The sequence below is a fragment of the Furipterus horrens genome, unplaced genomic scaffold, assembly GCF_987537825.1.
Source record: "Furipterus horrens unplaced genomic scaffold, mFurHor1.1.pri manual_scaffold_1, whole genome shotgun sequence".
NCBI classification, from domain to species: domain Eukaryota; kingdom Metazoa; phylum Chordata; class Mammalia; order Chiroptera; family Furipteridae; genus Furipterus; species Furipterus horrens.
The window spans coordinates 210,522,286-210,666,464 of record NW_028327171.1 but is presented as its reverse complement, the minus strand read 5'-3'; the positions used below and the strand labels follow the sequence as shown (position 1 = coordinate 210,666,464).

Genomic DNA, 144,179 nt, shown 5'->3' with positions numbered 1-144,179 from the left:
TGGAGGGTTATCAGCTGGGAGGGGGGAAGGGGAGAAATGGGGATATGGTACAGGGATTAAGAAGCATAATCGATTGGTACAAAATAGACAGCTGGAAGTTAAGAATAATATAAGAAAGGGTGAAGCCAAAGAACTCATATGCATGACCCATGGACATGAACTAAGGGGGGTGGGATTGATGGAAGGAAGGGGGGTACTGGGCAGAAGGGAATAAAGGGGGAAAAATTTGGAACTACCATAACAACATAATCAATAAAATATACTTTAAAAAAAATGCCCCTACTCCTGACAGGCTGCCTTCCTATGCTGATGTTACATTCAGGCCCTTTGATTAGGTTCTGGGGCCAATCCCGCCCCTCCCAAACGTGTTATTAATCCCTATTGGGTCCAGGAGTTAAGCTACAAATTTGTTGAGGAGGTTCAATTCATTTCCTGGTGCAGGCTGACGGTTGAGCACACACCGCCCTCTTGTGTCGTTTATAGGTATGACAACACAGTTTTCAACATGGGCTACAGCCCAGCAAAATGACAGGGCTCTTAGGCAGAAAGACCTCTGTCGTTAGGGGAAAGGAGAAGAAACAGGCTAATTTGCTCAGAATGTCCATAACAGTCCAGAGTGTTGCAAAGATGGTACTAACCATTCAGTCCAGAGCTTTGAAATTTAAAAACAAATCAGGCATGATAAAATGTAAATTCAAGAGCTCACGGACAGAAAATTCTCTACCTTCTAAAGGAACTGGGCATTTTCCATAAACTGAAATGTAGACCATGAAGAAGAAGCATGAAGATGTACTAGCAGGATTTTCATGTTCAGTGCATTGCCGTTTGAATCACTTCTCATTTCCTTTTTGTGTGCTGTCTGTTCATACCACAGACGCTCACACGTGCAGGCCATGTGCGGCTATAAACATACCTGTCTGCTGGGTTTGTACTTTCAGTGCCACGAAAAATGGCTCACCTTGCTCACACACCTTCTCACAGAGAGAGAAGGACCTGGAGCCTTTAATCCCAGCCAGTCCTCTGCCCTCCATCCCTTTAAGCAGGTGCAAGGTGTGTTTCTAGCACAGCTCACCAAGCACCTGAACCCGAAAGCCCCGTATTCACTGGCCCAAGCGTGGCCTGGCTGAGAAAACTGGCCTGAGCCTCTCTTCTGTTGGTTTTTAAATAAAGAGACTAGAATAAAAGACACTTTCCTCATCGACAGGCTAAAAATGCTCTGAACACTCAATTACATGTTGTCCTAGATAAGAGCTTACAAATAAAGAATGAAAAAGACACGTGTGGAAACATGTGTCTCGTGGCCCCGCTCCTCCTACAGGTGCACCTCTCCTTCAGAAAACTGCAGTTAGGGCCCTGGCTGGGGTATCAGCTGTGCTCCTGAAGGTGTGTGGGGCACAGCCTGGACGTCTTTACAAAGCAGCCCTGGCAAAATCCCTGCTCCACCAAAGCCTGAATGCTCAGAGTGCACCTTTAACACACCATTTCGGTCAGCACTCAGCAAATTCAGGACGGAAGTCAGGTTTGGGCTCTCCTATCCCCGTTTTTAGATTCCCTTTCAGTCTGTACTAGGCCTCTCCAAGCCGACCTCTATGCCTTCTCCATCCCTCGAGGTGCCCCCGTCTTTTCATGGGGCCGAATGGGGCAGGGATTGCCTGACCTCAGAGAAACGAAGCCCCGCTGGCAAACCTAGGGACCCTGGTAGTGACCAGCAGGTAGGGAGATATCTAGGGTAGCATGACATTCCTGATGTCCCTTTAAGCACACGTTCTATGCCTGTCTTTGTCTTCTCTGTGGAAAGAGGCCTCTTTCTCCCCCCCCCCCCCTTAATCTCGGTCTCACTGACCGAAGGACACTGGGTCAGTGTTGGGAATAAACCTGACGTTGCCCGAGGGGCTCCGACAGGCAGCAGCGGTCCCTTCTGTGTAACCAGCACAGCTGTATGACCTGCTCCGAGCCCAACGACCCGGGTGGATTTTTTTCCTGATTTTCCATCGGAGTCCACTGAGGTTCAGGGTAAAGGGCAGGGCTCTTGGGCTCACAGTTTACTACTGTAAAAGGGATTAGATAGAAAAACACAACAAACCGGTCTCTCCTGGTCAGCTCCTAAGGTGTAGGGAGCCCAAATGGACAAGTGGATGAGCATTTCAAAGTGAGTCCTGAAGACATTTTCCCTTTACCGAGGCCCAAGAGGCACTCTTGTTGGGCGGAGAGTCCACAAGGAGTCTAAAGATAACGGCTCCCACTTATCTTCTTTCTTCCGCCCATCCCACCATCCAAACAGCTCTTGCCCGGTGTCTGTGTTGCTGAATCCAGTACACCAGGTTCGATCCTCCTCATCCCGAAGCTCTCAGCACGATTTGCCTTCTCAGAGTTGCTCACTCTCCCCTGAAACATTCTTTCCTTGGCAGCCAGAGCACAGCATTCTGATTTTCCCCTCCTTCGATGGCTCCCGCGGGGGCTCCTTCTCTTTGGTCCCTTACAGAATCGCGGACCATCCTTTCAATAGCTTACTTGGTATCTCCACATAGACGATGTGCAGGTATTTCCTATAATTATACAACTGACCCAAAAGTCATAACCTTGCCCCCACCCAACACAACCCCAGCCATGAAACCACTCTCCGACACCTGGCCATCAGAACCTGGGGCAATTCTTGACTCTGCCCCAGCCAACCTGTCCGTCCCCTTCTGAAAACATGCTAAACCCATTTACTTCTTTCTGCTCCCATTGCCATACCTAAATCCAATCCATCTCACCTGTCTGCCTGTCGCAAGGGCGTCCTGTCTCTCCATTTCTTGTCTGTATCCCTTTCCATTCAGCCACTTGCAGAAGGAAATGCAGAATTCCAACAGATCCTACATTGTTGGGCAAGACCGCCTCCTCCCTCCCATGCAGTCTCATTACAAGCCACTTCCCCATCCTGTCTCCACAACGCACATGCTCCAGCTTTATTTCCATTTCATTGATTGCAGAACCTTCCTACCTCAGTCTCCAAACCTGTCCTTGCCTTTGCCTGGACTGCTCCTGTTCCGGTTCAGACTTCGGCCCTCAGCTGTTTCCTCCAGGGGCGCCTTCCCTGGCCCACAAAGTAGGGGAAGAGCGCTCTGCTCTGAGTTTCTTCTCCATAGCACCGCAACCTCACCATTGACACCAAAACATATCTTTTGTCCTTTGTAACCACACCTACCTTCCAAGGAGGGTGAAACCCATGCGTTTGAAGGACCTGGTGGCTCCTGATCACCTTAAGGAGCCTGACCGTGAAAGTTTATGGAGTGCCACTGTCTAAGGGCACCATGGATGACAGTCGTTAGGAAGAGGGCAGCTCCCAGGGGGCGGGCTCAGTGAGTGGGTCCCAGCGAGCTTCCCGAGCCTATGCATAAGACGCCCTCAGTGAGAATGACTACGGTGGCCTGAGCGAGGATCTGAAGGACGATTTGTTGATTACCTTCTGGGTGCTCAGGAAGTCCAGGCCCCTGGAAGGGCATAATATACAATCTTCGTGTTAAGGAAACAGAAAGCCTGGAAATGCTATACTTATGAATGTCATGACTACACTATAATATTAGGTTAAGAATGACAAGAAGTCACTAGTCATTACATGTGAAAAAGTACTTAATGACCATATAAGTCTATGGCAGGTACTCACGTAATAGGATCCATAGGTAGGCAATGATAAAGGGAACAGGGCAGTCACGGGAGGCAATGATGGCTCAGGTGGCACATTGACACAGGCACTGAGCTGGCCCAGGTCAAGGTTTCAGACTCAATCTAATCACAATGATGTCACAGGAACAGGATATGAGACATAACCTCCAGTCCCTCTCATCTGTCAGCTATGGGCCCAGAGGGGAGGTTGGGCCATTCGGATAAGGTCCCATCAGACTATTGGCCTCTTACCTGGAGCTGGAACCCCAGGCCCTAACCCCAAGTGCAGCAGGAGGACCAGGTCTGGGAGAAAGGACTGAAAACAATAAGTGGACCAAACAAAATGGGAGGCGGGCTGGAGAGAGATCACAGGTGAAGGCCATGTGCTCACTAGCTTATTGCACAAAACAGAGTGTGGCTGAAGGTCAGTGAGACCTGGCTTAGAATCCCAGCCCTGAGCCATCACTTGGGGGACCTTGGGCCAAGCACTTGACCTAATTGAGTGAAGTAAAAAAAACAAAAAAAACACTTTCACGTGTTTAAAAGTGAAATTTCTTTTAAAGAAATCTTCCAAATTACCTACAAAATTAAAAGACAAAGGCGAGTTATAATTAATAAACATCCACATTTTAAAGAAAACCATATAAAATAAAGCTGAAATATTAATTTTATTTATTTACTTTTAAAAGGTTCTATTTATTTGTGTTTAGAGAGAGGGGAAGGGAGAGAGAAAGAGAGGGAGAGAAACATCACTGTGTGGTTGCCTCTCATATACCTCCAACCGGAACCTGGCTCTCAACCCAGGCCTGTGCTCTGACTGGGAATCAAACCGGCGACCCTTTGGCTTGCAACCTGGTGCTTAGTCCACTGAACCACACCAGCCAGTGCTAAGGCTGAAATATTTATTTACTTAATATTTCAGTAAAGTTTAGCAAACATATTATGAAAGTGAAAGTATTCACCAGCCTCGTGTGTAATGCCTATTTCTTGCCAATGTAAAGAATCAATGACCTACTTCTTGCATGTTATGACTAGACCTACGTGTAAACAAGTCTAAGAAAAACATGTGTCGTTTAACTATTGCGAACATCACTCAGCCACCTCATGTGACTGTTGTGAATACCACAGGAACACGCGAGAACCTCCAGAACAAGGAATTCAAACACAAGGGGAAGCAGGAACTGGTGGCCTGCCCCTCCTCACTGGAAATGACACTTGGTTGTACAAGAATATTGTGTATTCATGCTGAGAGGAAGGATCTGGCCAGTCCACCGGCCTTCTCTCCTTCCTATGTACTTCTACCAGACACACCACCTCCACAAGTTCTGCGGCCACCAGTCCACAGACCTCCAGGACAGGCAGAGGTGGTCACCTCCTATTTCTAGGACACAGGACAAAAGCTGTGGAGAAGCACTTCCCGGGGGGCCGGGGTGGACTCAGTCACCCACACAGCAGGTGTTTAGGCTTACAGGCCGAGCCCTGGACCCTCCATGGCAAAGCAGCCCTTGTATTCTTTCATCAATTTCTTTTTGTGTGCTTAGGATCTATGGGACCCTAATGTACATGGGCTCCTCTTGTCCAGATCTAAGAGTGCTCCTGGGTGCTGGAAAACTCCCATGATTACTGAAGAATTACCCCCGCCCCCTCCGTGGAAACCACCCCTGAGGAGGAGGGTCTATCCCCGGAACATGCCTCTAAAACAGAGCTCAGCACATGCCACTGAAATGGCTTGTTTGTACATGAGCTTCTGTTACAGGGTAAGGGTCTCCAGGTCTGGGCAGTGCTTCCAAATGCAATTCTTGAGAAGCGCTCAAACACAGCACGGTATTTTGCAGATGCTTGTAAACAGGATGAGCTTGACGGGAACTCAACTGGATAAACGGGGCCAACTGCCAAGAAGATATCAACGCGTGATTCACGTTGAGCATCGGGGAGCTGGAGCTTTAGGCGTGAATCCCTGTCTCCTTTACCTGCTGCAAGTACATAAAGCTGCCCACAGGCCACAACCATGTCTCATGCTCGAGGGGGACAGTGCAAGCGGCGACCCCTTGGGTTCGGTAAGGCTCCCACCCTAACCCATTCTACAGCAGCCTCCTTGAGGGCCTGAATCTTGCAAGTAAGGCTTCCCTGCACTTCACACCCTGGTATTTCGAAGGCACTATGTGTTTAATGTGCCAAATAAAAAAATTACATTGAATATCCTTTACCAACTACTGCCCCCATCCTATTGCTGTGTCCCAGGGGAAAGCTGTGGGCAAGGTCCACGGCTCACACCCTGGGTGGGACAGGCCAGCGGGCTCCCACCTGTGCTAGTTGGTCATGCTGTGAGGCAGCACTGGGCTTGTGCATCAACCTCTCCAAGGCCTGACTCCGTGACCCAGCGTCCCATGATTTTAAGAGTTCTTTTGGTAAGTGATCCTCATCATGTCTCTTCTTTTATTGTAGAATCTAAGTACTCACCTGGGTCAGTAGGAAGCCTTCCAAGGGTTGGAAAAGGCCCCACAGACTCTTCTTGTCCTTGAATCTGGGACATGGGAGGTCAGGGAAACGTTATCTTGAGGCCTCTGATTGGTAGATATGGCAGCCTCTGTAGGTGTTTCTTTGTGCCCTCTCTTCAAGGATCAGTGAGGACGTTGAATAAAAATAAAAAATATTAGATGTCACAGGCTTATAGTCATGCTTACAATTCACAGCAAGACTTCAGAGTCGGACCTCCATTGGTTGTGCAGAAAATGAAGATAACTAAAATATTCCAGACCCTCATAGTTCTTTTTGATTATGTCTTTAAAGCAAAGCACTTTGGGACTAAAGTGAGCTATTGTATATGGCTGAAAGTCCTTAAGGAAGTAAAGCAGAGGCGCTGTAAAATGCCCCCAGGGACACAAACAACAACAGGGAACTAACTAGTCATGTGCCCGGGTCAAGTCCAAGCCAAGGGTGCTATATAAGGGCTCCCCCTGCAGGAGGGGCATCACACCCCCCTCACCTCCCGAGTCCCCCTGCTCACCTCCCCTGAGTTCTCTCTATTGACATAATGGGGTGCTGTGGCTGTGGTGGCCGCTGCGGTGGCTGCGGTGGCGGCTGCGGTGGCCGCTGTGGTGGCTGCGGTGGCGGCTGCGGTGGTGGCTGCGGTGGTGGCTGCGGTGGCGGCTGCGGCGGCTGCCGGGTCGGCTGCTGCACCCGCTGCTGCCCCTGCTGCTACGGCTGCTGCGGGGGCTGCTGCAGCGTCCCCGTGGTCTGCTGCTGCCGCGGCTCCCGTGGCCGCGGCTCCCGTGGCTGCGGCCCGTGCGGCGGCGGCTGCGGGAAGGGCTGCTGTCAGCTGAAGTGCTGCCAGACGCGGTGCTGCTGCCCGAGGCAGTGTTGCTGCTAGGCGGCCGGCCCGGCCTCTGGGCAGATGCTGCCCGGGGCCAGGTTCACTCCTATGCTTTGGTATTTAGAACTTCTGAACTTCCATCTCTTTGGTTCATCTAAATATCAGACTTGTGACCTGAAAGAAAGACACCTGATTAGAAATCAGAAGTCTCTAATTCATGTCCATGCTCCGCTAGAACGGCCTGACCATGAGTAAGCCACCTTAGTTTTCCTGTCTGTCTTCCTCATCATAAGATAATAAGCTTGAGTTAAGAATTGCCAAGGACCTTTATAGCTTTAGTGATATATGCAACAACTGAGTTCTCAAAGCTAAATTCACAGGTTTTCTATCCTATAGACTCTTTTATACAACTTGTCTGTAGTGAGTATTTACACACACACACATGCGCGCGCGCACTATTTACAAAGTTCATTATATAAATATATATAAACATCTCTCAATACAACTTGATCTATCAATCTAAATTTGTACTGCAACAAAAACAGGCCACAGCTTGCAAAAATTCACATTAATTAGCTCAGTGGAATGAAATAATGCTTTTTTATATATTTTATTCTTTTGAGATAGTTACCGTTTGTAGAATTTCTGCACGTGTGCTGCTACTGACATTGCTCCTATACTGTATGTTTCTTACTGTTTTATTGTTCTCTAATTTTCCTAAATATAATTTCTGAATAAAGCACCAGAAAAAATAAAACTATAGAATTTCACTGTCTTTGATTTACTTTGCTTTTCTTTTGGCGTTGTTTTGAGGAGGGGTGGGAGTGATGGAGTTAATGCTTGTCAATATGCTGCAGACTTAAGAACGGCTCTAAGGTGAATGGCAAAGGGTACACTGAATTTATTGGGGTAGTGCTCCCTACTGTAACAAACTGACACAAAACTGTACAGTGACCTGACACAGTAGACATGTATGTCCTGCTGATGCCGATTGCCTGGAGCTGTTCTAGTTGGGCAGAAGGGAAAGGGGATGGGGAGCTGTGATCCATCCAGTCATTCAGGGATCTAGGTTGATGGGTATTTTCAACACATGACTTCCAAGGTAGCTTGGTCATCTCCAAAATGGAAATGGAAAATAAGAGAGTAGACAACACCTATCACTTCTTAAAATCCTTAGCTTATTTCCCTCACTTCCTATTGGTTAGAAGTAGTCACATAGCCTCTGCACGTCACGTGCAGAGGCTGCGCGCAACGAGGAGGCGGTCCAGAAAAGATGGAGGCGGAAGCAGCGTCAGCAGCAGCAACAACGGCCATCTGCCTTCACCTGTACCAAGTGCGGCAGGGATTGTCACTCCCGAGTCGGACTGCACAGCCATTCTCGGCGGTGCAGATAGACTCTCAAGAAGCTACGCCATCGTCTCTCGAGACGGACGGCTGCCGACGACGAGTCACATAGCTCAGTCTAAATGCATGAGGATCTGGGAAATGCAGCTCATGGATGGTAGACACTTCCTGACAATTCTCTACTATGAAAGATAAAAGCATGAATGTTGCTGGGCAATTAGCCTATGTTTTATAAAACCTTCAACCTGCAGGATAGGGTGCTATTCACTAAGCCTGTTACACCTGAGCTTATGGATGGACCCCACTTCTCATTCATTCATTCATTCATCATTCCCAGAAGCATTTGCTGAATCTGTGCTCTGGGCTGGGATGGGGATTACACAGAAGTAGAAGGAAGGCATGGTAGATATTAGAGCTGCCTAATGTTTGATTTGCTTCTGGATAAATGTTGGTTTGTATTTCATCACCTGCTTGAACTCAAGCATAACTGAGGAACTCATTTGCCCAGTAAGATGTGAACAGAAGTGATGGGGGGGGGGGCTTTTCCGACGGAAGTATTCAGACTCAGTGTGTGGCTCATCACATCTTTTTGCTCTGCCTCTACAACTGTGGGAGACAGAACGGAGATGGCCCGTGGCCCTGTGAGTATTGGTGCGCAGGAACCGCCAGGAGCAGAGTCCCTTTCTCCATTCTGGATGGACAGTTAGCATAAGTGAGGACTGCTGTGCTTTAAAGCCCCCCTCACTAACAGAACTTTTTCTGAGAAGCTCACAAACTAGTAGAAAGACAATAGGGAAGCTTGGTGCGGAAATGTGCTGCTCATGACCAAGTAAACGCTTAAGTTCAAAGAGCCATGGCTAGTGTGGCTTGGTAGGTTGACCATTGTCCCACAAGCTGAGAGGTCATGGGTTGGACTCCTGTTAGGGCATGTGCCTGAGTTGTGAGTTTGGTTCCTGGTTGGGGTGTGTGTCAAAGGCAACCGATTGATGTCTCTCTCTCATATCGATGTTTCCCTTCCTGTCCTTTTTGCTCTCTCTCTTAAAAAAAAAAAAAAAAGGTTCAAAGAAAATAAAACCTGATGATCACTCCTCTAGTCTCTTTTCTATTCCTCTGTTCCATTCTGGTCTCCATACTTGAACATTTTCAGTCTAGTTGCATTAATAAAACCTCACACAAGGCTTGACGGAGTTACCTCTAAGTCTACAAAACTGAAGTAATATGACATCAAAAAATTTTAAATTTTGTGTATTGCCTAAACTTTTGACTAATCAAAAACAGTTGTAGATGAGGTATTTTCCCCGATATCATATATTATCATATATATATATATATATATGTATATATATATATATATATAAATAACTTCAAAGTAAGGATCTTCAATAGCTGACAATAATGTCAATACAAAAGGAAAAACAGTTTATATTTTGGATATTCTTGCCTTCACTTTTATAAGGTACACTAGTAAAATATGTTAGAGAAGCATCTCTTAAATCTGTTCTTTGTTCTTAGTTTCCACCTGCCTGTTTTCATGCATAAACTTACCTGACAGAATCTATGGACCTTACCCCACCTCACCATAATGTAAACTTGTCCTTGCTTCCTGTTCTCATGACAATGTACTTCTCTCTTGGACTCTGAACTAGTTCCAAAATTAATTTCCATAAGTGCTAATCTTTAACTAGGTCAGAAGGCTCAGGGTAAAAGGCAATACAGTGCCACACCAAGAGCCAGTCTGAGAGCACTTCCAGCTGAACCAGGGGGTGACCATGACTTGCTGTGAAGGATGGACATCCTGCAATGGATTCAGCCTGCTTGTTCTACTTCTATCGGGAATAGTTCTCAATGCAATACCTCTGGTTGTCAACAGAATTGATGAAGGCAAATTTCTTCAAAACCCCATCTCTTGCTTTGAGTGGTGGTTCCCAGGAGTTATAGGAGCAGGTTTGATGGTGAGTAACAATTTTTTGACTTGATGTGGAGAAAGTTCTGTTTTGCCAAACTCCTAATGACCATCTTTCAGCCCTGCAGTGAGTTATGTCTTGCCTTAAGATACAGTGAGGGGTCATGGTATGGTATTAATTTATACTGGTTATCAGTGAGGAAAAACAATTTAAATAAATTATGTGGTACAAGCTAGGGAGGTTGGGCAAAAACAATAAAATTGATAAAAGTTGGTTGGGTATGCCTATAGCATTTCTTTACATGTATGGCTGCTCTTCCAAGCTTTCTAGTTAGTGTTATAGACCTTTTGATTTAATTCCCTTAACTTTCCTTTGCCAACACCATGCTCGAGGTACTCACAGGGAATACAGTAGGAGTGGGAAGCGCTCAGTAGGAATGAGAAGACACATTCCACATACGATGAATATCCTAGACGATGATAATTGCGTGGCATGAATATGGCATTGCCTGCACCAAAGGGAGCTGGCCTAAGAGATTTGGGACCTGAAACTCTGGCTCTCTGACCTCAAAGACTTCTTGACTTAGATCTTATCCATAGCCCAGGACATTGCAGTGCTTGGTTAATGCTAAGTTTGGTGATTATTAGTAGGTCTATCTTTGTTGACATCTGCAGCAGAGCAATATATGTAATTCAGAACTCTCCAGGGTACCTGATCATGAATCACCCGAAGCACTTGTAATAGATTTATAGACCTTCTCGTGGGAATTCTGGTGAAGCAGGCCCCGACAGGACCCGTCTGTATAGAGGGATAAACTCTGTTTTGGGGCCTGGCAGAGTGTCTCAGCTCTAGGTCTGTCTCCAATATTACTGTTTGCAAGTCATTTACCCTCTGATTTTGTTTCCGTATTCATAAAACGGGGATGCGGATTTTGAAGTCTGGAGATAAAGTCAGCATTCAAGAGGCTTGCTTTTGTTTGTTCTACCACTTGGGTGCTGTCTAATGGGGCCTGATTAATGTCAGAGGAATGACCCTTTGTTTAGACGTGTGTGCACGTGTGTGTGACAGTTCAATGACTGATATTATCGAAGTGTTTTAGAGATGCTGAAACATACAGGCAATTTTTAAAGACATTTTGGACAGTTTTCTACCTGCATCCCTAGTCCTTAATGATGATCAGTTACTGCTGCTGGTCTGCTCCCCAGACTTAAATGGAAACACTCCTGAGTCATTATACATTAAACTTGAGATAAATATTTGTCTCTTTGGCGGGCACACTGGACTTGAGATCGCTGAGGAACCAAAAGTCCACTCTAGGAAGCATTCCCCGAAAGTTGATGGTTTCTTTGCATTTAACACCGTGAGGAATGTGTTCACTCTGCTTTAGGTAGAAAGAGCTCCTGAAAGGAAAAGCTTTGGAAAGTCGTGGGCTCTTTCTTCAAATTGCCATGAGAGCTCTCTCCCAGGCTGAGAGAAAGCACAGTGCCCAACACAGTCATGCAATTGCAAATCACTGTGTCTGTTTTCACCCTTCTAGAGGCTTCTTTCTATTGAATAGCATGAGCTTCCTTTTCTTCCAGCTTGAGCCGGAAGTCAGGAGCCACTGGCCAAGACTTATCAACAATGGCAATTTCCAGGAAGCTCCTAAAAGTTCCTATGTTAAAACCATTTAGAAGAGCTCGTGTAGCTTCAGTATAAATTGACGCTACCACAAAGCCCAACACAATAAAAAAAAAACTTCTTGCTAGTATTAAAGGAGCTCAGGTGATGATGGCACAATACCTTCCATGTAGGGGACAGAGAAGGAGAGAGACAAAGACACAGAGAGAGACCACCTCGAAGTGCTGGCTACTGGGTTCAAGCTTTACATGATCTCATTTAATCTCTACACTAACCTGGATGAATAGCTCTTCTCAACTGTATCTTAACAGACAAGCAAACAGAAGGTTGGGGACATTAACAAGGTCACAGAGTAGCTGTGAAAGCCAATCCCAGGTTTATCTGACCCCACCAGTATTAGCACCGTAATCCACAGCACCTGTTTTCAGGCTGACGTCATGGGGAGGTGCTGTCTGTGACTGAATCTATAAACTGAAATGACCAGGAAACTGCAGCACAGAAAAGTTATATGAGCCTGGGAAACAGTTTCAGAGAAGCTGGACTGCCTTGTTTGTGACTAAGTTTATTTTAATTGCCCTCAATAAGTACGAAGGGTATTACATTAGGCTATCTCTAACTCAAAACCTCAAACAACTCAGTGAAAAGTTCAATCGGCCCTTTATAGATTGAACCCCAACCTCTAGGCTAGGTTCACAAGCAAACAGGTGGGTGACAGAGAGCTCAGAGTACCGGTGTGTTTTCACGGTTCTTAGCTATACGTACGGGGAGTTCTCTATGTAAGATGGAAGAACACCTTTTTCAAAGGGAACTGTGTCCTTCCCAACATCTGTCAAAATACTGGCTAGTTCCAAATACTGAACTCTCACTACACTTGTAAATACACAGAAAAGTTAATAAAGAAGAAATTACTGTCTGTGATCAGCATTTTGCCATAGTTTTTGAAATCTTTCCAAAAATGCTTTAGCATTTAAAATTAGTATTGCTTCAAAAACAGGTTTTGGGGGAAGCAGTAAGTAATAACTATGGAATTGTATGTTTTTCTGACTTAGCCACAACAGAGGTGAGCTTTTTTATCTTTTGAAATCATGGCTAAGAGTGTTATGTAATTATCTTCAACTATTTCATGCTAAATGAAAAAAATTAGTAGATATTGTTTTCCCAAGCACTAAAAAAAGACTTAAAATGTTTCTTCTAAAAAAATACAGGTGTGGGCAAATGTAGAGTTACAGTTGTAGTACAAATAAATAATACAGTAATTAATGAGGAATAATACAAGAATACACTGCAAACCTACTTTTGCTCACCCCTGTACTAAGGCCATTTTATACAATATTAATTGTAAGCCTGATCTCAATCATGCTTGTTATTCATTGAGTTCACTTATTACACAGTCACAATACTAATTTATCAATTATTAAAGTCTTAGAAAAAAATGTTGAATGTTAAACAAATTAGATGTTCGTATAACAAGCATTTGCAAAATATAGTTTTTGCATTGGCGATGAGCTATGGCTTTACTGTTTTCCTGTTCAAGTACTTAGAGGGTTCGTAAGAGTCTGAATTCTATCAGTTTCAATGGCCTGCAGCTTGTCTGTACTTCATTTGTAAATCGTATACCTTTCTTCTAAAACTGAATAGAAGTCCGTATGGGCTTCTGTAAGGGAAGGGAACTATGAAAGTAAATATTCAACATCTCTGAAATAGATTAATTCCAAAGGAAGACAGCAGAGTTTCATTTACATCAAAAAGTAAAATGGAATGATATATCCATTCAAGCTGTAATTTAATGCTGCTCTTTCTTCTAACAGATTCATTAATTTTCTAAACCAGCAGTTGGTAATTTTTTTCAGTAAAGGACAAGATCCTGACTACCTTAGGCTCTGAGAGCCAGTCAGTCTCTCTCACGACTGTTCAACTGCGCTGTCGGTGCGGAGGGCGGTCACAGACAATATAAGTGAACTGGCATGGCTACGTGCTAGGAAAATTTTACTGATGACAAAGAAGTTGTGGGCCATGGTCTGCCAGTTTCTGCTCTGCATGATTTGCTTCTCAAGCTCAGAAGGCTGTACGGCCAATGAGGGCCACAGAAGAAGCGGAGTCCATCAACACACACCGACAACGTCCTTGGGAGCTAAAACTTCTCCCCTTCTCTTCAGGGCTCTTGGCTGTACCCGTGAATGGCTGGGCTGCCATACGCACACGCGGCCTCTGAATTATAAGGGTGTTGGGAGTCGCGGCGATAAGTCAGCAGCACCAGTAACAACACAAAGTGCTCTCCGCAAGGGCCGAGGGGTCCGCAGACGGGCAGAGCGGGTGTGGTTTGTTAGGAAATAGAATAAGAGTTGGAAACTGCTCTCCCTAAATCCCCCGTCCCTCCCTGCCCCCGAGTCTTCAGGGTTGAAATGCGGGGATCAGAGATCACGGACGTTGCCCGGTTTCCTTCTCGTTCTCTGGAGCCTTGATTTCCCACGGTTGCTGGTAAACAGGAGGGAGAGATTGACGCTCTTACAACTGATGAGAAGGAGTAGGACTCATCTTTCCTGTTGATACCGTTTCCAGGTCGTGCCGGCAACAGCAGCGTCGTTCGCCGCCAGGAAAAGAGCGTGTTGCAACAGCAGATCCGGAGTGAGTAGGGCCGCGAGGCTGGGGCCCCGGGCGCGCGGTGACGGTGACAGGCGGTGACGCAAAGCCACCCTGGGTCTTCTTCGGTAGCTACCAAGGCACTGCACGGTTCCAGCGGCAGGGTCACAGTCCTAGAAATGTCCTCTTTGGATGACTTTATGATATCACAGATTGGAGGCTTTTTTTTTTTTTTCCCATAAAAATAGAACTTTGGAACCAGCCTCAGACCTTTCCACAATCTTCAGTTTATAAATCGCACTGAGAGCTGCAATCAGTTCCATAATAACAAAACACTTGTTATTTGGGTGCTGTATACAACTACATAAGAAAAATGTATCCTCAGTTCTCTCGAGCATAGGAAAGATTAGTTTGCTAGGCTTGGAAAGATAATTGCTCTTATTCAGTTAAAGACGACACACTAGTTTTATTTTCAAACATTCAGTACATACCTACTATAAATAAAATTTTAAATAAGTTGAAAGTAATAAAAATTAGTACTTATTATCATTCTGTCAGTATGCTCAGAACACATCCAAATATACTACCTTATTTGATTCTCTCAAAATCCTCCAGTGGGAAATACGATCTGTTGCACCGACCAAGAAAGTGACCCTCAGAGACAGCAACTAACTTGCCAACTACCTAGACCCGTTAGACTCCCAGGTTCGCCATCTTTGCATTGTTCATGTCGCCGACACTGTTATTAATAACTCTCGAGGGCTCTCGCAATTCTCTACGTGAGGGGGAGGGGGAGAGATCGGTAAATAAGCGGCCACAGTACATTCCTGGCTGAGCCTGAGACGTGAAAGCAACGGTTCTCAGCCTGATGCGACACAGGGAATCGCTTGAAAATACCAATGCCGAGTGCACCCCCCCCACCCCCCGAGATTCTGTGCATTTTCCAAAAACACCACAGATAATTCTAAGGTGCTCCCAGGGCTGGGAACCATTGTTTAAAGAGGTACATATTTAGAACTGTATTACACATTTTTATTGATAATAGAAAACTTATTTTTTTGTCTCAAATCATATTTCCATTAAGAATCTCTCTTGCATCCCTTGCCACCCCACACACATATCCTTTCATGACAAGTTTGTCCCCTTCTCAGTGACCGTTTTCCTCTCTCCATTGAGAACATAGTGGGTTGAGAATAACCAAACCTCTTTTTCATGCAGGTGCTGGGCTCACTCACTGGCCGAGGGTAGGGGGCACCAGTTAACAGTGCTCACGCTCTATCAATAATAGTGGTGCTGGCTACTAACCCACCAGTTTACACGGATGAGGGGCAACGCGCTATTGAGAGTGTTTAGCCACTTTCCTCACCAGCCATGTGCAGGCCAGTGTTTAAGTCATACCTTGTATCTTCCAGGTACAGGTAGGACCGAGGCATTGGCGAGGTGGCAAAGGGAAGAGGTTGTCAACCGAGATTGGCCTCCCTCTTCCAACTGTTCCCACTATTTCCCCCGCTTTCACTGTCCCCTGCGCTTTCCCTTCAACCATGTATTGATTTTGTTTCTGAATACTTTGATTTGGCTGAGTCATTTACAGGAACCCCAATTCTAAGAGAAATACAGATCTTGCAATGCCCTTCTAAAGCCAGGCCTCACTGGAGTGATGAGAAGTCGGAAACAGACGACCAAAATGTAAACGCAGTGGCACTTCTTGATAAGCAAATTGAAGTAACTTTCACAGGCCATCATAGGGTGGGAGAATCGGGATTTGAATTGCACTCCCAACCCATCATTCTGTTCTTTCTGCCGGAAGAAGTGTAGGTCACGGATGAGACCTCGAGCACTAGCACTTACCAGCTGTGAGGTCCTGATGCCTTACCAACCTCCCTGAACTTCAGTTTTTCATCCATAAGATGGGAATGCTAATAGCCATCTCTTGGGGCTACTAAAAGGATAATGAAGGCCAAGATCCCTCAACACACACTATTTAAGTAGCCACTTAGTCTGCTTACACATTAGAGGCAGGTGTGAAGAATACAGCACACGGACCCTCTGGGAGCGGCAATATTATTATCCCAGCAACAGAAAAGCACTCCTTTCCTTCATTTCTGCAGATTTAAAAGTCACAGTTAACATCGATTAATAAAACACTTCACTGAAACAACACAAAGCTTTTTGGAAAACATAATACACATACCCCGACTTTCATTTGGGCTTTAACAGTTTCTAAATTGCCAAATCTCATGCTTTTTATTTTTTTTCTGTGACTGATTCATGAAATGAAAGATGCTTAGACGCTTACGATCTTCCCCCAATCAGGTGACATTTGGCAATGTCTGCTAACATTCTAGTTGGTACAACTGTGTGTGTGTGTGTGTATTACTGGCACCAAGTGGGGAGGGACATTGTGTAACGCACAGGAAAACCCCAACCGCAAAATGCCCAAACACCAGCAGTGCTGAGGCTGAAAACCTGTGTTCTAACACTATGCTGTCAATTGATCACCGCAAAATGCTGACCACTGGCCACTTACAAGGTCAGGGCCAAATCCAGGTTAAAGATTTAGGAGTCAAGAGAGCAGACATCAAAATGGGAGTGGGGGTTATGATCTAGGCAAGGTTCTACGAAGCAGGAAGTACACAGAATAGAAAGGAGGAACCAGACCTTAGTGTTCAGTTGAAAGGGACAAGGTTCAGAATATTCAGAAAACGTAGGTCTACTCAGATGGCAGAGACCTGGCCCTCCATCTTCTTTTGTAAGTCACATCTAATTGCACTGTGACCTGAACGTCTAGAGCTGTGAGGTGACCAGAGAAGGGCGATGGCAGATGATGACGCTGGAGCTTGAAACAGACCAGGAACATGTCATCACGAGCGCAAACGCACCTGCTTTACTTTTCAGATGTTTCTCTCATCGCTTCTGAACGTGGTCACCATCATCGGGGCCGCGTACTGCGTGTGGGTGTCCACGCAGGCTCTCTTGGAAGGTCCGCTCATTTGTCAGCCTCCCAGCAACACGAATGTCAGCTGTAAGCTTTCACTATACAACTTACAGTAAGTAACCTGACTGCCACCGACTGTCTGACTCAGCAGCTGGTACATTTTCACACCCCAGTTGTTACGGATCAACACCGAAGACATTCCCTTTCCTATCAGATTGGAGGTCTAAAATTAGAGCTTTCATCCACAGGTGCTCTGCACACATTGTGCGCAGCAGATGACAAGTCATTGCCTATCAGGTGCCAGGTATCTGGAGGGGAGAGCACTCAAGGTGTTCCCCTTCTCGGGGTGACACAGTCACAGTGTAAACACTTGCAAAGGGGCGATCCTAGGCCTGTGTGAACTGCAGGAAGCACTCTCCCAGCCCATGTGCTCAAACGCTTGCTTTCCCAGCTTGAACGGCAGTCACCGGAACCTGAAATGCAAACACTTCGAAGAACGTTTAGTCCTATTACGTAGTAAACCAAAGAAAAATCATCTCAGGATGTAAGTGTCAGGGCAAAAAGTTTCTCACTTTCCTTTCCTTGTTACCATGGGCACACATCACTTTAATTAGACATATTTAACATGCTTTTACTGAGTACAAATGGTTTATCTGGTTTAGGAGCAGATGCAACACTGTGGTTTTGCACCAAGACTTAAGCTCCTTCAAAGGGGAGGGCTCTTCTACTTTCATATCTGTCGCAAGTAGAACAGCATCTGCACGAAGAGGCTGAACCACATACAATGGGTGATATTCAACCACTTTTGACATAGAAAACGTTTGAACAAAAGGTTGAATACCTGTTAGAGAACACGGACACACGCTCAGAAACCCTGATCTTAACTATAATTTCTGGGCACAGTAATTTCAAAAGTACTGTTTTATTTACTATACTTACCCTTTTCTGGGCACAATGTTGCATTCTTTTGCTGGACAGTGAAAATTCCTATCTTTTCTTTCATTTTTCTAGAAGGACTCATCCAGAATCCGTCAATCTACAGTGGTTCACTAATAGTTCCTGTGTTGTTCCTAATGATCTGAATTCTACCCTTGTGAATGACGCCGTGGCAAGTGAGAGAAAGTTCACCGTGCCTTCTGGACCTAAAGAAGATCGATACAAGACTATCCATTTCTCAGTATTTGCAGGTCTACTGCTCGTGGGAAGTTTTGAGATCCTGTTTGGACTTAGTCAGATAGTCATTGGTTTCTTGGGCTGTCTGTGTGGAGTCTCCAAGCGAAGAAGTCGAATTGTGTAGTTTAACGGTAACAAAATGAAAAGATTAGTAGTTTGAATCATCTGAGAATTACATTTAAAAGGCACCCTTTTGTAAGTTAGAAGTTCAAGAATGGAACATTATCTAGAAAGCTGTAGTAATTCTTTTAATCCAAAAGGTGGTTGTTAAGTTACCTTTAAGGTGATTAAAAAAATAAATCAGCCTTTGACATATAAAATAAACCATGTTGGTAAACACATAATGCTTTTACATGAAACAATAAAAATCATCAGTAGTTGACTTTGGGGAGCAGTGAAGCTCTGAATTTCTTTTGTCTCTTTCTGTATGGTTTGAATTTTATAACTCTATATTCTTGTGAGTGAAGTGAGGGAGGGAGGGAAGACAAGAAGAAACAAGTTATTCTGGAAGTAAAAATATGGGAACTTTTTCTTGTATTCCTCTATTAAATACCTAACCTGAATGGAATCAAGTTTTTAGACTGAATTCCTAGCTCACAGGAAATCCAGGGAAAGAGGACATTTAGAACTCAGACCTAAGTTCTAAAGGTCAGACAGTAAACAGACAATAAGCCTTCTGTTTTCAACAAGGAAATGTATAGGAAAAATAAAAAGTGGAATGTGTTGAGGGAACGATTCCATACTGAGAAAAAAACAAATGTGTTTCCACTAAATGTGTTATGTGGACCTTGCTGGGGATGATTGGGGAAACCTGTATGAGGACTGGTTTAGGTAATTATTAAGGACGTAATGTGAACTTTCTTTATGGCTGATAACTGTTTTAGGGCTATACAGGAAAATGTCTTTATTTTTTAGAAATGCATTTTTATGTGTTTGGGAGAAAAGGTCATGATTTTAAAATACTTCACCCAAAAGTAAAGCAATGGAAAAGTGTTAATTGTTATATTTAGGTTACAGGTACACAGTTATACTCTTCTCTTTTCCTATGTCTGCATTTTCACAATAATAAAAAACTATAAATACCTAGGAAAAAATCAGTCTTCCAAAAGCTGGTTTCTGTATATGACAATCTTTAAAAGACAGCACAATAAAATAGTATATTTACCATATTAAAATGTTATGAAACAGACTAAACTAAAAACCTACAATTTTCTGAATGTGATCATTCCTGCATTTTATTTCAATTATTTACATTCATTGGGCATAAGGGTCTAGAAGTAACTTACAATATTTACATTGTAGCTGCCCCTCAAAATTAGTTAACATCAAGAACCTGTAGGTATTTTTTTCTGAACCCTTCACTGCATAAAGAGGTTCTCCCCATACCAACTAGTCCTCGTCCATTAATTCATCAGTGACTTCCTGCTTCAGGGTAGCAAGGCCTCTCCTCTGCCCAAGCCCTCAGACCCCCCAGACCAATCTCTGGCTCAGTCTTCTTTATCCTCCAGCACAAATATCATTTCCTGAGAGGCCTTCCCCAACCACCTAATGAAAAGGCATCCCACAACCCTGTCCTTTAGCATTCTTTCATTTCTAGCACTCACCACAATGATGACAGCAGTTTTATTTGTGGTTTCTTAAATTTCATTCTCCCCGTAAGACGATAAGCGCCATGGGTACAGGATATTTCCCTTATTCGCTCCTGGTATACTCAGTACCAAGAACAGTGCCTGACAAAAGCAAGGCCATCAGAAACATCCTGCTGAATGAATGAATGAATCCCATTGTTGGTACTTGGTTTGTAGTGGACTCGATGATTAAAGGAAACGCCAAACTGGGAGGAGCCGTACGATTAAAACACAAGAAAAATAACATGACAGCTCACTGTTTGCAATGGGACAATCTTCTCATCCCCTAGACGACCCTGTTCTCTAGAGGGTCAGGAAGGGATAGACTTACGCCTGCCATTTCAAAAGGGCACAAGAAAGGACAGCCCCGCAGCAGCACAGCCAGCTGAAACAGCTGTTATCTCCTTGCTATTTTAGTCTTGTGAAAACTGCTGACATGAACTAAATCCCTGAAAGCCATGGGGCCACCTGTGGTTAGGTATCTTTTGGGGACATCCATCTTTGCTCTGCCACCTACACTTATGAATGTGTATTTTTGTATTCATCCCAAATGCACTGTCATTTACAAAGCCGTTTTTATTCCTCCCTTCCAATCCCATGTTCGGTCTTTGGAATCTTAACACTTTTATTTTACTTAGTCTACCATGTGAAACATTCCCTCCTCCCATCTTTCACCATATATCTCAAGTTTCTCTTCCTCAATAAAATGGTTGTTACCCTCCTCTAGTTATTTAATAAACCTTCTCACTCTCCTCCATTAACCTGTGCATTCTTGAAAGGGCAGGGTTTGCGGCGTATCTGCTGTAACCTAACCTCTTAGCACAGAGGTCGGTGCTGTGCACACACGAGTCTCTCTTCACGGACGTAAGTAAGAGAACATCTGCGCCCTCGCTGCTGTGGCTCAGTGGATTGAGCGCTGGCGTGTGAACCAGGTCCCCAGTTAGAGGCACGTGAGAGGCAACCACACATCGATGATTCTCTCCCCCTTTCTCCCTTCCTTCATCTCTAAAAATAAATAAGTACAATCTTAAAAAAAACAGAAAAAAAAAACATTTGTCACACTGACACTGTAAGTAAAAGACCAGTTATGGTAATTAAACCTTTCTGAAATTAAGGCCCTCCAAACAGTTATTTCAATAGTTAAGCCACAAAACAGACATGCAGAAAAGCGAAAATCTCTGAAACAGAGCTACATGCATGAAATGATCCCCACAAGTGCAAACGATGTGACGAGTATTCCTAGAGCCGACAACAAAAGCAAACCTTTACCCACAGTTCTGAACGTAGTGCAGGGCAGTTGCCACACTCAGCTGTAGGGTACTACCGGCCGTCACACGGCTCACCACGACGGCGGTCCGATGGGCCCTCTGCTCCTACAGTTCCCTGCACCTGCAACTGTCTGCTTGTGAAAACCCTATTTTTCAAGGTTCAGCTCAAATACCTAAGAAGTATTTCCTGCCTAGAGAAGGAAAACTCTGATTCCAAAAAACCTCCGCTGCCTTGCGGCATACCTCTTCAGGGGAAAGGCTAAGGGAGTAAACCCCGACAGAAAATCCAGAGCCGGAGTCCCTAAGGCGGTTTGACGTTGTAGTCAACACCGGCAACTCCTGCGGCGCACCTGAAGCCAAGCTGTATTGACTCCGTCTTTCCCTTGGACCCTTCAGCTGCGAAGAGAGGGGGGGTCTGCTGCATGGGCAACAGCAGACCCTCCATATCACCCTGCCCAGGCTCTGTAGCTTCAGTTTCACTGGAGAGGACACTCCAGCGTCATCGCAAGATGTCGATTCAACACGGGAGGAGACAGATACCGTGTCACTCCCGAGTCGGACTGCACAGCCATTCTCGGCGGTGCAGATAGACTCTTAAGAAGCTACACCATCGTCTCTCGAGACGGACAGCTGCCGACGACGGATTTCCTGCCTGTCTCGACCAAGACCGAATTGGTGCCCCTCAGCTCCGAAACCACTTTCTTACAGTGACTGACACCCTCCAGGCGCAGGAAGCACCTAACAGAGCTTGGCTTTGGCGTTGGATTCAAGCTCTTTTCTATTTTTAGATCTGTTACACAAGATGCACGTGCTTCTTTGTTCGTTTACCCTTTCACTAAGGGAGTCGTCCTCTGGGGCCCCAGCTCACACGCGTGTCTCCTGGTGCAGCAGCCCAGGACAGGGGATTGTGTGCCCGGTCCCTGCTACAATCATTAAGAAAGGAAGTGCTAAGTGTCTGGTGCTTGGAAAAATCAACAGGAAGAAAATGGCTTTTGTATTTGCTTATCTCCTGGACTTCCTACTTTTCATTTTTGGCTTCTGTGGAATCCTTTTCATGCCTGTCCCACTAAACAGGTACTAATTTTACCCATTTTTATTTTTGTGTTTTCAATGGGATCGTTTACAGAAATTACCTTGTGATACATATATATATGTGTGTGTATACATAAAATTACCTTGTGAGATATCTATCTATATCTATATATAAAATTAATTACATCATTAGGATATTACAGATATCAGAAGACTTCTGTGTGTAAAAAGAAAAATAAAAAAAAGGTCATCAAACTCATGATAAACTCTGGGAAGTAAAGGGAAACTCCTTCCTCCAAGGAAGTTTTTTTTATTTGAAGGACGGGGGGGAAAGCAAGAATAGAATGTTCAATCTACCTATATCTAAGAAATTTCCCTCCGTCACCTGCCTTTCCCAAAACTCACTGACGACGTGTGGATACTACATCTCACTAAAATTCTACCCGTTTTTGAATCAAAAAAACGTTTCAGAACTGAAGGCTTCCAGGACTTGCTTCCTTGATACATTTCATTCTCATGAGATATGGTCTGTTAGCTAAATACGACAACGGGAAAAGCAGGCACAACTCAAGGCATTTTCATCTGCGCCGTCCTGCAGCTACCACAGATGGGAAACCCACCTGGAACACAACTGGCGCCGCCCCTCCAGGATGAAGGCCTGAAAGGACGCACACAGTAGGGCCTCGCTACCTGCCGAGTCATTAGCTGCAGAGTGTGCCTCTGACAGGCTCAGGTTCCCATGAGGAACTAATCTAGGACAGGGCTCACAGGACAACACGATGAAACAAAATCTTTCAATAAACAGGTGCTGCTTGGGTTGAATGTTTATTAAATACACTACAATTGTACCTTATTCTGCAGTTTTTAAAATCACTGACATGTGAACTCAGTAAAAACGTAGTTTATAGAAAACCACCTGAAAAACTAAAATAAAAACAAGAACGCACATTTTACACACATATTGGATACACTGCTGAAAATGTCAGGAATTATTTTAATAAAGCTGATCATGAAACATGAGGTGGCTTGATTTTATTAATTCTGATTCCAGACCATGACTTCAGAAGTGTTAACGCTGAAATGTAGATGTAAAAGCACGTCTGTTAACAAAACTGTTGAACAGTGTTTGAGAAACAGATAAAATAGTTTTCCTTTTACAAATACTTTTCTAAATCCGTTCTCTACCTCTCTTCTATTAAGAAGATTACCTGTGCATATCGATGAGGCAAAAAATTAATTCCTTTAAAAATCAAATTAGAGCCTATTTACAAAACATGCAGAGGGCGAATTCTGAGGAGGTGCTGTTGCAGGACTGGTTACAAGTGAGTTCTCAGCCAAGTGACAGGACACACCTTCACTTCTGCAAACACGAGTCTTTCCTCCTCCCTTCCTGGAAGAAGTGCTACTTCAGGACGTGGACTATAAAATGGCATACAACGCAAACACAGAAACAAAGGAGTTTGCAAATTCTTTATATTTCCAGCTGTGGAGACAATATTTTTTGAGAGCTGAGGTTACCTCTAGCGGCGAAACCAGAGCCAACTGTTAAGCAGCCAGAATGCTACAGTAATTGAATACATGACCATTTCTCTTTTAGCGCGTTCTTTGTTTTCCTCTTCTAAAAGCTGTAGACGTCGATTTAATTTGATTATCTAAGTAAAAAACAAAAACCACAAAATAGAAGCTTTAATGCATGGAGTAATCAGGTTCTTACCATATGTCAAAATCATTATTACAAACATGGGAAGTTTCAGCTGGAGCAATATAAACAAAACTACACATAGCGAAGTTACCTGTGACAGCTTAAATGCACTTAGGTGCTCTTCTCCCTCCCCCTTCTGCGAATGTCTGAGTCAGAAAGGGTGCACGTGGCTTCCTTGCTTGATTACACAGTGAGGAGGGCTAACTGCTGCACATTGGTATTCTGGTAGGAAAGACCAACTCCAGTAGCCCCTTACTATATTGTGGTTCACTTATCGCGGCCTCACTGTATCGCGGGGTTTTTAAAATATACTTAATTATTTATTGTGGATTTTTCTAAATCGCGGGATTTAGCAGTACTGTACATGTATGTTGTTAACGTTACGCAGGTTTAAGAGTGTAGAGTAAATGTAAGGTTCCTACTTCGCGGGGGGGTGGGGGGGGTCTGGAACGTGACACCCTCGATAAGTAAGGGAATCCTGTATACGTGCAGGCAGTCTTACTACAGAGGAAAGGGTGAGCAACTCCCGCCCCTTCTGAGTTTCTGTCACTCGGCCTCAGTTGTTCATCTGTACCTGGCTTTAACCCCCTTCTCAGTCCACCTCTCTGATTTTCTGAGAGGACCTCATAAATTAACCTCCTTTAGTGGGCCCGTGATCCGCCACCCAGTGGGGCATTACGTCTGTATCCTAAAGCTGGCGGCTCATGCGTGGCTCATCACTACATGGACTCCAGACTGCTGGGCCCCCAAATTGGCAACAGAGCAGAGAGAACTGTAGAAGTAGCAGCCTCCCTTGCTGTTGAGTCACAAATAGAAATTCTGTAGAATCTTATATTATGATTCCATTTTTTAAATTTATCTTAGAAACTCAGTTTCCCAACTGGCTTTCTACTCCTTTTAAAGTTTCACAGCACGTGTGTGACTTATTTAGTTATATGACTGACTGTATCTTTGTCTCTCCTCTACTAGTTCACCCTCTAAGTTAAGGATTAAATGAACATTGTGAAGACGCAAATTCAAATTACACTACCAGAAAACAAGGCTGATGATGTAATTGTGAATTCAATGATAAAGGTCAAGGAAACCATTTTCTTCAATAGGCAGAGTATAAATAAATACATGAAAATATGTAAGAACTTATGATGCAGCTTCCATTTATGTTTCAATAAATGAGCCTCAAAATGAAAAGCCATGTTTTTTCCATGTTATCCTTGTATTATATTAAATCTTTAAAATGATATTATGACTCAGGCTAAAATATTTAGCTTCTTAATCTCCACTTAGAACTACTTTATTTTCATTCACTTCCCCTCCTCATCCACCCGGCACAGACAGAACACTGATCACGCCTTCCCCGTGTGTGTGTGTCTGTGGGATTCTAGGCGCTAGGAGTGTACGTAAGAACGCACGTGCAGCTGTGGTTCTCAGGAAGACTCAGCACAGAAAGCGCGACACTGGTCCGCAAAGACCCTCCGCAAACAGAGAGCATGTCCCAGAACGGCGTTCTCAAACACCGTGACCCAGGTCCCAAAGTGTTCCACACTTCAAAAAGCCAAGCAGGCAACTTATGGCTTTACTGGTTTGCTAAAATATCAAGCTTCTTTGTTACTTGGCAGAACGACATCAATCCATTCTGGTAATACTGTTTTATGCTGATCAAAACATGTAAATGGTGGTTTTAATGCCCCTTTAGTCAAAATGGGAAAATCAATTATGATTTAATAAATAGTTTGATAGATAAAATATTTCAATTCATGACTTCCTCAGGAGAGAAAACGATGAAAGGTTAGGAACTGTCCCTTTAAACCTCATGGGACTATCACTTAGAATTCATCTTATTTGGTACATTAACTACCTGTCTTCTTAATGAAACTGCATCGACGACACTCATGTCATCCACAGGTTCTTCGACGGTTGCATCTATGTTTGAAAGGCCGTACCTAGCGGATAGAAATAAAAATACAATTTAATATTAGAATAGAACCAAGAAGACTTGGCAGGAGCGCAAAGAATTGCTCGAAGACTGGAGTTGAACAGTAAGAACCCCTAAAATATTTTACAGTCTGAGTTGTTACTAACAGGAGAGAAAAGCACTTCGGACAGCTACCTCCAATACTGGCAGTGTCCCGAAACTTTGACAGTAAGAAGAAACCTGACTAAGGTGTAAATAAGGAGACGCTTTTCAACTCAAGCGGTGCGGGAACCCTGCCTGAGAAGGTGTGAGAGCCCCATTCTAGGACGTAATGACTTACAGATCTTACTTACACAGACCTACAGCCACGTGCGGGTGCACAGAAGTCCCCGCTGAGATGCATGGGCAGGGAACACTAATTCTAGCTAAAAAAATGAGACGGATCATTTTTAAAATCTCTCCTCCTCCTCTCATTGCCTCTTTTCTTGCCATCTCTACTTTTTACTTCTTATTTCCAATTACTCTCTACTGTAAAATCACCTGAATATATCTTGCCACTACATTCAGATCCAGAATTGGCTCAATAATCAATTATTAAGTGGCTGAGTATAAAATAATAATACTAGAAAGCCACTATGACAAACTCCAGAGAAAGCATATTAAAAAATACTTCTTGCCCTGGCTGGGGAGGCTCAGTGGACTGAGCACCGGCCTGCGAACCTAAGGGTCGCTGGTTTGATTCCAGGTCAGGGCACACACCTGGGTTGCGGGCCGGGTCCCCAGTTGGGGGCGTGTGAGCGGCAACTGATCTTTTTGCATCTCTTGCACATCAGTGTTTCTCTCCCTCCCTTCTCTCTCTAAAAATAAATGAATAAGATCTTTAAAAAGTATTTCTTGTTCAAATGTAGTTACTTTTAAAAGGACACTGACTTTTAATTGAATGACTAAACTTCTGAGAAACAAATATACACAAATACTACTCTTCCTCTTTGCCTGAATTTCTACTTTTAAATATATTTTTATTTAATAGCTTTAATGAGATATAATTTACATACCATACAATTCACTTCACATGTTTATATTTTAATCCTGTATGGTTATTTCAGTGAAATGTTCTCAATGAGCAGAATATAAATAAACTGAATTTAAAAGTTACTCCTATGTAATCTACAAAGTCGGCACATAAATCATATATTATAATATTTCAAGCAAGTCCCCATTATAAAAAGCACATTACCACATGAAGGGGTATGAAGAGAACTCTATTTTTCAACGAGACATGTTAAAGACAAGTCTATCCAGAAAATCCTTTGTTTTAAATGCAATTGAAAATAATCCAAAAATACTTTAATCAGGCAGTATCATCATTCTGAACACTTAATTTTAACTAGACAGGTTGCAATTTCAATAACATGGTATGCACTGACATTAGATAATTTAAGACAATCTCTAAATGTGCTTCTGACAGCTAAATTAACGTGCTTTCTCATTACCTGCCCTTTTCTGAATGGGAACAGAATAAATAAATACCGTGGAATACTGAGAATCACTGCATCCATCACAGAAATAAGCTATTAAGTTAGGAGATGCTAGAACTATGGGATTACAAACATCTGAATTTATTCCTTTGAACATCGTGGCAGATTTAAAGGACTGGAAAAAAAAAAAAGGCACTGAAGATGCCTCTTCTCTATATCTTATCCTCAAAACAAAACTTTTCTATTTCTGTGGGGTCACACAAGAGATGAATAATTGGAAAAAAAATATCAAGCAATAGAAGCAATTGCTTCAAAGGTCAAGGGACCTGGACTGAACTTCAACAGGGAATGAAGTACAACTCAAAGGGATTATTCACAATTTAAACCCTGAATTAACTATGATTTTTCAGTATCTGAAAAGGAAATCTTCATTTGCAAATAAATCTAAGGATATGGCAAAAACACTTTGTATAATTCAACTTAAGACAGAAAAAAACATTACCATGTGTTTTAAACTAAAACCTGTATTTATCAGAACTAAAAACTGTAAGAAATGCTCAGTGAAAACGGATAAAAACGATCACAAGCTTAAAGAGTAAATACCCAGGGAAAACTTACAACGGGTGGAGTGAACCCTGGAAAAGAGCCGAGCCAGCAGAGTGGCAGGGACCACCCAGGGCCCCCCTGGGCTCCTCTCCCCGGCACGAACTAGAACGAGAAGCTGCCGTTCCCCTCTTTTGTGCCTGGACATGACTGTGTCAGCTTCCTCTCATCATAGAAACCAAGCTGCCGGTTTTAAACCTACTGCTACGGATACCACATTTGTACCTCAGCAACATTAACTCTGAAAAAGTGACCCTGATGGTATCTGTGAATACTAACCAAGTGTTGGCCCCTAGAAGACGGGAAATGAGGGTCTGGGCACGCGAGAACCTTAGTGTCTGTATGGGCCTTTCTGTGTGTCCCTGGACTTGACAGAAGAAGCAATCACTCAGACGAAGCACGCGTGGAAGTGTGAAAGGGGCAAAGACACGAGAAAAGCTGAAATCAACGGATGACAGAAATCCTTAAAACTAAGTTCTCTTTATGGATGTTTAATGTTCCCCCGTGGTCGATGCCGGCGTCCCTCAATTTACGATGAGGCCTTAGAGACAGCTTGATCCACACACTGAAAAGGACGTCACAGACGATTAACTAGAAAGGATATGCAGACGGAACCTCAGGCAGCAATGAAAATGATACACACAGAAGATGTGAGATGCTTTCTGTTCTAGCGTAATCTCTCATAAGCGACTGACACTGCACTTAAATAAAATATCTGGGATACATGATACTGTATCGTAATTGTTAAGTGTTCTCCTCGTATTCTAGTGGCCAAATGTCATGAGTGGCTCTTCAGTGTTCTCAGAGAAAAGCGGGATGTACTCACAGAGGAAAGCTGTAGAAGTCCAAGCTATAATGTAAAGGCAGGGCTACTGCAGGCATTATAGTGCAAAATACAAGTTCAGTCAGCTAGTCACCCTGGCAGTTACAAAGTCTCAAAAATTACCTGATGTTGTCATGATGCGGATTAGAAGTGGCGGCAGCAGACCCACCACGCAACACAGGTCTAGGGCAGGTTTTAGCAGAAGGCACCAGGCGGAATCAGGAAGCACGGAAGTAATAAAATAAAAGCAAAAACAAGACAAATAAATGTGAAGTACAACTATATCATATGTTTCAATATATTTCAAATACTTTAAACATCTTTGTCTCACATGTCCTCCATTATAAGATTTTTATAAATTTAATATTTTCAATGGGTTAAAAAAGAAAAACTAGTTATGTAACAAAACAGCACCAGTATAAAATAATTTTGGGAGTGCTTACATTTTAATTTATGAAATTCAAGATAGAGGACAGCTCTATATAAAAAGTGTAATTTCTCTCTTCTAGTTGGAAAAAAAATCCCATCGACTTTAGAAGCATGTCAAGAACCGGTTAGTGGCACCTGCATGATCATGGTTGCTCTCTGATGTCAATATCCCATCTCGAAAATTAAAATTTCACCTAACTCCTGCTTCCCCACAACTGCTTCCTTCCCACTTCATAAGTTTGGATCAGCGCCTAATATCTCAATGCAGCTCTGTCTCATGCAAACCCCGAGCTCTCCAGAGCATAACTGCGGCCCTCAGTTCTGGAGCTGAGGAGGCCAGGGACATGCTCTGAGGGACAGACTACAGCATTTTACAGAAGCCTCAATCTTGGGTCTGACCTCGAGAGACAACCAGGAGAGACATACAGGGCTGATGGAAATGCAGACTAAGGTGTGCTGGAAAACTTTGTGGGGATTTTTAGTTTCAGTACATACTTTGTTTCTAGGAAACAATGAGCTCCTTACCTAGGTAAGCAGTGACCTTTCCAATACATCTTATTTTTTACAATCAGAAAACAAAAGGTCCACAAGGTCACTGGGCAATTCCCCAAAAAGTAATCAGCAATATTTACTAAACAGAGAAAGAAGGCTGGAGTATAGGATCCATATAAGGATTTTAGGAATCATTACATTGTATTTTGAATGCCTCATTCTCTAAGTACAGATCAGGTTTGGCCTGAATTTAAATATCAAGGCAATTCTTAATTATAGTAATCATTTAATACCAAATGCACTAGTGTTCATTTTTTTTTGTAAGCTGTAGAATTCTGGCTATAATATAAATCACGATTTTGTCAATTCAATTCATTAAAGACAACTTTAATTTTTAGCTTGTATGTTTCCTAAAGGCACTACTGGTGCTTCAATCAGTTTCTAGAGCTTAGAGGAAAAGAGACTCAAAGACTTTTGGGGGAGATCTGTTAGGATTCTATTTTGTTCACTAAAGAACAGTGAGACATCACATAGGCCTGAGACAGTTTTTAAACTTGTCCCATCCTATTGATATATTTACTCTGCAGCATTGAGAAAACTGTTACTTAACTACCATCTTACATTACACTATCATGAGAATGTTTGAATAAAGCCAATGCTGTGTGCTACCTAAAGCTTTTAAGAGAAATTCACACTAATGTGAGCAAGTGGATCTGCCATATTCAATATATTCCACCACAGAGATTCCCTTTTATAATGCAGAGCTAGAAAATAACAGTTACCTTTCATAACGTATTTCATTTTGTCTTCTTACACTGGCAATTGACACATATAATATAAATTAGACAGGCATTTGGCATAGTACCACTTTCTACCCTAAGTGTAATTTAATATATTAAAAATATCGTTTTTTAAGTTTGATAAATACGTTCAACAATATGTTTTGTAATTAAAGTGGCAAAAGGGAATGAGATCCAAGGCTCTACAAGATCCAGTATTAACTTGTACAGTGACATTCTTGAGTAAATAATGTGACTTTATATAATACAGAGTTTCTTTGTTTAAAAAAATGGAAATTGCTCCAGTAAATAAGCAATTTAATTGGGGAGCCAGAAATTACACACATTTTAAAAAGACAAATTATAAATAACAAACACTGTTTAAAATACAACTCTGCATTCTAGGTCTTCCAAGTAATATTTTGTAGACACTCGCAAAAAATATAAAATAATTTACACATTGGTTTCTTATTCTATATACTCAAAGCTTGTAGAATCCGCTGAAGAAAAACTATAAAAATAATCAAGCCCCTTGTAAAATTAAAACTTAAGCCTGACTAATATGTCAATGTTTAATAATGTTCTTACAGAGGAAGTCTCTTTTTAAAAATGTTAATACTTTGCATTGGAGAATGAGACGTGGTGCTCTATCCAACGTCAGACAACCCAGGCATGTCCTAACCAGCCAAGAACTAAATAATTAGAGCATTTAAAATCCAAAGATTGTGCTTCTCCCCGGTGTTCTGGTAAATAAACTTTTCTAATGTGTATGATTTAACTTTATCTTCATGTTGAGCTTGGTTTCAGATCATGTGAGTGCTCACAAATGAGAAAATGAAAATATATAAATAAAGCTTTCAATTGTGTCCCTTAAAATGTAAACTACAAATAGTTTCTATGTCGAGCAAATTTAAATTTGCATTATTTTATGATAATAAAGCAGACAGAAAGTCTTCTTCCCTCCCTCCCTCCTTGCCTGCCTGCCAACAGCCCTAGTTTAACTATACCTACTGTGATGGCATAAGACCAAAGATAATACATTAGTGTAACAGCCAAGAGTAATAAAATAGAAAACAATGATGTACAGAGCAAGAAACATAAAAGCATGCAAGTAGACCATTATCCAAATTTCACATTCCTAGTTCTTATATCTGAAAAGTCATCCTAGACAGTTCTCGTAGTGGAAATAAATTCTGATTTGGCACTTACAATTCTGATTAAATCTTGTTCAGCATTTGGATTGTAAGAGACTGAAATACAATGATAAAAATACTAAAATCCTTTCAATAATGAAAGCATCCAATAGATGAATAAGAATCTAACCCTCCAGGTTCCAAGGTTACAACAATGGTGGGTCTCCAGGAGCAAAGAATCATTAATACAACAACTACCTTATGAATTTAAAAAAAATCTCATTTAAGAAAATAGATTTCCTTCCCAGAAAAGGGATTTTAAAGTTATCAACTCATTACAATTAAAAAACAAATAAAATAAAACTTCACTTAGAGCTCAAAATAGTTTTTCATAATCTTAAGGTACTGGGGCTTCGTCACCTCCTATAATTTAATTGATATAGGATTTATAACTATTTCTCATTCAGATATTTTCACTGTAATACATTTGATATGCTATAATCTCACCTAATAATCTGGTCTGTTCTAAGGACCTATTGTAATTAAAAAGTTAGAGGATACCTGGTGAAGAATGAATTCATTTTTAGGACAGAGGAGAAAACAGGCCTTTGGAAAGTTAGTTCTTAAGCACCAGGTACTTTCAAGTCAGGATCTTTTGAAGGATCTCCCACCACACCAAATAAAGAATTGGAGATCACGATCCCTATATCTTAAATAAAAGTGATGGGGGCAGTGGGGATTCCTCACAAGAATCCAGAAAACGAGGTGATATTTTACCCTACTTCTTCTTTTTTTTTAATAGATGAGAAGAACAAGGCCTTAAGGAGCTACGCAATTTGTCCAAGGTCACCACGCAGCTAGATACTCAGTGGAGTAGATCAAGACTGAAGCCAAATGACCCCCGAATTCATGTTTTTTCTTTTAAAGCATGGCCCTAAGATTTCTAAGATAGTGCTTAAAGCTTCAAAGAATATAAAAGGGACGTGTAACCCTGCCATGTGCTTTCTCTTTTAAGCTCTTCCTGGCCCAGCTTTCAGTCCCCGGGCCCAAGTGCACACCACTAGCTTCATCCTGGGAAGGCTTGGGGACACCTGTTGAGCAGCATAGACAATTTGGTTATGAATATGGGGAGCACCTGGTCTTCTGTGAGGATCAAAACACTCAAGAAAGTTTGTCCAGAGCAAGCCACAGACATATCCACTCCTCAGGTAAAAAGTACGGTTTACTGGAAGAGCCCGCTACATTTATTGGCTAGTCCTCAAAATGCAAAAATTATGTCTAATAATCACAGAAAGTCAAACAGAATGACTAGATAAAATGTTAGGAGTTGAAATGAAACTGACTGTACTTTTCCCATACTATGCCAAAAAGCTTTTCAAACTTCATGTTTAAAAAAACAAAAACAAAAACAAAAAAAAAAACCACTACGTAGTAGTGAAGCAAGGACAAAAATAACGGCAAAAAATTTATTTGTATGAACAAGTCTGGTATACTACTAATGATTTTACTTGATGTTCAAATGTGAGATGTCATCAAGACTAAAAAACACCAGATTTTCAAAAAGGTAACAGCATCTGGGATTTTCTTTTCTTTTTTTAAAATATATTTTCTATTGTTAGCTTTTATTATTTTTAGATTGTATTTATTTATTTTCAGAGCGAGGGGAAGGGAGGAAGAAAGAGAGGGAAACATCAATGTGCGGTTGCCTCTCACGCGCCCCCAACTGGGGACCTGACGTGCAACCTAGTCATGTGCCGACTGGGAATCGAACCAGCGACACTTGGTTCGCAGGCCGACGCGTAACCCACTGAGCCACGGCAGCCAGGTGGGATTTTCAATACAGGCCTAAAAATCCCTTGCTAGAGGAATTAAAAAAGTCCTGGTAGCTACCCTGACACCACTGTCTCAAATCTGCTTCATTAACCCAACCACATTAGCATGAAAAGACTTACCAGCGGAAATCAGTGTGCTTCGGTTCAACACCCTCCCCTCAATCCCAAAGCATCCCTAGCACAGGCCAAAATGAAATCAGGCTCTTAGAACACGTCAACAAAGCCTTTGGTTAAATCGCTGTACTTCCTGTGTACAGTTATTAACTAAAGACTGTCCCCGACTGAGGCAAAGCTAACAGAACCTGGTGAAATGTGAATTTTGGACAGTAATTTCAAATTAAAAGAAAGCAAAGCAAACTGATTTAAACCACTGCATTTTAGAAAGAGACGAAGGTGCAAACTCAAAAGGAAGACACCACAGTCCGCTAAAGAAAGCCGAAACATATTCCAGAGAGCCGGCAAGAGTCTCCCAAGGCCAGTCACCTGCGGTTTTCATCCAGCACATCCAAGATCTGCTGGTAAGCCCTACGAGTGGAAGACTGGATAAGCGACAAAATGCCCCGCGCAGAGGAAAGGCTAGCTCCGTCTTCAGGTAACATACGGGGAGGACAGACCCGAACCTGGGGCGGCGACGGTGTCACGCTGCTTACGTAAGCACAGCAAACGAGGAAGAAAAAAACAGAACACTCGAGTCAGATTTTTATAAAACTTCAGCTGAGCAGTTTTCCCCAAACAGTTACATTTTCAGAATTTTCTTACTTTTCTTGCCCCCTTAGCCCACCCTTCACTTTCCCCTAAGAAAACAGTCAATAAGTAAGTTAATATAGCAAATTGTTTTCACAAGCTAGCTACCATGTAGCATCTGTAACTCTGTAGCGTAAACAGCGAAGAAAAAAGAAAAGACGGAAGAACCCCTTCGGAGAGGAGAGGGAACCACAGCCTGGAGCGGGTTCGCCTGCCACTTCTGTTTTCTGGGTGGTGTGCACGTTCCAGGTCAGCAGACCGCGCCGCTAACCAACAGCACTGCCCTGAGCCTCAGGGATGACCAGACCGTGGGACGGAAAATTCTGGTACACACGTGTCGAAGTTTAAACACATGGACTGAAAGTGATCCCGCGAAAATGCCATTTCAAATACGTCACAAAGACAATGAAGCAAGCTGAGTTTATGAGTAAATTGAAAGATGAATTCCAGTTTCAGAAAGCTACAACAGAAGTATTTTAATTTTTTAATCACATTAAAGCATACGATCCCTGGCTGAACGACTAACACATGAAACTACTCCCCGTTCTGTGAATACAGTCAAAGAAGGCAAGGACACTTCTGAAATGATCCAGATGGAGGGGAAACCACCACTCGTGGGCTTCTCGGTGACAGTAATTTCACACTCTTTCCTGCACCATTTCTGTGGCTCGACGGCCAGCGCTTCCTAAGAGCTGGACACACAAATGGAGCAGTTTTACAGTTCTAAGATCGGTGTATTTTCAGACTCGTTCAATGTTAGAGCGTGATTAGCCGTCTAAGATATTTAACTGATACACAGAATGGGCATCTGGTCTGTTACAGTAAGAGATTTTTGTTGTGCAAAAGGTTGGTGCAAAAGTAATGTTCAACTGTTTTAAAGGAAAGTTTTAGTTAGTATTTATTAAATTTGTGCCTCTTCTTATACTTTTTTGATGTCACAGTGACTGATTTATAACTTATTTTTTCAGATTATCAAAGTATTGTTCATAATCGTCCACAGTATTTGCACCCATGTTCGTCCCATCTAAAGACCACATTAGAAATGTTTTACTCTGTGAGTTCCATAAAGGTGCCAATGCAAGTACAGCAGCAAAGTCTCTTCAGAGCGCTTATAGGGATGATGCAGTGACTGAAAGAAGTGGCAGGAGGTGGTTTTCCCGTTTCCAAAGTGGGGATTTCAGTTTGAAAAATGAGCCAAAAGACGGTCGTCCAAAAAAATTTGATTCCGAAGTGTTGGAAGCTGTTGTCACAGGAAACCCCACCATTACCTCTGGGGAACTTGCAGAACAATTTAATGTAGCCCATACGACCGTGCTGTGCCAACTGGAAAGGATCAGAAAGGTTTCAGTAGTTGGAAAATGGGTCCCACACGAACTGTCTCCAGAGAATCTGCAACAGCGTGTTGCTTGTTGTGAATCATTGCTTTCGTGACACCTTCAGGCACCGTTTTTAGGCCGGCGTGTTACAGGTGCTGAAAAGCGGATCCTTTGCCATAACGTTAAATGCTGCCGATCATGGATCAGTCGAGGAGGAAGAAGAGTTCAACAACCAAGAGGAGGACTTCATCCAAAGAAGATCATGTTGAGTGTATGGTGGGATATGGAAGGAATTTTCCATTATGAACTGTTAGACAACACCCAAACAATTACTGCTAATCTTTACTGTGAACAACTTCGTCGTCTGAAAACAGCTTTGAACCAAAAGTGACCCTCCTTAGTGAACAGAAAGGGTGTCACCTTCCATTATGATAATGCTCATACTCACACAGTTCAACTCACCAACAATTTCTTGAAAGAGCTTGGTTGGGAAATACTGCTTCATCCTCCATATTCTCCTGACCTTGCTCCTGATTATCACTTGTTTTGGGAACTACAGAACCATTCTGATGTTCTTAGGTTGACATCAAGAGAAGAGGCTGAAAATGATCTGGATTCATATTTCGCTTCAAAACCTAAAGAATTTTACAAGTGTGGCATTTATAAGCTAGCTGACAGATGGAATGAGGGTCTAGAAAGCAAAGGAGGTTATGTTAACGAATAAAGATTTTCATAATCATGGGCTTTTTCATTTTTAAAATTGACTTCAAAATCGGACATTATTTTTGCACCAACCTTATATATGAGGACCAGGAGCCTGAGATACAGGCTCCATATTTTTTCTCAACGTCAGGGCAACACACCTTAGACTAAACCTCATCCTTGTGTGTTACATAAAAAAAGAAAATGAGGCAGACAGTGAACTGATAAGAGAAAATCTTTTATTTTGACTTGTGTAATCTTTTCTAACTTAACATGTATTTATTTGTTTGGGAACCACAAAGTGGGATAATTTTTGAAAGGACAGCTGTTATCTAGTATTATTCCCAGAGTCCCAGAAAATTCAAAACAAAATCTTCTCACAATTTTGTGAATAACTCTGAATGTCCTAATGATCCAATGTGAGAAGTAGCAAAAATATTAAAATCATGTTTTCCAAAGACTTAGAAGAGAAAGATCTAGGCCAAAACTTGGCTTATTGAGAAATTAATGTCAGGGCTGATTTTCACCATAGGAAGTAGGCCTAATGGTGTCAAAAGAAATGCAAGTTTTCAGAGGCAGGGTCACAGACAGTCACCCTATATGTCTGCCCAGGGACCAGACTTTCTGGAATGTGTATGAGCCAACTTAGCAGCTGACCTACCGTAGCTGGGAAAACCTATATACTGGACATGAGTAAAAAACCAGTCTATCTGGACAAAGTCTAGGTACTAGTGTTTCACTCAGGATTCTGTTTAGGCAGCACAGAGAAAATCTGATGCATTTGCTCTTTGTGAGAAAACAGACTGAATTCATGTTGGAAAAGTGTCACAAGAGGTCAGAATAAAAATGGCCATTTTATGCCACATCAATAAGACGTCCTGCATTCTTCATAGACCTGCCTATATACTTGGCTAAATTTACCTGAGCAAGTTTTAAAAGACTAATCAGTACAATATTTATTGATGTAGTTAAAGGTTTTGTCTTTGTATTTTGGCCCTTAAATTGGACACTTTTGCATATTATTCTGTATTAGTAAATAAATTAGCTACATACTACTATAATAAAGTCTACAATAGTCAATATTTAGAATAATCTTATAGCAACAATGTTGATAAACAAAATCCAAATCCATGAAAAAAGTTTTACAAATTTTTGTCCATTAAAAATTAAAGGAAAAGAAGGGTTATTTCCTTTGAGAGAAATCATTGTCAGAAAAATCAAAAGGAATTATTTACTTAGGTTCTAAAAGTAGAGGTATTCCCTGTCCAGCCACAGAAATCAGGTGTATTTACATCATAATCAAGCATAAACTGTTTTAAGATGCATTGCAAAGCATTCTTAAGACAGAATGCACAGAAGGTGGAGTTCTAAAATAGTCTATAAGATCTTTTCCAATTCTAAGGTTCTTTGTTCACATGAAATTGAAATAGGGTAGTAAATGGAAATTAAAAAGCTTACGTGATCCTCAGTTGTACCTTAAAAATTATGTAGAAGATAAAAGATAAAAATTAAGTCTACCAATACTAGTAAAGATATTTTATCAAAGATCAACATAAAAAAATTTGACTTTCTGATGGTTTATCAAAAGAAATTAAAATTTTAAAGATTAGTTGGATTTGATAATCAAAAGAAATTAACTTTTCAAAGATTAGTAAGAAATAACCTTTTATTAATTTATAGGACAATCCTTCATTAACAGCGAAAACGTAATAGGAAGTATTTTTAAACTGATGACCACTTTGGGCAGTATATGTATAGATTAAATGCCCTTGATTGTTAGCATATATTTTCATTTCTAGATAAACTAAGTGATTAAATCATAAGATGACTAAAGTAACCCTAATTAGAAGCAATATATTACTTTAGTAATATTTTAAAAAGCTCGCAGCACCTTTGCAAGTCTCTTTTACAAATAAATTTAAGACCAAAAAACAATAGGCCCCATTTCAGCCATCAGCCTGACGCGGCTGGAATGCCCACCACTGGCCTCAGCAGGGAAGGGACGCAGTGAGCGCTTCCGGAGGTGGGTTTCCTGTCTGCCCACTCACCCACCAGCCATGGCAGAGTGACTTTCTGGTTTGGTTTTGTTCTGACAAGTAAGCTACTGTGAAAAAATGAAAAAGTAAACATATTGCAGAGGCACTGAGATTATTTAGCAAATGTTACAATATTAGTAGTTTAAGAAAAACGCACTTTGATGATAAATTGATCCTAGTAATGTTATAAAACATCAAAATCTCAAGTTTTTTCTTTTATAAAAGATTAGAAGAACTGGAAGAAAGCACCACTGTTGACCATGTTATTTCATTAGTAATAGCTCTGTCACATGCTTCCATACAATTTTGCGACATGGATGTAAGTAAATAACACCAGCCAATGTCAAAACTGAAATTTACTTGGCATAGCCATGTCCTTACTAAAAGGAAAGTCCAAACTCAAGTATCTTTTCCCCACTGGTTTGATAGGAAAATGTTTCTCAAACTGTGAGGACAACCTCTTCGGTGAGGCTCCAGCCTCTTCCAAAAAGAAGTAAAGGTACAATAGTGAAAAAGGAGAGAGAGAATTTTCACTGAAAATCATTTCTCTTGAAATTTTAAATATAAAGAAAACTTTAATTTGTTGCCACTATCTAAGGCAATTTACAGTTCCTAGAAGCATAAGAAAAGAACCAGAACAAGAGAAAAATCATTGGCTGTCAGGGCAGCTTTTGCTGCTTAAGAACTACGTTAGTTTCCCAATTCTTACATCGAACGCCAACATTCCCCTCCCCACCATGGACTTCATAACCTCAAAACAGTCTTCCAGCATAATTTTAATCTATGATATTTAAAAATCACTTCAATGACAAACCATACACACTCCATTCTCCTTCTGGGGCAACATAAACCAAGACAGTGTGCTAAAACTTTTAAAAAGATCGAGATCACTAGGCTTGATTAAAATTGAATCTGTAGAGAATATTTCAACCAAAGCAAAACGTGGAAAATGAAAAAGGGTGCTTAGTCTTTATGTGTAAATATTTAAAAAATTTATTGAATTTATTGGGTGACATTGATTAATAAAATCATATAGATTTCAGGTGCGTATGTGTGAATTATTCCATTTTACTTTCCCCATTATACCCAAATCATACATAACTTTCTTGGTCGGTCCAGTCCCCCCAGCGCCAAATAAAGTATGTGATGACAGTTTTGAGAAATCCTGAACCAGAGGTATTAAAAAGCCAAACAGTGAGAATTAGGGTATTATATGCCACTTACTTGGTGAAATATTAGTATAACATATGCTTGTAAAACGAAAACCACTCCTACTTGTGAAAAGCAGAGCAGATAAAATCTTACGTGTACTCCGGTGCAGAAATCGGTGCCTGGAACCTTGAAATTTTATTTCTTGGGGCAGAATCTGATCTGTGCCACCTTAAATAATAATTATGCTTCTTTTACATATTCAGCTTTCTTTTACATACACAAAGAAAAAGCTAGATACGATTCTACTGGTCAGAACTCATTTTTGCAGCTACAGCTGACCATAACCAATCCTACTGTCTCTTGAAAGTAATTAAGAGAACAGAGGCCGGGCTCTTGCTCTTACACCCACACGTACTTCTATTCAAGCCAAGGAATAAAAGAATAAAAGTAAAGGCAGGCAAAGGTTCATGCACAATGACATATAAGGAATCTCACATTACAAAGAAAAGACTGACGTAGGTAAAGATAGCAAGAGTTTGATAATTACTTTAGTAAAGGTAAAATATAGCTGTATTACTAGTTTCTTCCTGACCATGTTACCAACGCTGAACACAATTGGCTCATTATATAAAATTTCTAAGGTTAATTAAATGTACATTCATAAAGATGAATTCAATTATAAATCGTAAAATTAATAATGGTAGGAGAAAAAAGGCAAGATTATATTATTAACAAGAAGACAGTTAAGTAAGTTACTTACCATGACATGGTAACATACATATAACCACCATAATAAAAAGTATGGTTAAGTAATATAAGCATTTCAATGTGAAATATAGCTAGCTAAATATACATGTTATTTTCACTACCAAAAATTAAAACATGAAATTTTCAGTTTTATTAAACATCTAGGCCATTAAGGCAACTTAAAGAAAAAAGGAATCAGATTTTTAGTTAACTCTGTCAATCTTTTCTGTTATGAGGAACCTGTTATTGGTAACTGTAAAAATATCTATGAACTAATCATTTACTCTAAATCATACAGTAGGCTGGTTTTAATACACAGTAGAGCGCTTTCTTTTTAACTGAACTCAGCTCCCAATAGTATAGACTTTGTGAGGAAAAAAGAACAAAAGCGAAGCTACACTCATGCTTTTATTTCACTAGTATGACATTTCAAAGTAATTAAAGACCTAAATAAGTCATATGCTTATATAAGAGAAAAACTCATTAAAATCTTTGCTGCCCTAAAAAATATTACAAATAGAAAATAATAAGAGCTCTTAGGTTATGTTTCATCATTCTGAGGGCACTAAATATCAAGAAGCTACCTTGGCCACAAACTATGTAGCTTTTTCACCATCTGTGTAATATGAATATGCTTAAATATCCTACAAAAATTATTTCATGGGCTGGCTGAAATCACTGCCAACCATGTACCTTCAGGGAAACATACAGTTATAAAAAATTCTGTATCAGTAATGGTTGAACATTTCAGATATATCCTCCCTAAAGGAGATATATACTAATTTTCACCTTCTCCCTATATAACCCTTCGGAATAACTATAACTATTCTAGGGGGCATTTCAAGATTCCCTATGAGATCAGAAAAGTTATAGTTCTCCTTTGCACCTAACACAAAGGAAGAGAGACCCTAAGCCCATTGAAGCCTATTCTGCATTCTTATACTCACTCTTCAGCCAGAGCCAAACTAGAACTTGATATGGTTTAATATAAATGGTGTATTTGTATAGTACTCTAGTTATTTTGTATTGAAATTTAAATGTTTTGCTTTTACTTAAGATTCTTTTGCAGTTGCCAGAGAAGCTAACATAATGCTTGGCATCAAATATGGTTAATGATGAATGAGTTCACGATAATTAACTGAATATTTAATGAGGAAGAAATATTAATTGACATAAAATAGCAAAAGCAACAGCCCTGGCTGCTGTGGCTCACTGAGAACCAAGTGTCGCTGGTTCGATTCCCAGTCAGGGCACATGACTAGGTTGCACGTCAGGTCCCCAGCTGGGGGCATGAGTGACAGGCAGCCACACAGTGATGCTTCTCTCCCTTTCTCCTTTCCCCTCTCTCTAAAAATAAATAAATAATTAATTAATTAAAAAAAAAAAAAAAAAGCTAAAGCATCTATTTTAAAAAGCTACAGTCACCAATGGCTTTGAGACTTAAAATACTCTCCAGCTTTTAAAGGGATGTTTAATTTATAAAAACTCATTAGTTTTAATAAAACAACAAAAAGCGCTTGCCTGATCTAAAACATCTTATTGAGGGGGAGCTTTAAGATCAGAATATGGTAATATAACCAAATGAGACAGAAAGGCTTAAACAAGCAATCCTTTAAACAATATACTTGGATTTTTGGAAAATGAAAGGGATCTAATAATTCACTGATTCAGTAGGTAGGGAGCTAAAAAAAAAATCCCAGAAAGGAGACAAATCCTCTTGCCTACGGTACATTGTTTACCACGGCTCATTAGAAGCAGAGCTAGAAAGGGCTAGTTCTAGTTCACAATCTTATGATAAATTAAGTAACTTGAAAATAAGGATGTTTCCTTAAATAAACTGTTGACCTTCTATTTATTTTTTAACCTACATGCTGGATAAAGTTTTGAACGATGCACAGAACTGAGCACTTACATTTATCAATTTTTCTTATGTCTACTTTATAGAAGATTCCCAAAATAAGCAAATCACGCTTCGCGAAGACTATCATCTACATTAAAGATAACGCTACTGAAAACTTTTCACAACCGGTCAGCTTTTAAGGCTGTAAAAAGTATTGCAATTATGTACAACTGGTGCAAATGCAAAACAGATTTCCAACACTATCAGAAGTAAATTATTTTCTCAGTTTCTTAGGCATGAAACATACACACTTCTTCCTCTGTTTCTTTCTTTCTTTCTTTCTTTTTTTTAAATATTTGGGGCCTGAAAGATGGGACAGGAAACACAGAGAGAAGCCTTAGGAAGGAGAGACAAAGCCAGCGGCTGTACTCACATGGAGTCCGTTCTGACCAGCTGTCCGTTCTGGCGCACAGCGTTCTCACTCATAGAGCGCTCCCTTTTTAGCCTGCCGACGGAACGGACCTGTTAGGCACAAAGGAAGGGAAGGGAATAGAAAATATTCTTAGTAGCCTCAGTAGCAGCTCAGCATCAAAAGAACCTTAATCCAAGGCTACTCACAAAATTGACAAAGAATATAACCAAGAACTGCCACAAGGCGTGTGTAGTATATACATAAGACATATTATTTAAGAACAATTCCCAACAGTTTTTAAAGGCACATGTATTGTACGAAACGGGACGTTTCTGCCTTTTTTTCTCCAGCCTCTTCGTGTGTGGAACCATGGCACCATGGTGTGAGGAAGCCCAAGCAGCCACAGGAGAGGCCGTGTGTAGGTGCACCGGCCGACAGCCCCAGCTGGGGTCCCGGACACGGGAGGTAAGCCTTCAGATCACAGCCTCAAGCTACCTTAGGCCCACGTACTGCAGAAGAGAAACAAGTTTTCCCTATTAAGCCTGATGCACATGCCTTACCCGCGGATTCCACGAGCAAAACACACAGCGCAGCTGCCACTGTTTCATGGCTGTCACAGTCATTACGATTAAGCAGTCACTCCAAAGTCTGTCTCCCCCAACCTCTGACAACTGCTCATCTGCGTTCTGTCTGTGGAGCTGCCTACTCTGGATGCTTCTATGTAAGTGCAATCATACAATATATGGCCTTTTCTGCCCAGCTTCTTTGACTTAGCACAATGTTTTCAAGGTTCATCCACGTGGCAGCAGGTGTGAATATTTCATTCCTTATTATGGCTGAAAAATATTCTACTATACGGATATACTGCATTTGGCTTATCTATTCGTCTGCTAATGAACATTTAGGGGTTTCCACCTTTTGGCTATGAGAGACCTTTTTGATTTTCATGACTTGGAGGGCGCTAGTGGCATCTAGCAAACAGAAGTCAAGAATGCTGCTGAACAATCCAAACGTCCCACCACACAGAAGGACAGCCCTCACCACAACAAAGACTGAGCCAGACCAAGGGTGAGAAGCCCTGGCACGTGCCACAGAATGGCTGCTGCAGAGTCAGCGGTTCAGGGACCTCACCCGACAGCTACTGAATGGCATCGGCATGAACCGTAGTCTTACTGGCGCACAGGGCCTTCCTGCCCTTCTACCTCAGTCCATTTTCTAAAAGCTCGGAGAACGCTGGTCCTGCCCCTTTCGCCTTTGCTCCTTGGCTGACTGCCCCTGGAGGGCTGCTGCCCCTTCTGCGGAACTGAAGCACAGATCACCCGCCATCACTGCCCCTCCTTCACCAGGCAGCTGGGACCACAGTCAGGAACTCCTGCTCAGGAGCCTCTTGGGATTTGGCTCCTGCCACAGGATTTCAACTTTCATAACAATATTTATATACACTGTGCTTTTAACATAAATTAGACACATGCTAAACAAATTACAGGCATTATGACATCTAATTCTCACAATACTCTTATACATTTGGCATTATTTTTATATTTTAGAGCTGAGCCTTGTAATTGTTAAATAACTTGCTCTAGGTTGTGTGGTTAGTAAGCAGCAAAGTAGGCCTCCAAAATTAGATGAGTATTACCTGCTCTGGGCACTTAACACATTTGACTAAATCGCAAAATTACTTAGCAGGGGTAAATCCCACCTAGACTTAAATCTGGGTCTACTGAGGGTAATTCTGGCGGGAAACCTTTTTCCTCACTCGGGCTGAAATAATCACTTAGGAAAGAGTGTGCCTCGTTTCCAAGCAGTTCTTCATACCACGTAGGCCTAAGTGTCTAAAACAGTGGGAGCAGAAAGGTCAAAAGAAAAACAAAATTAGAAGAGTGTTGAAGGGAGCGTTTCCCTCCTGGCATAACCCTCACTCCCAGACACGACCACTGACAGCTGTAATTCCCAGCGAGAGCTTTGGGGTGCGGGGACGGGGCCCCGCCTGGGAGCAGGCTGTGAAATCTTGCGCTGTGTGTAACCGCCACCCTAACTCCCGTTACTCCTTGCTGTAAGGAGCCTCCTAGCTTCTGTGCGTGCTGGCACCTTTCCCTCACTGGCCCACCGTGCAGGAGCTACGGCTCACAGTGCAGTGTCTTATAATAAAGGGAAAAAAATGTTCCTTAAATAAATACAATTATGCAAATATCGTAGCGCCTATTCCACCACGTCAACTCTCAAATTTAATGCTTTACACCCAGCAGATATCTACAATGTCCAAACTAGCACCGATGGGTATACTTTCTCCATCACCTCAGTAGAAACTTCCAACTAAAAAGACCGTATCAGCCCTGGATGCTGTGGCTCAGTGGATTGAGCATCGGCCTGCGAGCCAAGTGTCACTGGTTCGATTCCCAGTCAGGGCACGTGACTAGGTTGCATATCAGGTCCCCAGTTAGAGGCGTGAGTGAGAGGCAACCACACAGTCATGTTTCTCTCCCTTTCTTTCTCCTTTCCCCTCTCTCTAAAAATAAAATAAAGCAAACAAACAAATAATTAAAAACAAAAGACTGTATCTAGTACTAGGACACCTCACTCTCCTGTGTTGTATGGGTCCTTCACCCTCCTTGTGTCAAAAAGGAAAGACAGGCAGTTTCATTATCAAGAAACCTATGTTTCACATTGTCTCATTCTAGCCTCCTGACAACACAGAATTTCAGAAGCTGTAATGAAAAAGTTGCAACTACAGGAATCATTATAGGAGTTTTACAAAACTGGCCCTGTATCAATGGGAGAGGCAAGACCTGAACTTTGTTACTAATTCCTGATTTGCCCATACTGCCATATTTAGGCCAACAGGGCTATCAGTGTTCCGCGGTACAGTAGCTAACTCAGGAGAAACTTCTCAGCAAGCAGGGAGAATAGCTAGTGTCAAGGGAAAAGAGCTTTGCCTGTCTGCCAGACTGCTTTTGTAACAAAGTGACACATTAATCTTCTCCTAGGCTAAACTTCCCAACTTTTTCTGTATTGCTGAAGGTATAGTATAGTGCCTAGTTCATGATCGCCAGTCTGCTTTTCCTTGAAACATAATATTTAAATAAAAAAAAAACAAAAACAAGAGAATATATTATTTGAGATATCCATAAATCAAAATTTATATTAATCAATGGTCCACGGAGGCTTTCATTATATATTGTTAATAATATGATTTGTAGCCTCTAAACTCCTCTTTTAACTTTTGCTTTTTACTATATTATTTCAAATTCAGTTGATGCTAAAAACTCTACTTACTTCTTCATTTTGAGGGGTTTGAGGAGGTCTTTCTAAATCCAGAAAATCTAGTGGTCTTTCACTTAGCGTAAGTACACGAGGTGGAGTTTTTAGTGCCAGAGGTTTAAAAGAAGTTGACTGAATGAGGTCAAGATCCCCCGGTCTTGAAAATGGAATGTCTTCATTATTACCTGGGAGTGAAAAAAAATAAAAAGGAAAGAAGGGAGGTTTTAAGAAGCTAGTAGTTTTATTAAACTGCATCTGCCACTACATACCCACCAGAATGGCTAAAATTGAAAAGACTGACAATACAACGTGTTGACAAGGATGTGGAGCAGCTGAAATGCTCATACATCATCGATGGGAATATAAGAGTATAATCATTTTCAAAAACAGCTTGACAGCTTTTTATAAAATTAAACATAACTATAATATAATCTAGCAATTCCATTCCCAGAGATATAAAGACCCATGTCCTCACAAAGTTCTGTACGTGGAGTAGCCATTGGGACATACAGAACAGTACAGGAAACGGAGCAGCCAAAGATTTATACGCATGACGCATGGACATGAACTAGGGTGGGGGGGTTGCCTGAGGGAGTGAGGGGTGCTCGGTGGAGGGGGGCAAAGGGGAAAAATTGGGACAATTGTAATAGCATAATTAAAACAAACAAACAAAAACCAAAGTTCTGTACATGAATATTCGAAGCACCTTTAATCCTAATAATCCCAAACAGGAAAAAACCCAAATGTCCATGAACAGATGAATGGATAAACAAACTGGTGCATCTACACAGTGGAATTTTACTCAGTAATAAGATGGGGACAAGATATAAACAACAACAGAAAAAAAAAAAATTAAAAACATTACACTAAGCAACAAGTATATACTATATAATTCCATTTATATGAAACTCTGGTCTCTGGGTATACAAAGGGGACTATGGTTGCCAGGAAGTGAGGGGTAGAAAGGGAATGAGAGGGGGCAGAAGGGGGTGTCCTAGGGCAATGAGAATGTCCTATATCTGGACAGCGGTTGGGGTTACCTGGTGCACACATTTGTCAAAACTCATTAAGCTACACACTTAAAAATTACACACATTTTTATGTATATAAGTTATGAATATATTACATCTCAAGAATTAGCTGATTTAAAAATAAAAATTCTGAAAAAATAAAGTTCCATTTCCGAACTCCTTTTCCTAAAAATATATAAAACAAACGATATGTCAGGCAACTTAACAAGCAGACGTAAAGTACCTGCTACTACAATCCTCTCTGGAACCTGCATGATCACACTAGCATTTGGAACCCCTTCTTGGAATTCTTGTTCCAGGTCAGCATTTGGTGGTGCGACCTTTAATTTTTCCGGGACTCTCATTCGCTGGCTAATACCTTCGGTGTATTCCATTTCGTACTGAATTCGACTAATTTCCGCCATCTCAGCAGCAGTGGGCGAAGGAAATGCTGCCCCACTCACTCTGTGGGCAAAAGAAGTCAGGCAGGTGGCTGAGGGTTACAACGTCGGTGTTCTCTACCCGGGAAGTCGGCTGACAATACCTCAGCCAACGAGCAAAAAGGAACTTCTCACTGACGAGTGTGTAATACATACAAAGGAAAAATAAAAGGCGAAGAGAATGTTTTCCTCAACACTATGACTTCTCATTTATCAGATGAAACTGCTCCATGAGAATATTGCTTGGGATCAAATTTAAAAAAATTATTATCTAACCACAACACAAATGTACACACACGCATATACTCTCTGCATAAATATGCATGCTGCTTGTAACTCAGAAATGCCTGAAAGAAAACTTAAAAGTTTCCTAATCAATCGTTTGAGGAAAATATTACAAAAATAAAATTTGAAATTGCTTTCATGCACAAAAAAAATCTTTAATGATTTGTAAGGCAAATAAAATTCCAAATTTACAAAAAAAGGAGATGCAAGCCCTTGACGATCACAAAATACAAATTAAAACTTCTCTTGCTGAATGTATATCTGATGATTGAGATGTAACGAATAGCAAATATAGCATATGTATTAATAAATCCTTAATGCATACATTCATTTTGAGGAATTTAAAGTTCCGCATTATTAATTTGTATTTAATATCATATTCATGTGTATATTTTTTAAAAGCATGACATGCCTTTAAGGGGAAAGATGGTATGGATGCACTGAGTGACCCAATTAAAGAAGGATCCATGCTCTAGAGAAACGCAATAGAAAGAAAGCTGCCGCAAAATACAGCTGGTAAAAACGTGAAAAAAAAAAGAGCGTGGTCAGCCTAAGGCAAACCAGCTGTTAAGGCCACTATCTCTCAAGCCTATAATACCAGCTCAACTGAATAAAATGTCACTGACCTTCCTATTGGTGGGTCACTTGTTTTTCTTTTACTCATTTTTAATACAGTAAATACAGGCTATAATAGCTATTAAAATACTGCTACCCTGTAGTTCAGTTTACTTTACACAACAATTCCCCTACAGATCTGAACTGCTTTGGAGGTGTACATAACAACACCGACACTGCTTTTCCAGCTGCAAAAAAGAAAGAATAAAAATCAGTATTTCAACAATTCATTTCATAAGAAACTACGACTAAAAGTAAACATCTACTTTACATTGTTTCTGGATTTCAACAGGCTTGGGACTTGATCTGAGAAATCAGTTTTCAAACCCCTGCTAAACAGAATTATTCTATAGCTCTAAAGTCATAACGATGGTTTTACCAACAGGATACAGAGAAACTAATCCAATGTATATACAAATGAGAAATCAGATTAGAAAATAAACATACTTAGCCATAAAACTACTCAAAAATGAAAAAACCTCTTCATTTTTTTGACTGAGTTCAAGACACCACGAAGAGAATGTAAAAGGCAAGTGTGTTTGAAGTAGCCTAAAAATTTGATGTACAAGTAATGTTTTCTTTAAAAGGAAATAACTGTGAAAACCAAATCATACTAAATTTTCAGCAAACGATATTATATCTAAATCAAGGGCAATAAAAAATTGAGGACGGTATAACTGTAAGTCACAGCTGGGCTATCTCTTAAACTCCGCGGCAGGGGTGTATTACACACCATCCCCGCCTCCTCGCTGAGATGCTTAGGAGAGTCTTTAGAGGTTGCTCCGGACATGAAGTCCTGAGTGCTAACCTGCTTTTCTCTTCTTCACCCAAATGGCTGAACTTTAAGGATTTGGCATGCGGACGGACGGCTTAAGGGCTAAGAACACAGAGCGAAAAGAGCGAAGTTTTACTCACGTATGTGTACCAACTACTGCTTGCTGTTTGGCACTATCTGCTCCTGTGCTTCATAGTAAATACTTTAACTTGCTTCAATGTGCGCGTGCTGGATTTAAGAGCCGCTTTTGTACCTGGTGGAGAAAAACAGGAGCTAACTGAGCAGCTAGATGATGCCACATTAGAAACTCATTTCTGGAAATCCTCCAAATGATAAAAATCATCAAAGATGCACAACCTTACATAAAAAACAAACAAACAAAAAAAAAAACAACCCATAAAATAAAGAAACAATTAAAAAAGCTTACCGCCGATTTTAGTCTCCCAGACAGGGCCCTACAACCATTCATTAGTTAATGTAAGATTAAATAAAAGATTGTCATCATTTCTGACCTGAATTTAGCAAAATGTAGATGAAAAATACATGAGTTTAAAAGAATCTTAATACACATATACACATATAAGCGTATCTATACATGCATACATATTAAGAAGGAACAATATTGGAAAAATTATTTAGTATTTAATTTCATATTTATATAACTTTTATTTATAATTTTCATTCAGTATTTCATTCAAACCAGTAATATGTACACATGGTACAACATACACAAAACATACAAGAAAATCAAGTGTCCCATCGGATCCTATCCTATAACACCCAGGTCCCCACAGGGAACCTCTATTATCAATTTTTGTGCATTATTCTAATGAGATATTCTTCCTATAATCTGGTGTGGACCTGAAAGCAGCAGAGAAGCTTATATTTAGAAATAACACTGAAAAGGTGTATCTCAAAAAGATTCTATCAGCTCCCCCTGCCAGCTGTGGCTCAGTGGATTGAGCGTCGGCTTGCAAACCAAGTGTCGCTGGTTCGATTCCCAGTCAGGGCACATGACTAGGTTGCATGCCAGGTCCCCAGTTGGGGGCGCGTGAGAGGCAACCGCACAGTGATGTTTCTCTCCCTCTCTTTCTCCTTTCCCCTCTCTCTAAAAACAGATAAATAAAATTAAAAAATAAATAAATAAAATGAAGCAACCTTATTAAAATAAATTTTTTTTTAAAAAAAGGATCCTATCGGGACATTACAAACTGAAATTTTATAATAAACAAGAGAGGCAACATTATTGGCCTGAATGCGCTCTTCTGCACATTCATTGCCCACATTTCAGTCTCAGTGACTTGGCAGTGGGACACCCCGCCCACCCCCATCTCAACTGTCCCTTCCACAGCAACCTCTCAGCTTCTGACAGTCTCTGAGTTTGTCAAGCACCGCAGACTTGGATCATAAAGGTGGGCAAGGAAAAGACCGCTTCTGGAAAGAGCCCAAGTACTCCTGAAGCCAATATGAGCTACTTACATTTAAGAAAGTAAATGCACCTTTTCTACAAAGACTTAACACTGAACTGTCCAAATTACAAAGTTTCTGCTTAAGTAAAATGAATCAAAAACCTAATTGTTCCCCTTCTGCATTGGGCTCTAGCCTTTTTGGTAATATCTTCTGGCAATAAATAAAATAAAACTGGCAATAAATCAAATAAACCTCTCATTGGAGTTAAGATATTAATTCCTGAGTTTTGTCACTTAGAATCTACTACCAATTTTGTTATAAAATTAAGGAAGCAAAATTCCTCTCAAGAATCACAGTGGTTCCCAAATATCAGTAATTTACCAACTTCCTGGTTTTACCCATATTTAAGAGTACATTTACTCTTAATTAAGCTTAATCATCCATTCGACTTTGAAAAATCTTCAATGTCCTTTAAAAGGAAGTTTTACATCACTATCTTAAACTATGGTTTAAATACGTATAACAAAACTATTTAAAAAACCCTCATCCATTTACCGCCCAGAGTCAAATCAGTCACATCCTACTGATGGAAAGTGTCCCACTCTTGGGACACAATGATTCAAGCTTGACTGATTTTCTAGATCAGAACACTGAGACCCAGAGAAAAACCCTGGGGAGTGACAAAAAACTTGGGTCAAATGGATCGTGGCTGCGAAGATTTATATAATTCTCTAATTACACACACACACACACACACACACGTCTGGTTTTTTAAAATCACCTATTGTGTGAACACAGTTCAGGGTGTTCATCTCGGTCACCCTGTGACATTGAAGGCTGTATGTATTAGCAAGTTAGGATTAACGATCCAGAATTAATTGTAAGAAAAGTCACCGAAAACTTGGAATTCTAAAACACGGTTATGAATGCACAGAAAACAAGGTCGAACACCAGAAGGGAGGAGAGCAACAGCCCAACCGCGTAATCCTACAGCGAGGCAGCCCTATCAGACAGGAAGGACCGGAGCACACCCATTTCCTTTGGGAAGAAGAGCAAAACCAATTCACAAGCCTTTGAAACCAACACGATAGCAGACCCCCCCCCACCCGGAATGGAATTACACGGGGAAAGGCTCCTCGGTACAACTAAACGGTTCTAATTCTCTCCAAATCCATTTTCCTAGGCGATTTTCCTTCCGGATCTCATTAAACTGAAGAAATTGACTCAGAAGCAAGTGTTTCCCATCTCGGGAGAGAAAGCATTGGAGGTACCGCCGCTCGAGTATCTCCGCTGGCCAGAGGCCTGGGTACAACTCATCCTATTTTGGGGAACAAAGAACAAGGGCCCCAGGCCTTTCTTATCTTCGCGATTAAAAGACGCCTCCGCTTTGGGAAGGGCTCTCTCCCCTGCGCGGAGAGGAGGCGCCGGGCTCCAGCGCCGCGGGACGCAGCCGGGGTCGCCTTCCACCCCGGGGGGCCGCCTGCGGTCCCAGACCGGCGGCGCGGCGCAACCGGAACCCAGCCCTCCGGCCGCGTCCCGCTCCGGGGAGGAAACCCATCGGAGGAGCACCTCGGGCACCGGCACCTGCCAGCAAGGATGCTCCCGGGCCGGGCCGACCCGGGCCTCTGGCGGCCGAGCCGGCTTCCAACGAGGCCTTTCTTTTCCAGCACGTTTCCCCCCCAAGCAGAAACATACAAACAAACAAACAAAAACCTCCTTTTCTGGTCGGCAGGTGCCTAGTTCAAGGTCATAACGGTGCCAGGGCCTCTGCCCGGAGACAGGGACGGCGACCAGCGACGTGCCGCGTGCGAGCTCAGCACACCCGTCGTGCTTCCCAACCCCCAGGCTATTTTCTAGACGAAAAAGGTCCGAATTGATCGACAATAAGAGACAGCGAACTGGAAAGGGAGGTTGGCCCCCAAACGTTTCCAGGCCCCAATCGGGGCCTGGGGGTGGGGGTGGGGTGGAGGGAGAAAGCCCCGAGAGGGCGGAAAGCTAGGGGTGAAGGCGAGAAGCCCGGGGGTCGGGACTCGGGCGAGGGAGGCAGCGGGGACGCGCTGGGGCCTCGGCGCCAGGCTGCAGGTCCCGCGTCGGGGAGACGTCAGTACTCACCCCGGGCCCGCTGGAGGGTCCCCGGTGAGGGCTGCCGCCCGCCGGCTCCCGGGGCGCTCTGGTGGGCGCTGTCAGAGGCCGTTGGCAGAGCGCACGGAGGCGCCCGGGTAAAACACCGGCCGGAGCGGCCCGCAACGGGCCGGCGCAGACGCGAGAACGGCGGAGACTGGCCCCTCTCAGCACCCGTAGTGGAGGCGGGCCCGCGGTCACGTGACGCAGGGGGCGGGCGCACGCGAGACCCACGCGCAGGGGGCGGGGCGGTGACTCGGCCGAGCCAGTCCCCCGGCGCAGTTCTGCGAGGTCCGTGCACCTGCCGCAAGGAACGGCCTTCCAGGGTACGTGTTTGGTTCAGGCTTGTGCTTATTAGGGTTCGTGGTCGTTCAGAGCCGCTTGTTTACACGGGCCCGTCCGTGGCCAGGTAAAAGGGCTGTTTTCCAGGACGGCCTGCGTCAGAGTGGACGTGCTGGGAGGCTTCGGAATCTGCCGATTGCTCTAGCTCTGCAAGTGATCTTTTAAAAATTAAATTTATTGGGGTGACATTGGTTGATCAGATTATATAGGTTTCAAGGGTACAGCTCTATAACCCATCAGCTGTATATTGCACGTGTGCCCCCCACCCAGAGTCAGACCTTCGGCCACCGTATAGTTGAGGCCCCTTTACCACCCCCGCTGCTCTGCCCTCCCTCCCGGTGAGACCCCGCTGCTCCGCCCTCCCTCCCGGTGAGACCCCGCTGCTCCGCCCTCCCTCTGGTGACACCCCGCTGCTCCGCCCTCCCTCCCGGTGACACCCCGCTGCTCCGCCCTCCCTCCCGGTGAGACCCCGCTGCTCCGCCCTCCCTCTGGTGACACCCCGCTGCTCCGCCCTCCCTCCCGGTGAGACTCCGCTGCTCCGCCCTCCCTCTGGTGACACCCCGCTGCTCCGCCCTCCCTCCCGGTGAGACCCCGCAGCTCCGCCCTCCCTCCCGGTGAGACCCCCGCAGCTCCGCCCTCCCTCTGGTGACACCCCGCTGCTCCGCCCTCCCTCCCGGTGAGACCCCGCAGCTCCGCCCTCCCTCCCGGTGAGACCCCGCAGCTCCGCCCTCCCTCTGGTGACACCCCGCTGCTCCGCCCTCCCTCCCGGTGACACCCCGCTGCTCCGCCCTCCCTCCCGGTGAGACTCCGCTGCTCCGCCCTCCCTCCCGGTGAGACCCCGCTGCTCCGCCCTCCCTCCCGGTGACACCCCGCAGCTCCGCCCTCCCTCCCGGTGACACCCCGCTGCTCCGCCCTCCCTCCCGGTGAGACTCCGCTGCTCCGCCCTCCCTCCCGGTGACACCCCGCTGCTCCGCCCTCCCTCCCGGTGACACCCCGCAGCTCCGCCCTCCCTCCCGGTGACACCCCGCTGCTCCGCCCTCCCTCCCGGTGAGACTCCGCTGCTCCGCCCTCCCTCCCGGTGACACCCCGCTGCTCCGCCCTCCCTCCCGGTGAGACTCCGCTGCTCCGCCCTCCCTCCCGGTGACACCCCGCAGCTCCGCCCTCCCTCCCGGTGACACCCCGCTGCTCCGCCCTCCCTCCCGGTGAGACCCCGGGGCTCCGCCCTCCCTCCCGGTGAGACCCCGCGGCTCCGCCCTCCCTCCCGGTGAGACCCCGCGGCTCCGCCCTCCCTCCCGGTGAGACCCCGCTGCTCCGCCCTCCCTCCCGGTGAGACCCCGCTGCTCTGCCCTTCCCTCCGGTGGCCACCCCACTGCAAGGGGTTCTTGAACGCTTTAGTTTTGGTGACTCTTCAGGCTCTCTGATTGCAGATCCTTAACAAGTGACTGCGGCTCTGCCCGACTCCCCTTGTCCTTCAAGATGGGAATCCCGAAGTATTTAGGTCCCAATATCGTTAAGCTTCCGAGAGCTCTCTGGATCCAGACATCTGACTGTCCGCGGGAAAAATCGGTGCCTTGTCCGCCAACGCTGGGACGGACTGAAGCCAGATCAGGAAATACTTTGTGTGCCCCCAAATCCTAGCTGCCCTTAATGAACCATCTTTTCTGAATTATTTCCAGAGGCCTCCAGCCTTTGAAATGACTGTCATTTCTTAAAACACTTATCACAATGCCCAATATTATGTGTGTCTTATTTAACCCTACCAAATTATAAATTGTGTTTTTTTTTTAAATTTTAGTGCAGCCATTTAATTTATTTATTTTTATTTAATCTTTATTGTATATTTTCCCCCATTATCATTTAGTCCCCTTATTAAGGTCCGTGTTTGAGACCAAGGTCTATATCTCGCTCACCTGGATATTTACCATGGAGCCAAGCCTGTTGATCATGTCGTAGGTCTTTGGTATAAAGGAAACGGGACTTGTTTTCTTGTTTGGCCGGAAATTTGGAATTGAGGATAATTCTAAAGCGATAGTTCTAAAAAGGTTTTGAGCAATGTCAGCATTTTTAGAAACACCATAGCCTCTGCAAAACCCTGGAGAGGGTGATATGTATCTGAGGTGGTTTAAATTTAGCCTGGTTATTCAAAAGTCGCTTACTTTCCTTCTGTGTTTGGTCATCTGTTGGTTTTCCAGTAGGCAGACCTGGGACTGGGGCAAAGGGAACCCGGCACTTAGTGCTCTTGGTGTCCTGCGTGTGCTTGTTAGGTTGCTAAGAACCCATTAGAGGCTGATCAAGATTTTCCTTTCCAAACAGTCTTACAAGGAGAGAGAGAGAGAGAGAGAGCCAATGAGCATTTCTTTTTCTACTTGCCAGCTTTAAAAACAAGTTCATTAAAATGGATTACTGTATTTTTTGACCCAAGATGTTAACAAATAGATTTTTTTGGCCAAATTATGAGAATGATTCTAAGGTATTTATCTGCGCAACAATTTTCATGGTCTTGGATGTATTACCTAGGATCACTGTTCATTCTATCTCTTCTTCTTCTTCTTTTTTTTTTTCCTATTTCTTCTTTTGATTATGTATTTACTGCCATTCAACACAGCTTGTAAGTTCCTTAATTATGAGATTTCATATTTAGTGTACCAAGTGTTCTTGACCCATTCTCTACATTTGAAATTTTGTGACTTTTTTTTTCAAAGGAGTAGTAGTTGTATTATAAATGGGAAACATGTTATCAAAATATATGATCCATAATTTCTATAATTATACATTTTCTTACTGATTTGTAAAAACTCCTTAAACGTCTCCACAGAAAATGAGAAAAGATATGATTAGGCTTTTCACGGGAAAACAAAAATGAGGGAGGGGGAGGGGAAGAGAGGAAAAGGGAGGAGGAGAAAGGGAGGGAGAGAGAGAGGGAAGAAGGAAGGGAGGGAGGAAGTATTTATATATCCTAAGATTGTGAGTCCTTTGATTCTGCAGTTTTCCTTCTAGAGATTTTTTTCCAGAGGAAATAATTGAAGAAATGTGAAATGAAGTATGTACATGTCCATAATAAAACTAAATTAAGTGTCCATCAAATGGGGATTCATTGACTTATGTAGTAAATCCATGCAAATAATCATTAGTTCTTGCCTGTGGGTATGAAAACATGTCCACAGTGTGTTAACTTCTGTACTCTCTATTGTTTTTACACTGAACATATATTTTTAAAATTTAAAATAAATTATTTTCAGTTTGGAAAAATAAGACCAGATACAATTTTTTCAATTTTATTATTAGACAGTACAATGAAATTGTATTTTAGCTATAATTACAGAAACATTTGTACATTACAACATTGTAATTTTGTCAAGATACAACAATATAAAATATTCAATATATTTTAAATATATTTCATTTGGTTATAAAGTAAATATTAAATTAAGTTTAGTAACAGTAAGTTACATTTGCATAGAAAAATCTTTGTAAGTTTTTATTAGCAATAAAATTCAAATTTAGTATTGTAATACTTTTATAAATAAGTTATTTAATATTTATCTTGCAAAAAGAGAGACCTCTGAGCACACTGTAATAACAAAGTTGAAGCCCCCAAATTCAGAAGAAACAAGTTATTTACATTTTATCTACAAAGTTAAATCTTCATAACTTTATAAGCTACTCATGGATACCTAGAAGGAGATGCACATGAGCTATATTTTAATGCTCAGTCTTAGGAGTGTGATTGAGCAGCTGGTAATGTGGCTTCAGTGGAATTTAGCATCACTTGTCTTCCTCAAGTTGAACACTGATGAGAGGGCGGGAGAGGATCCAGGCTCGGGGACAGGCGGAAGCCAGTCATTTGGCATTAGCACCAACCTGGGGCTTTTGCATATTAGTAATGTCAGATAACAGTAAGTTCACTTGTGATTTTTGCACTTGAAAGAGAGGCACAGGTGGAACAGTTGTGGCCAGCTATACCTGGTAACTGCCTGTAGAAGTGTTTTTGTGTGTGTTTGCCTGGAGCAGTTTTTCTGTCTTAAGCGTGCATTGGAAATCACCGGGAGGGCCTGTTAAGACAGATTTCTGGGCCTTACCCCCAGAGTTTTGGATTCTGTAGGTGTGGGGTTGGCCCTAGAATTTGTCTCTGTGATGAGTTCCCACAAGCTGCTGGTCCAGGCACCACACTTGGAGAACTACATACTGGTCTGTAGAGGGTTTGTGGAGATGTGTTGGCCCTCTATGTCGTTACAGTGCAATTGGGACTGTAGGATATCTTTAAAGCAAAAAGTCTTAATATTAGGAAAGCATAAATAAATCATCTAAGTAAGACATGCTTCTTAGTTTAGATGTAAAAATGGCTTGACAGCAGTCGCACAAGCAGTACAAGTTGTGGACCGTGGTCACAGTGTATGGTGTCCTCTGGGGCTGCATCTTCATTTCCAAAGCAACTGAGATTGAAGCAATAAAACCTGAATTTAAATATTAGCACCACCAGCTCCACCTAGGTGGGTCAGGAAGCATCTTCAGAGCTTTTTCTTAGGACACCTGACTTCTGAGACTCATCAAAGAGTGCTGCCATCAAGGATAAATGGCTTCTAATGTTTTGCAGAGTTTTGTTAAAAAAACATTGTCCAGATCAAGGTCTGTGATGCCTAGAAAAAGCTAGCCTAGGAGAAGCTAGAAATCCTGGGCATAGATCTTATTTTTGAGCCTTTATTGAGGCCTGCTGAATTATGACGAAATGTTAGGACAGATAAAGGAAGAAAAGGGGGGAAACGACTCAGATATGTGGTTTTTTTTTAACAGAAACAGTAAGTTACCTTTTTAGGGATAGTAGGTCAGAAACAAGCGCCCACCTGCCCCGCCTTAGTATTTCTATAATTTAGCACAAGGCCTGGAGTTATGGCTTGGAGCTGAATAAAATGCTTGTTAAATTGAATTGAGTAACCTTGGGAATGTATCAACACACTGAAAAGCAAGTTGTAAGACACAGCTGAAAGCTCTACAATTTGTACATTTTTACACGATGGGCTTTCTTAATCGGGCCTGAAAAACGTTTAGGGAAGTGACAAGGGAATCTCTAAATATGCAAGTTAAATGGAATATTAAAAGCAAAGGAAAAATATTCTGAGCCTAATTAGCCAACGCATGCTTTAAGTTCTTTCACAGGTTACTGAACTGCCCAATTACACGCACAAACATTGACAGGGGTGGGGATAAAACAGACGGCTACATCTCCTAAGTTGTTCTCCTGTTATCTGGATGCGCTGGTAAAAGAAGAGCTAAAATTAGACACATTTCTGAGGATGTGTGTAAAAAAATTCTATTAAAATTAATTCACTAAGGGTAACAGTTGTACCTCCTTGGAATACAAGCAGGCTATACTGCTGCAGTGACATGAATTCAATGGACAAACCGAAAGACTTAAAAATACAAAACAAAACCATACAGTCTTTCTAAGCTATTGTGATTCCGTCCAGGGAACCCCTCTTTTAGCCTTCGTATTGCATATGTTTAAAAGAAGTCTAGAAAATCCATGAACCTCCGTTTAATTCCAGTTCCCTCAAGCCTTAGGTTAATGAACGGATCTGAAAGTCCAGTTTCATCAGTGGTGGGTGTCCTCCACTGGCCCTCATCTGCTTAGGATCTGAAGTCTGGGGAAGTAGGTCGTGGGCCAACCTCAAACGGATATAGCCTCCCTGAGTCTCCAAGACTGGAATAGAAGGGGGGGCACATCTTGGGAATTTAATGGGCCCTACGGGTCTTCACTTGAATCATCACACTTTATACAGTCACCATTTAGATAGTGCATTGGATACAAGTGCAATACAATTCAGCGATACTTTGTGAAAACACTGCTGCCTTGCCATAGGAACTTTGAGACAGAATTAAGAGACCAGGATCACAGAACTGACCTAAAGGAAATGCTTTGTTGATGGGGAAACAAACGGAAACTTTGTTTCAAGCCATCACTGAGCGGTATTGTTTGGTTAGAGAAAAATACTTAAACAAATGCATGTTCTGCATCATTATTTGGTTATTTAGGATGAAAAAGAACATTCTAGTTTCTTTGATTTCTTCATTGTCTTCTCCTCATGCACACCCGACAACGACTTATTATCTTTTCTAACTCCCCAGCTTTCACAGTTGATGGAATAGGTTTTCTGAAAACAAAAAAAAAAAAAAGAAAACAAAAAAAATATCAATATGTAGATTAAAAGGGAATGCTTGCTGGGTTTGAGTTTTATTACTACATATTGTAGCTCATCTAAACTTTATTATAGGAGGTGTATTTCTGAAAAGGTGTATATATTGTCAACGTTTTATGATTTTAGTTGTCTTTTGATAGCACTAAGGAATCAACAGATCATCTTTGTTGATGAAAACTAACAGTTTTTTAAAATAACCTGTCTTAAAAGTCTTCCAATACAATACATTAAGATTAGCAGATCATTTAATGGTTTTATTCAGTAATTTACTATATACATATATACATATTAAATATATCTAGCGATGCTTTTGTTGCTGCAGTAGCACAAAACCATGGCTACTTGTTGATACTTGTAAACTGGAAGAGCCAAGCTAAACAGGATTTTACTGGCATGCAAGGTTTTTAAAATAATGAAAATCTAACACAGGCAGCCTATCAGTAGTTCTGCAGTTGAGTCATTAGGTTAAGCTTGACTTTGAATAATTACCTGAACATTCTTTCTGGGTTCAATGAAGCCAACCAGAAACTGTAGGAATTTGAATAGTAGTTGCATGTCCCTCTTCCATGACATTCTATAAACGGACTGGCTCGGAATTCTTCCAGACAGGACCCAGGGGACGCGAGTGCTTGCCCGGCGCCCTCGGAACCTGCGCTTGTGAACTATGACAGTAAACATACCTGAGTAAGAATTCTGCGTATGGTGTTGAAATTTTCAGTGCTATGTATTTTTATTTTTTGTAATAGAAGACAAGAAAAAAAAAACAAAACATGAATTAAAGTTCTTATGCTGCTTTTCCCAGATCTGCTAACATGCCAGTTACTTTTCCAAGTTGAGCTGTAGTCATGAACAAGAACCTAAAAGCTGTTTCTTTCTTCTGCCTGGAATGCTCTTTTCACCCAGGTGTAACTGGCTCTTTCTTGTCATTTAGGGATCTGCTTAAATATAAACTTCCAAAGGCTTGAATGATTACCCGAGCATTCTTTCTGGGTTTAATGAAACCAACCAGCAGCTGTAGGACTTTGAATAGTAATAGTTGCTTGTTCCTTGGTAAAGCTGGGACTTGTTTACCCAAGTCTCTCTGGTTTATCTTGCCTTCTGTCCTTCACATGACATTCACCATCCTTACTCATTACTGTTACTGCTATGGTGTCTTCTTGCTTATTGTCGACCTTCGCCGCTAGGAGATAAGCTCTATGAGAGCAGGAACTTTGGGTCACTGCTGGCATCCTTAGTGCTTAGACCATTTATGGCAATATGGGGAGTGTGCAGTAAGTATTTATAGAATTCAGGATTGAAAGAATGGACATCTGTTTGTAAAGAAGGGGGAACAATTCTTACAAATGATGTTATACAGAATAGGAATAACCACTAACCATGTTTGTGCAGCTGTCAGACTCATAGATGGTCAGTTCATACATTTCTTCATTTAGCACTTACATCTGGGGACTTTTTTTGAAAGGCTATTTCTCTCTTGGTTCCCATCTTCATATAAATGTCAAAGGAAACAGTTAAAGGTATAAAGATTTTGGAGCAGAGAGACTTGGGTACAAATCCTAGCTTTACCACTTAGTAGTTGTGAGACCTTGGAGAAAATACTTTTTGGGGGGATAAATCTGTAGATGATAGAAACTACCTTGCAGGGTTTTCATGAGGATTGTGGACGATGTATATAAAATACATGCCACATTAGAAAATAGACATTTTATTACCAATGTTGTAGCTACCAATCACCTAAATGTCGTACTTAGGATTTGTGGGTAATCTCCTGAGAAATCTGTTTCTTAAAATGCTCTATGATGTACCAGAGAACAACTTACTGCTTTTTAAAAGGGGTATATTTTCAGATTTTAAGCAAATGTTTATATTTTATGTATTGCAGTCAGACACATCATTTGGGGGCATTCAGGATTCTATAGGCAGTCTTTGTAATGAACTTGCTGTTCCTTTTTTTATTACCATGACGAAAGAAAATCCTTTCCAAAGAGAAATCCAGCCATGGGGACATGAGGGAATGTCAGTGGTTTGGCTGTGAATGGCTATGGCAATAGCAGGACCTTCACAGACAGTGCATCTGTAACATGAAACAAAAATATGGTGGCATCATCACTTTCTGAACTGCGATGTGCTGCCTGTAGTTCGATTACAAATGAAGTGATTCACTAGCCACATTACAAGACTAAGGGATTGAATTTTACCTGCTAATATAGGGCTCCAGGGCCCTGCCAGTAATGGGAGCCATGTCCACTGGCATCAGAGCTGGTGTTGACAGCCAGTATGAATAATCGTTTCGAGATGCGAAATTACATACATCATTGATGTTACAGAATAAGAACGGCATTGTGGTAAATCGCTGTAGGCAGCTTCCAAGAGTTCCTAATAAAACATCAGTAAATTAAAATTGTTTTGAATATTGTTACTAATAGAGGCTAATTAAAACGTAACATTGCAAAAACTGAAGAAAGAGGACACAAAAGAGTTATTTGCAAAATGTGTTATGGAAGTTTTAATAATGATAGAAATCAAAGGTCCAATAGGCAAACAAATTCTCTTTCTCTCTTACTACTTCCTGTGGCCCTACCTAATCAGTGTAGAACTTGAGGACTGGTAGAGGTCAGTTGGGAAAATGTTTTTGCTTCAAAGTATTCCTAGTTCTTGGTATGTATATAATAGCTAATAGCCAGAAAAAGCTTTAGAAAAGTTGGTACTTTTAAGATCAAAAAGGAGATATGTGATTTAAGTGAAATTGTTTTTGTTGAACAGGACAAGCTAAATTGGCATTCAAGAACAAGGCTCCTGGCTTCAAGTTCAAGATGGTGGAGTAGGAAGATCTTCAGCTCACCTCCTCTCATTGACACCCAAACTACAACTACCTAGAGAACAACTATCTCTGAGAACCACCTGAAGACTAGCAGAACAGATTTCCCACCACTACAGATACAAAGCAAAAGCCACACTGAAACGGATAGGAGGGGTAGGGACTAAGCCTAGTCAGGACAAACCCTACTCCCTACTCCTCATACAGTGACTCGCAAGTGGGAGGGATATCACAGCCACAGAGGTCGTCCCTGAAGAGCGAAGGATCTGAGTCCTAGTCTGGTTGACCTGAACCAGGAAGTGCAGCCCTCATAACATCCGGCTTTGAGAACCAGCAAGGCTTACATCAGGGAGAGCCAACGGGCTCTTGGGAACCCAGGCTGCACTCTTTCTGAGCCCTGGCGCAGAGGCAGCAGTTTGAAAAGCACCTAGGTCATACACGAAGGTGATACATTGACTAATTTTAGGGTGTGTGCTGAAGGGACAGGGGTCTGTTGGAACTTGCTCTTGTGTCAGAGGTGCCGGTGGGCACCATTTTTTCCCTTTTCTTTAACTTAGCTGGTCTGACACTGGAAGGTGCCATATCTAACACTGTTCCCCCCACCCTGGCATTATCCTGAGGCCCTAACCAGGGGAGCACTCCTCCAAAGCACCTCCTGCCTTGCTATACCCAGTGGGCAGCCTCACTCAGCACCAGCACAAAGAGTGTGTCCGCAACAGTGGGGGTGGGCTTTGCAGCCAGTTGCACCAAAGGCTTGCCCTGCACACCAGTGAGCCTGCAACAGTTGTGGTCAGGCTCACAGTCAGCAGGCCAGAGACCAGCTTTGCCTGTCAGTGTGTCCATAGAAGTTGTGGCCGAGCTACAACCAAAGGCCACACTAGTCTACCCTGTAGAGCACCTGGCTCTGGTGACAAGGGAGACATCTTCTAAATAAGGGCCCCACAGGATACTTTCTAAATAAGGTCACTTTTTCACAACCAAGAGATTTAGCTGACCTGCCTAATACAATACATAGAAACAAACAGGCAAAATGAGGATAGAAAAGAATATGTTCCAAACAAACAAACACAGGGGAAAAACCCAGAAGAACTAAATGAAACAGGTAAGCTGTATCCTAGATGAAGAGTTCAAAGTAATAGTCATAAACATGTGTACTCGACTCTAGACAAATGAATAAACACAGTGAGATCTTCAACAAAGACATAAACATTATAAAAAAGGACCTATCAGAACTGAAGAATATAACAGTTGAAATGAAAAATACACTGAAGGGGGTCAATAGCAAATCAGATGACACAGAAGAAAGGATCAGCAATCAGGAAAACAGGATAGTAGAAATCACCCAATTGGAAGATCAAAAAGAAAAAAGAATTAAAAAGAATGAAGATGGCATAAGGGACCTTTGGGATAACATCAAGCATACTAACATTAGAATCATAGGGGTCCCAGAAAGAGAAGAGAGAGAGAAAGGGGTGGAAAACCTATTTGAAGAAATAATGGCTGAAAACTTTCTTAACTTGACAAAGGAAACAGAGATCCAAGTCCAGGAAGCACAGAGAGTTCCAAACAAGATGAACCCAAAGAGACCCACACCAAGACACATTATAATTAAGTTGTTAAAAGTTAAAGATAAAGAAAGAATCTTAAAAGCAGCAAGAGAAAAACAACTAGTTACATACAAGGGTATGCCTATAAGATTATCAGCTGACTTTTCAACAGAAACTTTGCAGGCCAGAAGAGAGTGGCATGATATATTCAACGTGATGAAAGAAAAAAACCTACAACCGAGAGTACTCTACCCAGCAAGGTTATCATTCAGAATTGAAGGAGAGATCAAGATTTTCCCAGACAAGCAAAAGTTAAAGGAGTTCATCACCACTAAACCAGCATTACAAGAAATGTTAAAGGGAATTCTTTAATTGGAAAAGGCCAAAACTAAAAATAAGAAAATATATGAAAAAAATCTCACCATGAAGGGAAAAATAGTAAAGACAGTAGAACAATCACTTATAAATCTAGTATGAAAACAATTAAAATGGCAGTAAGAACATACCTATCAATAATTACCTTAAATGGAAATTGACAAAGTGCTCCACTGAAAAACCTTAGGGGTAACTGAATGGGTTAAAAAAAAAAAAAAAAAAAAGACCCCTACGTACACTGCCTACATGAGACTCCAGAATGAAAGACACATGGAGACTGAAAGTAAAGATGGAAAGATATTGCATGAAAATGTAAATGAAAAAAAAATTGGGATAGCAATACTTATATCAGACAAAAAGACTAAAACAAAGGCTATATAACAAGAGACAAAGAAGGAGCCAGCAATCCCACTTCTGGGGGTAACCTGAAGAAAATGAAACAATTAAAAAAGATATATGCATGTCTATATTTACTGCGGCATTACTTACAATAACGAAGTTATTGAAGCACACATGCACACACATACTAGAATATTACTCAGCCATGAAAAAGAAATAGATCTTGTCATTTGTGACAACATGGATAGATGTAGAGGGTATTATGCTAAGTTAAAGTCAGAGAAAGAAAAATACTGTATTATTTCACTTAGGTGTAGAATCTAAAAAAAAATAATGAACAAACAAAACTAACCCATAGATACAGAAAAACTGATAATTGCTAGAGGACTGGGTGGTGGTATGGGAAATAGATTAAGGGATTAAGAGGTACAAACCTACAAATAAGTCATGGGGATGTAAAGTACAACATAGGGACTATTAACGATATAATAACTGTACAACGACGGATAGTAGATGTTTTGTGGTGATCACTTTGTAAGGTATATAAATGTGAAATCTTACTATGTTCTACATCTGAACCTAATATAATATTGTATGTCAACTGTACTTTTAATTCAAAAGAGCTTTACATTTTGGAATAAAAATTAGACATGAAGTCAGTGTTTTGTTTCCTGTCTTTAAAAAGTGCTGTAAGGAACCCAGGGTTGTTCATACTTAACTCCAGAGAGAAGTACCCCATGCCATAAAAATTTACAATCTGTATGTGGAACAGAGTGACTGGGGACTGGGACTGGGACGATTACCCAGGTCTTGTCCATGAGCTTGTTCGTTTCCTTGTACGAAAAGAAGAGAAAACCCACTGTAGAGAGGCTCTGTTCCTCCTGGACAGGAAGGAATTGCTGTGGTCTGACTATGCCGGGTGAAAATAAAGCCTCTCATCGTTGTACTGGTTGCAGGTGGTCCAGTGTCACCTGGTTTCCCCTTCACACCTGGCCGTCCATCGAATCCAGGTAGTCCTTCAAGAGACATTACACATGTTGCAATACAGCCTCAAATTTGTTTTCCATATACTGATTTAAATGTTTATGTATATCTGAAAAGCCCCAAATATAATGAGGAGTCACAAAGGATAGTGGCTTATAAAATGGCCAAACCATATTCATAAATGCTGACTAATACCATACAATGCCTATTACACATATTTGTATATAACTTATGTTGAGATTTTTGAGACCAGATCTTTATCTCTATTTTCCTGTGATGCCAAACACAGTGGCCTGCCTCTGGTAGGCTTTATGTACATCTTTTATGCATAAGTGAATGTATTTTACAATGTGGGGAACAAGAAATCAAATATCTATAATTTGAAAATTAAGATAAAAAATTATATGGGCTTTTCATGATTTCAATAAACATGGAAAACATTGATAGTTCCTTTCAAAGGTGCAAAGTTTAAAACTGTAGGAAAGTTTTGATCAATTAGGCAAATAAGAACAGAAGACATTTTAACTGTGATATTAGTTTATTTATATGAGTTAAAACCAAGGTAATTTTTTACTTTGTAGTTTCTCTGCATTTGTAAAAAGACTAGTTAATATACATTTGTCACTTTCTAAATAAGGACCCGTGACCTGTCCTTTTCTCCATCAAAATTTTTTTTTTAATGATACTGGCATGGGCCAACCACCCCCCTGACCCTTGATCTATTTCTGCTGCCACTGCACTCTGACTCCCACCCCAACCCAATATGGGTGATGGTTCTTTAGAGTTCTAAGGTATGCGGAGGTGGCAGAGACTTGGATTTTTGGGCCTACCTAGTCAAAAGAGGTATTGGTTTTTTTCCTCATAAACCATCATGCCATGGAGTGAGGCAGTGCCTCAGTTTAGTGCCAATTATAAGTCAATGCTTCCCACAAGGATTTGTGAAACCCCCAATATTAGATTTTTTTTTCAGTCTCCCAATCTTTTCCTGTCTTCTAAGTCCTTGGTTCATTCTTTGAAATTGAAAATAGGCTATATCCAAATGATTCAAAGTTGTCTTACTTAAAAAGTCCAAATTGCCATTTTTAAATAAATCAGATAAGGGAAGGTGTCTTCATTGTTCCTAGTATGTACCTGCTTTCACAGGGGGCTGTACCTGGCTCCAAACAGAAGATCCCTTCAGGTCTCTGCACTGGACCTGGGAAGCGATTAGCCAGATGTGACAGAAACTCAGGTGAGCTGTCATCCAAGGATATTCCACATTTCCAAGAAAAGCCAAGGCTCTCAGTTTAGACCAATGCCATTTGACTCTTAGGATCCTTTTCTCATTCTTATGAGGCCTTTTGTAGTATTAGGATTAACTATGTCTACTTGTTAATCATTCTCAATACACTTAGCGTTGTAGGGCCTTTGCTCTTGCTGTGGTCCCATTCTGAAACACTGACTTGGTCAGTGAAGTTTTTTAATTCATAGAATTATTAGTAAGACTTTTTTTTAAAGCACTTTGAAAACACATTTGTAAGAAAGTCAAATACTGACACTCGTGACAATACTAAATTATGAGTGGTTATGAAATTAAATATTAGCATTATATTTAAATTTTTAAAGATTTAGATCTCTAGACTTTACAGTTTTATTATAGTAGATCTGGGCATATATTTGAAGATTGGGAAACCACGGAATTCTTTCTTATTTTAGTCAGCAATCCAAAAAATAAAATTTGGATATCTAGGTATTTTCTAGGAGGTGCTTTTGAAACTTGCAGAAGGTAGCTTTTGATCCAGGTGAATATAAAGCTTATGTTCAGACTGAAACATTTAAGAGGCCTATTTTTCAAGGTACACAGGAGTTGAATTGTATTCAAGAATGGCATAGTTAAAACATGGCTTTCCTAGGTAAGAATACTGAGTTTCTCTTCTGTTTATATCCAGATAATATTTCTCTACTTGTATGCCACTCCTATAAGTAGATATTATTAATTAAGTACTCCTGTAAATTGAAAAGAGTACTGGCCTTTCTGAAAATAGGTCCTCAGACTAAATATTTGGAGTACACCTGCCCAGATAGGAGGTAGGAGGAATGGTGTATTTCAGTAACTCCTGAATTTTCTTCTCCCAAGTGAACGTTTTACTGCTGGTTTTTCGTCTAATCTGAACAATGCAAACTGAAAGCCCTGGATGACTCCTGTAGGTAGTCACGTATGCACACACGCCTTCTCCGTCTGCTGAATCAGCACCCCTGGGTGAGGGAGACACCCCAGCTGCTTACCTTGCTCTCCTTTACAGCCTTTGTTGCCTTTTTCTCCAGGTGGCCCAGGAGTTCCTGGTTCTCCATCCCTGCCAGGTTTGCCTCTTGGCCCACAGGGTCCTATGCAAAAACAAACAAAGAATACAACAATAACAACCAAACAAAAAACAGCATTGTATTGACTAGTTCATGTAGGACAAGAGGAGGGTGGTCTGCCATCTCAGCTGACCTGGGACTTCCCCAGTTTCAGCAAAGAAAGTTCGGCAAACTGAGCGGACTCTCAGCTCTGGGCCAGCTGGGACAGGTGGTCATCCAACTTGTTACATCCTAGTTCCCAGGGGAAAAGCCCCCTACAAATGAACTAGGAGTATATGAAATACAGCATATTCAAGTTGTGCTGCCATTTTGGTTTCTGCTTTCTGCTGTTCAGGAAGTCACTATGCCCTGGTAATGACCAAAGCAATATGTCATCTCCCAGGTGACTAAAGCAAACTTGGAACATAATTCCATTCAGACGACTATTACAATATGCTAAATCTATAGACGGGTTAATTCAATTTTCACACACCAGTATTTTGAGAAGTTTTTCATAAGATAAAGCACACATCTGTATGCACTGTACTACTTTTTCAAGGGCTATACACAGTGTTACAAAAGTATCAATACATAGAAGGCAGTCAATTAGAAACAGAGCTCGATGACTATCAGTTGTCAGAGAAGACAGGTATGATACTTCTACCTAAATAAAAATAACCCCCTAAGTGCGCTAAAGTGTATTTGTTCAAGTTTATACAGCAGTCCCTCTCTATATTGCGGCTCACTTATCGCGGCCTCACTGTATCGTGGGATTTTAAAAAATATATATTTAATTATCGCAGATTTTTCGCTTTATCGTGGGATTTTGCGGTACTGTATACATATGTTGTTGAAGTTACGTAGGCTTAAGGGTGTAGAATATGTTTAAGAACATAAGTAGTGTTTATAAAAGTGTGGAAAAGGTTAATAAGGGAGTGGGAAATCTAATATTGGGAAGGGTTTATAAAGCCTTAAAATATATATAAATACTAAAATAAACGTAAGGTTCCTACTTCGCGGATTTTCACCTATCGCGGGGGCGTCTAGAACGTAATACCCGCGATAAGGGAGGGAATACTGTACTATGCACAATGGCTTTCAACAGATTCAAAAGGTCTTGTATTTGTTGGTAAAGAGTAAAATGAGCTCATTCTAAAACTGATTGGAATATAATGTGTAACATTTTCTGTGAATTATCATTGTCTGGTTCAACCACTTCTTAGTGATCCAAGTCAATGCTGCCAGTCCCACACCTGGTTTTCCTGGTGGCCCCGGTGGCCCAGGGTCTCCCGGAACCCCTGGCTGTCCGGCTGGGCCTGGTGGCCCTGGACTTCCTGGGAGGGAGATGATCGTAACTGTGCCGGGGTCTCCTCGTACACCTGTTGGCATGAGCATAAGAAGATGATGGCTTTGCTCATGAGATACTCTTTCTTCATGGAGAGCAAACTAAGGAGGGAATGTTTACCTGGCAGTCCTTTTGGCCCCATTTTCCCTGGAGGTCCGGTTGATCCCAGAAGTCCTGGATTACCCTTCTCTCCTGAAAGGAAGAAAGAAAAGGAAGGAAGGAAGGAAGGAAGGAAGGAAGGAAGGAAGGAAGGAAGGAAGGAAGGAAGGAAGGAAGGAAGGAAGGAAGGGAGGAAGGGAGGGAGGGAGAGAGGAAGGAAGGGAGGGAGGGAGGGAGGGAGGGAGGGGGGCAGGGAGGGAGGGAGGGAGGGAGGCAGTGAGGGAGGGAGAATGAAAAGAGAAAGGAAGGAGGGGGAAGCAATGTGATTCCTCTTAGAACAACGGGTTTCCTGGCTCTCCAGGTTGGTGAGCAACTCTGAGGATAGATACTGAAGTTATGGCTGGAGGTTATAAACTCTGTGACAGCCTTCAACTTAATTATATTCATACTGGTTTTGACATTTCATTTGGACCCAATCAGTCATGTTTAGTATCTATTGAAAAACATATTCTAGAAGTAAGCATTGAGAATTTGTATTTTAGCATTGAAAGGGGAATTTTTTTTTTTAACTTTTTTATTGTTATTATATGACAGTTGTCCCAATTTTTCCCCCTTTGCCCTCTTCCGCCAAAGGGGGAGAGTTTCTAAGAGATCACTTTTAAAGTTCAGAAGCCAGTTCAATTTAATACTTAAGGTAAAATATGAAGTGACATTAAAATCTATAGCACACTTCCTGGTAAATTATATTCATTGTCATAGTTATCTTTTCTCAGCGTATTTCTCTGGCGTTACTAACAGCCCAGCGTTAATTATGATAGGAACTCTCATGAGTATAGAATATCTGTTTTGATAGAAACTATCAAAATGTTAAGATGTCTCTGCCAGACTTTGACATCAATAAAAGGTACTAAGAACCACTGATTTGGATAAATACTCTCTTATAAAAAATTTGAAATAATATAGATATTACATCTGATTACTTGGGCTTTCATACTAAATATGACACTTATAAAATAAATCCAATAAAAAATTACCAAAAGTAAACTGGCAACTACACTATAAATTATCCACTTGATATCAAAACTCGAGGAGGTGTTAATATTTACTTACATACACCAGAAGAAGCCTAAATAGTTTTCCCTTTGGGGTTTAAAAATTTCTAAATAAAAGTAATAAAAGTGCAAACTTACCAGTGCCGGCTGATGGGTGGTCTTATTCTAAAATCTGAGAGTGCTTGAATGTTTTATGGGACGTATTTTAAAAGAACTGATTTTATGAATTTCCTCTTAAGTACCCCTAAATATGTCCCTATAATGTTTCTTTCTTTAGGGGGGTCTTTATATAATTTTCAAGCCTTAGACACTCCTATTGTGGGACTTGGGGGAGGGACAGGTGGTACACATTTTTCCCAGGCTGCCTCCCGATGTCTAATAAGACTCCTCAGAATCACTTGCTTTGATGAATTCCTAGCTAGTTCGCTCCCTGTAGAATCAGTGGCGGAAAGCAATGAAAAGGCTCTCTTTGAGCTCCACTTTACCCTCCCTTAGACCTTGAATGAGCTTTCCCTTATGCAAACATGGCTTTGTTCACTTTGCCTCCACTTATTGTTTAGCATCTTACAATCTGTAACAGATTCTCTGCCACACAGAAAACAATAACAGAGGATTTAACCAGCTAAGACATCAAATTCCATATTCAAAACCTTATTGAAGGTCGTAGTACCCTTATGGAAGATTGGAGAATTTCTAAAACCTGAAGCTTACATTTCTGTGTATGAACATTTTAAATTAAAAAAAAAAACCAAAAAACATAAAACGTCATTTTTTTTTCTGATTAAAAACCTAATACATGTGCATAAAAAAAAACAAATGCTTAAATCTACATATAAAATTAACTTACTCTCCCCCATTAATAAACGGTTTGGTGAGTATTTTTTTAGATTTTCAGCTTTTAAAAAACACATGCACAAGGTAAAATAAACGATTCAAAGCAATACTGCTGATACTCAGGTAGTTTCCCGTCTCCCCCATCCCCCCCACGTCAGTACTTGCAAACGGAACCACTTTAAACAGTTTTCTGTTTAGTTTTCCTGTAGTTTATATCTTTAAGCTATGGTTTTAATTTGCAGGTCCCCTGGGGCTGGGTGCTGGTGGAGCCTTCTTCGCTTACACTGAGGCCTTATTTCTCCCAACCATAACTGCCTGGCATGACCAGAGGAGCTCTGTCAACCTTTGGGTGCCCCGAGATACTTATGTCTGACAGTGTATTTGCACTCGAAGAGCAGTGCACAAAATCAGTACCTTTCGTGCCTGGAAATCCTTGGAACCCTGGATCGCCTCTGGGCCCTGGCAGACCTGGAGCACCTGGTTCTCCCTATATTTCAAATAAAAGCAGAACCACAGACCAATGTTTAAAATCACCATATTTGCTGCAGTTTTTTTAAAAGCAAATAGAATATAATATGCTGGGTAAGAGTGAGCGGAAGTTCACCCACATCATTTTAACCTCCTAATCCAGTGTTTCACCTCCTGTTACTCCTCTGCCACCTAGATGGCTCCATAGGACTATAGTTTTCAATAAAAAATAAATAAAAATGAACCCTAAGTCCGAGAACAAACTTCTTTTTTTAAAAAATAATTTATTTGTTTGTTTATTTATTTATTTTTAGCAAAATGGGACAGGAGAAAGAGAGGGAAGAGAAACATCACTGTGTGGTTGCCTCTCACTCGCGCCCCCAACTGGGGACCTGATGTGCAACCTAGTCATGTGCCCTGACTGGGAATCGAACCAGCGACACTTGGCTCGCAGGCCAAAACAACTTTTGATACTCACAAATGTTGTGTCAGTATTGGATCCACTTGGATGGGAAGAGCAGGCAGCAGACTGCCATAATAAAAATTATAACTTGTATTCATAATTCTTGCAAAGACAAAGCTGTTGAGTTGGAGCGTCCTCCGTGATTCTAACTGAGCCAGCAGAGTTATAAATTACTCCTGGTCAGAGTGGAGAAGAAGCCAAGTGTCCAGGGAGGGGCGCATGGAAGGGTGGTCAGGGCAGTTCTGAAACGCACTTTGGACAAGGAGGCAATGATCTGACAGGGAGGAGATGTTCCCTCCTTATGAGGCTCAAACGAATTGCTCTTGGAGCCCTGAGATGCCCAAGCAAAGACAGGAGGAGAGGGGAGGGGAGGGAGCAGGGCTTCCGAAAAGAGCCCCATGTCAGAATGTGTGTAAAATCTACTCTTACAGTCTCCGTGTGAATTGAGACAGAGTGTTACAGCTAGAAAACAATGAGCATGACAAACACCAAGAACACGATAGCCCTTCGAGCCAGCTGTCGTTGGAGCAAGAAGGCCGAACGAAGATGAGATTCAGTCCTATCGCTTGGATAAGGTGGTGTGAGGTTAAAAAAAAAAGGAAAGCGAACAGAACGATCTGATCCAGGACTCCCAGGCTTCTGAGGTCTGCCAAGGTGCCAGGCGCAGCCCTTGGGGAGGGAGGGAGCTCTTCCATGCAAGGGGAGAACTGGCAGAGGCACCCAGCCAGTTTAGACATCCATCAAGAAGAATTACCTTTCAAGTGCAAATGTAGAAGCCTAGACCTTGGAACCCCCAGAAGGTTTAAGTGAGATCACATTTCCAAACTGGACTTTCCACATTCAAGTGTCCTTGGAAGAACTTTGGATGTGATCATAGGATCGGCGTTTGCCACTTTCAAAGAATTGTGGAGGATATGAGAGATCCCTAAGACCAAGGAAGGGCAAATATCTCATTTTTCAAATTTAAAAATAAAAGGGTTTTTGAAAAGGTAGATTTTACAAACCAAATACCAAGAGATCTTAAAAGAGCAACGTGATTCCTGACAAGAAGCTATGCTGAACCTTATTACCCATCACTGATGAAAACACGGAACATCTAGGGAAGAACTCTGATTTCCTCACCAGGCTCTGAGAATCTGATATAAACAGAGGAATCAGAAAGCTAGGCAGATGGCCGAGGTGTTGAATGAGGCTGAGTCAAGGGATATTAACAGGCTGGTAGCACAGGCCGAAATGAGTCAGACGAGCTCTAAGAAAGATAAATGTCAAAGTTCTGCATTTAAGTCTCAAACCATAGAGAGGACAAGCCCTAGTGGAGAAAACTGAGTAGTTCATGAGGAAAAGGCACGTGGGCTTTCTTTGACCATAAGCCCCATGTATGACGACAATACCGTGGCATGGCAGGCAAGCCGCCCAAGGGGATTTTAGGTTGGGTTATGAAGTGTTGATGTTTAGGATCCTGAGACACTTCCCTCCTCTAGGCACTCCACGGAGCACTGAGTTCTCGCTCCTGGGTGCTGTTTGTCCCAGGGCCTGCACGTTGACGGGAGATATTGACAAACTAGGATATATGCGGAACAGAAGCAGCATTGATGAAAGGTTACATGGAATTTGAAAAAAAACAAAACAGGTATTCATTGGCTGAGAAAATACAGGGGTGGGCAAAAGTAGGCTTACAGGTGTGAGTGTATGAACCAGAGTTTATTCTTGTACTGTTATTTGTTTATTAATTATCGTGTGTATTATTATGATTAACCTACTATTGCCAACCCTTGTACCTGGAAGGAAATGGCAGTTATTTACAAACACTGGAAAGTAAGTACTTTATGTCATGGGGAAGAAATAAATAGACATTTAGGGGATGGCACGCACAACTTGAAAGTGTATTAACAAAGAAAAATTATGTTGTCTTCTAAGTGATCCCAAACTCCTAGGTATTTTTGGAAGCTCCCATCACTGGAATGGTTTAGAATCTAAACAAGAAAAGGTCAGCAATGACACAGAGAAGTGTCCCACATGGACCCAACTTTTAGAGGGCTCTTAGAAGCCGAATCCGTCTAATGCTTACGACCCTTCGGTTCTTTGAACCCTCTGGACTCTGTCTTCCCTTGGGGGCACTGCACAGAAGCATCACGATTGGGAAAATGCTGTTGCCTCTTGTACCTCTGAGGCTGGCAATCAATTTGGAAGAATAAAGGAGGCAAGATGATTGTCCACACTTACCGGAGGGCCCGGTGGCCCCGGGTCTCCTACGGTCCCAGGAGCACCTGTTGTGCCGGGCTTGCCCATAGATCCCTTTTCGCCTTTTATGCTTTTTACGTGCCTCCCAGGAGGTCCGGGTGGGCCAGGCTCACCTGAATTCACGAAAACCCTGTCAGTCCTGCGTGTGAGGGAGCCTGGCAGGTTCTGTTAGTGTTTCTTGTGAAGGAAGTGCAAACCCTGGGCCTTACCGTTACCCCGAACGGGTTTCCCCTTTGGGGCTATGATGGGATTGTAGTAATAACAGAAGGGCGCAAGGCAAGGACTGTTCCTCCCTGATGACGGTCCGTCGGAGCAGGATCTGTGCCTAGCTCAGACCTGACACCGTAGGAGCTCACTGGTGAATGGGTGCATCTCTCTTTTAGGCTGATGAGTTTGGTATTTACAATTTTTCACACAGGTTCATCTGCCTCAACAACATACCAACAGCTTTAGGGCCTGTACATGAGAACCAGTGCGTATGGGAAGACGGACAAGACCAGGGGCCAAAAGAAGCAACAAGGTCACAGAAGAGGGAGATTGAAAGCTTCTGATGCTAACCATTATTTTCATTCTTTTATCTTATTTAAGAGCAGATTCTACCTGGGCTTCCTCTTGAGCCTGGTGGACCTCGGTTTCCTTTTTGGCCAGGAATGACTGCACCAGGTTTCCCTGGTGGCCCCGGGAACCCTGCCATCCCCGTGGGTCCTCGCGGCCCGACATCTCCCATCATCCCTTTCCTGCCGGGGAGGCCGGGCAAGCCTGGGGCTCCTCTGTCTCCTTTGGCTCCTGCAGAGAGAAAGGTTTTGTCCATTCCACAATGCCCCTATACTGGGAGTTATAGTTTGTGGTGATCTCTGACAATGTAGACATGTTGCTTAAATGTGTTAAGAGTCATAGTGTTTTTTTTTTTAAAAGAAGCTGGTTAAAAAAAAAAATGTAGGTCTCAACTCCGTTCTGCCTTCAATTAGCCATTTGATCTCGACAAAGTCACTTCATTTGAACATATTCTTATTTTTAAAATGAAGGTAGTACCCGGCCTAGCTCAGTTCCTCAAAGATCCAGTGAGATAATATATGGAAAAGCGAGATGGAAAACCATGGTTTAAGGTCTCGAGTGTTCTGTACATGTAAGCCACAATTGTTCTTATCTGATGAACTTTAACTACAGTGACATTATTTAATCACTGATAATTCAGCAGAGTGCATGAATTGGAGTGCTGCCCGGCTAAATCCAGACAAAGGAACAACAAAGCTACCAATTCCTCCTTCATCCTCTTAGGAAGTGAGGCACTTAAATCCTGCTAACAGCAACAAAGCAAACATATAAGAAGTCTTTTAATTTGTAAAGACTTTCATATCAGGAAATTCCAAAATTGGATCAGTTTCTAATTCATTCACTTTGTTGTGATAGTCATAATTTAGCATTTTTACTTGAATAGAAAGAATATAAACATTCTATATTATCACTGGGACTTCTTAAATTCCATTTGTTAAGTTTCTTTTATGTATCAAGCATATTAAATTAGAGTCTGTCCTTGAAAATGGGAATCACCAGGGTCAGGAAGGAAGGACTGCTCACCTTGAGCACCAGGTTTCCCTTTTGCGCCTGGAAGGGCTCCCAGCAAACCTGAAGGAGGTAATTTTGGCATATTAATATTTTATATTTGGTTAATTTCATTATATAGATACAATTTATTCCACACAGTGGATTTCCTTTTGGCAACAGAAAGAAGTTTAATTACCATACCCCTAGAACACATTAAAGACCTTTCATTTTGCCAGAGAAGAATCTCTAGAGCAGTGAAGGTTTACTAATGAATTATTAATTGTTAATTAATAATTAGTGTCACTAGTTATTTCTAGTGGGTGCAAGGTAATGAGCACGTTGTACCCGTTTCTCCCTTTTCTCCTGTTGGACCAGGAATTCCATCACGTCCTTGGTGACCTCTCATACCCATTGGTCCAGGGTCTCCTGGGAATCCTGGGGGGCCTGAAAAACAAATGCCATTCAACGAGAAGACTCACTTCCTATCAATGGCCTGACGTGCCAGATGTGTGTCATTCTAGTAAAGGCGTTCAGTGTTCAGAACTGTAGTTTCGTGAAGCTAAATTCAAGTGAAAACCATGAGCAGACTAATACAATCATGAGGATTATCACTTTGGAATGTCTAGGTTGGCAGGTCTTGGAATGCGGCGTAAATACCTACCCTCACTTCTATGTGTTTCTGTCTAAGGACTGAGAAACTGGAAGCTATTATACCTTCTCAAGAGCAGCCCTGGCTCAGAGATACAGCTACACAGAGTTTAAACTCAGGGTAAACTGGCTTGCCTCAGGGGAGGGGAATAGACGAAGTACAGAAAGGAAACCTGGAGGGCCTTTGGTTCCTGGACATCCGGGGAAGCCTTTCATTCCTTTAGACCCCATTTCACCATCCGGACCCGGCTTTCCTATAAATGAAGGAAGGGAAAGGGAAAAAAAAACACACACACCCCAGACGACCAGTGGTTACAACAACGGCCAAAACGGTCAGTCCTTACAGTCAGCTGTGCTCACGCTGGTCCTCAGTCACCTCAGGCTTTTGTCTTGGGTACTATTTCCTTAGAGAAGCACAGCAGAGATGCACTGCATCGCTTTCAAAGGCGTGCAGACGGCAGTCTCAGGGGCCACTTGGTATCTGATTTGCTTTAATTGGGAATTAACAGCAGATCCACATGAACCTGAACCTTCCCATGTTTGAAAAGGTAATTTAAATGTTATCTTAAGTAAGACTGTAGCTCAGCAGTTGTTTTTAGTACAGCAAAACAAAAACAGAAACCTGAACTGGAACTAAATAAGAACGAAAGCCAAAGTTCAGCCTAGAACCATGCCAGAAAGCAAAACAAACAAACAAACAAACAAATAAATAACAGCTGTGTGGTGGGTTGAATTGTGTTGCTTCCTAATTTATATCTTGAGGTCCTAACCCCTAGTACTTCAGAGTATCACTATACATGGAGATAGGGTCTTTAAAGAGGAAAGTAAGTTAAAATGAGGTCACTAGGGTGGGCTCTACTCCACTTTGGCTGGTGCCCTTACAAGAAGAGGATATCTGAACACAGAGGACAGACACAGGAAGGAGGTGGCCAGCTAAAAGTCAAGGAGAAAGCCTTCAGAAGAAGTCAACCCTGCCAATACCTGGATCTCAAACTCCCAGACTCCAGAACTGGGAGAAAATAAACTCCTGTAGTCTAAGCCAGCCCGTCTGTGCATGGAAGCCCTAGAAAACTAATCCAGCGATCATGAGATTGAGCTATGAACTCACATCTCAGACCTTTAGGCTGATTTCCTTGAGACAGAACCTCCGAAGTTCTGTTTACAGGAGCAGGTTTTTAGATTTCAGTCCACCAAACTGGCTGATTAGTAAGTAAGGCCCCTGCTGATTAATTTGCTGTTCCTTTGTGTCTTAGAATGTGAAGATCACAGTTGAATAAGGGCAATTATAGTACAAAAGCCTAAATAGCTTTCTGTCTACAGAGATGATTCCAAAAGGGGAGAGCCACACTAAGTGTCTCGCTTCCAGCTCTCGGAGCAATTAAAGTCAACACTCACCTGGGGGGCCAGGACTTCCAGGACTTCCGGGGACTCCGTCAGGTCCAGCAGGCCCTGAATATCCAGGTGGGCCAGGTGGCCCTCTTTCTCCTTTCCTTCCCATGTCACCTGGCAATCCTGGTTCTCCCTTAAATTCAGTCAAACACCTTTAAAATTCTCATATAAGCAGGATATGTGATCAGAATTAAGTATAAACTACATTTGTTTGTATTTATTTATTATTATCATTTTTATTTAGTTGGTTAGTTAGCAATTCCTATTGAGTGTCTGCTATGTACCAGCACTGACAGGTGCTGGGAACAGGATGGTTACGTGTTTTGTGGGGCCCAGCTCCCTTAAAAATTTTTTTTTACAGAAATTCAAGACAGCAATAGCAGAGCACAGCACCAAGTGAGTAGTCTGTAGCACCCAACCTTTGTGACTACACGGGTCACGTGCCCATGAAGCTGGCTCTGGCTCTCACCAGGAATGTCATAGCAGCCATATACAGATATGTGGCATATAAAGTCCCTGCCTTCATTGGGGCTTTAGAGACCAGCGGGGAGATAGGAAATAATCACACAAATGTATACTTTCAAATTGTGATGATTAACTCAGGGGTAGGAAAGAAATAGACCAAAATGAATGTAAGTTCTACAAATACAATGCATAAAAACAAATGTATGTCAATCACATGTTAAAGAAAACTCTTCATTAAATCTGTACTTCAGTTTGATGATAAGCCAGCACATAAGGATTTGATGGTTGCTTACAAAATTTCCATAGTAGCTGATTACAATATACTACTCTATTACTATGATTTGCCAGTCTGGTAAAACTAGCTCATTCCGTGTTCATTGTATAGTTCTAAACATTTCTTCCTTGGTTCCCCATGAAAACCCTAAGTCTAAATGAAACTATTAATTAAGTGAATGTGAATTAAACATAAAATGATTCCTCACTGAGAAAACATCTCAGTGGAAAGAGTGTCTTGCTGGTTTTCCAAGGACCTAGTCTAAAAATAAAGGGCAAAGGACATTTATTTGGGCTCCAATTAATAAAGGGTTACTTTCTTGGGTCTGTGTGGCTTCTAAAAGTTTTCTTTCTTGTTGCTTTAGCCATTACTGCTGGAAAACATGATTGGTGGAAATCTCTAGGAAAGTTAGTATTTTATTGGCTCAAAAGAGTCAAAGAAAAGGACCCCTGAGTAACAAGTTTTATATTTTTTGGAGTCATATACTCTTGAAAGACTGATAAAAAATATAGACTCCCCCATACAAAAATTTTCATTTATTTTACTTTCACTTTCAGAAGATTAGCAGACTTCTTGGGGTCCGATAGACTTCTTTAGGGATATATGGAATCCTGTGTTAAAACTTTTCCTTATGGGAATTTCTAGTAATCATTCTCTAATGATCTAGTCGTGGCTCTTATTGAAACAGAAGGGTTGGAAGAAAGTAAACCTAAAAAGAAAACAAACAAAAAAACCCAACTGAGCCCCACTGAAATGTTTGGTTGCTACTTGGTCGTCGGCAGCCGTCCGTCTCGAGAGACGATGGTGTAGCTTCTTAAGAGTCTATCCGCACCGCCGAGAATGGCTGTGCAGTCCGACTCGGGAGTGACACGGTATCTGTCTCCTCCCGTGTTGAATCGACATCTTACGATGACGCTGGAGTGTCCTCTCCAGTGGAGCTGAAGCTACAGAGCCTGGGCAGGGTGATATGGAGGGTCTGCTGTTGCCCATGCAGCAGACCCCCCCTCTCTTCGCAGCTGAAGGGTCCAAGGGAAAGACGGAGTCGATACAGCTTGGCTTCAGGTGCGCCGCAGGAGTTGCCGGTGTTGACTACAACGTCAAACCGCCTTAGGGACTCCGGCTCCGGATTTTCTGTCGGGGTTTACTCCCTTAGCCTTTCCCCAGAAGAGGTATGCCGCAAGGCAGCGGAGGTTTTTTGGAGTCAGAGTTTTCCTTCTCTGATTTCCATCAGTATTTCTTGGTACAGCACACTAATAAGGGCTTCGAAATGCAACCTCTAGTTAACAGTGCAACATTGAGACAAAATAAAATTCTGTGTGATGGAACGCAAATAATTAAAGTTCCAAAACAATTAGGATAAATATATGTATCTTAGGATTTTGTCTGCTTTTTGATGATGCTCTAAAGTTATTTTATTTTACTATTTTATTATAGTTTAATAAATCAAGTGTTTTAGATTACCAGGTTTGGAAATTTGTTTTTATAAGTCTGTGTGAGATGAGTCCATAGTGGAGACTGGTTTCCTTTGTATCACAGGAAAAACAAACACTGCTCTGTTTAGACCATGTGAACCTCTGATCACTGCCTCCTGCTGGCAGCACACTTAAATTGCAGGGACACTTAGGAGGAATTCCTTGCGAGTTGAAACTGGTGGGAATAAATTAAGAAGTTGACAGCTGTGTGATAGGCATACTCAGTTGTGAAGATAGGATTTAAAAAAACCAAATAACTACCTGAAAATACAATAATTTAAAAATTTTCTCTGCCCACATTGTATCTATATACTTGATATTTAAAGGGACTCACTCCATCATCACAATGTAAATACTTCAGTGACCTTTATACCTGTGGTCCTGGTGGTCCTGGCCTTGTACCTTCTGAATAACCTGGCTCCCCCTTATCTCCTTGCAGACCATGAATACCTGGGTGGCCTGGTCTTCCAGGTAGACCTGGGAGTCCCAAAGTTCCCATCATTCCTTTGGACCCTGAAACGAGTAAAGAAATCAGATAAAATAGGTAAACACAGAGATCTTGACATGCTCTATCTCTAGCCTTTGCACAAGGCACCTTTCTCCTAGGAAGATGACTTTTCAGTATCACCAATGTATCAGGTCGTCATAATGGGTCATTTTAACTCAGTATAAACACTTATTTTGTTCTCACTAGAGTTCTAGTTGCATATAGTCTGAAAGTAAATCTAGTAGTTTCCCACCAACTTTCTCAGAAGTGGAAAACCCAAACAATAAACAACACAAAAAATCTAGAATTGGGACAGATTGTGAGCTTGTAGGCTCATCGCAGGATTTTATACATTACCTGGCACCCCCATGCTCCCCATGCTTCCTGGAGGGCCACGGGGTCCTGGTTCTCCAGGATCCCCAATGCTTCCAGGATCTCCTCTGGGGCCTTGAGAACAAATAAACAGTCATAAGCTCTGTGTAGTTCCGGGACACAACGTACTCAATAAATATCTCTTGCTTGCCTGAATGCATGCATCCACAGCAGCCAGGCCAGCGGGTTTAAGTACTTGGTAGCTGCCCTTTTTTCCCTTTATATAAGAAGGGGACTGAGGACCCAGAAATATAAAATTAGAGAAAGTTAGATTCTTGTCAGCAGGCCTGGATTTTGAATATCAAAATCATCCTAGGACCAAGGCCAGCAGGAAAGGTGGGTGGGGGTGAGGGCTCCGTGACCAGATAATAATAGATTTCTATACTAAAAACTTATTGCCGTGTAATAGGTTTTGTTACTGATGTGATCACAGAGAAGAGGGAGGCCACTTTAACTGTTTAAAAAAATGCTTTGCAAACTCAATAACCTGTTTAAAAGAGAAAGAGGCAAATTTGAAAACCTCTAAAGCATTATCAGATTTTTTTCTATGATATGTGATATTCTAATACATTAAAGTTTATAATATGTAAGCAACAGTTTCCAAATAACAATTTTAGTACAAAAATGGAACTTCGTGAATGTTAATATTTTTTAGTTAACCCAGGCTGACTATGCACACCTCCATTTTGGTTTCATCGAGAAGCAAATTTCTGTTGGAAGACTATGGGACCAGGATTCATATTCATACGAATAAGTCTAGAAACATACTTTTGTTACATGTAGATCTAGGAAAGTTTAAACCCTGACATCTCTGTCAGAGAATCAGTGTTACCTGGTGGCCCTGGTGGCCCAGGTGACCCTTTGAGTCCTTCTAAACCTGGTGATCCTGGAATGCCCCTGTTTCCTTTCTCACCCGGCTTTCCTGCGAATCCTAAAGTTAAAAGCAATGTATTAAAAAATACAGGTTACCATTTCATCAGAATTATCTACATCCTGATTAAAATGGATGAGATATTGTTATAATAGAGTATCGCATATTTGTTAAGAGAACAGGCAGATGTGGACATATCTTTTTTAAGAGGATTAAATGAGAATATGTATCCAGTATTAGCACAGTGACTGGCATGAGTTAGTGCTCAGACACCTAGCAATTATCATAATATTGACACTTCAAACAAACAGTAGAAGAATGAGTGGCCTAAGAATAGCTTCTTGTTTTATTTTAGCAATGATAGAGAACCGTATTTTTGTCTAGACTATCTGATTCTCAATCCATTTCTTATAACTATGGTTTATTAAGTAACTAGCATATGACAGGCATCACTTTCTTTTATTTATCATATTTAATCTGTAGGCAATCTCAGTCTGTCCTCAAGCCTTTCCAGATAGAGTGCAGAGATGAGAAATAATTTACTTGTGTTCAAATTTTAGCCTAATAGCTGCAGTGAACAGTTAACAGCATTCTAAAGCATTAATTTTCAATGAAAACACATTCTTTTTAGTAATTATTCTCCAAAAGATTTTTAGTATGAGAAGCAGTTTTTCGATGCAGTGAGAAAACTTCATCCTGACTGTTCATGGAATATAGTGGAATTTGGGGTGGAGGTTTCTATTTCAGCCAGGGAAGGTTTTTACATGGAATTTTCTAAGCGTTTAGTGTTCACCTGACTTGTCAAGTAAGGAGTATTGAGGCTTGTGATTTAAAAACTGACTAGTGAAAATTTAAAAACAGCAGACCAGAATGCAGAATTGATAAGAAATAAAAAGTCATGCATTAAAGAGGCAGTATATTATTGTTCAGAGCACATGAGACCAAGGTCTAGTTCAGGCTGGGCCACCAACTGGCCATGTCACTGAGAACAGGAAATTTGACACGGACCCTCACTGTCCTCATTTGCCAAACAGAAGGGTTTACTTGGATCACTCATAGTTTCAGAATCAGCTCTGAATTCTGGTTCTAAATGTCAGGCAGTCTGTACCTTTAAGGCCCGGCTCTCCTTTGTCCCCCTGTAAGTGGAATATCTGAGAAGGCCCGGGAGGTCCTTTAGCTCCTTTTTCCCCCTTGGCTCCTGGGGGTCCTCTGTCACCCTTTGCTCCCGGAATTCCAAAGCTACCTATAAGACAGGAGGAGTAACCACAGCAGTTCCTTAATTCTTTAAGTAGTTCATAAGGATCCCAAAGTTAACAGTGCTTATCATAAAACAAAACAAATCAGCCAAAGAGCTTAACAGAGCTGAGACCTTCATAAGTACATGCCTTCCCAGAACACGCAGTTATGGGAAGGTCACATGTAAGCCTGCAGTGGAAAATGCGTTCTCATTCAAATGGAAAAAGGGAATGCAGGACGCAGCAAAATCAAATGCATGGTTCTCTCAGAGCCATCTTCCCCTCAAAGAATAAAATATAATTTATTTGCTGTCCCTTCCTCCTGCTAGCTGGAACGCCCCACCATCACTTACCCTTCTCTCCCGGGGAGCCCGGGCTCCCAGGAGGCCCCGGAAGGCCAATGTGGCCGGGAAAGCCCATCAAGCCGACCATCCCTCTTTCACCTATGGAAACAAAGTAACACAGGCAGCACTTGTGCAGCGTGAGAAAAGCAAACACTCCATAAGATCAAATAAATTATTCTTAGAAGGAGAGATTGGGGGTTGAAGGAATGGTTTATGTCACCAGGAAAATAACCACATTTGTCTAGGAGATGGATCAGTAAAACAGTCCCCATTATATCATGTATGTGAAAGTCACCGGTAGCAGATCACATATGTGGATGAGAACAGAATACGCTTAAGTTTTGGACCTTTCCTTCCTCCCCGTCCATGACCAGCAGCTTTCTGTTATACTTCCTTATTTTATTTCTTTCATAGCAGTTGTCTCGAGTTGAATTTATAACTCATGTCTTTGTTATTGTCCCTCACTGTTGGAGGTGGAGTCTTGTCCACGGATGTGTCCCTAGGGCCTGGCACCGTGCTGGCTCATGAAGATAGGTCAATCATATGAATGAAAAAATAATCTGTGGATTAAGTTATTATTCTGGGCTGCTCTCTAGGGGAAAGGTCAGTGAAGTTCTGTGCCATGGAGAGAATATTGGAATGTTCTTCCCAAACATATAAACTATAGAAATAGTGATGAAATAAAATGAATTATAAGAGGATGCTATGAATAACTATGATATATGCCAGCAAATTAGATAACCTAGAGAAAAAAGGCCAACTCCTAGAGGGGCACAGATGAACAAAACTGACTTAACAAGAAATAAAAACTTCTGATTAGACCCATAACAGATGAAGAAACTAATTAGGAAAAATTTTAGAGTCCCACAAAGAAAAGCTCAGAACCAGATGACTTCACTATCAAATTCTACCAAACGTTTAAAAAACATTCATTCTTCACAAACTTTTCCAGAAAATACAAGAGGAGGAAACACTTCCTATCATGTTCTATAAAACCAGCATTACTTTGATCCAAAACCAGGCAAAAATATCATAAGAAAAGAAAAAAATAGACTAGTTTCCTTTATAAATATAGATGCAAAAGTTCTCCACAAAATATTAGCAAAGGCATTTTAGTGGTAACATGTGAAAAGGGTTACACAGCAAAAGCAATCACATCCAAGGTCATTGTGAAATGGGATCGTTCCGTCACCAGCATTGCTCTGCCTTCCAGCCCCTTTCAAAGCTCACAAGGGGAAACTTCCACTAACTGAAAGGGAAGTTCAGAGACAAAAGCCTGTGCCCATGTCCAGTTCACACAGCCACCTTAAAGGAAGGGGTAAAAGAAAATAGTGGAAGACCCTGGCTGCTGTGGCTCAGTGGATTGAGCGTCGGCCTGCGAGCCAAGTGTCGCTGGTTCGATTCCCAGTCAGGGCACATGACTAGGTTGCACATCAGGTCCCCAGTTGGGGGCGCGAGTGAGAGGCAACCACAGAGTGATGCTTCTCTCCCTCTCTTTCTCCTTTCCCCTCTCTCTAAAAATAAATAAATAAGCAAACAAACAAATAAATTATTAAAAAAAAAAAGAAAAGAAAATAGTGGAAGAAAAAAAGCACAGATTCTTGGCTTCTTCCCATCGGAGCAAATAATTGCGGTGCTTGCCTCCTCCAACTACGTCAAAATTACAACTCAACTACAGGACAACCATCATTCAGGACTGCCTGATATCTAGCCGAACAGAAGTCCTATAGCTGAAGATACAAAGAAGACACGTTGAGATTGGTAGGAGGGGCGGGGCCACGGAATGGGCTGTTCCTCTACCCATGTGGGGGGATAAAGACCAGGAGGGCTATCTGGGCAGTGCAGGTCCTCCCTGAGGAGTGAGGGGTCCCAGTCCCCAACTAGACCCCACTGCCCAGGGTTCCAGTGCCAAGAAGAGAAGTCCTATAACTTCTGGATGTAAAAACCAGAGAGGATTGTGGCTAAGGGTGGGCTTCTAGAGTCCCAGGGCCTCCTCTTAAAGGGCCCCCACACTGACTTACTTGGACTCAGTTGCCCTGAACTTCAGCATTGGTGCAGAAGCTCAAAAGGTACCCAGGACATGTGGGAAGGAACAGAATTGTCTGGCTTTGGTGTGTGGGCTGGAGGGCTAGCTTTCTCCCAGATAGAAGTGCTGGCAGAAGCCTTTGTTCCTTTGCTGAGCCCACCACTCCGTTTCATCTCCCACCCCCATCCAGTCCGCAGTCACTATATCTGAGTCTCCGTCAGCTTGGCTCCCACTGTTCACCCCGAACTGCTGATTCCCTGAGACCCCACCCCACCCCACCCAGCTGTGGGCCCACCCAGGCCGGTTCCAGTGGCTTTTCCATACGAATGGCCTGTTTTGGTTCATGCTGTGGACTTTCCTAGAATCTCCCAAAGGTTCAGTAACCTCAAACAAGCAGCACCTGGCCTCATTGGGCCCCCATACCTCTTGTTCAGCTGCCCCAGGCCCAGCTTGTAAATGGACTAAATGCTTCAATCAGAACACCTCAGGTGACTGAATGGCTAAGAAAACAAGACCCTTACATGCACTGTCTACAAGAGAATCACTTCAGATCAAAGACACATATAGACTGAAAAATAAAGGGATGGAAAAAGATTTCATGAAAAAAAAAAAAAGCTGGGGTAGTAATATTTACATCAGACAAAATACACTTTAAAATAAAGCCTGTAAGACACAAAGAAAAACCCAGCAATTCCACTTTGAGGTATTTATCTGAAGAAGCCCCAAAACACTAATTCGACTGTTGCAGCACTATTTACAATAACCAAGGTAAGGAAGCAACCTAAGTGTCCATCAGTAGAGGAGTGGATAGAGAAGATGGGGTGCATGTGTACAATGGCGTAAGACTCCGCCACACGAAAAGTGAAATCTTATCACCTGCAGCAACATAGATGGGCTGAGAGCAGCGGTTATCATCCTTTTTCATCTCAGGGGCACACATGAACTAATTACTAAAATTCTCACCCCCCCCAAAAGGTATAATTTTGATTCATTCCCACCAGACAGGTGTTGCTGTGTTGGCTGTTGTCATTTTTTTGATAGTCTCAGGGAACAGAGGTCAGTGCCCCTGAATAAATAATCAGGTACTGCATGTTTTAAAAATTCTTATGGAACACTGGTTGAAAATTGCTAGCCCAGAGGGAATCATGCTGACTGAAATAAATCAGAGAAAGACAAATGCCAGGTGATTTCCCTTATACATGGAATCTAAAAAACAAAATAAATGAACAAAGCAAATAGCAATAAACTCATGGATACAAAGAACGTTTTGATGGTTGTTAGGTGGGGAAGGGGGGTTAGGGAAATGGGTGAAAAAAGGTAAGGGATTATTAAGAAGTACAAATTGGTAGATATGAAATAGTCATGAGGCTATAAAATACAGCACAGGGAATATAGTCCGTAGCATTGTAATAACTATGTGTGGGGTAATATGGGTATGAGGTTGATCAGGGTGATCACTTCATAACATATATAACTATCTAACCACTATGTTGTCCACCTGAAACTAATATAATATTGTATGTCAACTGTAACTGAAAAATAAAAATAAGTAAATAAAAGCACGAGAAAGAATACCTGGTGGCCCTAAAAATCCTGGGTTTCCTGGATATCCTTTTTCACCAGGTGGTCCCATCTCACCTCGATGACCTGGCATTCCTGGTGGCCCAGGTTCTCCAGGAACTCCTGACCTATCCAAGCCCGGAATCCCTGGGTCTCCTTTTAGTCCTGCTTCACCTCTTTTGCCTGTATATGAATGAATGAATACATGAACGAATGAATGAATGGAATGAACACACAAGTGCTTTCCCCACCAACTCCAGAAATATTTTATGGCTGTAAATATTTAGCTTTGTGATTTGGGGCTAAATAAACCACACACTTCTCAAATTGATTGATTGGTTGTTGGTTGGTTTCCCCTCCTATAAAAATTTTAACATCCCTTCTGGCTTTAACATTCTGTGTTAGTGTCTCACACAGTAATAAAAATGTAGAACTCAGATCTATTTTCTAGTCCTGCAGGAACATCCCGGGACTGCACTTAATGACTGTTGCTCAGCTTTTAACTTGCAGAACACATTCAGTGCCCCTCACATTGAGTGAGCCACCAGGTGCCCCCGGAAACAAGAAGAGCACCACTACAACAATTATTGCCTTGGCCAAAAAGTTGTTTGTGAACACACACTTGAATGCTAGGCATTAGCTAGGTTCTAAAGGACTTTGCTCAGAAACAGGTCATGGGTCTGGTTGAAAGGCGCCTAAAAGATGAGTAAGGTTCCCATGATCTGGACCGTCTAGTCTGCATAATTTAGATTTATTTTTATACCCTTTCTTTTAGATTGACTTAAAATAATCAACTACATATGAGGTCTGTCTGGGAAAAGTTCAGCCACTGTTAATATAATGAGGATGGTTTCTATGACATTGATATAACCAGGCAGCCAAGGAGAGGAGACTGGAATGCATGTGGGCGAACAATGACGACTTGACTGTACTAGTCAGTGGGGGCCGTAGACGCCTTTGAGTGAGCGTGTGTGCTCTGTGGCCGTCACATTCAAAACGACTGAGGGAGTAGAGCAATGACTCTGCATCAGATTCTGCATTGTTTGAACGTTCCTCTGCAGAAACTATTCGAGGATTCAGAAGGCCACAGCTACGGGCAGCTGGTGATTGGCAGCTTCATCACGACAGAGCGCCTACTCATGCTTCACGTCTCGTGCAGTTTTTTGTGAAACATCAAGCCACCCAGGGGACTCAGTCCCCCTACAGCCCAGATTTGGTGACTTGCAACTTCTGGCTTTTCCCAAAACTAAAACCACCTTTGAAAGGGAGAGATTTCAGACCATCGATGAGATTCAGGAAGATATGACGGGGCAGCTGATGGTGATCGGGAGACCTGTGTGAGGTCCCAAGGTGCCTGCTTTGAAGGGGACTGAGGTGTCATTGTCCTATGTATAATTTTTTTGTATCTTGTATCCTCTTCAATAATGATCTCTATTTTTCATATTACATGGCTGGATACCTTCTGGACAGACCTCATATTTTAGTTTACAACTTGTTAAACAGAAAGTTCACTCTATTTTAATAATAAAGATAAATACACTTACCACTTTACTAGACTTGTAAAGGTAAAACTTTTTCTGAGAGTTTATGTGTATATACATATATTTGTAAATATATTCCATTAACGTATCTAGTGTTTATATGTTCTTGCAAGACACAACCAACTCACTACATTAACTTCATATTTCCTACTCTCTAGGTGGTACTCACTGCAACAAATCCATGACAAGGTCTCTTTCTATTTCATACCGTTTCCCACTGAACAGTGGTCAGGACTTCTTGCTGGACAGTTCCTACGTTACATAGCAAAGCACAGAGGAGGAGTTCCATGCCACTTGCTCATCTAGTGACTGGTTGTGAGGCCGTCCTCTTACCTTGTTGCCCTTTCAATCCATTTAAGCCTGGAAGTCCTGGGTCTCCCCTGGGACCCTCTGTGCATCTTCCTGGGGGTCCTTTTTCACCAGGAGGTCCAGGCTGCCCTGGATCCCCTGCAAAAGAGAGTCCAAAGGTATATTCAGGGGCCAATACCCAAGGTCCTAGTATTGCTATCCCAAGCATTCTCTTATAACTCCTTTCCCCTTAAATCAGACCAATATTTAATACCATTCATATATCTTATAGAGAGGACACTCATTAAGAAGAAAAGAGGAAGGAAGAAGGAGAGAAGGAATAAAGATAGAGCAACAACGTTGAATGGAAAAATAATTAGGCCCTACAGATTCTGTTTATTGATCTAGAACTTCGTTGGGGAATTCTTCACCCCTAGAGCACCTACACATTCAATGTGCTGCACTATAGCTGAGCTCAGGGGAGAAAAGTAATCGCACTTGCTTTTGTACCTCGTGGTCCATCAAGCCCTCCAGTTCCTGGAATTCCAGGGAGACCTGGAAATCCAGGGAATCCAATTTCTCCATTTTCCCCAGAATTGCCTCTTTCTCCTGGAAAACCTGCTGTTCCTGGTTCTCCAGGCATGGCTAGTCCTGGTTCTCCCTATAGCACAGAAATTATGTTAGTTTTACTATATAATGCTTCTAAATCCTTACTGACTATTGGCTGGTCTTTAGGGCTATTTACTCAAAAATGATATCTTCATCATGGAGGTTCTAAGTCCCTTTTTCGACAGTTATCACCATTCCATCAACTCTCCTTTCAACTCTATCTGCTGGCTGTAAATAATGCTTAGTCATTCTTCTAGAGCCTCCACTTTTTCAGAAGACTGTGGGATTTTCTGTAAACAGTCTAGATGTCTCTGCTCTCTTTCCCTCATCCCTATCCATGTTTCTTTCTAGAGTTTTCCCATTTCAAATACGAATGTACCTGAAGATTAAGGAAGAAACAGAAAAGCAAACCTGTCTTCTAACACCTTCTATTTTCCTTTCTAAAAGGGAGGGATGGTGCGAGAAACTTTAAGAAATTCATCATCATTATCACTGACAAGTGTATTGGTAATTTCTACACTCAGAGCATTCCTGACTGGCAGGAACATCCTAACTGGCCAACTGTCATTGCTTCTCCTGTTCCCCATTTCAGTCTGAATTTTAATTCTCAAAGACCTTGGCTCCCGGGAGGCCTGGCTCCCCAGGTACTCCTGGCCTTCCCATTTCTCCAGGGTAACCCGGGGATCCTTTTGTTCCTGGAAGACCTCGGTCTCCTACAGGGAAAAAAAATAAGAAACGTTGTATAATTAGTCTTAGTAAAAGTTTATGGGCAGTCTCTCTCCTGTTTTTCCAACTGCTTTTATGAGGCAAGTAGCTGTGGATGTTTTTGTGAAAGGATGATGAGGGAGCCAATGGTAAATTAGCAAGTTAAAAACTTCAAATCAGGTTACCTTGGTTCCCACTTTTTGAAATTAGTTTCTCTATTTTTGTTGTTTTGTGCCATTACAATTTTGATTCAGCATTTCTTTTTTATTGTTGTTCTATTCCAGTTGTCCCAATTTCTCCCGTTGCTCTCCCCTTCCTCCCCCATCCCACCCCCCACTCCCACAGTCAATCTCCCCACCTCTTCTTCATGCCCATGGGTCACTGATACTAGTTCCTTGACTAGACCCCTCCCCTTCTTTCCCCCCTTCTCCCCCTCCCCCCTCCCCTCTGGTCACTGTCTGTCTGTCCCTGTGTCCATGCCTCTGATTCCATTTGCTCATTTGTTTGTTTTGTTTATTAGGTTCCTGTATTAGGTGAGAGATTCCATATTTTTTTAAACCACTGATCTTGGTTGACCATTTCGCTCACTTTTTAAAAAAAGTATATTTGACATTTAGTGTACAGCCAAATACATATTTAAGTGGTGTACATATTTATTTATGCAAGCATGGCCCAGATCAAGATATAACACATTTTTAGTACATGACTAGCCTTTCTCAGCATGGATTGTTCAAGAGAATTACTTCTAATGCCCTATAACGGCCACTGAATGTAATGAGTTAACTGCTCCGTGACACGTTTTTGGTGAGAATTGAGAGAGCCACATACATGATATTTTCTGTTCTATGGTTCAGAAGAGGAAACCCTGGTGGAGCAAAGCTGCCTTCAGAGAGTTCCTCTGTGTCCCTAACTTGACCGGTTTTAAATAACAGTTAGTTCACGGGATTCATTAGGTTCCACTGGGAAATTCTGACTCCACAGTTTCCAGGAGCTGTCAGGTGAGTCCTGGTGCCCACAGTTTAGTCTCCTTCTGGAAAATGACCCCAGAGGGGATGCAGCTAGGATGCAACTGTCTTCATGTAAGGTCCCAGAAATTACTGTCAAAGCCATTCTTGGAGCCACATGAAAAATCTGATGATATTTTTTATTTTAAAGACTCATAAACTGAGATCAATATTCCCATGTTTGGGCAGAACTACTATATGATAAACATTCATGATATATTAATTTAAGAGGTGAAGCACCAAAACTGTATTATATTTTGACAAACACTTTTTTTTTTTTTTTTTTTGACAAACACTTTTTAAAAAATATTTTTTAAATTTATTTTTAGGGAGAGGGGAAGGAGGGGAGAAGGATAGGGAGAGAGACATCAATGTGTGGTTGCATCTTGCATACAACTGGGGAGCTGGCCCACAACCCAGGCACGTGCCCTGACTGGGAACCAGTGACCCTTTGGTTCACAGGCCAGTGCTCAATCCACTGAGTCACACAAGCCAGGGCTCAACAAACACTTTAAATAATATTGGAACAAACATAAACTTATTGTAAAATCTGAAGTTCTATGTGACAGTCTAGTACCCCTGGAGAGGACACTGATGTAGTTGTCAGTGCGGAGCCTCAGGTTTATTGTTCAAGTTCTTGGCATCTGGATTTCTTTGGAGTGTACTCCCTTAATGAGAAAGAGCATTTTTTTTTTCCCTAAAGGAAAATAACTTCTGTGATTTATTTTGGAGTGTATAAGGAAATTAGCTATGTGTGATCTAATAGTACTTTTTTTCATTATAAAAGAAATGTATAAAGTGAAGAAATGCATAAAGTGAAGAAATGTATAAATGAAAAAAGTGTAGGCATCTATTGAAGCAAAGAAAGAATTCATCGTAACCCCATTATTGAGAAGAATCACTTCGGTGAGTTTCCTTCCAGTTTTTTTATATGTATTAAAAAATACATGATTGAGATGAGATTGCAAACATCAGTGTGAACTAAGCCTTCTCACCTAATGTTAGTGTAAGATTTTTTTCCCCATTTAAGACGGATGGAAAACATCACTTCAAAGGATGTTATGGGTATTTCTTATGTTATTCATGATACATATTTATAGTTTCTAAATATCCACAATGAACCTTACGTTTTACATTTCTTAGCTTACCCTTGGGTCCGGGAGGCCCAGGGAATCCAGCTGCTGGGATTCCTGGATCGCCGTCAGGCCCGGGGATGCCTGGCTCACCCCATTTTCCTTCGGGTCCAGGAAAGCCTTAACAACACACATACAGCCACGTCAGCGACTTCCCTTTCTCTTGCCTTAACACCAAATGTCTAAATTTCTGCATCGCCCTGGACATTTTTGGAAATTAAGAAATAATTTTATCATACCCTGACTTCCTCCCCATTCCTATCCAATGGACTATTCATTAGGAATTGCAAGTTATATTCAAATTTTGAAAATATAATTTCACTCTTAAAAAGAAATATTCTAGATATCTTGAACTATGTAAGTCTCCCTCCACAGAGGCGAAATTGAGTTTTAGATCATATTTTTGCCAAAGAAGTTACGTTTTCCAAAGGATAAGCTGTGCGAATTGTAGTAACCAGGGGCAACTGTTCCTCGCTCCTCCACCAAAATCCATGAAGATTGTTCTGCTTGCAAATTCTTCTTAAGTAACTATATCAGTTCTCTTTTGGAATCAGAAGTACCAATGGGAATAACTTGGACAACTTCAATGGAGAACAGCGAGTCCCCTCACCTGTGGGCTGATTCTCTGACAAGACTGGCCTGTGCTCTCTTTGGGAGCCAGTGAACGTATTTTTTCTTTAAAACGGGGACAGTGTTTTTTCAGGAAAGTCAGAGTGCCACCTGATGCTGTGCACCAGGCTTGGCAAAGGGGATACTCACCAGGCGGACCTTGGGGGCCAGGACAGCCTGCAGGCCCTGGAAGTCCCGGGGGCCCTGGAACTGGTGTTGAAACAGTGAATTCTCCCCTAGGACCTTAAAAAAAATCATGATTATAAGATTAGTGTGCATATTGAAGCTTTTCTTGGTCCAGAAAGAGAATACATGATATGATATGATAATGAAAGGTTTGTAGACCTAGTCCAAGGAATCTGAAAAACAGTCTCTGCTTACATAAGTTTCAAACTGGTTTCAAGATGACTGGCCCATAGAAACTTTCTTATTCAATTGACAGGTATTTGTAAGCACCTACTATTGAATAAGCCTTGTTTTAATTCATAGCCCAGCATGCTGGTCTATTGGAAGAGAGCCTATTCTATAAAAAATTGACAATATGAATTCTGCTTAAATATTGGTGAATACTGGTAGGACACTCATTTATTGGGTAACTAGTTTTCACAGGAAAAAAACTTAGTATATTGCACAAACCATGAAATGGAGCTGATCTGGGCTTGAATCTTGGCCTTGGTCTTTGCAAGGTCTGTGAGGTTGGGGCATATTTCTTAAGCTCCCTGACATGTTCCTCGTCTTTCATTGTGGAAATAATGCCTACCCAGCTGGTTAAGATTTGAGCTACTGTTCTGACCACAGTGGCCAATATTAAAAACATGTTACTGATTAGTATTGTATATACGACTATATATATGGGAAAATCTGACGATGATATATTTTAAGACATTGGAGTCCTTCACTAAAGATTCATAGTTAGAAAGAGTAGAAGGAGCATTTGAAGACGATTATAAGAGGATTGAGCAAACTTTTTCGGTCAGGGCCACATAGTAAATAACTTGGGTTTTGCTGTCCTGAAAGTCTCTGTTGCAACTACTCATCTCTGTCATCAGAGCATGAGAGCAGCCGGAAAGAATATGTTAATGAACAGGTGGGGCCGTGTGCCAATTACACTGTATTTATGGAATCCGAAACCTGAATTTCATGTAGGTTTCACATGTCACAAAATAGTGTTCAGAAGATTTTTTCCCAATCATTTAAAAATATTTTTAAAAAATTCTTAGCTTTTGGACTATGCATAAATAAGTGGTAAACGAGATTTGGATAGCAGCCTCAGAAGGGAAGCACAGGAAAAATACACTGCATATTTAACCATAAAATAAGCCTTTATGGACATGTGTGGACAGAAATGCATGCATACAATTAATATATAAATACTATGGGGATGACCACTCCAAGTTTTTTTATCCAATGAGGAATGCTATAAAAAGATTAAGAGACCACTGGTTCATTGGACCTCACCCTTTAAGGTGATTTAAGAAGTAAAATTTGACCAGGGTAGCATTATTTATTTAAAACTGTCAGTAACTTGCAATTCTCACATTCCACGGTGTTCTTCGCCACAGATACACTGAGGATCAGATTCCTCCCGAATCCAGCCTCTGTATTCAGTACATGTGGACCCCAAAGTTACAGGGACTTTAAAACTATTATGAGATAAATTTTCTTCATTTGTCTTAGCTCTTTTGAAGTCTTCTTTATATACTGTCTATTGGTTATGAATCAAAATGAATTAATCTGCAATAGCATTAGTGGACCCTTGAGACCTAGAAGAGGCATCTCAAGATCAAGTTCATAGGTTTTTGCCTTCTTTTTGTCGACTCCGGTCATCCCTTAGGATCTATTCATTCATACATTTATGTCAGTAATGGAGATAGACTGTCATGATAAATTTTAGCTGAATTTTTCAGTAACAGGAAAAAACAGATTTTTGTCTACTATGTCCTTTCTTCTTTACTATGTCCTTTCCCAGTGTCTATGGGCTGACATATTCTACTTATTAAAACAAGTTTCTATACATCTCGAGGGTCTTTCACTGGCGCTAGGAACCGTCATCCCACTCCACAGGAAAACAGGACTGGAAAGAAAACTAACCAACCGGCTTCTCCAGGTGGCCCACGGGCTCCAGGAACTCCTTGGGCGCCCTTTGGACCAGGCTCTCCCTGCGGTCCATAGCCTGGTAGTCCAGCTGGTCCTGGGGGCCCTGGGGACCCGGGGATGCCAGGATCCCCCGGAGGACCCTGGTCGCCCTTCTCACCACTGAGGGCCTGTGACAATAGGAATATGTTTGGATACTTCATTCCAGTATTTCCTTACGTAGGTTAATATTATCATGAATATGAATACCGCTTAGACAGTCACTGAGAAGGTATTGAATTAAAAAGCAGTTTGCATTTGAAGGGAATCATTACTAACATGAGGGTGCACTATGGTCCCTGTAGTTTTGTGCCCTTTAGAATTCAGCCACATTTCATTAACTTGGAACCCCGAGACCCACTTGAGATGGGATGCCACCCATGTGATAATAAGACCCTCAGACCTAGCTCAAATTGGCCAACGGTTCAAATGGAAATGACATTCGTGTTCATGGTACATTTCTAAAACCAAACCAGTATGGCAAACCTTTATTTGTTTGGTTTTCACCAGGTATTTCCATTACAAAAGAAACATTCCATCTGTATTAATTGTTTTTTTTTCTTATAAAATATCTTTTAAAAATATTTTGTCAGTTGAAATGTTGAAAATAAGCTGTACATTTTAAAGAAGTTGAATTTGACAACTTCCTTCCCAACGTGGACTGAATTTTTCATTGTTCAGTATCAACAGGTGGCTAAGGGGTCCTTGTCCCTATTTTAAAATCAGCTTGATTTTCTCTCATTTTCTGGAACATCTCTACCAGACGGTACTAACAAAGAAAGTAGGGAGTTGCAAGTGGCATATGAGAGCGTCACGTGAACTCTATTAACACTAGACCAAAAGCATTCTAGACTTTGTCCCTCCACAAGCATAAGTGCCACCTGGGGGACAGCCTGGCGATTGCCAGGGAACGGCTGAGTCCTGCTAGCTGCTCCCTCCCAGAAAAGCACTTGGTTGTCAGAAAGGTTCAGGAAAGACTATGTCCCATATCTACACCTTGGGGAGTCACGATTCACATCGACATGAAGAGATCTGTAAATGAACCTTTACATTTTGTTGCCATGTTTCCCTCTTTGAGATGGGACCCTTTTAATTGGCTAAGACCAATTAATCCTGGGAGAAACCGGTATTTCATGGACCAGCTGGCTAGGCCATGTGCATTGCAAACTTCTCCCCCTAAAAATCGATCTGGGTATGAATCTCTCAATTGAACACGTGAGAGATTCTATTCCATGAAAAGAGATCAGATTGATATAAGCTTAATTGTTGGCAATGACTAAACACTTGATCTCTTTTATTTGACGACCTTATTCTTAACTAATTTGTCCTTTCATGTATTTATATTTACTGAAAATAGTAAACATTGTCCCCAAAATACTGACTAAAGCTTTCCATTGGTAATCATCTTCTGAACTTCTTATAAATTCTTTGGAGACAAATGTGGAATTGTAACTTGTGTATGAGTCAAGGTCATGATCAATGGAGAATTTTATTTGTCCTAAAAAATCCATTAAGTGCTACCTATTTTGTCAAAATACTGTACATATTTGCTCTGGTTTGAAGATGCCTCATTCTGTAGTTAGATGGACGAACTGTGCTGAGTGGCCCACACTTTTCTGAAAGGAAATCACCTTATGTCTTAACTTCAGAGCACTTCACTTCTAGGGAGAATAACTTGGAAAAAGTTACTAGATACCAACCGGTTCTCCTTTGGGTCCCCGTGATCCTTTTGCTCCAGGGGTCCCAGGAATGGCATCCAAACCCTTTCTTCCAGGATGCCCTCTGGGCCCCGGATCCCCTGGGGCACCCACTTGTCCTTCTGGCAGGGGTGTTTCACCTTTTTCTCCTTTAAGTCCTGGGTCACCCGGAATACCTGGGAGTCCCTAGGGTGGTATAGAAATGGGTCTGCATTGCTTTTGGGTAGAGTTGTCAAAAAATAAAAAAGTCTCAACAAGAACTTTAAAATTTTATACACACACACACACACACACACACACACACACAAGATATATATATATGTTTAGACACTTCTTTGGCCCAAAATATAATTTTAAACTTTTTGGGTTTTTTGTTTGTTTTCGCTTCCACAACTGGAAAAAAATTCAGCTAGACAGTACGATTCAATGCAACACACAATAATAGAAATTCAATATGATATAATAATCATCATAATCTAGATTAGGTTAGAACATTGGTAAATTTTAATAGGCATCTCTGGATAATTTGATTTAAATTATTTATCCAAATATAACTTTCTGATTAACTATGATAATCAAAATTAAAATTTTTTAACAACTTCATTGAGCCATAATTTACATACCATTAAATGTATTCTTTGTAAGAAGACAATCCAACAATTTCAAAAATAAATGTATACATTTATGCTATAATCACCACAACCCAGTGTTAAAACATTTTTGTCATTCCCCCAAATTCCCTCAAATCTATTTGCAGTCAATCCCTGTTCCCAACCACTGACCTGCTTTCTGTCTCTGATACCACTTTAAATGGTCATAAATTCATTAATTCATTCATACATCATTTATTCATTCATTTAACCAACAGGTATCTGGTCAGTGCCTACGCTTTGTCAGGCATCGAACTGATACCTATGTGTGGTACAACTGTCCTTCCAGACCAAGTGCTCCGTTCTCCAAACTGAAATTAAAGTTTCAAAACCGTGAGAAATCTTACAGGAAATCCTGGAAGACCCGCACTTCCTGGGGTCCCTGGGCTTCCTTTAATGCCAGCTGACCCTCGTCCTCCTGCAAAGCAATGAAACAGTAAACACGCGTTGAACACCAATTCCGAGCAGCGAGGGTAATGCATCTCGTGAAAACAAATAGTGTGCTTTCTTCTGAGCAAAGAAAGACAGTTTCTAGCTTAAAACACCCAGTGCAAGAAGAGAATGGGAGCTAATCACTGGAATAAGAGAAACGTACAAGAACAAGAACTCAAAAAGCTTACCTTCCTAAGATTATTGTCTTTATAATTTTGAAGACATACGTTTTTATGATGATAAAAGCAATATATGCTCATTGTAAAAACTGAACAGAAGAGCATGAAAATCAGCCACAAATCTACCACCAGAAGACAGTATTTGCTAAAACTTTCATGTATATTATTCATAAAATTTTATATCCGTAAATGCATAGGAGTTATACAGATAAATAAATATATATTTATAACTTATAAATCAATAAATATAGATTTATAGTTTCACTTTAAATGGGTGCATAGTGGCTTATTGTGTGAGTGAACAAACATTTATTCTGCTGATCGCTGTTTTTAGACATTTAGAATTTTTTTCAACTTTAGCTGTTGTAAACAATACCATGATAAGTATCTCTGGATATTTATCAATTCTCTGAATTTATCCATTTATTTTTTTTACAATAAATTCTAAATGTTTAACTGCAGGACCAGGGGCACAAACTCTTCTGAGGCTTTGGATATCCGTTGCCAAATTGCATTTGTTTTACAATTTTATATACTTCCTATAGGTATTTAAACATCTCTGTAAAGATGATTTCTTTAGAGGATCTTTTGAATGACTCTCAGGTCAGTTTATTAACAAATGTTTATTCGGATTTAGTTTTGCAAGATCTGAGCCAGAATATATTTTTTGACAATAATCCAAAGGGTTTTAGTGTATGTATATATATATATATATTCTTTGAGCTACACCTGTCATGTGCCCATGTAGGGGAAACAAGGAAAAGAGCAGTGCAATTAGCTGGTCATCAGCAGTGAGCTGCCCACCTGCAGGCCAGCCTTGGGCCAAAGGTCACGCAAGGGGATTGCAGGAAAATGATGCTTACTTTCCTTTCATCCTTTCCCTCCCTTTTAGTTCTGTTTTAATACATTTTCCCCAGAGACTTGGGCACTGGATAGTTGCTGCATAAAGAAGGGTCCCCCTGCCCTTTGCCCCTTCTTTCCTCTCAGGTTTGTCTCAGGGAGTTGGAGGGCAGTGATGACAAAGTAACTAAGGTGTTTATAAAGTTGCGGGTAGGATTTGAGTGACAAAGGATCCTGACTGAATGCATGTGCTCCACTGGCTGTCCGTGGCGCCCACATCTGCCACCATTAGCTTGTTTTCTTTGGGCTGAGCACCAGCCTCTCCAAAGACCCCTTGCCATTGAAAAGTCTACTGGATGGTGGACATCACGTAGGTTGGCCGGTAGATCTTTACATTGACTTGCCTTAAGGGGCTGCCCCGGTTCAGTCATTAAGGGATACAGGGCAGAGGGAAAGGCATGCCACTGGGGGAGGCTGACGGGACTTGAATCCAGGCTCCTAGTCCTTACCAGCCATGTCATCTTCTGCCTCAACATCCTCATCTGTCAAATGGGGTTACGATGGCACTTACCTCTAGGGTTGACATGATGAATAAGGTGTGGAGGCATACATGAGATGTCCACACCCAGAACAGTGCCAAGCACACTGGCCAAGGGCTCCGTAACGAGCTCGTACTGCTTAATGGTAAATAATTTAATGACAGTGTCTAAGAACCAAGCTGCTGATGGCAGAACCAGGAGTGTCTGTGGTACCATGTGAGAGGCCCTGGGTAGGCAGGGGAGAGGCACAAAGAGTAGAGGAACCCATCTAACAAAGAGAGACTTTTTCTACTTCAAGGTTTTGCCCATGGCCAGTTCTGTGAAGGCCAGCAGAGGTAGGGACAGCCTGCCACAACAACATTGGGGTAGAGAGTCCTGGTTTGGCAGAGGGTGACGAGTAAAGTGACATACGCTTTCTTTAGCCCTCCTTCAAAAGTCGGTGGCTCATTTAAAAAACAAAACAAGATTTTTAGAAAAAAATTCTAACTTCTTTCTTTTTATGAAAAATTGGAAGATCATTAACAAATTAACAGCAGGCTGGCATTGAGTGTCTGATGGCCTGTTTCAATGTCCCTTCCCGTTTGCCGCAGTCCCCGCTCCTCTCATGCCCTGCACGGGGGCCAGTGATGTTCAGCTAGTTCTCACCTTAGCTCATTGATATGTTCCTGGAGCTGCAGTGAAATGATATAGGCCATCGGATAAAAACTTTACCATAGACTAATTAATATAAACAAGAATTAAGTTCTCATGGCCGCTCATCAACATTAAAGTGAAACAACATTGAACGAAATGACAGTATTTGAAGACCTGCTCTCCTTTTCTATTGCGCTTATATCCCTAAGAAAAACATAATATAGCTCATCCACCCTTAACTCTATCAAGAGTGGGGACATGAACAAATGGACAGAGAAGGGTGGTGTCTTTCGAGGAAAGATATAGGAAAGAGCTTATTTGTTTGTGGAAGAAAAAAGGAGCATGTGTTCAGTACAGTTGCTTCGCTACTCCAAGTGACCAGCAGGGCCCCTGGAAGATTCTGAGATTACAATTCTGGGATTACACAATAGTTTGCAACTGGAACGAGACAGGGGGAAATGTCAGCTTTATGGGATCTTGTCTTGCTGTATATTCACAGAGTATGTTTTCTGGAAATCTCCTTTGGAGTTCATGTAAACCCCATCAGGACACCCAGCAGCCTGGGACCTTTTTCCTTCACCCGGGGCACCGAACGCTTTGCATTTGCAGAAATACGTGTTTGCAGATTGTCTGTACCTGGGATTCCTTTCACGCCATCCAACCCCGGCAGTCCTGGGAGACCCGGAGGCCCCGGGACGTAAGGACATTCTGTGCACAAGAGGCCTGGCTCCCCTGCAATGAAAACGTGCTCGCGTTACTCATATACCCACAGCGCGCCCGCAGAAAGGACGGACCGTTTCCAACTGCACAGCTGTTTCTTCCACTCCACGTTTTTTCTTGTAGTGAAAATTATGTAGGAAATTGCACATACTGATAAAAAATTATTCATCTATTGTATCTGCTTACTTTAACTGTCTGAGCTTCTAGGTGTTCTTAGACAGAAAAGCCTCCGTGTAGTATAAAATTGCTACTATTTCAGTGTTTCTCTCTTTGAGTGCAGGATAAAACTCACATTCTAGGAATAGCCAATGATTCATCGCATGGGCGCTAAATACATGATTTACAGACAAATGAATACTTTTAGCTAATTCTCTGGGAAAAGAAGCCGTCTCTGACTGCTGTTTGGGATATTGTTGTTCAGGGGGAAAAACAGGCGATAATAATGGGGATGAGAAAGGCTTGTTCTAATAGAACAACCCCATTGAGTGAACCGACCTTTGCGCCCATCGACACCTGGGATTCCTGGGGGCCCCATGGGGCCTGGACGTCCACTTTCCCCAGGTGGACCTTTGCGGAAAACGACATCACCTACAAAAAGACAAAACCAAAGCTAGTTTTTTTATTTCTTTTAGTGTTTTCTCTTTTCAGTTATCAGGTGTTTTAGTAATATGTATTATTTTATATCATTCTCCCCTATCCCCATTTGTTTTGGAAGCTGCATCAGTCCTTTGAAAGTTACCTGCAACTGACAGGGCTGAAGTGTGCTGACCAGACTTCTCCTTCCACGTTACCTACATGGGATATTTTCTGATACTGATGTGGTGGCTCTTTGAAAACTCATTAGATGGTGTTTCTCATCACACAAGCAGCCCATGTTTTCTTATCATGTTAGTTCCAGTTATTCCGAGACAATCTCTTTAGCATTTTTAGACAAAGGGTCAAACCTCATTCCGTGCATGTTGAATCTCCCTGCCTAATACAGATTGAGGGGGAAAATTCAGACTCAGGATGTCAGTGTGATTCCTTCTCATTGCTTGTTCACAGCAACTGAGTTTGTCATTCTTAAAGCAGCTCCCTAAGAGAGCTCTTTCCATTCTCCCACATATTAGCTGCTACGATAATGTTACAATGAACAGCTACTTCCCTTAAACAACTGTGTTCTATAACTTCATTTTTGGTCTTGCCATTTCAAATATAGGTTTAAGGCAGTGCTGATAAAACTAAATACTTAAAAACAGTACCGATAGCTGCCCCAAATTTCATTGCGACAAGGTAACAGTGGCAACATTTAATGTAGATAGCACTTGGTGTGTATTATGTTATGTCTGCTTGACTGTGAAAAGGATGCCCATCTTGTTATCCAGTTTTCTGTGTCTTTAAGATGACTGCCTAGTTATTTTTAAACAGTAAAATCGGATGTCAGTTTCATACTTCCTGGAGACTTACATGTACACTTATGTACTTATACATTTGTATATACTCACACATGTTCATACTCACCTCATACTTCAGTCAACGAATATTTTTGTACTTAAAATATCCCAGCCCCCTTAGTGACATGAGGAGACTTAAAACAGCAAAGAAGACCCAGTCCCTGACCTCAAGGAGCTTTGATTCTTATACAGAAAACCGACAAAGACAAGGCAATGTGAAAAATCCTGCCACTGTGCTAAGCATGGGTGTTATAGGGTGTGCGCTTGGTGAAAACTCTCTGCAAGGCTTGAATCTGAAGCTGCAGCTGGACAGACAGACAGGTGTTGTTTGGACAAGAGAAGATAGGACACCGGGGCTGTCTCCAAGGGGAGAAGGAGTGGTACCCGGGGTCCACATCCTGACTTTAGCATCCCTTAAGTACAAAAACTCTGCACAGGAAGCTTGTCATCAATAAAACAAGCACACAACCCACATCTGGAGGAAGACTTGAAGGACTAGAAATGGTTAGAATCCCTGCCACGTAGTAGAGTTTTATTCCAGTTTCGTTTTGCTTTGTTTTCCATATAGGTCTACATCATAACTTGGCAGTTTTATTCTTGGACATTATATCTTTTTATTAGTAAGATTATTTCTTAAATTGTTATTGGCCTAAAGCAATGCTTTTATTTTTTAGAATATTGCTCACATAACCAGGCACTTAAGTGAATCATCTTAGTACGAGTCTTCCAGATTGTTCTTTTGGATTTTCTATGTTTGTAATCATATTGTCTATAAGTAAAAAAGTCTCTTATCTTTTTTTAAAAAGCCCCCGACACCCAGAAGATTGTCAAGGCTATTAGGAGAGCTCAGCATAAACCACAAGGCCTCCTAGGCACCTGCCAGGAAAGGTATTTAAAATACAAAGAGTGACCTGTATTTTCATAGGTTCTATGTACCTATAAGCTAACATTGAATGCAAAGCGGCTTTTTGGAGGGATGGAGAGGAAAGGACAGCTGCGGAGAACCTCCAGGTGCCACTTGAAGTCCCGTTGGCCGCAGCTCTGCGGTTTCTGACCCGCTTCCTGTGGAAGCATCTTGCCCCGTGCCCACACTGTGCATATGTGCATCTTGGCCTGGGGCTTCCCTGCTGATGCCAAAGCATGAGATGCCCTGGGGGCCGGGGAGACACAGCCTGGAGGTGTTTTGGGTGGTGAGTCCCGACCTGTGGGAGCACGTCTTTGACCACGAGGAAGAGGAGCTGCTAGGTAAACGCTTGCCTCTTTCTCCCCTGGGACAGATCATCCTGAGACAGAGTTGCACAGCTTCTAGGAAGACTGTCCTCAGGGACTGAACAGGCGGTTGTCCTTGGCCTAGAAAACTTGATAATCGTCACTCCTCTGCCTCATGACTCTTGGCCCTGTCTCCCACTCTGCCACCTGTGGGGACACAGGGTAAAGCTTTGGTGCTCTTGCAAAGCAGTCATTCCACTGTCATTGTTTCCCAGGTGGCTGGTAAAATGGAATGCAAGCGGAACGATGACTCCTAAGATCTGCACAGGTTGACGGCCAAGCTCCAAGTAAGGTCCACTGCCTCTGATTTGCTCACATCTGTCACCGGGCAATGTACACAAAACGAGGCCCATTAGGCATCCTTACCTGGTGGTCCTGGAGGTCCCGGCAGCCCCGGAGGACCTGGTGAACCAGGACAACCTGGGGACCCGGGAGGCCCCACTGCACTCTTTCCCGGGGGTCCTCGCTCCCCTTTACTTCCTTTCATGCCTGGCGGTCCCGGGGCTCCTCTGAGACCAGGCATGGATGACCCTTGGAGAAAACAAAAAAATCATTGTATTACAGTTTAAGATTTTTTCATGATTAATATACGATTATTTTTCAATTGCAAAATGTGCTGTATTCTGATTGATGAAAGTTGCAACATTGAAAGATACAAAATAAAAAGGGACTATCTTCCTTTCTTCATCTGTGACCTTGTTAAATTAATGAGAGTACAGCAGAGCTCAGAACGCTCCGTTCCCACTTCAAGACCATTCACATCATTTATTACAAGAAACTGAAACAGAGTTTGGGAGGCACCGTGGTCTTTCTATTTAAAAGGACTTCATGAGGAATTTTTCAATATATGATGGTTTGCAGATTTTTAAATTAGAGACTCTAAGATGCCTGCTTTGTTGAATCCCAAAGAAGAAAGATAGGGAAGGGCGTTGGGGAGGAAGAGGCATTCCTGGGACAGAAGCCAGGCCTAGTGGTACAAAACCCATTTCACGTGTCTCTCCTAAGATGATGAGGGTGTGAGGAGGAGGGCAGCCTTGAATCTCTGCCTCAAAAACAGTTTAATTGTTAAAAAGAGAGACCTCACCAGCAAGGCGTTGAGAAACCGGTAAGCATAACATCTCAATATTTCTGATTATTGAGCAGAAGGATTTTGGCATCAGGGTAAATGCCTCTGACTGACACTGTTTTAGAGGTTTGTAATTTTCGCTCACTGGCTTCTCGAAGGAGCCTGTTCATGGCTTAGGGGCCTGGCAGGTAGAAAGAAGTCTTTCGTAATCTTTGGCTAGACCTCTAAAATATCCTTTGGCCTCATTGGAACTTCAAACTCGCTGTTGACAGTTGGGTGTATATTGTTTCATGCATATGCAAGTGCACATAATATTTATCCCCTCATCTACTTTTACAATGGAATTATACATGTAGTTCTGTAGCCTGCTTAATTATAATTCATTTTCTAAATTATGAAATACTTTAAATATACAACATGGTAGAAAGAAAAATATAATAATGGCAGGGCTTATAAAATGTTTGCTATTTTTTCCTGGTTTCCTTTCCTTTACGAAGTAATACATTATAGCATTATAGTTATAACTGAGGCCTCATGGAACCATCCTTGATTCTATTCTTCTTCCTTTCTCACGGATATTTCTACACTTTACAGAATTGCCTAGGTATCCATAAACAATATATTGTAAATTTTAAAATGTCACATAAAAAGTATAATCTATGAATTCTTATGCAACTTAAAAACTGTCCTTTTTAACTAACCGAACTACCATCAAACCATGGTTTTCTGTCCCTGTGCCTCCTCTGAGTCTCAAGGCTTTTGCTCATACCCCCAGTTGCCATCTTACACTTACAGCCACTGAGAAGTAAAAAAGAATGTTTCTGTCACACTCTGTGACAGCTTCTACTTCCTTCTTCACTGCAGGCCACAAAGTTCACATGTGAGACTTTGCAAACACTTCTATATTAGCTGATAGAAGACTTGTCTTATGTGACTAATGTAGACTTACGAGACAGCAGTGTATTTTACTTTTACTATCATCTCTATTGATACCCCGAGAAACACGCACATACCAGGCCTTCCAGGATCTCCAGGAGGGCCGCTGGGACCTACAAATAAATGACAAAGATATAAATACTCCCCTCTTCTCATTTTTTGAATTCTTGTGACAATATTATAATAATTAACAACAAATATGTTTCATACTTATCCTTCATTCTTCTACGGCTAAGTATTAGAAAACTTTACTTATTTAGACACACTGCAGAGAAGAAACTAATCTCAGATGTCTAATACCCAAAAGTGAATCACGCTGCCTTATCATTTTCAGATAGTTCAGCGGAAATTTGCTGAGGGCCTGCTCTGTGTCTGTACTTCGCTGGGATGGCTCAGACACAAGAGAACCAAACAGCTGACATTGTCAAGGATCTGCGGCTTGGCCTGCTGTCCCATCTCAGACTGCTTCTCGCTCTAACATTGCCTTAAAAACATTTCTAGCTATGTCTGTACGTATCTGTCCTTTTACTTAAACACACTGGGTATTTTTCCTCAAAGTAAAAATCTCCTTTGGAATCTCATTTAAGTCAATAATTTGCCTCGATCAGTGTTTCTCAATCCTGCTGCTGCACACTAGAATAATCTGAGGAGCTGTCACAATCCTCTAATTCCAGGGCGCTGCTCCTGACAATAAAATCAGAATCGCAGGAATGGGGCCTTGCTGTGGCCATGACTGAAGAAGTTTCAGGGGTTCTAGTGTGCACCCAGAGGTGAGAGCTGATGGCTTAGACCCTTCCACTCCTTCAAAAGGTATAGAATATAATTAAGTGTGTCTTTAAATGATGGTGCCAGAAATCAGGAAACCAGGGCTTCATCACCCTTTGTCACTATTGGTGCGGATTTGCTCAACTGCCAGCTATTCAGGTCTCCATTTCACATTTGTAATGCCACTGGGGTGACAGATTGCTCACACTCCCTTATCCTGGCCTCTGACCATGTGAGTGTCTGCCCACCAGACTTGAACTTCACGATGTCCTACACAAAGATATCTTAATTACCTTCCACGGTGTTTTTATACAGAAGTTTCACATGAAATTTTCAAGTGAAATTTCACAGGAAAATGTGAGATTTCATATAAAGCTTTGTATGGAAATATGAAAATTAGGAGACACCAAAAATACCACCATCCATGAAAATTAAGAGAATTCCCTTCTCCCCTGCGAATTCTAAGTCTATAAGCACATGTGTTTTACCTTGGAAGAAAGGCAGAAATGATCAGCAAATGCTTTAGGAGGAAAATGTATTCTCACCCTGTGGGCCACGAGCTCCTTTGGGCCCTGGAAGGCCTGGAATTCCCTCATCTCCCTTTTCCTGGTATGCATCATAATATTCTGTCTTAAAGGAAAGAGAAAGGGAGAAAGAAAAAGAATAGCTATTTATGGATATTCACCAAATGCAAGTACTTCGATTCCCTCCCCCTCAATTCATAGGCTTATGTGTTAGCACAAAAATGATAAGTTAGGCATCGTCGTCGTCGGCAGCCGTTCGTCTCGAGACGAAGTTAGGTATATAGGATGAGTAAATCTAAAGATAGAAGTTGATGCCTCTGGTATGGCATCATATATTTCATGGACTTTCAGTTAAAAATACATTTTATGATGTGACCCAGCTCACAAACTGTCATTTGTATATGCACATGTATGCACATGGGTCTGCTGCATGGGCAACAGCAGACCCTCCATATCACCCTGCCCAGGCTCTGTAGCTTCAGCTTCACTGGAGAGGACACTCCAGCATCATCGCAAGATGTCGATTTAACACGGGAGGAGACAGATACCGTGTCACTCCCGAGTCGGACTGCACAGTCATTCTCGGCGGTGCAGATAGACTCTTAAGAAGCTACACCATTGTCTCTCGAGACGGGCGGCTGCCGACATGTATGCACATAGACATATCTGTGTCTGTGTGACTATGTACACAGAAATTAAAGTTTCACAAAATAGTAACTTACTTTATGACATACAATCAACTCTGGTATTTTTTACTCTGTTCTATTTCACTTTTATAAAATGCTCACCCTGATGCACTGAATTTATTTTTGAGTACATTGAGGGCTACACATCAAAAAATAGTCTATTGATTATTTCTTTAAATTTCAGGACACCATTGACTTACAATAATTAAGGACTATTGTTTCTGATGTATCCCATGGACCTACTTCCTGTCTCCTTAACCATCTACTTCCTAAGCAGAACTTCCTCTGAAGTTTGTAGATGCTGCAGAGTTATATAGACTCAAGCATAAGGAAACACACAGTAAGCCAGCATGCTTAGAATTCCTCTAAAGTGCAACTAGAAAAGTAGGTCTCACTTAGAATTCAGTACAGTTATCTTGAAGGAAAGAAATGAAAAAATCAAAGTTTTTCTTTTAAATAACCCTATTTCCTTTTGTCATATTTTGCATAGGGCCAACTACTTTGTTGACTTGTTTAAAGATGAGATAACAAGAGCTTTGTGGTTAAGCAATAAGTATAAAATCACACAAAAAAGAATTCCTAATAATAACAATAATAATAATGTAATAATCTCCACCATAAAATCCATAGTGATCTTTGTGCACCTGCCGAGTACTGGCTGAGTGCCTTCACCAAATAGCCCACTTCATCTTCCCAGCAACGCTACAGAAGTGTTTTGGAACTAGTGACACTCGTGTCATTTGCTTGTAGGGTAAAGACGTAGATTTCCAGGACCCTCGTCCAGTTACTGAGTTACATTACTTGGCCTGAGGGGTCTGAGAATTGCATTTATCATAGGACACCCTGCCCCCATCGCCACAGATTGTTCCGTCAAACCTACACAGTCAAAATACGGCAGCCCTGCTCAGCCCACGGCATGTAAGAACTGCTGTCTTTTGAGATAGAAGAGAAACAGATACCAAATCTCAGAGCCAGGGTCCTTTTGATTCCCCTCCTTAAGCTGTAGAGTCACAGAATTTAGAAAGTGGCCACCCTGCAGTCAGGGGCTGACAGCCCCCTGACCCATGTCCTCACTGGAGAGGGGTGGCCGCCTGCCGAGAAGGAGCTCGCGCCGGGGTCAGCGGAGTCTGCCAGCCCTGCAGCAAAGCCACGGCTGAGCTTCTGCTGCACAGAGGTACAGGAATTGTCAGAATCAGCTGGCGGGGGTGGAGCTGGCTCCCTCACCCCTGGTGGCCGTCTGTCCCCCTACTCTACTGAGGACACAGGATCACCTTGGACCAGGTCTGATTAGACAAAGGTTTCCTTCCTCTGCACAGCCCAGCATGGGCCTTACTAGAGCATTCCAAAGACCAAATAGGACCAAGTAGAAATATTTGCCCATTGTCAAAAGGACATGTAATGACAGCAGCAATTTCTTTTTGCCCTGGTTTAATAAAATGGTAAATATTATAATCCCTATTGTAAGCATTAATGAGAGATCCTGATTCAAAATTTCCTTGATATTTGGAAGGACTTGATCAAATAGGACGCTGACATTGTCTTTAATTACACTTACTGGACCACGAAATCCTGGAGGGCCGATGTCCCCTTTCAACCCCTAGGGTGAAAGACAGTTACAAATTATGAGCACATCCATCAAAAGTATTTATGCATTTGGTATACCTAAAAAGCAAGATGCTCAGTTAAGTCAATGTGACTTTAATGTAATGCACAAACCAAGTTACAGCGTGAGGGACACTGACTTTAGATTATCCTCTGGGAGGGCTAGGACAAGAGTCCCAGCAACAAGGTCCCGCAGAAGAAAGTCGTTGTTCTGGTGGCTCCCCAGGTTTCTCCCACACCACCACCTTCAGAGCATATTCACCTGCATTCCACACGTCCGAGTTCTCGCCCAGATTAGAGGTACAGAATCACCAGGCTCTGGGTTGGAAGCAGTTCCCAGAGTCCCAGCTACAAACAATCCCCTTTATTACCTACTCAAGAGGGCATTTCAGAATTCCACTGGAAGTGGTATCAATATAGGATAAACATTGAAGTTACACAGATGCCTACATATGAAAATTATCTGAGTATGTCTGTAACAGGTTGGTCCTGAGTCAGCCAGCTTCTACTACATAGAACAAGGGGAATATCTTTCCCAGAAGGCAGTCCTCTATGTATTTGAGCAAAACACTTTCTTCTTAACTAAAACTTTCTTCTTAAACGTACTAAGGTATTTTAATGAAGTTTGATCGCAATTTCTTACACCTCGTTCCAGGGTGTGGAGGAAAAAGAGCGAGCGCAACCCAGCCCGTTGGAAAAAGCCGCAGACGGGATGTGAGGAAGGGGATTACCTTAATTCCGTCTTCACCCATTAACCCGGGCCGGCCCCTGCTGCCTTTGGCTCCCTACAGAACAGAGCAAAGAGAATTGGCCAGAAGATACATGCATTGATTCCTTCTGTTAGAAGCGGAAAAGTTTGAACTCCCTTTTGAAAAATAAAATGTGTTCAGTTGATCTCTTTTCACGGTGTAAAACTATGATTCTCAAATGTAATTAAAAAAAAAAAAACGATAGGCTTTTGTTTAGTTTATAACTACGCAGTTATAATAGGACCGACAAGCTCACTACGCTGAGAGGCAAGCCATGCCTTTACCTCAGTGCCAGGGAACCCGGGGGCACCGTCTTTTCCAGGCTTCCCCTAAAACGAAAACAAAACAGACACATGCACTCTAATAAACATGGATCACTTTAATCAACACGGAAAACTTAAATGATACAATCATCTCCTCTTGCCCTCAGGCAGGAAAGCCAGACTGAGGCTGCCCACCCAGGTATGAGGAGGAGACTGTTATTAATCACAGAACACACAAAGATCTCCTCTTGCAGGTAATGCAGAAGCCGGTCGGAATGGGAAACCAGGGAGGGTCCAAGGAGGAGAGAGGAAATTAAGAGCTATGCTTAAATTCGAGTTGCCACTGTCCATCCAAGTTTGGAAGGAAAATCAAGGAAGCACTGAGCTGAGAAGTGGACAAGCAAACTCAGAAAGTAGAAAGTGTCACAGTTAATATGTGTACATAAAATGTTGGCAGTTACATGAACTCCTGATGTGCCTATGTTTAAACATATGTATAAAAATATGTTGCAGTCTCCAAACATACAGGGCTTTTGGATGAACTGTTATGGTTATTTACCCTCCAGGATAAAATTAAAAATCATATTGGTTGAATACTTTCTCTAAAAAAACATATTTTTCCCAGTATATAATTTTCAGAGTTTAAAAATAATATGTGTGTTTAAGTCTTTCCAAAATAGAACAGGGTAGGAGAGAGGGCCCCTGCTGCTTTGTCTTCTCGGCACCCCACTTCTTGTCACAGTGCACCCCGTTTCCTTTGGGAAGTCATCCTCCCCTCTCAGTGTGGTTCTGATGGGGCTCTCAGTCGCAGAGGCCCCATGTCCCAGTGGCCTGGCCAATTATGGTACCTCTTCCTGCTGGACACAGTCACTTTTCCAGAATGAGGCACATGACCAAAGCTGGGCCAATCACAATGATTCTGTGGGATTTTATATATGGACACAGGGAGACACACCCTCTCCTTGGGTGCTATTAACCTAAAATTGCCCGTTGCTACCTCTCGCTCTTTCTCCCCATCACCCCCATGTGAAAGTCATCTGGCAAAGGAGAGAATGAGGTGAGCACACCCAGCGGAGCAGAAGAGGGATGGAGAGAGTCCTGCCCATATTATTGCAGGCTCTGAATCCTTGAAACCTGTCTGAGCCTTGAACTTCTCAGATATTTGAACAAATCAATTCCACTTCTCAAAACCTTTAAAATTAAAAAAAAAACAAAACCTAAGCTAGTTTGAGTTGGCCATCTTATGCTTTGCCATCTAAAGAGTCCTAAATGCTGATTAATATAATTTCCCAATTTACCTCTGGGCCAGGATCTCCACGGGCACCTTTTTCTGATCCATAAGAGTCTCCAGGGGGTCCCTGTATTAATGAGACATATCAAGTTTTATGAATTATTGAGTTTTGACTGATATTGATTTTTATTCACTTTTCCCTTCTGATTATTCTGCTATATCTAAAGAGGTTGAAATGACGGGTCATCTAAGAGGGAAATCTTACTTGTCAGTATTAATTAATTAAAAAACGGATGCTAACAAACCAGATGCTGAAAATAAATTCTAAGATGGGTGACATTGGGTCTATGTAAAACAGTGCAAGGATTTCAGCTAGCAGGGGCCATAAAACAATTCTAGTGTGTTCATGACCTCTGTGGTAAATTATTATTGGTCTTCAGCTAATATTAAGCTTTAAAGGTAGATCACACTTCAAAATGTTCACTAAGGTTTGACTTTGTGTGTCAAAGGAACAGCATGACTCTAAATGACTTACTGGGGGTCCCGGAGGTCCGGCTTCGCCCATGGCTCCCTGATCTCCTTTCTCCCCCCTCAGGTCCTGCCACAAACATAAGTTCAGGTTGTTACAAACACATCAGACATGACTTTACTGAATACACTTGGAAAAGCCCTCTGGCTGTTCAATATACTGAATTTACAAAATACTTATGTTCCTCCTGCGAACACAACACATTATCATTTTTCACATTTTGCATTTTATACCTGTGAACCCACCAAAACAACATACTTTTTTTTTTAAAAGGAAGCATCTTTTTGATCAAACTACATTAAACTAATTTAACTCCTGAATCAGCTTTCTATAAGCACAGTAAGATCATTTCCAATTTATTTTACATTCATGTTTAGTATATTGAAATTATCTGCATTGCAACCAATTATTTTCTGACTAAATGTTACAATGAGGATTTGATTTGTTAATCAAGTTTGTTTTTGCTTTTCCCATGTTTTATTAATTATATTTTTTCCAATGTGTGGTTTCCCTTCAGGGCATTTTTTTCAAACTCATTTTTCCTCCTGGGTTATATCTTCCAGATTAAGATTTTGTCAAGATAAGGTATTTTTTTCTATCAATTTAATCAATAAAGTTTTAAAGTTTTATTTTTGTTAATTACCTCTGGAAAATTCAGTTTTTTCCCTTCAGGTCAATTTTTTCCCCAACCTTCAATGCGAATTATTATTTTTGTCATATCAAATTTTACTGTTTTGTTTTAACCTCTGCTTTGAAAATTATCATTATCAAAAATATATTGGAGAGTGATGGCTAAGGGGTTTCTTTTTGGTGTGATGCAAATGTCCTAATTAAATGTAATAATTAATGTAAATGATGTAATAGTTGCAAAACTGTATGAATAAACTAAAAGCCATTGAATTGTACACTAAATAAGTCATTTTACAGTATGTGAATTATATCTAATAAAGCTGTTAAAAATTCATTCTTACTAAAACCCATAAATTGAATACCTTAAGAGGGTAAATTTTGTGGCATGTGAATTATATCTCAATTAAGCTACTATTTAAACACGATGAATTACAAGTTTATAAGAATGGTTTATGCTTATTTCTTAGTTAATCCATTACAAAATTGTTAGCTACCTCCTTGCTTCCCACGCACCCCCCCCCCACTGGCATTCCAGTATCAACCTAGTATCTAGGATTGCTGTGTTATACTGTGGTTCCCTTCTTCTGAGCATTTGATCCAGCTCCATACCCTGAAAGCCGATGTTAATGTCCAAGTAAAATTCCATAGTGTCCTTGGAGAGGGATGGGGAACCAATTGTCCTTGGCGTTACAATAGCGGGATAAAAATGTCTCAGGTAATTATGACACCCTTCCATCCATATCTTTAGGTTCTCACCATCCAATGGGCTCAGAGCTGCACACCCATTTTGTGATAATTTATTAAAAAATGCTTGCTGATTACCCACTCTGTGTTCGTGACAGTGAGAGGGGCTGAGAGGAAAGGGTGAGCAGAACTGGCCCTGGGCTCTCCCTTCCAGAATCTTGGAAGTTGCTTGCTTCAGATTTCACATTTTCTGGTTCATGAGTTAAAAAATAGGGAAGGAATAGAACTGAGAGGCTCGGTAGGGCAGAGGCAGCTGGGCTAAGCGGGGCTTGGATGACGGAACTGACAGGAAAGGTAAGGAAAATGGAAAGCTACAACCTTAGTGATGAAATGGAGGAGTTACCTACCGTTCTGTTGTCTGGGCCCGTCAGTGTGACAATCACAGTGCCTGGTAGTCCAGGGGGTCCCATCAATCCTTTCACACCCTGAAGGTAAATACACTTGAGAATTAAAGAATAAACCACATCACCTTTAATATATTTGAGATATCTACTTCCCCCTTTAATGCTTATGTAAGAAAACAGAGCAAATGAAAGAGACACAGCAAATGCATTCACTGCAGTGTGACCTACTGAATAAAATGTACAGCTAATTGCCATGGAATTTCAAGTATCTTGCCCACAAACAAGCCCCAGTATTTAAATTACCTGCTCTCCTTTTTGTCCGATCATGTTATCACCCATGTTACCCTTTAAGAAATACAAAACCAAATGATTTTTTTACAAAGGAATGTGAATACATTGTCTAAACCCTTTAAAGGTCCAATATTTGTAACTGAGCATTTATATTCTAATCCCACCACCACCAAGGTCACAAATGCCATTTTATTTCATCCTAGAATAATGTTATTATGTTACAATCCAAGTATTGCTGATATACAATATTATATGTTTCAGGTGTCCAACATTGTGATTCTCCATTTACACACCTTACGAAGTGATCACCAGGGTAAGTCTAGTCCCCGTCTGTCACTGTACAAAGTTATAATGTTTTTTACTGTTCCCTGGGCTGTACATCATATCTCCCTGTCTTACTTATTTTGTAATGAGAAGTTTGTACCTCATACACCCCTTTACCATCTCCACCCTCACCCCTCTGACAAACATGGGTTTGTTCTCTGTGTCTATGAGTCTGTTTTTGTTTTGTTTGGTTTGTTCATTTGTTTTTTTAGAATCCATCTATCAGTGAAATCCTGCAGCCTTTGTCTTTCTCTGACTTATTTCATGTAGCATAAAGCCCTCTAGGTCCATCCACGTTGTCACAAATGAAAAGACTTCATTCTTTTTTACTGATTAATACTATTTCATTTTCTCTCCTCTTCTCTCTCCACTCATCTATTGATGGACAGCTAGGATGCTTCCATGTCTTGGCTATTGTAAATAATGCTGCAATGAACGTGGGGTGCATATATTTTCTGATTTAGTGTTTTTGTTTTCTTTAGATAAATGCCCACAAATGGAATTGCTGAATCACATGGTAGTACTATTTTAAATTTTTTGAGGAACGTCCATACTGTTTTCCATAGTGGCTGCACCAACTTAACAGTCCCACCAACAATGCACAAGGGTCCCCACTTGTCCACATCCTCACCGACATTCGTTAGTTGCTGACTTCTTGATAATAGCTATTCTGACAGGCATGAGGTAGTAACTCGCTGTGGTTTTTATTTGCGTTTCCCTGATGGTTAGTGATAGTGTACATCTTTTCATCTTTGTATATGTCTCTTTGCCATCAGTACTATTTTCCTGGTGGGGTTTCAGCCTGGCTCAGCATCTCCTTACTTAAACTAATGAAGGGGATCAGAATATGTCCCCCCCAAATATACCACCTGAGCATAAGCATTTTGAGTTGAAGGCAATTTAGGAACAGAAAATGCAGAAAAAGTCTTCTATCCTCCTCTATCTGCCTAAAGAAGGTCTTTTTTTTTTTTTTCCCCTAAAGATGGTCTCAATTTCCCCCTGTAAGGCGTCATCCCTTCCCTCTCTGGTACCAGGAAGAGAAGGCAACTCTTATCAGTGGAGATGCACTGATTAAATCTGCATCAACAAACCCTGCTGGAATAACCTTTATCTTCTATTAGTTTCCCCCATTTATTTACTTGCCCACCCTTAGAAGGTCAACCCTTTTTCCTTTATACTGTTACTTCTCTGCAAATTTATCACCCCTTGTTAAAATGGTACACAAACTTCTTGGGATTTTCCTCTCTGTGCGTATGAAATAAACATTTTCCTGCCATTAATTTCTCTTTGTGAGGTTAATTTGCAGGGTCCTAGTCCCTGAAGCTAACAGAGTAGAGGAAAAATGTTTTTCCTCCCTGACACCAATAAACTGGCCTTTGTAAGAGTACCGTGCTTAATAAGTGCTTGAGTAGTCATCTTTTATTCACTACCATAAGATCAGAGGGGTTTCAGGAACTATCCCACTCTACAAACGTATAGGATAAAATGTTGGGTGATCAGTAGAATGATCAGAGATGAGGAATCTGTGGACTAGCAATCCCAGCCCTTCTTCTGGTAATGAGCTCCTTATGATTGGATTAAGACTCTGTCAGGGGTCATGTAACTGACGTGCGGGGAGAGGAGAGGAGAGGGAAGAGGCACAGAGCTGCCAGCCACACCCCTCCTTTCCCTGCTGGGGATCCTGGGGGGCATCCCTGTGTGGAATCAGGCCGAGTTTGGCTTTTACGTTGATGAGGATGTTCCAGCTGATAGAAAACAAGAACTATAATCTACCTTAAGTCCTGGAGGCCCCATGGCTCCTGGCAAGCCCTAAAAAAAGAAAAAAAAAAATCCACAAATTAATATGACAGTAGGAAACGTACCAAGCCAGAAAACTGTTTAAAATTTTTAGCTGTAATTCTTTCATTAGCTTTATGGCATCTGTCGCAATGGTGACTTCATACTCACCAAGAATCCCGGATGGCCAGGCGGCCCAGCAGGTCCGGGAAACCCTGGAAGTCCCGGCAAACCCTTCGAATTAAGAGATGAGAGAGTACATGTACTTGTCACCGAAGAACAATGTCCATTGATTAAGTGCATTAAGATACTTTAATAAAATCTGAGGAAGGTGATGCGTTCCATTTATGGCCCCAGTGAATTATAATACGTGCCGCAAGGAGTGTTGCCAAGGGTAACAGGCTGCCAGGACATTCTGATGGCCCTCTTTCCAGAAAAATGGCCAGAGTAGTTGCTTTACTGTAGAAAAAAAGTCACAATTTTTTGAAATTTTGCTTCTCTCTCTTTCTCTCTTTTTTGACCAAGCGGGATCCTACCTCGGGGCTCTCCACCTGCTCTCCCTCTGCCTGAATCTTCTTTCCCCGGCCATGAGTATGACTTACTTCCTCTCCCTTTTCTTATTTTGATTCAAATGTCACTCTTACCCTAGGCCTTCCCTGTACATCAAATCTAAAGCTGCAACTCCCGAACTCTGGCCAGACAGCTCAGTTTGTTAGAGCATCATCCCAATATGCCAAGATTGTGGGTTTGATACCTGGTCAGGGCACACAGAAGACGTAACCAATGAATGCATATGTAAGTGGAGCAACAAATCAATGTTTCTCTTTCTCTAAACATCAGTGAATAAAAACTTAAAAATATATATTAAAAATAAATAAAATAAAGCACTCTGGCTGTGGTGGCTCAGTGGACTGGGTGCTGGCCTGCAAACTGAAAGGTCTTTGGTTCAATTCCTGGTCAGGGCACATGCCTGGGTTGTGGGCCAGGTCCCTGGTGGGGGGTTGCAAGAGGCAACTGATTGTTTCTCTTGCACATTGATGTTTCTCTCTCTCTCTTCCTCCCTTCCCCGCTCTCTAAAAATAAATAAATAAACGAATAAATAAATAAATAAATAAATAAATAAATAATAAAGATGATGCTCTCCTCATCCAGACATTTTCTATACCCCATTCCTGCATTATTTTTCTCCTTGGCATTTATTACTATCCCACACACCATATACTTACTAATCTACCCCCCCCCCCCCAAGGCGGTTTGACGTTGTAGTCAACACTGGCAACTCCTGCGGCGCACCTGAACCCAAGCTGTATCGACTCCGTCTTTCCCTTGGACCCTTCAGCTGCGAAGAGAGGGGGGGTCTGCTGCATGGGCAACAGCAGACCCTCCATATCACCCTGCCCAGGCTCTGTAGCTTCAGCTTCACTGGAGAGGACACTCCAGCGTTATCGCAAGATGTCGATTCAACACGGGAGGAGACAGATACCGTGTCACTCCCGAGTCGGACTGCACAGCCATTCTCGGCGGTGCAGATAGACTCTTAAGAAGCTACACCATCGTCTCTCGAGACGGACGGCTGCCGCCGACCCCCCCCCCCCCCCACATCCTAGAATATAAACTCCACGAAGGCAAGAATTTTTTAAAACTATTTTTTGGCTGATTTGTGCACTGTAGTACCCTAGAGTCTAGAAGAATCCATGGCAAGTAACTGGCATGCAACAAATATTTCTTGCATAAATGAATGTCCCACGGTTCTAGCTTCAGTGGTAGCACGATACAGCACACAGCTGACACTTCGTACATATTTAAGGGCTACATCCATGCCCAGACTGTTACCGTCTTCTCTTACCAGATCCCCTGCCTCAGCCTCTGACCCTTAGTGTTTCCTAAGTAAAAGCCCAAGAGCCTTGACATTCTGTATCTTTTCTCAGTGGCTCCTAATTCCATCCTTCTGCAGTTCCACAGCTGGTCAGCAGTTGGCACGGCTCCCCGGGTAGGAGTTCAGCCACCTTAACTGAAACTCTTTGCCTTACTTGGACAACTGCTAATCTCCACTCAGGAATTTCTGCATATACCTCTGAACTAAGTTAATATATTTCTGGTTAATTAATCTGAAAGTTGGTTCTTGTGACTTAGGTCTACCAGAAGATCCTTTTGAATCACCTAGGAGAACATCCCCGCCCCCCTCAATAGTTCTGTTTCTTGGTGGCCATTCTGGATTCCCTCAGGCTCCATGGACAGAGATCAGAAAGCAAACTATTCAGCAGAGAAAGATGTGTTTAAGTAAAACCCTGTTATTTACTATCATGCAAATTTTACAATAAAGCTGTTACTTAACATTATAATTTTAAGTCGTGTTCAGTGTATGATACAAACCTAGCCTTGATTTTAACAATACAGAGTAAGTGGAAGCTAACTCTTCCTCAAAGATTCTACCCTAGATTTAGGAAAGCTTGGGGCACTGAGGCTTAAGAAGAGATGAAAAGACATGAGTACAAATCACCTTTTTACATTGGCTTCATTTAGTTTCTTATCATAAGGTGAATGTTTTACAATGAAATGAGATGGATATGTAAATAGAAGACATGAATGTTATATTTAAAACATTCCTAGGAGTGTGAGAAAGAGATACAGGTAGAAAGAGAGAGGAGAGAGTGAAAGGGAGGAGAAAAAGGAGACAGAACAAAAGAAGAGGAAGAAGAAGAGAAAGAAGAAAAAGGAGAAGAGGAAGAAGAAGAAGAAGAGAAAGAAGAAAAAGGAGAAGAAGAAGAAGAAGAAGAAGAAGAAGAAGAAGAAGAAGAAGAAGAAGAAGAAGAAGAAGAAGAAGAAAGAAGGAGAAGAAGGAGGAGGAGAAGGCAGAGAGGGAGAGAGAGAAGAAGGCAGAAAGAGAAAAGACACACGGAGAGGTAAAAACAGAGCTGGAGGCGGTGAGAATGGTAAGACTCTTCTCTGAAGTTCTTGTACCTGTAATCCTGGAGCTCCTGGCAACCCGGGATCACCTTTTCCATCAAATTCTATACTTTTTCCTTCCGCAGGAGCACCCTTGAAAATAAAGTTCATCAAACGTAATACATGTGATATCTTCAAACTGCCTTTAAATGTTTATTCAAGGTCATGCAGCTTCAAGGATAAAAGTGCTTTCCAGTGTGAATGAAAAAAGGACTCTGCAATAAACCTGACAAGCTCAGAGGGCCACATGGCAGGCCTGACATGTCAGTGACCAAAAGGAACCACACAGGATGGTCTGAAAACAGATTCTGAACTGGGCAAGTCATGGTGAGTAGTCACACCCTGGGTCTACAGTTTCCTTAGCAAAGGTCAAGCTTAATCTTAAGTGAGCCTTTTCCCCTGTTCTTATGCATCAAGGATAATATACCTTCGAAATATCAGAGTCCTTGTCTTTTCTAGACCCATCAGGACACACTTGTAGGCATCAGAGCACGAGACCCCAGAACCTCTCACTGTATCTTGTTCCCTGTGTGCAGTGCTATGTGCTGGAAATGTCAGCTACCCTGTGCCCACCCATGTGAAATAAGTATCTGCTTCTCCACTTTGCTAGAGATCTCCCCACTTTGTTTTCTCCCACCTCCTTAATCTACTGGCAGTGGATTTCATGTACCTTCCTTACGTTTCCTCCTTGGATTCTAAATTCAGAAGAGGAACTGCAAATTTTCCTTCTCTGCAGCATTTTCTTAATCGTTCGAGAGCTTGCTTTTGGGCATGTCCTCAAAAATTTGGCTCAGATAAGCTCTCATAAAGCTTTTCTATAGGTTTGGATGTTCTTTTCTTGACACCAGGGTATATGCTTCGAGAAATGGTTTAGCATCCTGCAGTTATTCCATTTTGGAGGACTCAAAGCATTTTCATATTTTCTACAATTAACAGTTTACTGTGGAAGGAAGGAAGAAAGATACAAGGAGGATGAAGCCTTTCCCAAGATGCCAGAATTAGCGGCCACTCCTGATCTGAAATGTGGGCCCTGGCCACGAGGTCGGCTCTTTTCTCCTAGACTCTATTTCCTTAAAGGATGAAACAAAACTTGTGTTTTTAAAAGACATATTTATGACAAGAGATAGAAGATCTTGATCAACAGAAATAAATATCATGTCCCAATTATTACGGTTTCTGGATTAATGATGAAATCTCATTTGTATTTATTTATATCTTATTATTTAATAGAAGTCCCTTTCATATGTACAATTACAGATTTTCAGTAATAATATGCCACAAATGACTTACCTTTTCTCCTTTTAAACCAACAGCACCCTAGGAAAAGCAGCAGCATATTAATAACTAGACAGAAATTAATTAAACAACATCCTACTTCTCTCTGCTACTCTGCTTTCTCCCTCCGCCATGTACTTCCTGCTGGCTTTAAAACACACTCACGTCACTTGTGTTTAAATACAGTCTCCCCTAAATCTCCTCTTCCCCCCACTGTGCTGCCCAGTCTCCTCTTCATGCCCCCTGCACACTTCTGTTCATCTCCCACTCATTCTTCAGTCCCACGCCTGCCCCCTGCCTCTCGCCATCCTGGGAGTCTCCCTTGCTAAGGCGTGCCATGACTTTGACATTGCTCGAGCCAACGACAGAAACGTCAGTTTTCATCTTCCTGGACTTCAGAGCAGCAGCAGGCAGCTGACTGCCTCTCTTCTCTAGTGAAACCTGACTTGTCTGGGCTTCCACGATCCATGCCCTCGGTTGCCTTCTACCACAAGGCCCACTCCTCCTTTCCAGGCTCATTCTCCTTGACCTAGACATGAAGTCTTGGCTCTGAGTCTGCTCCTCTGCACTTCCATTCCCTGAGTCACCCCCTACCAGTCTCTCCTCTGCCTATTACAGAGCTCCACCGTATGCCTTTGAAGCAAAAAAAAAAAAGGCTCAAAGGGAAAATCTGAACTCCTAAGCCATTGGTTCAGTCAAATGTTTACTACTGGCGGCCCCAGACATCCCCCCATGATGGATCTCAGTATATGGTCCTTCTGGAATAAACCACTTCCATTTTACTTTATGTTTTTGACGGGGAGTTAGAAATGCTGACCTACCGGGACCCCTGGGTAGCCTGGTGTCCCTGGGAATCCAGGAAACCCTTGGTCACCCTGGAAGATAGAACATATAAAGCTTGTCATTCTTCTTAGCTGTTCTAAAACAGTCTGTTGAGCTATTTTCTGTTTCTCTCTTCCAACGCTGCAGTGGTATATCTAGGCAATGCAGTTAAGTTCCTTATGGCTACCGACTCATGAGGCTGAAGGCCAGGAAACCATGATCTTAACTGGATACAAGATTAGAATCCACTGTTTCTCAAACTGTGCATAAATGGCAAAAGTCAAATTGTGCAAAAACTTTTAAATTGATGTTTCCTTGAAACCTCAGTTAACCTGCTCTCTCTTGGTCACCATTCTGCAGAAGAGGAAGGTGTACTCAGGAAACAAAAAAGGTGATTGAATTTCAGAAAAGCTCAGTCCTTTTCCAAAGACATATTTTGCATTCCAGGCTTGAGCTTCTGACATATATACACTCACAATCTCAGATACAAATAACCGGTTATCTTTCTGTGAGAAGAGAGGAGAGCACTTTCTCAAAAGACAATGAGGAACCAAGGCATGGCGAGAAAGAAAATAGGCAGGTCCCTGGTTCACACGTCACATGTCTCCTCTGAACACGCGTACCACTGGTTCTGGCTAAAAGAACCGTTCGAGGAAAGTCTATCTGATGCCATTGCTACTTTGTTTTGATTGATTCATCAGCAAAACATTTACTAATCACCTCCTGTGTAAGAAGTACATACCTTAGAGCCATTGCACCCTGGTAGACCAGCAAGACCAGGAGGTCCAGGATAGCCTGGGATGCCCTGGAAACAGAGCAAGTCTCAAAAAGAACACATACCAACCAGGCCCTGGGACCAGGTGGAGACAGTAAGGAAGCCAAGGCGAGGGAAAAGAGAGGCTCATTTAGATAGTTATTGAAATATAACTCGTTACCTAAATAATGAAGTGGTAAATGCAGTCATTTTAGAAAATAATTTAAACAAAAATTATAGCTAATACCATGTGTTAATTAAAACCAAGAATTATCACGTGAAATACAGATATTTTAAATAAAACAAAAGGCCTTTCTATGTAACATGAAATCCCTTAACATGCTGTTTGAAATGAGGGACAGGAAAGGAAAAAGAAGAGGGAACTGTGCACAGAGGTAACTATTCTATAATTAATTAAATGCTATTAAACAGTTGTTCCATTCTGTTCTATTCTATGCTGTTCTTCTGTTCTAGTCTGTGGTTCTATTCACCTATTCTATCCTGTCCTGTCTTATTCTAGTTTTTCAGGCAATACGATTTGATTTGTATGACCTACCATCCTGTACTCCAACCTATTATGTGATTCTACCATGCCATTTTCATCATGTAATGAATTTATCAACATCTATGTCCTTGTGCTATTGATTTAACACCTTTACTTAAATGAGCTTACTTTTTATTTTTTCAGTTACACACTTTTTCCCATTACTTACTGGAAGTCCAGGAGGACCTGAAAATCCTGGTAATCCAGTTATTCCCTAAAGACATAGAAAAGGGGGTGGGTGGCAAGGAAAACACTTATAGAATGTTCAACTTATAAACAAAAAATTACCTACCATTTCCATAACCCCATTCTGCAGCTATAATTGGAAATGACTAAACACTATTTGAAACAAACATGCACAAAAAATTGACAACCTTTTGTAAATCTTACATTTCTATTCATTTAAAAAAGAGATGAGTAAGAATGTTTTCGACTTTTGGGGGGTAGACTTTCAAGATATAATTTGACTACAGTACAGTGCTCCAATCTTCCATGAAAACCAACATGTGCATATATACACATTGGTGTTATCACCACCCCGTCCAGACACAGACCATCATTCCGGATGGGTCCTTCATGCTTTTCCCATCAATTAATACCAACCCCATATAGTCACCACTATTTTGATTTCCACCATTATAGATTAATTTTACCTGCTCTTAAACTTCATCTACAGAAGTACACCATACACAATGTACTCCTTTGTGACATTTGTATAACTTCTACCGTGCAGAGTTTTTTTTTTTTTTTTTTTTTTTTTTTTTTTTTTTTTAAAGAATTCATCAGACAATCAGGGTGGATGGGTTGGACTACTCACCCTTACACCTTTGGGACCAGTGAGTCCTGGAAGTCCTGGAGAGCCCTAGATCCAAGCGGAGAAACAGAAGTGAACACCAAGAAAATCATGTGGCATCAATCAATCAATCAATCAATCAATAAATAAACGGAAGCTCTCAGTTTTCTTGACATGCCAGGGTTGCCCTTGTGATTATTTCATCATTAACATGGTGCAGCTATTTGCTCTTTTCATTGGAGCTAAGATATTTATCAGTAAAGACGAAGACAATTGCATTCAAACTGTTGCTACTCAAAGTACTGGTCTAACATGAGAATCATCTGCGAGCATGTGAGAAAAGCAGAATCTCAGGTCCCCCGCCTCCCAGACTTATTGATTCCACATCTGCATTTCAACAAGAAGCAATGATGAGTCCTGTTCACATTAATGTCTGAAAGTTCTGCTGTAAAATCCCCAGTGAGCCAGACAGCTGCTGAGGTCTGATAAGAGAAATACTTTCTTAAACAGACGTACCTGCCAGATAACTAAACAGCAAAGTAAGGACCGCCTGAACCAGAGATAAACTTGCTTTGGGCACGTAATGAACACAGTTTTGAGGCCCTGTTTCTTAGAGAACGATAACCTTAAATGGACACAATTTTAACTAGGCTCCTGGGTGTGAAAGTTCTATTGTCCAAAAGCTGTTTTCATCATTCCTGAGAGTTTCAGGATGTTTTCATATTTTCGTCTATTTGAGGAGAGCGTTGTCACAGAGTCTTCTGAGAGAGGATTGTCAAGGCCCAAGGCAGCCTTTTCTGGCCAAGGTGAAATTCCTGGCCGTGTGACTATGTCCTCTCCTCAGCAGGGTGCTCCGTGTGCTTGCAGAAGACGGAAGAGGGCCTCACAGGCTTTACTTCCCTGTGGTAACTATTCTTATGCAAAAAGCAATAAGTAAAAGTATGATAGGAAGTCTATAAAGTTGAAAAACCTCTCGGTCAGGTTTTGGTATTCTTTGGCCTGGATCAAACGATCTTTGGGGCAACACCTATAAGACAGGCTTTCAAACATGCACGCCATGCCAGCATGGTGCCCAGGCGTTCTGGCCCAGCTTCACGAAATCCCTGCGCATCGTTTAACTGAGACTGAGCGCCTTGTGCCCGCAGCTTTCATTTTAATTTCCTGCTGGCGTCGCTGAAGAAATACGGAAAGAAACAAGGAGAGCGGGCTGCAGGGCACAAAACAGAACAGAACGGAAGGAGTCGGTATTCAGCGGCTCGGAAGTACAGAGTTTATGCGGCAAAATCATCCTGCCAGGGAAAGGGAAGAGCATTTGAGGTCACACCCGGGAGGAAGGCCCCGGAAGGTCTCTGAATTCAGACCCTGATTGTCCAGAATGCAAATGACTTTCTCGAAGTTCGGATCCTGAGGAGGGGAAATGGAGAAACAGAACGCATGCGTGAATGGGATAGACAGGGGAAGGTCAGTTTCGGGAAAACACCCCCCTCCGCACTTTGACTTGGAAACTGTCGGTGTGGGCTGGGCTTCTCTGGTGTCGTGAGTTTGATTCGGGCGTCATAGAAAAGCAGGTGGGAACTCGGATTTCGCTCCCTGTTGGCTGTGTACCCCAGGATGGATTACTTCAGTGCTCTGAGTGTCGGTTTCCTCATCCATAAAACGGAGATAATAATGAGAACTAGGCTAGGAGTCACGAGACTCATGATTTTGGGGACCGCTGTAAGGGGTACCATCAGGAATATATGGCCCAGTGCCGACACAGAGTAAATGTGCGGTAATATGGCCATGGATGACCATTTCCGTATTCTACTTATGAAATTCAAAGACTGTGTGGAGATCAATGATGATCGTCTCTCCTAATTTATGAGTTCGTTCATCCTTAGTGGGGGTGGGTAGTGAGAGGAGCAACTTTGTGAGTGTGTGAGAGCCCAGGCTCACATCTGGCTAATGCCCATGGCAGGAAAGAGCCATGGGAGGATCGAGTGGTTCTGAGCTCTTTAGCAAAGGCTCCAGGGCATTGATTTAAACAAAGCCCTTTGTGGCATCACAGACTTTAGAATAAAAATGTGGGATGAGTGTGAAGGGCAGTAGGCTCTAGTCAGAAGCTTAGAGTCCCTGATGTTGAAGGGATCAGTTAAGAAAGAGGAACTCAAGGACAGGAAGGGAAACAAGAAGAGAGTCAGAAAATGAGGGATTCCAGAAACAGACTGGGTTCCAAGGAGAAGAGTGATGTACTCTGTGATCGCTGACACAAAGCAGAGGGTTCAGGTCTGATAAAGACAAGCAAAGTGCCCACTGGCACTGGCCACTTGAAGTTGGCGGTTGATCTCTGTAGGAGTGAATAGGAAATGAACCATAGTCGGCATGTTCAACTATTTTTTAAGATGTTTGATAGATAAAGGAAAACCAGGGCAAGGACCCTGTCTTCGGTTATAGGACCCGAAAGGTCTAGAGGAGGTTTTATATTGATATGGGGGAAATGTTGGTATGTTTAGGACCAAGAGAGGGAAGTCAACATCAAAACGAAAGTTAGAACGTCTCAAGACAAAGGACATATTCTTGGAACAAGGTTAATCTTATAATCCCAGTGAGCAGGATACCGGTGGGGGGGTTGGTCCTGAAAGGAAGGTGAAAAGAAATCCTTTCTTGAAGAAGAAAAGAAGGTGGGCCAATGCAGGTGTAGCAGCTATGTAAATTAGGGAGGAGGAAAAAGCAGAATAGGGCACTTGAAGATTATTACCATCCTTTGCAATGGCCTTGTAATAGGGTACATTTGTGATGGCGAAAGGGATTTGCCATAGCACCCTCCAGTTGGCTCAGAGGTGACACTCTCTCATGTCCTCAGCAGCCCAGGGGCAGGCATAAAGAAGTTAGGTGGACTGAGGATTCCTCGACCTTACAGGGTGACGTACCTTGGGTCCCTGTGGTCCAGGCGCGCCTTCGGGACCTGGGAATCCCTTCTGGCCAGGATGCCCAGGAGGTCCGGGAAAACCTTTCTCCCCCTATTAAAACCAAAGCAAGACAAGAAACATACAGAACAGAAACTATTCAACCGCATACACAGCCTTCACCTCTGTGCGTTTTCTTTACGACTTGATAACATTTTGCCTATTTTTTCCTCTTAGATGTAGACAAAATTAGCCCTCAGCAGCGAGTGTAACAATAACTGAAAAGCTGCCAGCTCTTAGCATTTGTCTGCAGGCTGGGAGGTGCTGGTCCTTGATCTGTAATAACTTCCCTAAATGGCAGAACTCTACAGATCAGGGACGAAAGGAAAACATCAAGACTGGAGGGAAACGCAGTTAGAGAATTCTAGGTCAGTGGAGTGTGTTTATGGGGAGGTGGAGAGAGTGAGGCTAAGGCGCAGGAATGCGTCTGGGAGTGTGCTTAATTGCCCTGCAGATTGAAAAGAACAACACGCAGGCTGTGGGTCTTAGTTCTTTCTTGATTACTCAGGAATTAGTAACTCAGTCCGATATTTGTGTAGGAGATGCAGGAGAGATATCAAGGGTGGCATAAATAGCCAGTGTGAGCTAAATAGATTTTTAGAAAGGGTCAGATGATATGAGGGGAAAGCCCCTAGTAATGAGCGAGTGGAAGTAATTGAGGCCCGAAGAATGACAGGGTTCTGCCCACAAAGACTTTTCCCATGGACATGGATCCTGGAATTGAAAATTGCTCTTTAACAGTAAAGGCCACCACTTAATTCAGTCAATTTAATTATACAATTGGCAAATTAAACTTTATGAGCGTGAGAGAGGAAGTCAGAGTACTTACACCAAACAAAAAGAGAAATAAGAGTTTTCTAGACTCCTCTCAATAGTCAAGTACTTTTACACATCCTAGAATAGCATCTTGCACATAGTAGGGATTCAGTGATGTTTCTTGCATGATCTGAATGCACTATATTAATAGCTTCTGGAAAAAAACCCTAAATCAAACTACACATGAATTTTAGAATAATTTAAAATAAATATAACAATCACAGTTATAATTAGCATATAAATGCATGTAAAGGATTTATCTAAAGAGCTTAAAATACTTCCTTTTAAAAATATTAACTAGTCACCTTTCAATGTTGTTAAGCATATCATTAGTGTATCTGAGGAAAAGATTATGTAAACAAAGACAAAACTTCAGTTCTGCCCCTGTCTTAATTATCACAAATTGCAAGTTAATGGAGCAAATTAACAAGATTTCAAGGCAGTCCTTTTTTTTTCTTCTTGAAATGTGCCAAGGAGCTATACTAACTAGCCTCTGCTAAAATTTCACCTCAGTTAGAGCGCTGCTACAGGACTGCCCGCCAGGGGGCGCGCCTGCATCAACACTGCAGGACAAAATTTGCGGGTTTCCAGGTTTATATCCAAGTGAGTGAATCAAGTTATTTTCAGTTATGTCCTCGTGTTGTGCAACATTGTAAATAGAATATACACAAACTTTTTTTTTCGCTAACGTGTTTTTTTTTTCTTTACAGGCCAAGAGAGTTAAAATAACTGCCAGTATTTACACAGGCCACCTGAAGCTTCCCGGAAGGCCTTTTATTTTTTATTTATTTTTATTTTTTAGGTTAATGTTTACAGACAATTACTATACCATTGGATTTGGGAAATGTAATAACATACTGCTGCTCTTTCTGCTCTTAATGAAAGAAGAGTGGGACTTCCTGGATGAGCTCCATAGAGAAAAGAAGCAGAATTAAGGGAAGAATTAAGATTTTATTTTTTACCTTCTCCCCTTTGGTCCCATCACAGAAGCACTGGCCTTTGTCCTTGCAGACACAGCCCTAGGAAGAGGGAAAGAGAAAGGGTTTTGTGTCAAAACAGCTTGGTAAGTCCCGACTGCCTGGGCAAAGCAAACCTAGTTTCCGTTCTCGGGGCTGTGAACGCTAACCAGTAGCAGCCATGTGATGCTTGTGGCAATGTATGAATAGAAATAGGGTAGGCGAGGGAGAAGCTGTTGCGTACAGAACAACCGTCGCATGGGTGTACTTCATCCATATTGTATTTAAGAATTTTAAGAAATTTATTTATGGAAAAACGTCAGCTGTCCTTTTTAATTTGTAACCTTCTATAGTTGACCCGTATGAAATTGCCATGGCTGTAGGTGGAATGTGGTCCGACGTTGGCAAATGTCACAAGTTCAGCATAGTGGACGCATATGTATCTGTGTATCTTCTATAGGTGATGATGCTAAGGTTTTCTCTTCTTGAAATAATTCAAGACTGAGGAAAGATGGTCAATACCCATGATGTGTCTTTAAAAAGAACAAACTAATTCACTCATGTTAATACCAAAGTGTTCTTTCTTATTAACAAACAATTGAACTGTGAGCTTGGCAGCTCTTACCTAGCTATCTGGTCAGGCACATGCCAACTCTGATGAAGACAAATTTTCAAAATGTTCTCTAGCCCTGGCCAGGTAGCCCAGTAGGTTAGAGCATCATCCCGATACACCAAGGTTACAGGTTCGGTCCCCGGTCAGGGCACATGCAAGAATCAACCAATAAATGCACAAATAAGTGGAACAACAAATCCATCTCTCCCTCTCAAAAGAAATCAATCAATAAAAAAAATTTTTTAAATGCAAAGTGTTCTCTGCCAGCAAAGGAACAAAAAGAAAAACAGTTTAATATAGTAAATTTAAAATTTGTTTTGACACACATTCTATGATTATATATTTATCTTTCTTCTTTGGCTTAATATTAACTAAAAATCAGTTCTCTTCCTCCCATATCCACGCCCCCCCCCCCAAAAAAAAAGTACATTAGTTGAGAGCAGAGGCTGGGCAAGGATAGGCCAAGTGCTGGCTGATAGGAAAAATAAAAAGAAATCACCTCATATAGTCCCCCAAATGGGGACATTATTTGTACAACCAGAATTAAAAAACACAAACAAAAATATGTTTAATTGAACACATTTCCTGAGCCTATAGCGGTGGACTATGCTATCATTCAAAAACGGGAGTGCATAGTAATTTCAGACACTCATCATTGATACTCACCACATTAACACACATCACAACTTATATGAATGAAGAGCAAGTGATTTGAAAAGCCTGTATTTTCCTTAAGTTTTGGATATTTGGTATTTTTTAGAAGACCAAATTTTCCCAGTTTTCCTCCCTTGGGGATGCTTGGGGTCATTAAGTCATGTCTGACTTAATTCTTTTAATCTTGTCTTTCTAGGTTTTTAAACTGTAATGTTCAATCACATAGTTAAGTATACTGAAGATCCACTAAAATAATGTACTAATCGAGTATACGAGTATGCTAATATCTACCAAAGCAGTCAGCAGGCCTCCAAGCTTGGACCTCCAGAGCAGCAGCATCAGCACCAGCCAGAAATGGGTCAGCAATGGAAATCGTTGGCCCCACCCAGCAATCTGCTTTAACGGATCCCTGGATGATTCTGATGGCATTGCTCTGCACTGGCACCCAACATCCAGTCTGTAGCACGGAGCTCGTGCGCTGACATTTTCTGAACACTAGATCACCCAAGAGACTCATCTGCATGTCTGGTTTTTGTCTGTGACCCCTTCACTCCTCTCCTTGCAACAAGGGAGTCAGACGTGTGTGCTCTTCCCTTCAGGATGCTTTTTTCACTGATTGAAAACAAAAGCTTCTGGAAGGTAAGACTGTCCCTGGCTTTTGTTTCTGAAAGTGTGAGGACCTGTTGAGGGTTGTCCCGAGACTGGAGGGACCAGTCTTGCTGCTCCCACACAGGATCTGGAGGAGGCAGCTAGGCCTCGGCAAGTCTGACCTTGCGCCCACGGTGACCAGACACCAGGCCAGGAAGCTTGGCCTGGGCGAGGACCTGGCACTGAAGTTCCCATGGCAGTGGTGAGCCACTGTGTTTTCAAATGGATAGTGAGCACCCCAGATACCCCTCAACACCTGGATTCTGAGCATCTTTGGACCACAGGTGGGGGAAGCAAACTGGCAATTCTCTAATTCCTGAGACAGTGCAGAGAGGACACCTTATTTTTTGGAGTGAAAGTCATGTTCACTACGTACTACTAGAAATCTTTCAATTATATCTTGAGCAAATAAGCGATTGCTAAATTCCACCAAACCAGATCTGGTCCCCCTTCCTATACACCTCCACGGACCGCTTACAGACTTAAGACACTCATTTCCCTGAATTAGGCTGTTTTCCTAAAGTAAAAATTTAAACTTACAAATGTGTTTTAATAATTCAATAACTCAAATAGATCATTTAGCCAAAAGATACAGTGGGCACATTTTTATTTTCATTAATTTTGATCCACTTTTTTAGACCCGTTTTTGAAACACCATGAGTATATTAAGGAAATAGAGCCCATTAATTACTATTCAAGTGCTGAATCCATTAAAAACCAGTATGGCCAAATGCCACTAAGAAGGCCTAACTAATGGATATTTCTTAAGCAACATTTTTATGACTTCTCCTCTTCAAACAATAAAGTACCTGTTCATTTCCTTATACTATCATGAAGTAAGAAATCATTTGTTGTGAACAAAAAGCTCTTAATAATGTTTTATGGCCTTTCTCCCCCGCGGACCATTAATACATCAGGAAGTGACCCAAGGTTAGGTGTTGTTTTATTAGCACTTTCTGCATATTAAACAGTTAAACTTGTGAAAATCATTCTTTTAACAATCACATTCATTTTCCTTTATGATGACCTCACAATGCAAAAGAAACTTTGACAGTCAAGAATTTTAAAAAGTGCAGAAATCCAGAAATCACCTGCTTTAGGCCAGGCCTAGGTAGGCTCTATTCCCAGGTCCCCAGCTACTAACTAGAGCTTTGGACAAATTACTTCACCCTCCCGAGTTGCCTCATCTGTAAAGAAGGATGTTAAGCTCCGTCTTGCGGTGGCTTTGTGAGGAGGGTCTGAGGCGCTGTCACGGGGTCTGCAGAGTGAGGGCCCCGTGTTGAGTACATGACTTGGTCAATGGGGGACCCCCTCTTTCTCTCTCTCTCTCTCTCTCTTTTGCAACATCCTATGACTAAGGACATACATGCCACTGTCCTATCCTTTCTTTAGTCAGGCCGAACTAGCCATGGCCTTCCCAGACACACCCTCCTGAGGCCGGTTGTCTAGTGACAGAGAACTGCTCCCGAGTCTCAGGTCGATGGTGAGACTGAGGAGTAGTTTGGTTGAACTACAAATGCATTAACTGCAAATATTAATAGTACATTAACTATATTAGTCAATTAACCAAATATTATGGGTACAGGAGCACACACACAATTTATTTGCTTAATAAAATGTTGGTTTGAGACCCCAATGGTACGTGATACTTATAAATGAAAAGTGCCAAACAAATGTACAGTATTCCCTCACTTATCATGGGTATTACGTTCTAGATCCCCCGCGATAGGTGAAAATCCACAAAGTAGGAACCTTACATTTATTTTAGTATTTATATATATTTTAAGGCTTTATAAACCCTTCCCACACTTATAAACCGTTCCCAGTCCCTTATTAACCTTTTCCACACTTTTATAAACACTATTTATGTTCTTAAACATATTCTACACTCTTAAACCTACATAACTAACAACATACATATACCGTACTGCACAATGCCATGATAGAGCGGAAAATCCACGATAACTAATTAAACATAATATTTAAAAAAATCCCGCGATGCAGTGAGGCTGCGATAAGTGAACCGCGATACAGAGAGGGACCGCTGTATTTCCAAAGGCAGCAGGCGCTTCTGGGACTGCTTCTCAGCTGTCCCCTGCACTTTTCTCTCTTCCAGCCCCTGCTGTGCTCATGGACGGCCCGTGTACCACCTGCACTGCCTTCCGTCCCAGGGCAGTACAGCAGAGAGGCTAAGGGCAGACTTTCTGGGCCTAAATCCAGCTCTGCCAAGTCACCTGGGTGACTGTAAGTGACCTGTAGTGCCTCAGTTTCCACATCTGTAAAACCAGGTCAGTGTGTTAACACTGGTAAAGTACTTAGACAAGTCCGTAGGGTGCTTACTGAGGGCTGTGAAGGAAGCCGGATCAAGTGACCCCAAAATATGCCCGCATGACATAAAAATTACTTTGAGCTGGAGGCAATGGAGAAGTGGTAAGTGAAGAAAAGGGTCCTCCTTTTCTGCCTAAAGGCAGGAAATAAATTCTCCTTTTACTGGAGACAGATGCTTAGCCAACAAACCTTGTTAAACGCCCCCTTATCTTCCTAGTTACTATCCCTGGTCCAACACCCCCCCCCCCCCCCCCGCCCCGTCTTGCCAGTTTTTCACGAATTTATTGTTTCTTTGTCCAAAAAGTCTCAAAGCTTCCTGCTCTGGCTGCTTCTTTGGGTCTTCATTCTCTTGTGAAGGCTCCCACGCACATATAAACGGTTCATAACATGTGTGTGAATTTTCTCCTCTTCATCTGACTTTGTCATTATCATTTTCAGGCCAGCCAGGGACCCTTAGCGGGTGGAGGAAAACTCTTTCCTCCCCTACAGCTGTTCCTGGGGGCTGCCGACAATGTGGGCTATTACTAACTTATTAACTTTATATTGCTACTTAACTGCTCGTGAGCAGAGGGTGTATTCTGTTTACTAGGCTGCGCGGAGGAGCTGTCTCACAATTCTTTGTAACACTGGCAGGCAGGAAACAATTGTCTTTTTATTCCTAAATCTAATAAAAGACCTAATTATGCACCCACATGTGTTACTGTTCATTAATAGGCCAGGAAATAATTTCCAAATAATTTTGGATACTTCTTCTTTCTGCTCCCAGATCAGCCTCCCTAAGAGCATTCTCCTGCCCTCTGTCCACTCTCCCCTCCCCCATGCGCAGCCCAGCCCGGCCCAGCCCAGCCCAGCCCGGCTGGGGTTAGCATAAGGGGAAGTTGGCAACATTCAAAGCTGGTTAACACTCTACTGAGCAAGTCTGTTGATTTTGCAATATAATTATTGACCGTCTGCCCAGCCAATAGCCGGAGGTGAAAGTTTTTGTGGGTGAAAAAAAAAGAGCTGACCAAGTGCGGGCAGCTGCGCCAGACGGACTCCACGGGCTGCGCCTTGCAGGGCCCTTCCACCCATGTCCGCCTTAAGCCACCGCCCACGAGCCTTGGCAACACGCCCTGCAGTACTGGAGGGGGCCACCCAGGCGCTGATTTCTCGGTGGGCCCTTATTCCCCGCCCTCAGCTGCTGTCACCACACTTGCATGTCACAGGAATCTCCCTGCCACTGGTACTTCCTATCTTTTAATTCCTGTCCAGGGAGACATCACCCGGCTAGATATCTAAACCAGCCCCCCCTCCCCCCCCGTTTTTGATTTTCTGGATGACAGCAAGCATACAGATGACTGGTGTTGACAAAGAACGCAGCAATCAGAGGTCTCGGCAACATGTGGGCATGAGCAGTACATTAAGGAAGTTTTGCCCATCTTCTGTAACACAGTGAGCGGTATTTCTATCTGTAATCATGAACTCCAGGCTCTTTTTTATTTATTTTTGTCCTAAAAGGTTTTGAAAATTACATGAACTTTGAATGTCAGGGCTTATAAATAAAGTCTTATATTTCATCACTAAAAATGTGGGGGGATTTTTTTTCCCTTTCTTCTTCTATAGGATGTCCATAGTACCCTTGATTTTGCCTCCTGGCCCACAAAGGCTAAAGGATAGTTACCATCAGACCCTTTACAGAAAAATCTTGTGGACTCCTGATGCAAGTTATCTTGATTATATTTTTTTCTGTGGTGACATAGAAGTTACATTTTAAAAATTAAGATAGTAATTAACCCTTTGGGTGCTATGCTTAATTCAAAATTTGGATCAACATGAGAAAAAATTATATCAATATATAACCCGAGGTACAAAAAAAAGAGAACAAAACATAAAATAGGAATTATTCCATTGTTATTTACATTTACAGCCATCAAAAAAAAAAGAGTCGCTGGGAGCGATGCTGGCACTTTTGGGAAAATTTGTCAGCGTCACTCACAGCAACATTGGCACTCAAAGGGTTAAAGAAGAGATCAGCTCTGAGCTCAGCAAGAGACAGCCTTCCGCCTTGAATGGCTAACAGGATTTCTCTTTCCTTCCTACTCTCCCTTTACCTACTTCCTCTTCCCAACACAATTTAGTCCAAAGTTGTGATGGGCAGGGTCCAGAGCAGGCAACTTGGGAATTGTAAGAATCCAGAAGATCATCTAATCCAAAAAGCCCTAATATTTTGAACTCCAAAGAGCAGGAAAGTTAAAAAAAAAAAAAGAGAGAGAGAGGCCAGCAGAGAATTGCCTTACTTATATTTTGCTGTATAAGGCAATGGTCACCTCCAAACACAAACAAACCTACCCTCCCATCCAGCAGCCCCCAGGGAATCTATCATCTGCTATCATCATTATTGTACAAGAAAAAAAAAAAAGCATTAATAAAAGAAGCAAGTAAATGTTTACAAAGCACAAGATGCTCCTTTAAAATGGAAACAATTAGCTTTTGCTTCATAAACATTCTCTACACTCTTCTTACATTTTTCATATGCTGAACTGTCCACGACTAGCCCTCTCTTCTGCCACCGTCCTGTCTGGGCCACCCCATCCTGTCTGGGCCACCACTGTCGGCTCAGTGACCTGTGACTGCACAGTTTTCTCTTTGAATACTGAGGGAAATGTACCTTCAACCTAGACTTTACACTCAGCAGCTGACAGAGTAAGTTTGAGGAAACACAGACATTTTCAGATATGTAATGACCCAAAGACATTACTTTCAGGCACCCATTCACAGAGAACTACTGCAGGATGTGCTCCACCAAAAAGACAATCAGGCCAAGAAAGGGAAGGACGTGACATCCAAGAGCAGCTCTAACTTGGGAGGACTGTCTCAGGAGGACATGGGACAGCTGACCTTGATTGGAGCCACAGCGTGGTGGCTGCCTCTGAGGACACCAAGCAAACAAGAAAATTGTGTGATGGGTGTGACAGTAGAGAATTTAAAACTTCAGGAAAAACAAAAGTTTATCCAAGAAACTCTACGAGCATAAGAAGTGGGGCTCAGCAGTGAATAACTTCCCATAATCATACACTAAGGATTCAACCCAAAGTTAGGACATGAGCAGATCGGGAAGGTTTGAGAAAAAGGAGGGAGGTGAGTCATGGAAAAGTCCTCACTGACCAAACTGCAAGTCTATCGATAGTGTGAAATTGGCAACTTGGGAAATACCTTTATTGACCTGCTTTTCAGAAATATGATCAATAATAGACAAAATAGCTATAGGAGTTGAAAGTGGTTGCCTCTGTGGAGGGGAAGTTGAGAGAATGAAACTTGGAGAGGGGCTTTGTCTTTAACAGTGCAAGTATTTTATTTTATTTTTTAGTATTTTTATATTTTATTATTACTTTGTAGTACTTCCTAGTACTTTATTTTTATTTCTTACTCTATTTTACTTCACTAAAAGTGAATAACTAAAAGTAAAATTCAGCCCTGGCTGGGTAGCTCAGTTGGTTGGAGCATCCTCCTATAAACCAAAAGGTTGGTGGTTCGATTCCCAGTCAGGGCACATACCTAGGTTGCTGGTTTGATCCCATTTGGGGTTTGTATGGGAGGCAATCAATAGATGTTTCTCTCTAACATTGATTCTCTCTCTCTTTCTCTCTCACTCCCCCTCCTCTCTCCGTAAAGTCAATAAACATATAAAAAAAATAAAGTTCACTTAGAACAATAAAAAAGGAAGTTCATCTCAAAGGCTGAAAATTTCCTGTTACTTTACATTTAAATCCCTACAATTTATTATTTTCTCAAACTAAGTTCATCTGAAGTGATGTTTTCCTCCCATTTGGAAAACTACCAATTTAGTGTGGTCTTCCTGGTAGAAAAAAAGTACAGTAAGAATAAACATAGGAAAATTTTAAAGGAAAACTATTCAGACAGTTGATGAAAAAAAAACCTTAGGCTGACAATTCTTTGCAGCCGAAGGTAAAGCCCGGAGGCAGCCCGAACTCCCCTTGGCTACGTGCTCCTCTGTGGTCATAAATCAGAGAATGCAAAGACCGCAGGAGGGCTTAGGGGTCATCTGTTTTCCAGTGATTTCGAGGTTGGTCCAGATTTTATGTGGAGCCTGGAACTTCTGATTTTCCCTCGGGCAGATGAGCTGACCACAGTTCGGAGAGGTTTTGTCTCAGGGGCAATACGTTGGAGAAGAATAATATTTATGGCTGAATGGGGCTCTCGCTCCGTTCCTGGCTGTAGCTGGCCACCAGGAAGAAATTATTTTCTCCCTAGAAGGTGGAGGGGAGTAGATGCTGCCCCATGAACTCTGATAGGGCCTGGACATCGGCCAGTAAATCGGGACTCTAGCTCTCTGTGAAGGATGGGAAGGCAATCAGAGTCCCTGAACATGACTTGTAGAATGTATGAAATAAGTGTCTGGGATGCTTTTGTTGCATTTGTTATGATTAACACACTTCTTTGATAACACTGGCTCAAATCAAATTGTGATTAGGAAAAAAAATCTCCTTTTTTAGTTTCACGGCATTCCAATAGAAATTTAGGTTCCCAATGTTTAGTATCTATTAACTACCTGCAACCCCTCGGAATCTTACTTTTTCCAGGAGTCCATCTCCAGACAGTTGGTCTGAGGGCCTGGGATCTGCATTCGAACCAAGGAGCTCAGGAAATGGAGAATCTCCTTCACGTGTCAAGCATTCAAGTGGGAACTAAGATTTATCTAAAAAATTATTATACTAAGCTCTGTGGTGCTTATGAAATAAAAAAACAAAATTGACTTTTAAAAATAGAGGATGGTTGGGATTATCACCTGTAAAATAAATTCCCCATTGGGTCCCTTTTCTGATTAAAATCATTTGTTCATTCCCTGTGACCAGCAGCGTTAAGTCTAGACTCATCGGCATGATGTGAGGGGTTTTCTGTATTCTGGTCCCCACTACTTACCCAGCCTCAGAGGCCGCTGGTCACCCCGGGCTCTCGTTCACATTCCTGTGCTTTTCCACATGGCCCTTCTGTGGCCTGAATGCCCGCTGCTCATTCCTCTTACTCAGCGTGGCTAAGCCCTGCCCATCTTGGTGCCACGCAAAGGTCTCCTCTTTCTGGAAGAGCCCTGTTCTCAGTCCTGCCTGGTGAGTTGCTTTAGCATCTGTTTCATGCACAGGTGTTCTCCTAACACATATCAAATTGCATTGTGATATTTGTTTCCATGCAATGTTCTCTGCCAGCTGCCAGGGCTTCTAATAGGAAGCCACATTTTACTCGTCTTTATGTTCCTGGTAACATGGAGGGGGGGGGTGTCGTTCTCTCAGGGGGAGACTGTTTCCTTCGCTGTGTCACATGACTTAATGGACCTTCGGGGCGGGGGTCCATACACATGGAAAGATATCAAGAGTAATAGAATAAAGACCCCTTCATTTATCACTCAGGGTAGGAAAGAGCACTTCCCCAATGCAGTGGCTGCCCCTGGTGTTGTCTGAAGTTTCGGTTAAACCTGTTCTCTCAAACTGCCTTATTCTGGGGAAATTCCACAGCTGCACTCTGTCCTGTGCTGGTCCATGCAGGGAAGAGGACTTGTGGAAACTGAAATGTTGGTGTGATTCAGTCTTCAGCAAGTACAGGAAATCAGAAGGAGAAGTCACCAAGAAAATACAGGCACCAGGGCACTGGCAGAAATCGCGAGCAGAATTTGGACTTCCCACGGATTGGAGATGGCATTCAAAGAATTTCAAGTCGTTTTAAGCCTCGAAGGACAGGATACTCCCAGGTAGCATAGGGGCTCCAATTATGAAAAGTAGATGCCCAATAAATGTCAACCGTATGAAAAGATAGATTACATGGTGCTAAATGCATCGAGTTGGTGGTACGTGTAATTTATATAACCATGCAAGATATATGGCTATTTTGAAAGTAACAAAAGGTTAAAAATGAATCTGGACAAGTGTCAGGTACAATACGATGCTTCAGCACTGAAAACAGATTACAGAGAGATAAGCACACACATACAATGATGACAGCTGGAGGGAGATGTCATTCAAAAATAATTCAGAAAGTGTAAGCTGTGTCTCTGGAAAAACAAACATTTGCATATTTTAGGCATTTTGATGAGTGACTGAGTTTTTCTTCTCATCCAGGGGACTAGTGCCAAGTAAACACAATCTCAGGAGCAGATAAATGTGAAAGTCACAGGTGAATTAACCAGAGGCCTTAGCACTGGCACTGGGGGGAAAAATCCACGAGCTGGCAGAGTGAGTTATGATAAATAGGAAGGACATGAAGAAAAGAATAAATACGTGAGCCAGAGGGCAGAGTAAGTGGCAAAAGCAAAGGGGATTGGGTCACAAATAATGGCTCGGAGGACAGAGGTTTCAACCTGTGCTATTTTATTCTCGATCAAAAGATGAGAAAGTCTGCTCAATTGTGATATCAGTTTTGTAAGAACACAAAAGGGTATATGAAATGGATTTTTTTTAAAATGAAGTCTGTCTTTTAGAATAAAAATTACAAGTGGGCAGAAACCACCTAATTCAGAATGCAAAGCCATTGAAATTTGGCTCTAAAGTTTAAGCATCTTTCGGAGCTCCCCGAGATCATTAAATTTGCACACTTTGCTAGTATTTGCTTTGCTTTTCTCTTTACGTTAAACACATCTTTTAGTTGTTGCTAAATAAGAGTTTGATTAGTCAGCTCGGATCAACAGGGCAGGCACCTAGGTCACCTGTTGCTTCACTGTTAGCTTTAGAAGAAGCTACAGAAAGAACAACAAAAGCACATTTACATCAGTTTTCTTAAGACGGAGATGTAATCACTATCATACCCTAATAAAAAATGCCATGTTTTTACATGAAAACTCTTCCAGTGTGTGATTGCACTTAGACATCTCAAAAGGGGATCCAGCTATTCTAGCAGGTTCCCATGCATGCACACGCACACAGAGACACACACAGGCCTGTAACAGTCCTTTAACAAGGCTGGCAGTCAGGGCTAATGACGGCAGCCGTGTTGTGGGCTGGGCTACAGTCACTACACAAGGTTGCTATTCCATCAAATTCAGGTGTTTGAAAAGGCGAACTCTGGGAGTTCGCACGTGTATTTTAATGGTGAATGTGGCTAATACGACGGTGCCCGGAGCCTCCTCGGCCCTCCGGCAAGCATGGTCTTGTTTGCAGAAACAGTCTGCGCCATGGAACAAGCAAAGCCAGTAATGCCCCAAATAATGTTTAACTTTCAGGCTTCCACATCCTACCACTTCATCTCCAGAGAAAAATACTTAGGTCTCATCAGAGACCATGGGGATCAGAATTCCATGTGAGCACATTTTTTTTTCCCCACCATTACCTCTACCTTTGAACTCAGTTGCTAAAACCACAGATTTCATTTCTGAATCTTTGCATCATAATTAAACTGCTTGATGACACACTGATAATTCCCACCATTTACAGCTTCCCTGCAAAAGTGGAGAAAACCCCCCAACTTAACCATCATGTAAGGATGATGCACCAGATATCTTTTTTTCTGTCTCATGTCAGATTTTTCAGTAGCTCAAATCTATTAATTGGCTATTGGCACAAATACCCAAGTAAAACATGGCCATAGCCAAGAAAGCATTGTGGTTAAACTCAAGACAAAACATTACAAATGTTTAAAACTAGCAAATAGACCTTCAGAATGTACACACCTGTGGCTTGGTGAGAGCACCTGACACACTGCTTGCTCAGGAAAGGAGCGAAGTGGTTGATGCCAACAAGGCCGATAGAAGTCACCACACTATACACGGCGACCGAAAGGAGTCCCATTCGGACCCCAGGGTGGTTGGGAAACATGAAATGTTCTACGAAGTTCAATTTCTAAATAACTGAAGTTTAAGCTTAAAAGTCCTCACACATGGCTCATCTGTCATTATATTACATGCTCCTCGGCCTTGGTAAATAGATTGTAAGTGACATAATCCTCCCTTTCTAAACACTGTTGCTGTCACTGTTAACACTTTTGTGCCCTGATGGATTCTTGGCACATAACTGATGATTAAGAAATATTTGGTGAGTGATGCTACTGCTTGTACAGAGATATTTGCATCTGTAGCATTCGATTTCAGGATGGTATATGATTTTAATTGTTAAATATGCTTTGTCTCTGAAGGAGGCTTTTTAGTTTTTGGCATTTACTGTTCCTTCTTTCTACTGTTGGTTTTCTGCCCATAGCTGTCTGTACCTCTTCCCATATGTGAAACATCGATCGCATGTTTCATATATGCTATTGATTAAGAAATTAGGTAACTGAAATGTGGTAGAATTTCTTGTACATGCAGAATAGAGACTCTGGGTAAGGTCTGAAAGTCTCAACTTCAGTCAAATTTCAGGAGCTTTGTAGCCTTGTCCTAGTTTTTGATTATCTTCTAGATGATTGAGGCTGCAAGTTATGGGGGAGTGTTTATATAACTCATAAGTAAATGTTACAATAAAATATAAAGTCATACCCTAAACACCCTCTTATTTAAAAAAACTTCTAGTTGTGGTAAAATATACAGAACATAAAATTTACCATCTTCACCATTTTTAAGTGTGCAATTCCATACCAGTCACCCTGAATTCTTTTCATCTTGCAAAACTGAAACTTTGGGCCCATTAGACAGCAGTTCCTCATCTCCCCCTCCTCCCTATTTCCGGCAACCACCACTCCTCCTGTCTTTACGAATCTGCTGTCTCTGCACATCCCATATCAGTGAACTCAGACACTGTGTGTCTTTTGTAACTGGCTTATTTCATTTAGCACAATGTCCTCAAGGTTTACCCTTGCTGTCGCATGGAGACACCCTCTTATTTGTTTTCTCATAATTAACATTTCAGTATCAAGAGAAATACAAATGTACTACTACTTGGCCATTAAAAAAAGAAGAAAATTGTACCCTTTATAATAGCATGGATGGACCTGTAGAACACTATGCTCAGTGAAGTAAGCCAGTCAGAAAGACAAGTACCATATGATTTCACTCAGATGTGGGATCTACTGAATAAATGCAACTAATAAACAAAATAGAGGGACTCATAGATAAAGAGCAGGCTGACAGCTCTGGGGGTGGGTTAGTGGGTAGAGGGATCAAGCCAAAAGGAAAAAGGACTCATGGGTCTGTGATGATTGTGGTGGGGAGGGAGGTATAAGGGGGATCAGTGGTAATGGAAAAAATACAAAGAAAAAGAGTAATACAAACATCTGCCATTGCAATCCAAAGTCATGAAACATATACCTGTCCACATGATGCTAAGAAAAACTGAGAGAGTATAAATCTGACCACAAACAAATGTGATTTCATAAGGGGTTGCTTACATATGCTCTGGTCTATCAAGACTGACATATGTATCACCTGGGAGAGAAAATATGACATTCAGTGAAGAAAAAACTCTCTAAACAGTGTTATCATATTTGTCCATAAAACATTTATTTATATGCATAGAAATTCTGAAAGTATATACATAGAATTGTTAAAAATGTTTACCTCTGGGAGTGAGATTATGGTGTCTTTCATATTTAACATGTTACTTTCTTAAGCTGTTTTAAAATTTTTGCATTCATATTACTTCATAATCAGGGAAACATAAGAACAATTTCCATTTTTTTAAATAAAGGGAAATGATGATGATGATGATGGAACATTGTGCTGTATACCTATACACAAAAGCGAAAAATAAAAATTTATTGCTAAGAAAAGTCTATGTTTTAGATTAGGTTCATGTTACTTTCTCATTTCAATCCTACATTCTAAGCCAATTAAATAGATCAAAATTCTAATGTAAGTTTCAGACATTCAAGAATGAATCAGTCTGAAAACAAATATTCTTAGGTACACTTTTCATTTTGTGGAGTAGCCCTTAGGTAAGGATGTGATAAGAAAGTTCTTAAAGCAGACACCCGGACTATAGAGCTCTACGAATTTATAAGAAGGCTCTTCAGAATATGGGACACTAAATAAATGAGAAGGGAGCTAATAATACCCGTGACCATATTTCAAAGGACTCGACTGAGTCTCAAGTTCTCCACACACAAATCTTTGAAATGCTTGTTACTTTACACAGCCAGTGCCTATAATTCACAATGAACAGGTATTTGAAGAATGGGAAGCCAGTTGAATGCCCAGAGATTGCATTGGGACTCTGAAGTGTTTTTATAGGCTCTGGCTTAAGGAATAAAAAATGAAAAAAGACACAACTATAGAGCAAGAAACAGAGACATGATTATGATGCTAAGCTGTCATGAAAACGTAACTTCCTTTCAAATGTGTAAGAGACAAACAACATATGTCTAAATTGAAGAAGACACTTATAACAAAATCCCTATCATGGAAGACTTCTCTAATACAACATTGGAAATATTAATGGCATGCTGGTATGTTCAGAGTTTTTAAATACTTGAGTTTGAAGATGCTCTAAGAATAACTCAACACAACAACCTTTTCATTTTTAGACAAGAGAAAAAGTATTAATTATATATTAAGTACATTTTCAATAACCCTGCTTTTCCAGGGTGCATATTTGAGGGATTATAATACCCCAGCATTGTATTTTACTAGATTATAAAGAATTTTCACATCAGTCACTCCTGATTTTGTGGTTTGCTACCTAAGAGTCCCAGAGGCATACAGATTTCTCACTAGATGAAAGTTAAAAATGAACCAGACTCCAATTTACTTGAACCTTCTTCAGAATTGATTCTCAAACTATATAGATGCTATAGAGTTAGTTTCTTTCTAGAAACATCTGTTGTTGCTTCTACAATAAGATCAGATTCTTTGTGATGTCATGGCTCTAATTTTATTGTCACATGCATCTTAGCACACAGAGGCAGAAACAAGCACTTCCATCTCTCAGGTGTGGCTCAGAGCAGGGACAGAAGTACCGCTGGAGGGCAGATCCGGTCCACTGCCTCTTTGGTATGGCTCTTGAGCTAAGAATGTTTTTTTGTATCTTTAGATGTAAAGACACCGTCGGCCCTTCCCGAAGGAGAGTTGTTCAAATTGTTGAAGACATTGCCTCTTGACCCACAAAGCCTGAAGTATTTACTTTCTGGCTCTTCAGAAAAAGTTTGCTAACCTTCGGGATATAGTAGAAGGACAGCAAGAAGACTTGAGTGGTTCTCCAGACTGTGTGACGTTGGGCTGTTGAAGGACCCTCTCTGGGTCTCCATATTCTTATAGCATATAGGGTCTCTTTAATTTAATTTTAGTTTGTGTTTGTGCTACACTGTAGCTATTCAAGACATCCTAACAGCACCCAGAGAATAACCCTGTGGCCTTGATTTGCTTTGGAGGAAGACAGCTGGGCCAGGATGAAAGGAAGTAATTATGGTGTTTACAAATTTCTAAATGTCAAAACAAAAAGTTTGACCAAAGCAGGTTTGTTTATAAATGGGCAAGGCTATTCTGATTGAGTTGAGAACCATCTCTAGTGCAATGGTCTCGAGTTTTACTTTAAATAGGTTTATAGCCTCCGGACACATAAGGGCAATGTTGTTCTTGACTCTGCAACCTCTCAACTGCTTTCACCAGGGACCTACAAATCGTGGGTGTTCACCCCACACTATGGCCTGACATCAGAGACCCCTGAGTGAGAGCTGATAATGTTCTTTCAGCAGTAAGACAAGAGCAGTATGCATTGGGGATGACCAAGAGCCACAAAAAGTGAGAGGTGTCACTTGAAAATATATACGGAAGTTAAATAGGCCCCTTCATAGCCAATACAGATCCAAAGGAAAGAACCAGGGAGGAAACATGGCTTTCTAGATTTCAAGACATATGGTGTTGGTGTAGAGATAGACGAACAGACTAATGGAACACCACAGAGAACCTAGAAATAGACCTGACACATAGGGAAACATTATAAGTGACAGTCAGCACTGCACATCCCTGGGGAAAAAATTGACTGGTCAATAAATGCTTCTGAGTCCATTGGTCATCCATAGAGAAAATAATGCACAGCTTCTCCAACTCATACCTTACAGAGATCGGTGCCAAATGGACTAAGAGAGCAAATGAGAAAGACAACATTTTAAAACTTTCAGAAGAAAATTTAAGAGTGTATTTTTCTGACCTTGGGGTAGGAGAAAATATCTTAAACAAGGTGCAAAAGTATAGATTATAAATGAAAAGATGGATCAATTCTACCGTAGTCAAATGAAAAAATTGTGTTTCTCAAGAGGCCATAAAAATATGAAGAGAAAAGTCATGAACTGTGATGTGACATGTGCAACACATGTAATCAACAAAGAAGGAGTTTCTTAGGAATCAAAAAGTAAAGGACAAGACGATGGACATTAGTTATGACCAGTCATGTCCTAGAAGAGGGAACACAAACAGTCCATTAACAGGGGCCAACATGTTCAACACCATCGGTGCTCAGAAAAACTGCAATTTTAGTCCTAACTCAGGTATGACTTTTCACATATCATTTTGGCAAAAATTAAAAGTGGGTCCCAGATGGACAATAATTAAGCCTGGCAGCACCAAATGTGGGTGACCATGAGGAGACACACAAACCCTCCGATCCCTCGGGAAGAGGCTGTGAGCTCGTTTCCTACATGGAGGTAGCATTTCCCACCCCGCAGCAATTCCACATCTGGTATGTTCCCTACAGAGACCCTGACATTCCCACC

General features: G+C 41.7%; 3 protein-coding genes across 4 annotated transcripts; 1 reads left to right on the top strand and 2 right to left on the bottom strand.

The window, feature by feature from the left end:
- The first annotated feature begins 10,012 nt into the window (after positions 1 to 10,012).
- On the top strand, positions 10,013 to 18,901 carry TM4SF20 (transmembrane 4 L six family member 20). 2 transcript variants are annotated; one of them, XM_090284819.1, is made up of 4 exons: positions 10,013 to 10,254; positions 14,386 to 14,451; positions 17,302 to 17,453; positions 18,356 to 18,901. In XM_090284819.1, exons 1-4 carry the CDS (start codon positions 10,072 to 10,074, stop codon positions 18,636 to 18,638), a joined length of 684 nt encoding a protein of 227 aa, XP_090140945.1. In that variant the 5' UTR covers positions 10,013 to 10,071; the 3' UTR covers positions 18,639 to 18,901. The 2 variants fall into 2 exon arrangements, with proteins under 2 accessions (XP_090140945.1, XP_090140935.1); XM_090284809.1 differs by having other exon boundaries at positions 18,353 to 18,901.
- Positions 18,902 to 23,416: 4,515 nt separating this feature from the next.
- MFF (mitochondrial fission factor) lies at positions 23,417 to 52,675 on the bottom strand. Its single transcript, XM_090284795.1, has 13 exons — positions 52,480 to 52,675; positions 49,098 to 49,210; positions 48,194 to 48,370; positions 47,087 to 47,307; positions 45,848 to 46,017; positions 44,211 to 44,213; positions 42,596 to 42,684; positions 39,729 to 39,803; positions 34,109 to 34,267; positions 30,664 to 30,696; positions 29,084 to 29,143; positions 26,000 to 26,084; positions 23,417 to 24,094 (listed from the first exon to the last, which is right to left on the bottom strand). Exons 3-13 carry the CDS (start codon positions 48,229 to 48,231, stop codon positions 23,963 to 23,965), a joined length of 1,065 nt encoding a protein of 354 aa, XP_090140921.1. The 5' UTR covers positions 48,232 to 48,370; positions 49,098 to 49,210; positions 52,480 to 52,675; the 3' UTR covers positions 23,417 to 23,962.
- A 4,058-nt stretch (positions 52,676 to 56,733) lies between these two features.
- COL4A3 (collagen type IV alpha 3 chain) lies at positions 56,734 to 127,581 on the bottom strand. Its single transcript, XM_090288430.1, has 52 exons — positions 127,492 to 127,581; positions 127,328 to 127,384; positions 125,514 to 125,603; positions 122,629 to 122,673; positions 121,981 to 122,025; positions 121,256 to 121,318; positions 120,513 to 120,566; positions 119,707 to 119,733; positions 118,432 to 118,509; positions 115,642 to 115,704; positions 115,468 to 115,503; positions 113,383 to 113,424; positions 113,083 to 113,160; positions 111,368 to 111,430; positions 110,900 to 110,959; positions 109,623 to 109,667; positions 109,321 to 109,374; positions 108,543 to 108,584; positions 106,323 to 106,407; positions 105,090 to 105,125; positions 103,377 to 103,541; positions 100,804 to 100,896; positions 100,225 to 100,320; positions 97,313 to 97,383; positions 96,319 to 96,501; positions 94,581 to 94,749; positions 92,636 to 92,728; positions 91,892 to 91,996; positions 89,650 to 89,747; positions 88,936 to 89,086; positions 88,471 to 88,584; positions 86,612 to 86,779; positions 83,020 to 83,109; positions 82,540 to 82,674; positions 81,393 to 81,491; positions 80,546 to 80,635; positions 80,075 to 80,214; positions 77,497 to 77,623; positions 76,275 to 76,355; positions 75,799 to 75,897; positions 75,487 to 75,534; positions 74,509 to 74,694; positions 73,891 to 74,021; positions 71,151 to 71,223; positions 68,872 to 68,943; positions 68,660 to 68,785; positions 67,353 to 67,451; positions 64,907 to 65,119; positions 61,223 to 61,400; positions 60,984 to 61,098; positions 59,514 to 59,686; positions 56,734 to 58,979 (listed from the first exon to the last, which is right to left on the bottom strand). Exons 1-52 carry the CDS (start codon positions 127,579 to 127,581, stop codon positions 58,895 to 58,897), a joined length of 5,019 nt encoding a protein of 1,672 aa, XP_090144556.1. The 3' UTR covers positions 56,734 to 58,894.
- Between the last annotated feature and the right edge of the window lie 16,598 nt (positions 127,582 to 144,179).

What these genes read in the sequence shown, in the direction of transcription:
- TM4SF20 (XM_090284809.1), top strand. Translation starts at nt 10,072, where the DNA reads ATGACTTGCTGTGAAGGATGGACATCCTGCAATGGATTCAGCCTGCTT. An exon ending in TTATAGGAGCAGGTTTGATG is followed by an intron (nt 10,255 to 14,385) that starts GTGAGTAACAAT and finishes TACCGTTTCCAG; the next exon opens with GTCGTGCCGGCAACAGCAGC. An exon ending in CTTTCACTATACAACTTACA is followed by an intron (nt 17,454 to 18,352) that starts GTAAGTAACCTG and finishes TCATTTTTCTAG; the next exon opens with AAGGACTCATCCAGAATCCG.
- COL4A3 (XM_090288430.1), bottom strand. Translation starts at nt 127,581, where the DNA reads ATGCGACGGTTGTTCTGTACGCAACAGCTTCTCCCTCGCCTACCCTAT. An exon ending in ATGGGACCAAAGGGGAGAAG is followed by an intron (nt 125,604 to 127,327) that starts GTAAAAAATAAA and finishes TGGTTTTAATAG; the next exon opens with GGGGAGAAAGGTTTTCCCGG. An exon ending in TGGCGTGAAAGGAATCCCAG is followed by an intron (nt 97,384 to 100,224) that starts GTACAGACAATC and finishes ATTGCTTTGCAG; the next exon opens with GAGGACGAGGGTCAGCTGGC.
- MFF (XM_090284795.1), bottom strand. Translation starts at nt 48,231, where the DNA reads ATGAGTAAAAGAAAAACAAGTGACCCACCAATAGGAAG. An exon ending in AGTGACCCACCAATAGGAAG is followed by an intron (nt 47,308 to 48,193) that starts GTCAGTGACATT and finishes TTTTGCCCACAG; the next exon opens with AGTGAGTGGGGCAGCATTTC. An exon ending in AGAGAGGATTGTAGTAGCAG is followed by an intron (nt 46,018 to 47,086) that starts GTACTTTACGTC and finishes TTTCACTCCCAG; the next exon opens with GTAATAATGAAGACATTCCA.